The sequence below is a fragment of the Schistocerca americana genome, chromosome 1 (genome assembly GCF_021461395.2).
Source record: "Schistocerca americana isolate TAMUIC-IGC-003095 chromosome 1, iqSchAmer2.1, whole genome shotgun sequence".
Taxonomy (NCBI): Eukaryota; Metazoa; Arthropoda; class Insecta; order Orthoptera; family Acrididae; genus Schistocerca; species Schistocerca americana.
Window position 1 is genome coordinate 669,119,006 of NC_060119.1, and position 144,179 is coordinate 669,263,184.

A 144,179-nucleotide genomic window follows, 5' to 3' on the forward strand; every position below is an offset into this window, starting at 1 on the left:
GTACCTTCTGCAAAATTTAACACAGCCTTTTTCCAAAAAACTGTATATTTTTGAATATATAAATAAAAAATTGCAAAAAAATGTTGTGAATTTTCATTACAATGGAAAAAAATCATCTTTAATAACTGAACTAAAATTTTGTAAAATCCCTGTGTTAAGTTGTAACCCATATTCCAATAAATAATCTGTAAAAAGTTCAACTTCCTACCTCAAATACTTTGTGAGGAAAGATGTAATTTATAAGCGGTATTTTACCATTACAAGTATAGGGCGTTCCGGAGCCCCTTAATTGCGAAAGTGTTGCCGATTCCTGCGTTTCTGCACGAACTGATCTCTCTATTATGCATCATAAATGTTCGATGCTATTCATGTCGGGCAATTTGGGAAGCGAAATCATTCGCTCGAATTGTCCTGAATTATCTGCCAACCAGTCCTGAACAATTGGGGCCCGCTGACATAGCGCAATGTCATCCATAAAAATGAAGTTCATGAATGGCTGCAAATGGTCAACAAGTAGCCGAAAATAGCAATTTCCCATCAATGATCGGTTACGTTGGGCAAGAAGACACAGTCCATTCTATGTAAACGCAGCCCCACCGTTATGGAGCCACCACCAGCTTGCACAGTGCCCATGGCTTCCTGGACTTTGCGCCGCACTTGAACTTTACAATGCACTTTTACCAACTGAAATCGGGCTCATCTAAAATCGGTTTTCCAGTCGTCCAGGGTCCAGCTGATATCGCCACTAACGTAGAAGATGGGCTGCAGGCCATGCCGTGCTATTAACAAAGGCACTCGCGTCGTTCGTCTGCTGCCGTAGCGCATTAACGGCAAATTTCGCCTTACTGTCCTAGCGGATACGTTCGTCGTACGTCCCACCCATATTTCTACGGTTATTTCACGCAGTGTTGTTTACCCGTTAGCACTTAATCTACGCAGACGCCGCTGCTCTCGGTCGTCCTGACACCGTGGATCTCGGGATATTTAATTCCCCAACTATTTCCCAAATGGAATGTCCCTTTCGTCTAGCTGCAGCTACTAATCCCTGTTAAACGTCTGTCAATTCCGGTAGTGTGGCCATAGTCATATCGGAAACCATTTCATGTGAATCGCCTGAGTACAAATGACAGTTCCGCCAATGTGCTGCCCTTTTATACCTCGTCTAGGTACAGGGGAAAGTGGGCACAGTGAAACAGAAAAGTTTTCCTGAAAATGCTGTTCTTTTCATGTGTATTTATTTACGGAACCTCGAACAATCATTTAAAACTCACAGACTGAGTTTGGTTATGAAATTGGTGTATTTATTGATAATATTAAGTATGATTGCAAACTGCTACAGTGTGCCCCGGTGGGGACACAGTGTTTCATAAACTGGGGTGCAGTGTAACAAGATGTAGAAGTACATCCATGTTGACATAAGTTGTATTTTTAAACACTTTCATAATACAGGCCACATTTAAATGTCAAACATAATTAATAAATGGAATCTCCGAAAATAATTGCAAGGGATTTTTTGCTGTATTCACTGAAGGTTAAATTTCTTAAAACTGATACCAAACTTAAGATACCTATGCTGTCTTTTGGTTTTTCTCAAGCAAGTAGGTTTTGGTAAGACCATTACTAAATCTTTTTTTGACACATATGATGTGTCAGCTACATATGAGTATAGAAAAGCATTAGGAATTTGGTCCCACTACGGAGAAATTTGACTTGATAGTCCCCATCATAACTTTTATTTTTGAGTACTTCACCAACGTAATGAAATGGGCTCTTGCCAGATAATCGTCTTGAACAACTGGTCAGTTTTCTTTTTCTTTGTCCTCAGTTGGGCTTCTGATATCTTCATTGTCCAAAAATCTAAAGATTCGCACGTTTTATCTTCAGCTGCCCCAACTAAGTCAGATTTTCTTAAAAATACACCTCTTGTGAAATTTACATTTATTTTTCTCTTTCATTTCCCGCATTATTGAATGCTCTTCAAACACCTCTTTAATTGGGGTATCTGTTATACAGTGCAACTCATTCCCTTCTTTCTACTTCTTCTGTTGCGTATTCTTACATCGGCTTTAGAATAACCTCTGAAAATAACCGGACCAATTACAGGCCTACTCTGTGATGGTGGATCTTCCTCTGGTAGTGTGTTAGAAGCGTCGTCCTGTGACTCATTTTGACCATTATTAGCTCCTAAAGGAGGGACTGCACTGCTTGCATCACCATCTGTCACAGGAACAGGAACTAAATTTGGAGACTTGAGGAGCGCTGTCAGTTAGTGCATTATCAGCAGCTCATGGAGCTGGGTTTTAATAGATAAAAACACTTCTGCCACAGTAACACACATAAAATCATCTTCTGTGAAAATGTCACGGTCATATGAGGAAATCCTCCCCGTCGTGATGATGGTAGCTGTCGTTGGGCGAACATCTAGAGGTTGCATTCCATTGGTGCAGTGTTGCGGAATTGTTAGCGCTGTCACACTGTTTTCCTTACCAATATTCAGTGCCTCTATAGCAAGGTGGCTTTCATGGTTATGTAGAACGAGTAGTGAAAGATAACCCTTTGGTTGTGGGTGTTTCACAAAATGCTCCATAACACATGGAAATGACCCACTGTTCATTCAGCCTGATGTTGCTGCAAGTTCTGGTGTCCCTGGAGGAGCATCTGTAAGCATACGACCATTGAAACTTGCTCTGGGGAATATCACTGCTGGAGGAAGAGCAATACCAGGAGCACCTATTATGCGTACTGGGCATATTTTTCAGATTATTGAAGAATATTCCAACATTAGGTTTACTGAATGATGTGGTGCTTGATAAACTGCAGACTTCTGGACTTTGAAGACTTGGATGGTGTCCTCTAAAAGCACAGAGACAATCTTTTCTTTTTGTTTTCTGGGTCATCAAACTTCTGACTGGTTTGATGCGGCCCGCCACGAATTCCTCTCCTGTGCTAGCGTCTTCATCTCAGTTTAGGACTTGCGACCTACGTCCTCTGTTATTTGCTGGATATATTACAATCTATGTTTTCCTCTACACTACCCTCTGGTACCTTGGAAGTCATTCCCTTGTGTCTTAAGAGATGTCCTATCATCTTCTCCCTACTCCTTGTCAGTGTTTTCCACATATTCCTTTCCTCTCCGATTCTGCTCAGGACCTCCTCTTCCTTACCTCATCAGTCCACCTAATTTTCAATATTATTCTATAGTAACACATCACAAATGCTTCAATTCTCTTCTGTTCTGGTTTTCCCACAGTCCATAGTAATCTATACCAGTTTGTTGGGACTTCTAGCTTGTTATTGTGCGATGTTTGGAATGCCAGACGCCTTACTTCTACAGTTGAGAACATTTGACTAAGTAGCCTACTAAGGTCTGTTTTTTTTATCCGAGAAAATTCGCCAGCAGTTACACTTCGCACACAAGCGAATATCTGTTTTTCCTCTTTGCTTAGTATTCTTAACATCTCTGCAATATATTGAAAATTAAACGGCTTAAATTAAATTTATTTGCTGTGTTTTATGCATTAAGTGCTGATTTTGGTAAAAAAATGCCCAATGGACGCTTTACCTGGAGTAAGTCCCATAAGTTCTTAATAGCAGCTGCCTTGCAAAGAGTAGTTCCAGAAAGCACCAATTCAATAGCACCCCTCATATCATCCTCAGTAAAGGGAGCAATCTCTGTTTTTCGTGCTCTTTTACGAATCGTGTTGACAATCAATATCTGGATACCATAATTTACAACCGCTAGTTTATATTATTTTTAGAGTGAAGTAACTACTTTTCATCAGCATAAACCGTAATGGTATATATTGTAACGGTGTTACAATGTATCCCAAATTAAACTGTTACGCTATGCCTCATAGAGTAGCTTTATATAATTTCCTAAATTTTGAAAAAAAGTGCAATACATTGCGAAATTTTCGGTATGTGGTGTTATATGCAAGTATATGTAGTAAATACCCAGAATTACAGCAATTGTGTGTTACTATAAACAAAACAAAGTTATGTAGCTACAAAAATTTACTTAACATCCCTCAAAACACGTTTTTCTCACTACACACAAAACCAGAATTCTGCTTGTTTCCAAAGTACACTGACCAGAAGCGGTGACAAATGACATCTACATCTACTTCTACATGGATACTCTGCAAATCACATTTAAGTGCCTGGCAGAGGGTTCATCGAAGCACCTTCACAATTCTCTACTATTCGAATCTCGTATAGCGCGCGGAAACAATGAACACATATATCTTTCCGTACGAGCTCTGATTTCCCTTATTTTATCGTGGTGATCGTTCCTCCCTATGTAGGTCGGTGTCAACAAAATATTTTCGCATTCGGAGGACAAAGTTGGTGATTGGAATTTCGTGAGAAGATTCCGTCGCAACGAAAAACGCCTTTCTTTTAATGATTTCCAGCCCAAATCCTGTTTCATTTCTGTGACACTCTCTCCCATATTTCACGATAATACGAAACGTGCTGCCTTTCTTTGAAGTTTTTCGATGTACTCCGTCAGTCCTACCTGGTAAGGATCCCACACCGAGCAGCAGTATTCTAAAAGAGGACGGACAAGCGTAGTGTAGGCAGTCTCCTTAGTAGGTCTGATCGTGAATAGGTCAAACAAAAGGTTTCCAACATGATAACTTACAAATAAATGTAAGTGTTACATTGTGCCCTTTTTACACCTTCCCCTATATGTGCATATCGCCATCCCATGACTTTTGTCACCTCAGCGTAAATATTCATTGTCCCCGTACCATCTTTTGTGCGCCGTTCTTGAAGCAGGTGAAGTCCAATCACGCCTCTTTTAGTTTCGGATCAAACAGAAAAGTAAAGAGGTGTGATCGACATCAGAGCGCACACAGAATTCGCCGCCCACCTGCGGGCGCAGGTGGGTGCCTCGGGGCGATGCGAGGCGGCGCTTCCTTCCCACGCAGCCGGCTGAGCGGCTCAGGTGCACGACGGCTGACGCGGCGCAGCGCGCCTCGACCCCGACAGAGAACACGTGACCCGCCAGGCATCTCGGACGAGTCCGCCTTGCGCAACGTCGCTCGCAAAGGTCATTGACAGCGCCCCGGGATGCGGGGCAGCTGGTTTCCAGCAGTCGGTAGGAGGGCGCATCCTGTGTGTGACCCAGGAACTGTCTCACTTGCTGTGCTGGAGCTGTCGCCCGGCCAGCAGCTTAACGAACTTACTGTTACTATCATCTGTCTAACTATTCGAATATAGCTGAGCAGCAGTCATATGAGGATTCCAGAAAATATTGCTCTCGGTCAGTTGCTTTTCTGGCTGTGTGGGTTGAATCCCAAGTCTATCGTCAACTTGGAAACAGTCGTATTTTACAGTCAAGAGATACTGATAAAATAAACCTTTATTAACTACCAGTTTCGATGTACCGATCATCATCAGTTACAACAAATTTACTAACTTCAAGTTCTATGACGAAGTTCTTTCTGCGGGGTCAAAATTAAAATATAAAGGCATCCCCCGTAGCTGAAGCTGTCATCAATAGTAAAATGCATTAATACGGCAACAGTGTGTTGTACTATTGATGACACTTTCAGTTACGCAGGATGGCTTTGTATTATATTTCTGACGGCACTGTAACAACATTACCATACAGGCTAACGTAAGCAATTTTTAAGTAAATGGTTCAAATGGCTCTGAGCTCTATGGGACTTAACTGCAGTGGTCATCAGTCTCCTAGAACTTAGAACTACTTAAACCTAACTAACCTAAGGACATCACACACATCCATACCCGAGGCAAGATTCGAACCTGCGACCGTAGCCGTCGCGCGGTTCCAGACTGTAGCTCCTAGAACCGCTCGGCCACTCCGGCCGACTTAAGTAAATGGTGTGATCGGGTAGCAGCGGTTGATAACTTTGCTATGTGCCATATCTCAAATATTTACAAGCTGTGGGAAATCACCTGCACAAAATCCGTTGAAAAACTTTCATACTCTCATCATTGTTGTCTGCTTTGTGTTTTGTTATAAGGAAACGGTGGGTACTAGTGCAACAGCACACAGATACAAGTCCATGAAATGAGAAATGTGTCATAACCTACTTATTTATGGTGTTCGCTGTTGACTAAGCAGCCGAATTAGTTTAGATTGGTTCAAATGACTCTGAGCACTATGCGACTTAACTGCTGAGGTCATCAGTCGCCTAGAACTTAGAACTAATTAAACCTAACTAACCTAAGGACATCACACACATCCATGCCCGAGGCAGGATTCGAACCTGCGACCGTAGCGGTCACGCGGTTCCAGACTGAAGCGCCTAGAACCGCACGGCCACACCGGCAGGCAATTAGTTTAGAGGACTGTCGCTTCAGCAATACTCAGTTTCTTGCTTTTATCTCTTTTCTTCGTTTCTCATACATATTTCGGTAGTGTTAAAACATCATCGGTGGGTTTCTTGTATTTTACTGTAATACAAGACGTAAAATTTGGATAGCTATACTCTCTAGCTGGAATTGAGGTCATCGTATTTCAACAAAATATATACCATTACAACACATTTTGTTGTTCGTGTTCATCAAATTCTGTCTGTCTATATTTTAACATAGTTTTGCACCTTCAAGGAATAAAGTTCTCTTTAAAATACTATCAGTTCCCCACACACTCACGAATTTGGTGAGGTCTATTACGAGCAACATGGTCTCTTAAGTAACAGGAACGCACATTGTTTCCCAAACAGTCACAAAATTAGCATACTAGATTCGTAAGTAGAAATAACAATAAATGGTAGTATTACATTCAACAAGTGCAAAAAGGAAAACCAACCCAAACAATATAACCATAAATTTAGGCCTAAATTTTCTCAGTCAAGCAAAATACAGATAATCTACTTATTTGCAGCTTGTAAAATTTGAGATATGGCACACTGCAGATTCACCAACAGCCACTGGCGATCTACCCGATCACATCATTTTATGAAAAGTTGCTTACGTAAGCCTGTAAGGTAATGTTGTTTCTGTGCCGTCAGAAATAAAATATAAAGCCATCCTGAGGCTAAATTATCAAAATACATTTACTGATCAAGCAGAAACAAAAGTAGGTTGTGAGCATTCCTAAGGAACAGTCACCTTAAGGGAGAAGTCAAGTGCTTGATTGCATACTTGCCTCAGTCAACAATGCAACAACCCTATTACCGTACAGTACGGAGCAGTACTTTAACAGGAAATGTTCATATTGTCGGCAGTCGTAGATTGTGTAATAAACATATCATAGTCTGCCTCACACGATCAAAACTCCCATCCTTATTGTATTGCAGCTTAAGCAGAACTAACACTGTTGGAGGTAGAACTTTAGGCAGATCTAAAATCACGCATTTCATGTCTGTGAATGTACAGTTGAGAGTAATATGTGACCCCATACCCACAGCGATTTCCACGAGCTGTTATAAACATTTTTTTCTTTGCGAAAAGATTTTTTATCTCACGTACTTGTACTGGTGTGCAAGAGTTCCTTATACAACGCAGTTATTAGTTGAAATGGCTAAATGTATTGAAGGGATTAATCGGTATCCATCGATGAATGGCAGTGTCAGACTGCAACAAATTAGTGGCACGGATCGCAGTTAAGTGGCCTGTCACAGCAGCATGCGAGAGCAGAGATTAGAGCTCATTTGTCCGAGAAACTTGCTGTAAATCTGACGCTTTCGATTCCCACAGACGTCAAATACGGCAGTAAGATTTTGCAGTGCGACGTTGCACCGTGCTAAGATGATCCTTTGACTTCCGGAATTCATCTGATTACGATCATGGTAGAACTGTTGGCTTTGGGTGACTGCAGCACTTCGGTCAGTTAACATCTGGATGTCAAAGGCCCAAAGTGGGCCTGGCAATAGCGAAAGTCGTTTTCGTTGTATGATGGTAGAAACGGAAACATTGACGTCGCAAGACAATTTAGTGGTTGAAGAGGTACAGCAGAGCGTATACGTAGTACCAGTCATGGAACCAACTGCAATCAATTACAGCGGACCACATCATATACTCTGAAGAAATCCAGTTTAATGTAGCGAAGATTTCTAGGAACTAACCGATACAGAAACATCAGGACTAGGCCACAATGCATGAAACATAATGAAACGTGACGCGTTGAACGCTGAGTCATGGCGAGGGCAGCTATGAAGATCAACGTAACATTAATAGAAGAGCATCGTTGCTCCGTGGCAGTAGAGGGACGTGTTCGCCTTACCAGTGCTGCGGTTGGCCTTGACTTCATTCAAGTGGACGAGAACGCCCATCCGGAGTACCACGCGTTCCGCTGAGTCACTAAAGAGTGAGGGCATTTGTCGAATGACGCTGCAAGGAAATTGGCTCCGACAAGCAAAACGTATTGTAATGAATCAGTTCATAGCCTAGGAAAACTGGAAAAGAAGGGAATCGAAGGGTTATGATGGGGTATTATGGGAGGTTGATGAAAAGGAAGTGCATACATAAGAAAAAAGGTGATTCCCTGAGGAATTGGAGAGAGGGAATGAATTTGTCATAAATTCTAAAAGAAAGAAGGGAAAGCTCGGTAAGACATACAGGGTGATCCAAGAGTCCGTTACCATCTGTAAATTAAATGCTTCACGGAATAATGTATGTGGAGAGGTAAAAATTAACACACAAGACGTGGGGTGCCATTGCAACCAAAAAGTAGTGTACAAAGTGACAAACAGATTGCGCTTCATGTGACGCAAAAGTAATAATTAGAATAACCATAGATTTTTTGCAAAGACGGTGTTCATATTCTCAACATGTCAGCCGTCATTCATCGACAATACCTGTACTCGAGGGACAATGTTGAGAACAGTAGACTATAGCTAATTAGTAAGTATGATGGGAAATTGCCGTAGGATGTTCGTTTGTAGCATTACTAATGAAGTACTGCACCTGTCATCTAGGGTAGGGTCTTTGATTAGTAATCAAAACATCCTCGGCCCCTGGTTCACACCCCGCCACTCCTTAAATTTGATTAAAAATCATCAGTAGTGGCGGCCGAAGACTTCCGGCATAAGAAGTAACCCTCATTTAACCAACGGCCTTGTCAAAGAGGGCGGAGGAGCATACAGAAGTTCAGGGCACTCTCTTGCCCATACGGTGGAAAACTGCGCCTAAAGGCTGAAGAATCAGCACTGATTGATGGCAAGAGGATGCACAAGGCAATGGAAACCATTATATTACAGACACGTAAAGTGTATCCATAGATACATGTGCCTCTAATTGAAAAAGTGTCATGACGATCTCTCCGTTACAAAAGATTCCAGAATAGTCCTCCATTCGGATCTCTGATAGGAGACTGCCAACGTGAAGGTGACCATGAGAAAAAGAATAGGCAACGAAAGGATAACGTTCTAAGAGTCAGAGTATAGGATATCAGAAGTTTTTAAGTTGTAGGGAAGCTAGAAATTGAAAGCGGAAATGCTAAGATTCAGTATAGATTTAATGGGGGGCAGTGAAGTGAAATGGAAAGAAGACAAGGATCTCTGTTCAGACGAGTATAGGATAATATCAACAGCAGCAGAAAATGGTGTAGCGGGGGTAGGGTTCTTTATGAATGGGAAGGAAGGGCGGAGAGTGTGTTACTATGAACGTTTCAGTGATAGAATTGTTGTCATCAGAACAGACGGCAAGATAATACCGACAGCGGTAGTTCAGGTATGCATGCCGACGTCACAAGCTGAAGATGAAGAAACCAAGAAAGTGTGTGAGGATACTGAATGGGTGAATTCAGTACGTAAAGGAAGATGAAAATCTGATAGTCATGGGCGATTGGAATGCGGTTGTAGCCCCGTGGTCTGAGGCGTCTTATCACGGTCCGCACGGCTCCCCCCGTCAGAGGTTCGAGTCTTCCCTCGGGCATGGATGTGCGTGTCGTCCTTAGCGTAAGTTAGTTTAAGTTAGATCGAGTAGTGTGGACTTCTGCAGTTTGGTCCCATAACCACAAATTTCTGTTTCTAGGGGAAGGAATAGAAGATAGGATCACGGGAGAATATGGGCTTGGTACAAAGAATGAGAGAGAGGAGAAAGTCTAATTGAGTTCCGCAATATATTTCAGCTAGTAATAGCGAGAATAACAAGAGAAAGAGGTATAGAGGGAAACGGCCGATATTGGCAGGACACTTAGGAAATGTAACAGATCTACTAAGAAGACCACCTACACTACCCTTCTCCTTCCTCTTTTAGAGTACTGCTGCGCAGTGTGGGATCCTTACCAGGTAGGATTAACGGAGTACACCGAAAAAGTTTAAAGAAGAGCAGCACGTTTTGTATTGTAGCGAAATAGGGGAGAGGAAATGATACAGGATTTGCGATGGACATAATTAAAACAAAGGTGTTTTTCGTTGCGGAGGAATCTTCTCACAAAATTTTAATAATAAAGAATTGTGAAGGTGGTTCGATGAACCCTCTGCCAGGCACTTAAATTTGGATGTAGATACGGGAAAATTTCAGTTGGATTATATCGGGGTCAGGCAGAGATTCCTAAATCAGATACTGGATTGTAAGGCGTACACAGAAGCAGATACAGACCCAGATAACAGTATCACAATGTAGTGTTGGTGAAGAGTATGTTGTTCAGTTGAAGAGGAACGGACAAATCTAAAAAGAGCAATCACAGAACTTCGAAAGAAAACCACAGGAACAAAGAAGGTGACAGCGAAGGAACGATGACTAACAGAAGAAATACTTCAGCTGAGAAACTAAAGCAGGAAGTGAAAAAATGTTTAGGGAAATTAAGAAACACAAGTCGTTTCGGAATGAAATAAACAGAAAAACTTCGCTGTAACTAAAAGCAATGGCGGTTACATTAGGAGTACAATGGGAACTCCACTGTTAAATGCAGAGGAGAGAACGGATAAGTGGGAAGAGTACACTGAAGGCCTCTACGAGGCGCGGAAGACTTGTTTGATGTGACAGAAGAAGAAACAGGAGTCGATAGGGAAGTGAGAGGAGACTCAGTGTTAGAATCAGAATTTGAAAGACGTTTGGAAGACTTAAGGTCAAATGAGGTAAAAGTGATAGGTAACATTCCATCATACAGTAATTTCTAAACACATTTGTGGAAGTGGCATCAAACAATTTTCTATGTTGGTGGCGATATATCTGACTTTCGGAAAAATATCATCCACACAATCTCTAAGACTGTAAGCGCTGACAAGTGCGACAATTACCTCACAGTCAGCTTAACATCTCATGCAACCAGCCCGCTGACAAAAGTAACATACCGAAGAATGGAAAGAAAAAATAAGGATGTGTCCGATGACGTTCAGTTTGGCTATAGGAAAGATAAACGGACAGAGATGCAGTTCTGTCGTTATTGTTGATAATGATGGCAAGACTAAAGACGTATCAACAAACTTTCACAGCATTTGTCGACCTGGAAAAAGGGTTCGACAATGTCAAATGGCGCAAGATGTTCCTAATTCTGAGGAAAATAGTGTCAGCTATAGAGAGAGATAGGGGATGTGCAACGTGTACAAGAGCCAAGAAGGATAAAAAGAATGTAGGACCAAGAACGAAGTGCTAGGATTAAAAAAAAGGTGTAAGAACAGGGATGTAGCCTTTCGCCTCTTCTTTTCAGTCTATACATCCAATGATGGAAAGTAAAGAAAGGTTCAAGAGTAAAATTAATATTGAAGGTGAAAGAATAGGAAGGAGTAGATTCGCTGATGACATTACTGTCCTCAGTGAAATTGAAGACGAATTACAGGGTCGAAGCAGTTTAATATGGATTGAGGGTGAATCGAATAAAATGGAAAGTAATGAGAAGTAGCAGAAATGAGAATAGCAAGAAACTTAACATCAGGATTGATAGTGAAGAAATAGATGATGTTAAGGAATTCTGCTACCTCGGCAGCAGAGCAATCCACGACGGACGAAGCAAGGAGGACACCAAATGAATGTACATTTGGACAACACATTGTGTGGTAGTGAAACATGGACTGTGGGGAAACTGGAACAGAAGAGAATCGAAGCATTTGAGATGGTGTGGTATAGATGCATGTTGAAAATTAGGTGGACTGATAAGGTAACGAGTGAGGAGTTTCTGTGCAGAATGGAAAGGAATATGTGGAAAACACTGACAAGAAGAAGGAACAGGATGATAGGACATCTATTAAGACATCAGCGAATAACTTCCACGGTACCGGAGGGAGCTGTATAAGGTAACACCTGTAGAGCTGTAGAGAAAAACAGTGACTGGAATACATCCAGCACGTAATTGAGGACTTAGATTGGCAGTGCCACTCTGAGGTGAAAAGATTGGCAAGAGAGAGGATTTCGTGGCAGGTCTCATCAGGTCAGTCAGAAGACTCATTACTAAAAAAAAAAAAAAAAAAAAAAAAAAAATGTATGACAGAAGTGGCGGCTTGGCTTGGCACGCGATCCTCACCAAGCTTTGTTGTGCATGTGATCCTTCACAAGTGTACCAATATATCATGGAACGCCACCCTTCATAAAATCCGTGCCTTCCAGCAGCGTCACTGATTTCTTGCTGTCTGGCAGTTTTTGCTCTCATTTTTGGTTTCAATAAAACATGAATTAGCGCATTTTCAAATGTTAACAGACTTTCGGGTCACCCTGTATCTTAAGACGTGAGGGGAAGGTCTCCATGGTACTAGAGAAAACTGAAGAGAACAAAAAATGACCAAAAATAAATACACAAATAAACAAAAGAGACGAGTCACCCTCGGGAAAAGGTAGATGCAGAAGAAAACTCCTCTGGATCTTCCAGATCTTGGATACCAGGAAGTGGTAATTCGCACCTATAATTTAAGTTAGTACATTGTGCCCCTACTAAACACGGTAGATGCATTGCTGTCCGCTGTATAAACGCCGATTTGTTGCGCACGTGAGCTGCTAAACGCCTGTAATCTCCAGATACTACCAAAGTATAATTTCGTATGTGTTGGTGTGTGTTGTTCGTCAAGAAAGGGATCTTTCTACCGAATTTTGTACTTAAGATCAACATATTTTGGCTCTACTGTCAGAATACTCGTGTTACAAAACTACAATAAAATGTATGGCGGCCTCTCAAGGGGAGAGGAGAATAATGAACACCATCGTTCAACTACTGGAGGCGGTTAAGTAGACGTGGCATTTGTTACAGTCTTGATTAGGTACCAGTTGTTTATTGTGAGGCAGCGCGAAACAAGCAGACTCAGAAAAAATTAATCACTGTTTATACAGAGTCACCATATACGAGGATATGGACAGTGTACAGTCGCATAGCAAAACCTGAAGGGCGAAGGACATCCTACATATCCCAGGAAAGAGTGCGAGAGTCACGCGCACGATATAGCACATGAGAATGTCCTTAATTTGCTTCCCTAGTAGACACAATGTGCTCCCGCACTAACACCTGTAGTCAGGTTCGTATTTACCTGTATGGTGCTCCAGATTGCAGATAATCCCTTTTCCTCCATGTGCATTATTTGAACAATAGTTCAAATACGCAACTAACAAGCGTAGTGTAAAGCCAAAAGGCCAAATATTATCGTAATTGTCGGGATAGGATGCTGTTTACTAATTATACTGGGTTCATTTATAGGTATTTTGATAGATTTTTCGTACATAATCATGCAAACAGCAATGTGTCCTCCACCTGCATTTTACGAGACGATCATGTAAGTGGTATCAGACGTGCTACAGGAAGCAGGTAAAGGCTACCGTTCACATGATTCTCTTCAATCTCTCAAACATGGATTTTTTTGTTTCGTTCGAGTTTTTACATTTCCGAGACCACGATCATTGTTCTGACACGGTTTATTATACACAGTTTTGATCATTCCATGTAGGCTTTCACGGCCGGCGTCTTTATCAGTAAATTCTTCCGGGCTAAGTTGCCGTGGTCGGTCGACTCACCTCGGAAGATGTTCTCCGTAGTTGAGAACGAAACGTCAGGGAGAAGAAGTTCTACAGATCGACCACGGCAACTTAGCCCGGAAGAGTTTACTGATACAGTTTTGGTCGTTGACCATAATGTTTCAATTACTGTTAAAAACACGTCATATACTCATGTTACCTGTTTCGACTTGGTTATATCATCCGGCGCATTGTAAGTACTCCGCTTGGAGCAGCGTAAGTTGTAAGTAAGTATAGAATACGTTGGGTAATGCAAGTCCATTCAAGCAAATAATGTGTACGAAATTGGATAAAACAACTAAAATGACAAGCGTACAGTGACTAGAAGTATGGGAACGCCCATACAGTTGCACAGAATCAAGGGCGACTGAGGAATTCAGTTATCAAGATCATCAGTCTGCTCTGTCAGCAGATACTTCTTGCCGTCTGTTTTTGCTGTCAGTCACTGCTCCGTTCAGGTAGTTCTTATTGCTGCCATTAATCAGATCATCCAGGATCTCAGTTCTCTTCAAATCATAACTTCACTTTTCACTGTATGGAATCAGGCTACACCAATCTATTACACCCTTTTAAATCTCGGTCTTCCATTTTTCTGTGCAGTGCTGCTGCATGGCGGTAGCAGGTCGCCCCTCAGCTCGCTGCTGTGATACTCCTTCGTGTTTTAATGACCCTATTAACGTATTTTCGATAACTATATGGCACTAGAGTAATTTAGGACAGCTCTGTCGAATGGGTATGTAAAATTCCGCTTTAGTCTACATCGCAAGCACGTTTATTTAAAGGTGACCGGTTTCGACCACCACATGATCATCTTCAGACGTTCACCCATGTTGATGGACAATGGCTGTGCGTGGTGCTGAAACCGCTAAATGACGACGACCAGCTGAAATCGGCGGTTCCTGCTCCAGTCACAGCCATTGTCTATCAATGTTGCTGAACGTCTGAAAATGATCATGCGGTGATCGAAACCGGTCAACTTTTAAAAAACTTGCCTTGCCAGCAAGACAGTTCTAAAATTTATTTCAAATACTGCATTGTGACCAATGACTTTCTCCGACTATGTTTTCGAAAATAATAGATTTATTTCGTAACGGGGAACAAACCGACACTTTTCGTAGACATTGGGGGTCGCGTGAAAGAGATGTTGAGCAGTATAGTTTGGGGAGATTCGAGCTACACATCGCAAAAACGAAAATTGTAAATACGTGCCAAGATCCAGAGACAGCGCGCCTAACGACTGTTAACAGAGGCACACGGTATACACAGGTTGTCCCAGGAAGAATAGTGAATATTCAGAGATATGACACCAACGATGATTCAAAGCAAAACAGTCTAGTAAACTTGGGCTCTAAAATGCATACATTGAGAGCTGTGAACACCTCTTCATCTTTGATACTGTGAAACAAATCTACTGCAAGCTCTATGGTTCTATGCCTTCCATGTTTTCCAATAACGTAGTATGGACCAATACAAGAGGATACTGTTTAGTGAATATGGGCTCTAAAATGTGTACCTTGAGAGCTATGAGCACATGTCAAGTACGTAACATGTGTTGCACAGTAGAAAAATGAACATGAGTTCGCAGTTCGTGTACACGTTCACTGGACTTTTTTCTTGCTTCATTCCAAAATGTGGGACGCCAAGACCTTGCAATAGCAGTGATTTGTTCCACAAATCGAAGATTAAGAAGTGCTCATAATTCTTAGGGAATGCATTTTGGAGCCCATATTTACTAGACTTTTTGCTTCGAATAGTCATTCATGTAATATCCGTGAACAGTAACCATTCCTCCTGTTGTGTGTGTGTGTGTGTGTGTGTGTGTGTGTGTGTGTGTGTGTGTGTTTGTGTGTATGTGTGTGGGGGTGTATGTGTGTGGGTGGGTGTTTGTGTGTGCGTGCGTGCGTGCGTGCGTGTGTGTGTGTGTGTGTGTGTGTGTGAGTGAGAGAGAGAGAGAGAGAGAGAGAGAGAGAAAGAAAGAGATGGAGAGAAATAAAATAGCTGGGCTCTGTCTATATCTTGGAATTTTTAATTCCATTTTTTCCATTTTTTTTGTGGTTTTGAAAATGGCCGATAAAGGTCGAAACTGGTAAACAACGATATTAAATTGTAAATGTTATGGGTACGAATGATCAGCAACAACATCTTATTTTGTCAAAAAATGTTCTACAATTACAGAATTAAATGTTTCGGTTTATTTTTACTAGCTAGAGTTTCAGCAAACCCGTATCTCTGCAATAACAGAGAAATATTGCAAGCGAATTGCAGCCAGGTAACGAGCAACAGTGCGGAATATATAGCGCCCAGAAAAGCGAGTGTCACTCTTAAGGTACTTCAGCTTCTCTGCGCGGAGGTAACTTTACGGTGGCAGACCTACCCCCTTTCCTGGCGTGACACAGTAATTAAAGTTTCAGGCGCCCCGCTTAGGACTGCTTAGCTGCTGATGCAAATGCAAATAAGGACATTCACTCCGCCGCGGGAAAACTGCTTCGTTCCTGCAGTGTTCCCACAACGATAAAGGCTTAAATGTCATTAAGCTACAGCGCGTTCCTTTGCTCAAATGACGCCGTTTACCTGAGACACTGAACCAAATCTCTTTCCATTCCTATTTCCGTTTACTGTTATTCATCGAATGACTTATTGCGAATGTTAAAGTCTGCTAACTTTATCTGCTGCAAGTTAAAATTTTGGTTATTCAAAATTTCGTAGTTAATTGGTTTTCGATTACGCATGCATGCACGCACGCATGCACACACTCCACACACACACACACACACACACACACACACACACACACGCACACACGCACACGCACACATACACACTCACACGCAGGCACTCACTCACACACACACACATATATATAGATATAGATATATATATATATATATATATATATATATATATATATATATATATATATATATATACTGAAGAGAAAGACTACGAACTAAGCGTACAAGTTACGCATCACTTGGGATGAATAATATGAAAGAAATTAGTCACTGACGTGCAGATGCAAACAGACTAAATAGGCAGTAGGAAGATGCGTTCATTTAGTCCAGGATCTGATTAAGGATCACAGTCCTAGTAGTAGATCAACGGAACAAGGAGCAGCATTTAAAGCAGCTGAATTTTTGTAGAAATGGTAGATAGCCAATCAGTTGCAAATTGGAAGGGTTATTAAAATCCGTTTACCATGGTTTCAACGGTTCTAAGAACGTCTTGTTCAGAAGGAAATATTGACAGCTGGATAACGTGTTGTGGCAGAGGTATGTTAACATACAGCGGAAAGGCGTCAGTCAAATAAGAAATTTGACCTCCACAAAAATAAAAATATGCACACCATAATTTTTGTTATTCTGTATTTCCACACGAATGTACAAGTAGTGCACTAGCTGTTTCCGAAGATATTGCTAGAAAACAGGAGCAAAAATATTAGCGAGATAGCTGATACTGCCCATCTTATGGATTCACAGGGATTTATTCTGACTTTTAAGATCATATGGACCAACATCTGCAACGCAGATGCGTTTCACAGATGAAGATGATCCGCTATTGGTACACAACAGGGGTCTTTATAAAAGAACACGGTACTTCACTAGAACCAGAATATTATTTCACACCGAATGTGAACGTATGAATTCACTTAAGATCTTGTAAACACCTTACTTCCAGTAGCAATTTCTATCAAGTCCATGCCATCTGTGCACGTAATCTGTGCACGTAACTTACACCGCGCTCCAGCCGGCTGTGACATTTAACGTCTGAAGTTCTACGACCGCGATGGACGATAGTACGAAAAATAACGTGGAATGCACCTTTCATTAATATCTAACACAAAGCTCGAAACCGACTAAATCTACACCATGTGATCAAAAGTATGCGGACACCCGAGTGAAAATGACTTACAAGTTCGTGGCGCCCTCCGTCGGTAATGCTGGAATTCAATATGATATTGGCCCGCCCATAGCGTCGATGACAACTTCCACTCTCGCAGGCATACGTTCAATCAGGTGCTGGAAGGTTTCTTGGGAATGGCAGCCCATTCTTCACGGAGTACTGCACTGAGGAGAGGTTTCGACGTCGGTCCGTGAGGCCTGGCACGAAGTCGTCGTTCCAAAACGCCTTAATGGTGTGCTATAGGATTAAGGTCAGGACTCTGTGCAGGCCAGTCCATTACAAGGATGTTATTATCGTGTAACCACTCCGCCACAGGGCGTGCATTATGAACAGGTGCTCGAGCGTGTCGAAACATGCAATTACCATCCCTGAATTGCTCTTCAACAGTGGGAAACAAGGAGGTGCTTAAAGCATCAGTGTAAGCCTGTGCTGGGTTAGTGCCCCGCAAAGCAACATGAAGTGCAAGCCCCCTCCATGAAAAACACGACCACACCATAACATCACCGCCTCTGAATTTTACTGTTGACACAACACATGCTGGCAGGTGACGTTCACCGAGCATTCGCCATACCCACACCCTGCCATCGGATCGCCACATTACGTACCTTGATTCGTCACTCCACACAACGTTTTTCCACTGTTCAATCGTCCAATGTTTACGATCCTTACACCAAGTGAGACGTCGTTTGGCGTTTACCGGCGTGATGTGTGGCTTATGAACAGCCGCTCGACAATGAAATCCAAATTTTCTCACCTCCCGCCTAACTGTCATAGTACTTGCAGTGGATCCTGATGCAGTTTGGAATTCCTGTCTGAAAGTCTGGATAGATGTCTGCCTATTACACATTACGACCCTCTTTAACTGTCGGCGGTCTCTGTCAGTTAATGGACGAGGTCGGCCTGCAGCCTTCTGTGCTGTACGTGTCCCATCACGTTTCCGCTTCGGAAACAGTGGACCTTGGGATATTTAGGAGTGTGGAAATCTCGCGTCCGGCCGTATGACACAAGTTAAACCCAGTCACCTGACCACGTTCAAAGTCCGTGAGTTCCGTGGGGCGCCCCATTCTGCTCTCTCACGATGTCTAACGACTACCGAGGTCGCTGATATGGATCGCCTGGCAGTAGGTGGCAGCACCAGGCACCTAATATGAAAAACGTATGTTTTTTGGGGTGTTCGGATACTTTTGACGACATAGTGTAATAAGACTGGTGACTGGCAACACCTATTGACTACATCCTTCTACATTATCCTCCCCTGTAAATGCATCCTCCGCTCCAACCCAGTTCAAACCTGTATTGTCTAGATCAACATCTCCCCTAAATTCTACAAATCCCCTGAAATCTTACAGAAACAAGCACTCTGCCTCATTTTCCGCCTCTGCTATCTCCCCCAACGTGATAAACGTGTGTGGGGTGGAACAAGGTGACGCTGTGTCAGAAACGTTTTGGAGGCAGAGTGTGGTTGTAACACCATGGCTCTAATGCTCTGCTGATTTATTTTACTTTCTGTTTTGTTCAATATGTGATCGTTGAGTTTCTGTAATTATTGTATGATTAATTCAATACAGTATAAAAGTGTATACTCCTTTCTCTGTTAAAAACTTTGATGTCTTTTAGATTGTAGGAAGTGTAATCTATGTAATATGTACAATATGAGCAAATGATATGTTTTGTCTTTCTCCCATAATCTCTTTGGTTATATTTAAGATTGAATAATTTTGTTTAAATAATTTTTGTAGAATTGTCAATATGTGCAAACGATATGTTTTGTTGTAAATGTCTTGTTGCTACTTTGTATATACTGATCCTCACTTAGGGTTCTTAGTTCTTCATACACTACTGGCTATTAAAACTGCTACACGACGAAGATGACGTGCTAAATTCGCGAAGACATGAAGAAGAAGTTGTGATATGTAAATGATTAGCTTTTCAGAGCATTCACACAAGGTTGCCACCGGTGGCGACACCTACAACGTGCTGACATGAGGAAAGTTTCCAACCGATATCTCATACACAAACAGCAGTTGACCGGCGTTGCCTGGTGAAACGTTGTTGTGATCCATCGTGTAAGGAGGAGAAATGCGTACCATCACGTTTCCGAGTTTGGTAAAGGTCGGATTGTAGCCTATCGCCACTGCGGTTTATTGTATCGCGACATAGCTGCTCGCAGTGGCCGAGATCCAATGACTGTTAGCATAATATGGAATCGGAGGGTTCAGGAGGGTAATACGGAACGCCGTGCTGGATCCCGACTGCCTCATATCACTAGCAGTCGAGATGAGAAGCATCTTATCCGCATGGCTGAAAGGGATCGTGCAGCCACCTCTCTATCCCCGAGTCAACAGATGGGGACGTTTGCAAGACAACAACCATCTGCACCAACAGTTCGACGACGTTTGCAGCAGCATGGACTGGCAGCTCGGAGACCATGGCTGCGGTTACCCTTGACGCTGCATCACAGACAGGAGCGCCTGCAATGGTGTACTCAACGACGAACCTGGGTGCACGAATGGCAAAACATCATTTTTTCGGACGAATCCAGGTTCTGTTGACAGCATCATGATGGTCGCACCCGCGTTTGGTGACATCGCGGTGAATGCACTTTGGAAGCGTGTATTCGTCATTGCCATACTGGCGTATCACCCAGCGTGATGGTATGGGTTGCCATTGGTTACACGTCTCGGTCACTTCTTGTTCGCATTGACGGTACTTTGAACAGTGGACGTTGCATTTCACATGTGTTACGACCCGTGGATCTACTCTTCATTCGATCCCTACGAAACCCTATGTTTCAGCACGATAATGCACGACCGCATGTTGCAGGTCCTGTACTGGCCTTTCTGCATACAGAAGATGTTCGACTGCTGCCCTGGCCGGCACATTCTCCATATCTCTCACCAACTGAAAACGTCTGGTCAATGGTGGCCGAGCAACTGGCTCGTCACATTACGCCAGTCACTAATCTTGATGAACTGTGGTATCGTGTTGAACCTTCATGGGCAGCTGTACCTGCACACGCCATCCAAGCTCTGTTTGACTTAATGCCCAGGTATATCAAGGCCGTTATTACGGCCAGAGGTGGTTGTTCTGGGTACTGATTTCTCTGGATCTATGCATCCAAGTTGCGTGAAAATGTAATAACATGTCAGTTCTAGTATTATATATGTTTCCAATGAATACCGTTTATCATCTGCTTTTCTTCTTGTAGCAATTTTGAAGTCTAGTAGTGTACGTATAAAAGGTGTTGTGGTTCCCCTCGTGTACGGTATCGTGCAGCGTGCGTAATATGTGGCTGGCATGAAGGAAGAGGTGGGACAACGAGTTAGTCGAAGACGAGCTACCGAACTGCCAAGAGCTTATGTCCTAACAGTGAGTTGTGCTGGTACCAAGAAAGGCTTTCATGGTGGTTTCCACTGTGCCAAAGCCTCGGATCGATTGATTAAGTAACCAACTCTATTTTGGAAATGGTATTTAATAATATGGTTATCATTGCCACCACGAAATGACAGAGCTCAACATTACCAACTGCAAATCCACCTGCCAAGATGTACTCCCCTCCACACTGCGCAATCACTGCAACGGAACGAAGGAGTTGTAGAAATGTAAAGTGAAGGATCAGCTTATTTGGATGTTTTGTTTGGTTCCAATAATAAGGTTAACCAAAAACAATACTTTGAAATCTTACCTTGATGCCGGCCGCGGTGGTCTCGCGGTTCTAGGCGCGCAGTCCGGAACCGTGCGACTGCTGCGGTCGCAGGTTCGAATCCTGCCTCGGGCATGGATGTGTGTGCTGTCCTTAGGTTAGTTAGGTTTAAGTAGTTCTAAGTTCTAGGGGACTGATGACCACAGCAGTTGAGTCCCATAGTGCTCAGAGCCATTTGAACCATTTTCTTACCTTGATTTATCCCTAATCACGTAACCACTCAGAGTCCTTTTCTTGTCAACTATAAGTACCGAGTGTCCTTGTCGTGAAAGTGAAGTTATTAAAGCCCAACTTTTAATTGAATAATGCCACTTAAATTCCGTAAAAGGAAAGGACTCAAAATTCAAAATAAGTGTGGCAAAGTTGTGTTAGATAGTAAATGCTGTCTTGTGAGAGTATCTCAGTAATTGAATCTGCTTATTTTAAAGTTTAGATGGGCATTCAAAAGTATAAATTTAATCATAGATTCTAAAGTAAAAGGCTGAAGTAGAAAAAACAGGCATTACATCAATTTTTTGTTAGTTTAAAAAATAACTACTTTAAAAAACTATGGTTTAAACTGTTATTCATAGTAAACAATTATTGTACAGCCTGGTGAAAAGCACAAGAATTTTATGTCAGTTATGTCTTACAGCAGTAAAGCCCAAATACTTTCACTGTTTAAAGTTAACTACTCACACTTGCTAAATTTATTTTTCTCATGTGTGTTAAAGAATATGCAGGGTGAAGAAATAAGCGTCAAACGAAAAAACACAAAGACGAAATTTGTCTAGCATGAAGTGGGAAAAAAGATGGCGCTATGTATGGCCCGCTAGATAGGTCAAACGGATATTCGCAGCGTTTTTTTTAAATAGGAATCCCCATTTTTATTACATTTTCATATAGTACGTAAAGAAATATGAATGTTTTAGTTGGACCACTTTTTTCGCTTTGCGATAGATGGCGTTGTAATAGTCACAAACACATGACTCACAATTTTAGACGAACAGTTGGTAACAGGTATGTGATTTAAATTAAAATACAGAACGCAGGTACGTTTGAACATTTTATTTCGGTTCTGGTTCTTCCAATGTGATACATGTACCTCTGTGAACTTATCATTTCTGAGAACGCATGCTGTTACAGTGTGATTACCTGTAAATACCACATTAGTGCAATAAATGTTCAAAATGATGTCCGTCAACCTCAAAGCATTTGGCAATACGTGTAACGACATTCCTCTCAACAGCGAGTAGTTTGCCTTCCGTAATGTTCGCACATGCATTGACAATGCGCTGACGCATGTTGTCAGGCGTAGTCGGTGGATCACGATAGCAAATATCCTTCAAATTTCCCCACAGAAAGAAGTCCGGGGACGTCAGATCCGGTGAACGTGCGGGCCATGGTATGGTGCTTCGACGACCAATCCACCTGTCATGAAATATGCTATTCAATACCGCTTCAACCGCAAGCGAGCTAGGTGCTGGACATCCATCATGTTGGAAGTACATCGCTATTCTGTCAAGCAGTGAAACATCTAGTAGTAACATCGGTAGAACATTACGTAGTAAATCAGCATACATTGCACCATTTAGAATGCCATAGATAAAATGAGGGCCAATAATCCTTCCTCCCATAATGCCGCACCATACATTAACCCGCCAAGGTAGCTGATGTTCCACTTGTCGCAGCCATCGTGGATTTTCCGTTGCCCAATAGTGCATATTATGCCGGTTTACGTTACCGCTGTTGGTGAATGACGCTTCGTCGCTAAATAGAATGCGTGCAAAAAATCTGTCGTAATTTCTCTTGTGCCCAGTGGCAGAACTGTACACGACGTTCAAAGTCGTCGCCATGCAGTTCCTGGTGCATAGAAATATGGTACGGGTGCCATCGATGTTGACGTAGCATTCTCAACACAGACGTTTTTGAGATTCCCGATTCTCGCGGAATTTGTCTGCTACTGATGTGAGGATTAGCCACAACAGCAGCTAAAACACCTACTTGGGCATCATCATTTGTTGCAGGTCGCGGTTGACGTTTCACGTGTGGCTGAACACTTCCTGTTTCCTTAAATAACGTTACTATCCGGCGAACGGTCAGGACACTTGGATGATGTCGTCCAGGATACCGAGCAGCATACATAGCACACGCCCGTTGGGCATTTTGATCACAATAGCCATACATCAACACGATATCGACCTTTTCCGCAGTTGGTAAACTGTCCATTTGAACACGGCTAATGTATCACGAAGCAAATACCGTCCGCACTAGCGGAATGTTACGTGATATCACGTACTTACCGTTTGTGACTATTACAGCGCCATCTATCACAAAGCGAAAAAAGTGGTCCAACTATTTCTCTACGTACTACACGAATATGTAATAAAAAATGGGGGTTCCTATTTTTTTAAAAAAAAACGCTGTTTGATGCTTATTTCGTGAGATTTTAGGCCTGGTCACTATCAATGGGCCACCCTGTATTGCCAGTTTAACGGGATACATATTTTGCCTTTGATGCTGACTGATAGAAATTTATCAACGGGAGCATTACGTATGAAAATAGTAACTTCTTGTCTTTAAAGGACTGTGAGAATGTGTTTACTAGTGAACTCTATTTAATTTTCACGTCAAGTAGAAAAGCACCTGCTAAAGTAAGACCAAACCTATGCACAAATTTACAGTTCAGCAGTGAATGTCAACAGTAATGTTATTAAAGCTATTTTGTTTGACTAAGCCTTGAATACTACAGTGTGTCAGTGTCTGTTGTGTCGATGCAGATAGGTTTGTGGAGCTATGACTGTCAGTACTTTGTTTAACATTATCATATGCTTGTGACTGGGCTCATTGCACTATCGTGTGAGAATGTATAGGCGGTGTCTTTCCACTGAAGTTACTTATACCCATATTCTTGGAACAGGAATGTTACACATTCCAATGCCTAATTAGGCTGGCGAACGTTTTCTTTATTATCTGAGCAGTTTGAATAGGTAAAACATTATCTGTTACTTGTTGAAGACGTCCGACAGGCAATCTCCTTTAAGCACATCACGGTCAAAACAACAAAATTCCTTTCAGAGGGTAACATTGCACTGCTTCTTTATACCAAATTTGATTAACAAAATAATGTCATTACGTAAATAAGAAGCACCATGGGTGTCATACGTAGTTTTGCTTTCTGGAGCAGTACTGCGTGTAAGTTGTGTTGCAATGAGCAGTAAACGTAAAAGTTACGGTATAACAGTGGGAGTTCAAAAATGGCTCTGAGCACTATGGGACTTAACAGCTATGGTCATCAGTCCCCTGGAACTTAGAACTACTTAAACCTAACTAACCTAAGGACATCACACACATCCATGCCCGAGGCAGGATTCGAACCTGCGACCGTAGCAGTCGCATGGTTCCGGACGGCGCGCCTAGAACCGCGAGACCACCGCGGCCGGCAACAGTGGGAGTATTATACGTGGCTTATGCCGTGACAGGACGATTAGCTCTGTTGGGACATAGTACGTAGTAAACCAGATTTGGTAACCTATAGCAAACATGCTACGTAAGCAGTTTAGTGTTATATGGTCACCTTTTCTGCTCGTGATTTTAGGCTCTTGGTGAGGAATCCCTAGTCGAAGCCGGTGAGTGAATTGTAAAATGTTTTCGCGTTTCTTTCCGTGAAAAAACAAAACAAGTCAAAGCGAGTAGAGGGTGTGCTTCATCCATCCGTTGTTGGATGTGTCGGGCAGCAGGAGTGTAGTGGACGAGAAGCGTGCCCACGTCGGCTGGTGAGGCAGCCCGCCGGGCGGTGACCTCGCCCGGCGACATGCGTCCTCGCAGAGGCGCCGTGTCTGACACGTACTGCGCGGTCGTTGGCGGCGGCGATATTTTATGCAGGCACGAGCGAGCGTCGCCGGCGGAGAGGTATAACACAAGATTACGGCGGTAATGTCCGCGCGTAATTGCTGCATGGCCTGCGCCACCGCTGAATGGGCAATTCGAGCGGCGTTGCGGAGCTGCAATCGACGCCTTCCGCGTGGTGGCAGCTGGCGCCACACTGGCGGAGACAAAGGCTCCCCAGAGGGTCACGAGGGACGAACGGTTTTCTGCAAAACACACTTTTCTTATGCGGTAGCAAGAGCCGACAAGTGAGAGAACCATCGCACAGTCGCTTAACATCTCATGCAGCAAAGATGCCGATGAAAATAATACACAAAAGAATGGAAACGATAATTGAGGATCTGTTACATGACGATCAGTTTCGCTTTGGGAAAGATGAAGGCAGCGTAGAGGCAATTCTGACTTTGCGGCTGAGAATGGAAGTAAAAATGAAGAAAAATCAAGGTATGTTCATAGGATTTGTCGACCTGCCACCGTTCGTCATACAAGCAACATTTCTTGCCATAGTCAACGCATTCTGTTTCTTTGTGCCATAATACGACATTCCTTTTGAGATTTTCAGAAGCACAAAATCTACCACTTGAGAAAGATCCTAAGTTCGACACTGTGTGAAGGCATTGGTAATTACGCATATAATTTTTTTTTCGTGATTTTCTTTAGATTTCTATTCTTTTTCTTTTGCTCATATGGGCATTTCTAATTGTGATTATGTAACATTCTACTGTGGTATTTAAAAGTAAAGATGTAATTGTGATTATTTCGTTTGCCAATGGATAAATATTGTGAAAAATTCAGTCAATAACATTTATAAAGGTTTATGTAATTTACGATAGCGATATAACATCTATAGACAGGGGACAGCGATAGTGGTATCGAGAGTCGAAAGGTTGTTGTGTAGTAGAGGGGATGGTGGATGGTGTGTCTGGGAAGCGTGCGCGGGAAAAATAGTACTGTGTTTTATGAAAAGCTTACGTAATTGTATGGACAGTGATACCGAACTATCAAATTGTTAATTCTCTTTACCAATGCGGTATGTAATGCCATCGCCAGCGAACTTTAAGAGCAAATAAACCGGACTGTGAAAGTGCCGCTAACATTACTTTGTTGTGGCCGACATGAACTGTGCTTTTATGCGAATGAACTTTGCTGATATTGTTTTTGGGTGGTGGAACTGTTGTCTATCACAATATATCAAGCCGTGAAAGTGAAGACTTTAATTAACTGTGCAGTATAAATGACTTTCAGTGACGTTGTCGAAGTTTGAAATGCGAGAAAAGAGTGGACATTGTTTACGGTGTGCTTCACACAGAAGAGCAATTCTATGAACTGTTTATTTGTGGCTAAGACTGTATGAATGTGACGAACTGTGTAACTATGGACGATAGCGTCACAGACAGTGCATAAAGTGTAAAAACGAGCGATGTCTACGTCATGTACTTTGAAAGAGAGGACATGTCATCAACGGTCGTGTACTGGCGTCTTGTTGTTTGTTAACCACCACAGGGTTAGTGATACAGCTGTGCCGGAACTTTATTTGCGTTTCGCCGGAGACGATTAACCAGCGGAACTGCCTGTATCCTGCTCTCATCATCGTAACCCGCTGACATCGTGCTGCCTAACGCAACGCTTCGTATGCAACAAAAAGTTAAGGGATTTCGCCGAACGCTGTCCCCTGACCAAGAAACTTTCTTTCTCTATTAAAAGTATAAGAATTACAGACTCTATTTAAATAAATTCTTTGTTTGCCCTTTCTGCTACCAAAAATAAAATTACAATCAGTGAATTAAAAGTTGCCTGATAGTCATTGTTGAAACACCAGCAAATATAAATTTCTTCCTCTCATTAGAAATAATTCTCCTAGCATGTCAAAATTATTGTAGTTATTTTATGTACTTTTATGTATTGTTATGAGACTAGATATATGACATTGACTAATAAGAGTATTTTGTCGCGAAATATGGCTTCGCGCGAAAATTACGGCTGCCGCTGTAATTGCTTGCGTTCTGACCAATAAAGTAAAAGCTGCTATTCCCGTATTGGTGCATTTCCTGACGTGAGCGGGAATTATAAATGTCAGCTGTCAAATCACGTAGGGACTGTTTACCCAGTAATAAAAGTTTTTGATACTGTATTGCTACGAGTCGTAGTATTAAGAGACACTGGCTATACTCAAAAGTGGGTAGATGTATGGTGAAACCCCCAGTGTTAATGCGATTGTTAACAGTATTGTGTGAGATTCACGAAATTTTGTCACTTTTTCTAATTCCTTTCAGATATTGTCTCAGATGTCTTTGACGTTTCAGAGAATATATACACAATATTGTCGGTTCAGGTTAACTTCAGAGCAGTTTCTCGTGAATATTAGAGTTTCAGTTCACAAACAAAATGGGATCGTGGCCATTGGAGAAGTATAACGAAGAGTGTGGTTTTCCAACTAGAATTATGGATGACTACACAGTTCACATTTTGATGATTATTTTTCCTGTGGGTAGAGGTCATCACAACCGAAACTGAAATGAAGCAATTAGCTTGAAAAGTGTTATGAAGTTCTTGCAGACAGATTTAAAAAATCCGTTCTTAAACTTCTTCATAAGACAGGTGACGAGAATGTCCTTCTTTCTTTCCCATATCACTGAAAAAGTAATGTGCTCAAAAGTTGTCTCAAATTTAATTAGAAAGGTTTTTCGGCACATGATGGGTGGGATGTCAAAAGTGACGCTGAGAATGGTAACTATACACTCACTCACCAGACATTACAGGTCTTAAGTAATACATTGTATTTTGATTATGTAAAGTTTTGATTATGTAAAGTATGGAAGCTTCTTAATAAAACGGAAGTTTTATGGCGTTAATAGCTTTAAATATAACTGGTATTAATGATACTTTAAAAAACTGAAACCTAATGTCGTGCTGAATAACAGTTTTCGAATTATAGGGAAAAAACACGAAAGGATTGCATAGGTTTCAGCTTTGCTTCCACTTCTATTCTTTACATACACTGGTGCCACTGGTGCAACACACTGCTGTTTCCTAATCCTGTGTCTAATTCACGATATAATTATACAAACCGTCAACCAAACCAGATTTCCGTACGATCGTGTTCTGCACGGAAGAGATCATTATGTCGACGAACAACCATGTCAACAATGACGTTAGGACACCTATGAAACGAAGTAGGGTTTGCAGGGTACCCCCACATCCACAATCGCTGTGTACACCGTCACAGACGGTACAGCATGGCACACAGAAATTGACTACCAGACTGCGTTGAGGGTCATAGAAAGAAAGGAAGCAGGGCAGTCGCAGACTGATTTGGTCCAATGGCTTAATTAGAGGGTTTGAGCTTTAACAGTGGCAACTATATATTTACAGCTCGTACAAAATAGATACGTGTGTTCAAGTTTTACCGACCTTCAAAGTAGTCAGCCGTATCGTGTATAACCCGTTGCCAGCGACGTGGAAGTCGTAGGATACTCTTAGATGTGTCAGTTGTGCTGATAGTTCTAGCGCCGCGGTCTATAGCCCGACGAATTTGTTGCAGTTCTGAAGTGAATGCCGTGAAGTGTTTCCTTCAGTTTATAAATCGAGTTGAACTCACGAGGGCTTAAATCAGGGGGAGTGCAGTTGGTGGTGTAGCACTTAGCAGCCCCATCAGTCAAACAAATCAGTAACGGCTTGTACTGTACGTGCTTGAGCATTGTCCTGCAAAATGATGGTCAGGTCCTGCACAAAGTGTATCGCTTCTGTCTCTATGCTTTTCATTTTTGGAACACAACCTACGACCAGCAACTCGATTTCTAAACTGAAGGAAACACTTCACGGCATTCTATTCAGAACTGCCACAAATTCGTCGGGCAATAGGCCGCGGCCGGTGCGGTGTGGACGAGCGGTTCTAGGCGCTTCAGTCTGGAACCTCTACGGTCGCAAGATGGAATCCTGCCTCGGGCATCGATGTGTGTGATGTCCTTAGGTTAGTTAGGTTTAAGTAGTTCTAAGTTCTAGTGGACTGATGACCTCAGACGTTAAGTCCCATAGTGCTCAGAGACATTTAAGCCAATGCACCGCGCCACTCGAACTGTCAACACAACTGGCACTGCTACGAGTAGCCTACGACTTCCACATCGCTGGCAATGGGTTATACACAATGCTGGTGACTGCTTTGAAGGTCAGTAAAACTTTGAAATGCGTATCTATTTTGTACGAGCTGTAAATGAGTAATTGCCACTATTAAAGTTCCAGCCCTCGTATGAATCGTTCTGTTGTTTCTTGTATGTGGAGGAATTCTACCCCAGAGACCAGCACAGGGCCGACAACGTGTGACTTCAGAAGAGATGGCCGTGGTTTGGCTGTGAGGGCTTGACATTACCGCCTTAGTACGGCACGGCCAGTTGCTTGTGAGATCGCAGCATCCACTGGAGGTGTTGTGTCGAGGCAAACGGTGTACAAAAGGCTTCAGCAGAGTGGCATTTCTTCTCGTAGGTGTGTTATGTGTCTACCTCTGACGCATCTTTACAGAAAGGAAAGACTAGAGTAGAATCCTCAGCATGCCACCTCGATGGTCGGACAGTGGGACAATGTTGTTTTCACAGATTAGTCCACATTTAGTCTGGAAAGTGATTCTCGATGGATTCGCATCTGCAGGGAACGTGGAATACGATTTCGGGGCCCAAACACTATGGAAAGAGACGGAGATAGAGGAGGATTCCTAATGGTGTGGGCAGGGATTATGTTTACCACTCAAACTTCTCTTCATGAAATTGTATGGACTAATCGGCAAGGTTAAACTGCTGTCATGTATCTTCACATGTGCTTGGGACCTCATTTGCGGTTGTTGCGAGGTGCTGTGGCCGCAGACTTCGTACTGATGGACGATAATGCTCAACCTCATAGAGCACGGGTGGAAGATGTTTTCTTGGAAACGTGTGATATCGCACGCATGGCTGGCCTACTCCCTCTCCTGATTTAAATCCCAGAGAACACGTCTAGGATGCAGTAGGGAGACGGCGTGCATCACATCAGCATCCAACAACCACTCTCCAAGACTACAAGCAGCTCTGCAGGAAGAACGGGCGTTACTGCTTCAACATGAGACCGATGACATCATTCACACCATGGCCCGCCGTTACCACGCCTGTATTGGTGCCAGAGATAGTCACGTGCCATTCTGAACACATTAACCAGTTGTCGGAATGTGTGTGCAAATCTGGTAAGTTGGAGAAAACGGAGAACATTTTTTTCTACCGTTATGCAAGTTGCGGTTTTTTACGTTCTGTACTTATTACTTTGTTTCTCATTTACTGTCACTTGTTCATACCGCTTTGTGGCAAAATGAACGCAACCTCGCAAAATTTCCTTATACTGCTTTAATTTTGGACACCAGTGTCATCTCGACATTCTTACTTGCTTATTTAGGGAAACCATATCTGTATCGTATTATCGGCCAAAATTACACATCTTCTTGTGTTAAAACGTGTGTCAACTCTAGACGAAAATTTCTTGTTATCGTCGGTACACATTCGGTCCAGTTTTGCGTAATGATGTGGCCATAAAGCTCGAAAAAATTTAATCAAAATGTCTGTCTCCTCTAGAAACAGTACTTAAGAAGGTTTCCACGTTTTTGTGCCGTCTTATTTTGGTTTAAATCAATTACAAAGAAGAATTTCAGAGAATCTCGAGGATGTCAAAGTCCTTCTGGACATCAATGAACTATTTAATTTGGGGCTATAATCTCATACAAGCTATACAACGTAACTTACTGTAGACGTGTTGGTGACGATGTGTTGTGTCTCGATATGTATGGCATAAGTTCGAACACCATACATGATGGATAATTAGACAGTATTGTGGTTATTCAGTGTTATACGTTGAGACACATTACTTTTTGAAAACGCTATATTTCACCGGGAGACTGCTTCCACATGTGATTAGAGTTAATGAACTTTTCTCTGATGAGGCGCACAAGCTTCTGTTAACTTTACATGTTATTAAAGTAAACGATCTGCAAACACCTGAGAAGTTAACGTGGCAAAAAGTGGTATGGACGTACCCTTTAGATATCGGTCACACAAAACACTGCTCGTACTCTGTCGCACCTGGTAATATTCATGTCACGGAGTGAGTTTTTATTTACTCACTTCACAAAATCTTTCAGTTTTATGTATCACCTGTATCAGTTGTTGGTAACAAATTCACATTAGTGTTTGCATCTATGACTTCCGCAATATGGATTTATAAAAAGAAAATATTCTGACATCCAGCCGCATTTACTGGCCTTCGGTACAAGTCTTTATCAAGGATAAACTCTTGAGTGCTACTTGGCTCATTACATTTTAATATAATTTTGCTACGGGTCTTGTTATCACTGACGCTTTCTCCGATGGTGTATGACGTGATGCTTTATTTCCAGTTCAGCCTGGATATGCCTGAGTTCTGTTATCTTTATTGCGGGTATTGTCCGTTATTTCAAGTATCTTCCACAAGCTATACCAAACGCCGCTAATTCGACCGCTGATGTAGATGTTATTCAGTGTAATTTACTACCGCTATACGGGTTGTCACAGGACTTGAACGATGAATCCAACGCATCGAGCGTCGTATACTCACTAGTCAGGCCATGCAACTTGGTTATTTTCCTTTCGATATCTGTCTTGAATGTGAGTTCTGTATACTGGCATTCAGACTTTGTCACTGCTACCTCCGAAACTAATAGTGGGAAAAGCGTGTTAAGTGCGCAAACGACTTATCAACTTCATGGTATGTATCAAACGGAACTCATGACAGTAGTAGTCCCAAAACAAGATTAATCAGAATCGTAACAGTTCATATTGCGTCTCATTTTGCGGAATTGCCCATTCCAATAAATACGACTGAGTGAAAGTTGCTGAAAAAATAGGCATTACTGCCGTCATCTGACGATGCAGTAATTCTGAAAAACAGGAGGACCGTCCAGTGTTTTTCATACTGTCATTTTCTAAATGGTTCAAATGGTTCTGAGCACTATGGGACTCAACTGCTGAGGTCATTAGTCCCCTAGTCCCCTAACTAACCTAATGACATCACAAACATCCATGCCCGAGGCAGGATTCGAACCTGCGACCGTAGCGGTCTCGTGGTTCCAGGCTGCAGCGCCTTTAACCACACGGCCACTTCGGCTGGCTGTCATTTTCAGTCGAAAAAACTTTACGTCAGGTGTGCACAGCATACCGTGAATGAGTCAGTGTGACCACAACAATAAATATGCCTGCGAAGGCTGAACTGAGCAGTTCTCCGCCTACGATTTCTCCCGTTTCCTTGATAACGAATTAACAATCGTTTGCTTTACAACAACTACACACAAGGCTACTACTATTTTGTAACAGCAATTACTCTACGTATATTTTAGTTGCATAGTACAAAGTCATTTTGATCTTAATTTGCTACATACATATTGTTTTCTCCGATCTGAACTGGGAGAGGTCCCAAGTTGTGATGAACGTGGACGTCATTTCCCGCACAGAACGGATCTGACTCTCCCTCCTAAAGCTTTCCGGATGAGTAGTATTTTAACTCCGTCACTACTACTGAATATACACCTGAGTCTTCACCCAGGATTACGAAAGTGGTTTCTGAGCTTAAATATACAATCAATCGTTATAGACTAAAGTTTTGCAGATGGATATGTTTGTCATGTATTCCCTTCTCTACCTAAGAACCTGAAAATGAAGAGATTCTGTATGTGTAGAAAGCTTGTGTGAGCGTGCAGCACTCTAGAATGAAACGATAATTAAATCAAGACCCTAAACTGCCGACAGGCGTTGATATGCATCAACGGAGACCGGAGAGAGTTGAAAATGTGTGCCCCAGCCAGGACTCGAACCCGCGATCTCCTGCTTACATGGCAGACGCTCTAGTCATCTGAGCCACCGATGGCACAGAGGATCGTGCGACTGCAGGTATTTATCCCTTGCACGAATGTAGTGTGGGAATGTGGGTCTCACGGGGAGCGTGCAACCTGCAGTCGCACTATCCTCTGTTCCCTAGATGGCTCAGCTGGAAAGAGCGTCCTGGGTTCGAGTCCCGACCTGGGCACAGGCTTTCAACTGTCCCCGTTGATGCTCGTATATCAACGCCTGTCGGCAGCTTAGTGCCTTGATTTAATTATCTTTTCTGAGAGCTTGTGTGGTGGAGGTGTCAGTCTATAAGGTGCTGTCAAATGAAAACGAGACAGATGGATAACGGTAAGTAAACTGTTTACTATTTCAAACGAAATTGCCGTAACTGTTAATACACGTGTGCCTGCATGCCAATAAGTTTTTGTAGCCAGGCGTGCACCTCTTCGTCCGAACCAAATCGGCGTCCACAAACACTTTCCGTCAGGACTCCAAATTCATGGAAGTGGTATCGACAGCGACAGGGACTGTGGGCATAAAGTTACGATCTTTCCTGGTGAGACTTCCGCATTTTTGGAGTCATGAAGAAAGACATTGGTGGCCAACAATTTGCTTCGGACGAAAAGGTGCACGACTGGGTACAACCGTGGTTACCGTAGTGAGCCAGATCGTCACCAGCGATCGGCTAGTTTATCTTCCCCATTTACGGCTAGTGATCTTTGTCAGAGAGGTCAGTGAGCGCAGGGGGAGAATCTTTGGAGGGGTCTGCAGTAGAGAGTCGCGCCTTGGCTGTCAATGCGAACGATCAATCAGTTCTGAATTGGCTTGGCACGTGAGAGCTTGTGGGTTGCTTTCAACTGGAGGTAGCGGCCTTTGTGAGGAAGTAAAGACGCCCAGCCTTGCTGGAGAGGAACGAGTACGCCATACGCCACTGCTTGTACCGGTTTCAGTACGGGCTGTTGGCGTGGTGCAACGTGCTAGTTGCAACGTGTAAGGAATTATGAAATGACGCCCTCGGTGTTTGTGTGAGACGCACAGGCGAGATTGGTTAGAGGCTATCCGTTCCGGTTTTGCTAGATCAGCATTGAAATCAGCAACCTGCAGCTACGGTGAGCGTTCTGCAAAGTACTACGAAAGTGTGTGCCACCTCGTCAAGGTTCTTCCGCTATCGCCAGCCGTTCTAGTTAGTCGTTACGCAATTTAATTTGCCTGACTGTACATATTGACCTGATCTCTGTGTCGGCGACGACTCAGTCTGCTCTCCACCCCCCCCCCCCTCCGTATATTAAGATATTTTATGATCTGTTTCTTTAACAACCTCAAGGAGAGAGTACGATTTGTCTGGCATGTTGCTATCTCACGTGTGTTTAATTGGCGGCTGGGACCTCGAACTTGTATTTCAGTAACAAAATGTTTCCTTACAGCGCCAACTTATTAACGTGGGGAGAGCAGAATTCAGTTGAATTTCTCATTTCTATTATTATGATATTCAACTGTTAGTACTGAGTGGTAATTGAATATCTTAGTCTGTTGTAGACTTGTGGACGCCATCACGCTGTACTGGTAATTTGCGAGCCATCTGTAGTGTACCGGCCAGGTCGCGTACGAACGAAATGTGAAGCAGCTCGCACTGATTTAGAGTTGAGAACCAGATCTTGAGTTATTTTACTGCCGATTGTAATTATCATCTGTGGAAATTTTGAAGTCTACCTATTACTGATTCCTTTGTTAAACCCTTTGCTTCTGTTCAAAGTGTCTTGCTAATTATTCAGTCAAATATCTTGTTGTCAAATAGGGTGTGTTTAAGATAGCTCTTCAGGCCTGTCTCAAGTACTAGTTAATTACGGAGTTTTTAATTGCATTTCTTTTACTAGCCCTTCAGGCATCATTGACTGTACTTGTTATTTCTTAAAATCAGTTCTTTTGGCGTTTTGCTTTGGGAATTCGTTGTACTTCCGTATCAGTTTGTTTTTTATATTAGCCCTTCAGGCTGTGTGCGAAAAATCTTATCTGCCCAGTTTGTTATCAGTGTTTTTTAAATAACTCCTAAATTAATAAAGATCATTAGCTTGTACTGCCAAGGCTAACTTATCGTTAAATAAAGTCTGTGTTAGCTACCTCTCAGCTATATCCAAATGAACAAAAACCGGTCTAGTCCTTCCTTTGGTTATTTGGTCGCGTGGTACCTGGTTGGTTAGCCGTACGTGTCCAACAAATAAGGACTATCCGACTCACGTAGCCAACAGCACAAAATGTTTCCAAGGAGGCGGTGACCGTATTGTCTCACAATGGGATGAATGTATTAACAATTTTGACGATTACTTTTGAAATAATAAACAGTTTACCTATTTCCTCCATCTGCCTCGTTTTAGTCTGACTGTCCCTTATAAGATGACTCCGTCTGTGCCATCGTAAAACTCCAAGAACTGCATTAACATCGCCTTACTTGTATTGCTGCAAATTTCTTACGGAACATAAAAATAAGCGGAGTAAGTAGCTTCTGAGCAATTTGCAATACAACTGAATGAAACACAGTGTTGCCTCATTTTAATATTTCTTTCAGGCAAGAGGTAGGATTCGTGAACAAAGGAAAGGAGTACGATAATGAATTCGCGAAGCCCAAACATAATAAAAATCCAGTATCATGCATAAACAAACCTAATATACAAAGGTAACCATTGTGGTCAAGAACAAACCTCGAATTAGAATATTTTACATTGCCCCCGAACATCCTGGCACAAAAATGCATAAAAATAAACCTATGAAATACTGATAAATAGCATCATGAGGGGCAGAATCTATAACTGACATGAATTTCCAGATGGTAAAATCAGAGATGGGAACGCGAGAAGGACTCATTTCTATATAGGTTCAACACTCTTACAGTTCTCAATCATATAAACACAACTCGAATGCTCACTACTTGCTGCGATCTCGCTATTATGTAGAATGTTGCTGGTCGAATGCACGTTTATCAAATATACATTACTAGAGTCTCAAGAATTTTTGTTCCGGTGAGTTAGCCAAGACGAAAGCCTCAGAAAAAAGTGTTTTCTTCTTCAAACTACATGAGGCGACCAATTAAAACATATGCTTCCAGCGCTCTCGTTGGCTGGCACCGGTCAATGATCTTGCACCGTTACAAGAGACTCTTGCCTGTTCACAAGGACGTGCCTCTCCCGCAGACAGGGACGACAACTGACTGATGATGTGTGTGAGAAGAAATAAAATGTGCTTGCGACACGCGCCTTCCAGTATGCATTAACCAGTTGAGGTAGTAATTATATTATGGATTAGCACTATTTTCCATATCACACTACTGGCCATTAAAATTGCTACATCAAGAAGAAATGCAGATGATAAACGGGTATTCATTGGACAAACATATTACACTAAAACTGACATGTGACTACATTTTCACGCAATTTGGGTGCATAGATTCTGAGAAATCAGTACCCAGAACAACCACCTCTGGCCGTAATAACGGCCTTGATACGCCTGGGCATTGAGTCAGAGCTTGGATGGCGTGAACAGGTAAAGCTGCCCGTGCAGCTTCAACACGATACCACAATTCATCAAGAGTAGTAACTGGCGTATTGTGACGAGCCAGATGCTCGGCCACCATTGACCAGATGTTTTCAATTGTAGAGGAATCTGAAGAATGTGCTGGACAGAGCAGCAGTCGAACATTTTCTGTATCCAGAAAGGCCCGTACAGGACCTGCAACATGCGGTCGTGCATTATCCTACTGAAATGTAGGGTTTCGCAGGGGTCGAATGAAGGGTAGAGCCGCGGGTCGTAACACATCTGAAATGCAACGTTCACTGTTCAAAGTGCAGTCAATGCGAACAAGAGGTGACCGAGACGTGTAACCATTGGCACCCCGTCCCATCACGCCGGGTGATAACCAGTATGACGATGACGAATACACGCTTCCAACGTACGTTCACTGCAATGACGCCAAACACGGATGCGACCATCATGATGCTGTCAACAGAACCTGGATTCATCCGAAAAAATGACATTTTGCCATTCGCGCACCCAGGTTCGTCGTTGAGTACACCATTGCAGGCGCTCCTGTCTGTGATGCAGCGTCAAGGGTAACCGCAGCCATGGTCTCCGAGGTGATAGTCCACGCTGCTGCAAACGTCGTTGAACTGTTCGTGCAGATGGTTGTTGTCTTGCAAACGTCCCCATCTGTTGACTCAGGGATCGAGACGTGGCTGCACGATCCGTTACAGCCATGCGGATAAGATGCCTGTCATCTCGACTGCTAGTGATACGAGGCAGTTGGGATCCAGCACGGCGTTCCGTATTACCCTTCTGAACCCAACGATTCCATATTATGCTAACAGTCATTGGATCTCGACCAACGCAAGCAGCAATGTCGCGATACAATAAACCGCAGTCGCGATCGGCTACAATCCGACCTTTATCAAACTCGGAAACGTGATGGTACGCATTTCTCCTCCTTACACGATGGATCACAACAACGTTTCACCAGGCAACGCCGGTCAACTGCTGTTTGTGTATGAGAAATCGGTTGGAAACTTTCCTCATGTCAGCACGTTGTAGGTGTCACCACCGGCGCAAACCTTGTGTGAATGCTCTGAAAAGCTAATTATTTGCATATCACAGCATCTTCTTCCTGTCGGTTAAATTTCGCGTCTGTAGCACGTCATCTTCGCGGTGTACCAATTTTAATGGTATGTAGTGTATTTTGCGATATCTGCTTAATAGATACATTGGGTTCAAAGTTGTCTTTGTATTACCAACTGTATAAGGGTGCCTTTCCGACGAATGGATAATATTACACCCACAGTGGACGTTGAGTCTTTCTTCCAGATGGTGTCTGACTTGGTGCCATGGTCCTTATATTAATTTAAGATGCACGGCAGAAGCTACCTTTTAAGACTCTACATTAATCTTTCTTTAAAAATCTCGCTTTAGAGGAGATAAAGGTGTCAAAGAGACAGTTCCGACATTTCGGTTGATAATGGAAGGAAGATTAAAGAAAAATCAAGACACATTCACAGGATTTTTCGACCTGAAAAAAGCGTTCGACAGTGTAAAATGGTGCAAGATGTTCTAAGTTCTGAGAAAAATAGGGATAAGTTATATCGAGAGAGGGGTAATATACAATATGTACAGCAGCCAAGAGGGAATACTAATAGAAGACGACCAGGAACGACGCGCACGGATTAAAAAGGGCGTAAGACAGGAATGTATTCTTTCGCCCCTAATGTTCACTCTGTACATCGAAGAACCAATGATCAGGAGTGGAATTAAAATTCAAGGTGAAAGGATATCAATGATATGATTCACTGATGACATTGCTATGCTGAGTGAAAGTGAAGGAGAATTACATGATCTGGTGAACGGAATTGGCAGTCTAATAAGAACAGAATATGGATTGAGAACAAATCGAGGAGAGACGAAGGGAATGAGACGTAGCAGAAATGAGAACGGCGAGAAAGTCAACATCAGGACTTGTGGTCACAACGTAGATGAAGTTAAGGAATTCTGCTACCTAGGTGGCAAAATAACCAATGACGGATGGAGCAAAGAGGACATCAAAAGCAGACTACCGCTGGCGAAAAAGGTATTCCTAGTCAAGAGAACTCTACCAACATCAAATATCGACCTTAATTTGAGGAAGAAATTTCTGAGAATCTACGTCTAGAATACAGTGTTGTATGGTAGTGAAACATGGACTGTGGGAAAACCAGAACAGAAGAGAATCGAAGCATTTGGGATGTGGTGCTAGAGACGAATGCAGAAAATTAGGTGGATTGACAAGGTAAGGAATGAGGATGTTCTGTGTAGAATACGAGAGAAAAGGCATACGTAGAAAACACTGACTAGGAGAAGGTACATTAAGATAGGACATGCGTTAAGACATGAGGGAATGGCTTCCATGGTTCTAGAGGGAGCTGTAGAGGGAAAAATCTATAGAGGAAGACAGAGATTGGAACACATGCAGCAAATAATTGAGGACGTAGGTTGCAAGTGCTACTCTGAGATGAAGAGGTTGGCACAGGAGAGGAATTCGTGGCGGGTCGCATCAAACCAGTCGAAGACTGAGGACTCAAAAAAAAAATTAATCTTTCATGTGGTTTCATTCACGGATGAGTAATGCGAGGAAGCATTGATTACCTTCTGTGCTAGTTATCATTAGTTTTACGATCACAGACTCTACGGAACTTTGTAGATAAGAATTTTAAAATATTCTTTGATTTCATCCTCACAAATAGAAGGTGCTTCTCCACAGAAGGAGGATCGCTTATTTTCCGCAGATCTCACAGATTCAGTCATTGAAGTATCACACGCCCCTTCATGTGGAGCGGGCAGTTACTGCTTGTGGTAATTACTTTACGTTGATGCTAAAGAGTAAGACAGTGATTCTGCCGTGACTGAAAGATTTTGGTAGAAAATTATAATTCGGTAGCACGTTAAATCCAACCAGTTTCGGGCTTCGAAGCCGTTTCTGAATGATGACAAGAAGTTGCGAAATACATCAGTTGTAACTAAAGGGAATGCACCGCATATTGATTTACATTCTTCATAGGTTCAATTCCTAACTGGCACATATAAATATCATTCTTTTCCAGGCGCGAGTAAAAATCAGTAGTCCCGTGCAGCGCATTTATGACTACATAGCATTTGAAAACACGCAACAAAAAATAAATGGTATTTAAAATAGTTGAAAATTTTGTTAAAAACAAGTTTAGCTTTTAAGTGTTTCTTTGTCTAGCATAATTTCTTTCAGAATATGTGCTACATCTTACACTTGCAAACGATTTCCTTATAGGGAGCTATGGAGGTGAAAGTGGCAGAGAGACGGCGAAATGGACTCGGCGTCGCTTTACAGGAATTCTGTCTGTTGTGAAGTATGTAAATATGGATGCTTAGCTGTCATCCAAGGGAAAAATACTAAATTCACTTTCAGATGTGGTTTTCCCATAGATACACTAGCGTCCACCAAACACCTCCCACATAGGACAGCTTGTTCCATTATATACAATCAACTGAACATCTAGCATTAGGAAGCCATGGTGCTGGGTTATATTTGCTATCAATATAAAATAAAACTGTCTTTATAACATTTTTTCTAAATATATCTTTCAGTGGCATTTCGTTGAAATTAACGTTTTAGTCTCTATAGCACATTCTTTTATTACTATCTGGTGTGTAGGACATTTTTCTAATAAAATTTTAATCCTACGTCTATTTTATCTAGTCAGTCGATGTGCTTCCTAGGCATTATGGTCAATTATAGAGCATCTCTGACTTTCACTTTGACCTAATTTGACACTGACCTCGATCTTGTTCGTAAAACTGAAAGTGAGATATTTTAGGAAAATAATGATTTGCACACAGCTGTATTGTCAGTTCATTAAACAACCAGTTTCGGTCATAAAAGGACCGTCCTCAAGTATAATCCGCTTAGGAAGAGTGGTTGACAATTCTGTTGTGTGCAAACCATGGGTTTTCTAAAAATTTCTGGAAGTTGTATATCAGCGGCTCCACAGAACAGAGGAACACTCGTATGTTAGAATCTTGAACATTTGTAAGACCAGACAAGGCTATTTCTCACATCCTCAATCTCCTACAGCCTGTAGTGGTTCCACTGTCGATAACTTGTTAGCAGCACAATATAAATGCGTTTCACAACACTGAAGCGAAATACACGTCGACGTGCAAAGGATCGGCGCTTGATGCAGGTTGGGCAACTGACCGATTACCCGAATGGTTCTCTAGGAAAATTGAAAAGCAATCTAGGACTTTGAATTCAGAGCCAACTAAAATGGAAGACCACATTCAACTTGTGGGGTCTTGCCGACTCGTTTCGTATAGGGTGCCTAATAGATGCTGCGATCTCGAAATGCTATACAGCAATTCAAGCAAATAATATTAGTAGTTTTATTTCAATACTTTGTATTTAGAACAAGTGTCGCAAGCGATGGGCGACATGCAAACAGTAATGTTCTTCGCTATAGACAAAGTCCAAACAAGCAATGGATACGGATCACTAATAACTGATATCGTAGCACTCTCTGCTAAGCCGTGCTAATACTCTGCGAATACTGTCCACTAATGTCCGCCCAAGGCTGGCAGGAGCGTCGCTTATATTCACTTCTGCTAGATGCCGCTCCAATCGTGGTGACGTCCTGGTCAGCGCGCTATTGGCTGACGTTGTCTCACTGCCTTCTCTGGTCTTTCGTCCTTCTTCTTCGTTCCGGCGCTTTTGGTTACGCCAGAAGAAAACTGAAGACGGAAAAAGCTGATATTACGCTAAGACTGAGTGTAAGGTTTCTAAGGAAATGAAATTTCCCCTCGAAAGGCGTAGCTTAAAAAAAAAAAAAAGAAAAATAATTACTGGTTCTTTAGTAGTGCTCTACAAAGGCTCTTACCAGTTAGGATTAATAGAAGAAACAGGAAAGATCGGAAATAGAGGAGCGTGGTTTGTATCGGGTTGGACTAGCAAGCGCGTGATTGTCAGGGTGATGCCCACGCAGCTCCGGCGGCAGACAATTAAGGAGCGGCGGTGTGCATCAACGAGGGTTTTACGATTAGAATTGTAATCACATACGCTACAAGAGATGTCCGCTCACACATGACTTCTAGAAACACCTCTGGAAACGACCGCAGATAATAGAACGAAGAATTCTGATTGACTACTTATCGATAGTCGTTATTCTCAAGCGCCACTAAAAAGCGAAACGGATAGTGGTACGAAAAGTACATTCCAACATATGTTGAAAGTATAGATGAACGTCTATGCTGCAAAACAAAAAAAAGCAGAGCAGTGCGGTACACGATTTTTTTTTTTTTTTTTTTTGCACTCTCTCCCTATTGACTAAGGGTGGAGTATCAGCTGGGTGCGACACGTAGCATGTGGTGGTGGTGGGACGGAGGGCGGCGCGGACACGGCGGCAAGGGTGTTCAGGGCGGCGGCCCGCGCTAACAGAAGCCGCTGGGCAGCGTTAATCAATGTAGGCGCGTTGGCAGAGCGGAGGTAATGGGCGCAGCCAGCCACGCTGCCGCGCTATCCATCACCAGCACCACGGCCAGCCCGGCGCCGGCCGCAGCTGAAGCCGCAGCCACAGGCGGCTGCCACCGTCTGGGGAGCGGCGGCACTCGCCGACACCCACTCCTGCCGTCCACTGTAGCTGCAGGAGCTCCCAGGTTCAGAACTAGTCACTGCATGTGACATCTGGAGAAATTATGGTACCAATACATCCAACTACAAACGAAAAATGTAGATACCATCGTAGTATATATATAGTTAAAGCTCACCGGCCACTTGACCATCTTCTTCTTCTGTGCGAATGCACAAACAGTGCCAGAACTCTTACGGGAATCGGCAACGCGCCGCGAGTAATGAGTATAATGGGCGAGGGCACTACGAATGCAGTGCGGAACAATACGTTGAGAATGTGGGTTTTGCGGGAGGCGTGCTAGAGATAAATCCATGCAGTCGCGCTATCCTCTGTGTGCTCGGTGGCTCAGATGGATAGAGCGTCTGCCATGTGAACAGGAGATCCCGGGTTCGAGTCCCGGTCGGGGCACACATTTTCATCTGTTCCCGTTGACGTATGTCAACGCCTGTAAGCAGGGTGTTCATTTCATTGTAATGAAAAATGTATACTTTAAGCAAAACGAACAAAACAGAAAATTTGATGATTAGTGTCCCTGATAGCAGGCTATACGTGGGGTACGGCGAAAACACTTGGCGGACAGTCCTGCACGATGCAGGTCACCGACTGCGTCACAGACACAGCCACAGCTTGGGGAGTCTCTCCTACCCCCGTTATGCAAAGCAGAAGTTCTATATGCAGGGCAGCCCTTCACTAGACAGTTGGTTAAAAGAAAACTAAAGTGACAAAAAGACATAGCAGAGTAGGAAGTTTCAACCCGTTAACTTATTACCAATTGGCTATAACCACGCCTTGTGAACTTGGTATACAATAAAAAGGCCAACAAAACAAACACAATAGTAAGACTAGTGAAAAGCGTGATCTGTGAGGCGTGTTTACAGCTGTAGTTTCCCGAATTGTTACGATGTTAACGAAACAAGAAAGGATTTTCGCGTTAAAACTATTTTATAAAAGTGGTGCTACTGCAGTTGTTAATGATGGGGACGAGACTTTGGATCCAAATCACCGTCTAGGCAAACATTGTCCGACCTTCAAGCTATATTTGAAAAAAAAAAAATGTTCAAATGTGTGTGAAATCTTATGGGACTTAACTGCTAAGGTCATCAGTCCCTAAGCTTTCACAGTACTTAACCTAAATGATCCGAAGGACAAACAAACACACCCATGCCCGAGGGAGGACTTGAACCTCCACCGGGATCAGCCGCGCAGTCCATGACTGCAGCGCCCAAGACCGCTCGGCTAATCCCACGCGGCAGCTAGATTTGATGAACATGGATATGTTATGGATGCATTAATATCTGATTGCCCAACAACAGTCACAGCTGAGGAGAATGGATTGCGGTTATTTTAACAGTGACCCCAAGACCGCGAAAAACAACCAGACGATTAACAGCTGAGCTGGAATTATCACGAAGGACAGTGCAAAGAATTTTACATAGCCAGGAGTTTAAAGTTTGTGTTCCAACTTTGCAGGAGAAAAATGATTGGTGGAAGGGCAGATATTGACATGCCTCCACGTTCACCAGATGGACTTGTTACCTGTGGGGTGTTGTCAAGGACTCTCTTCAATCTCAAAAGCCTCAGGCCATTGCTGAACTAAGAGACGACATACGCGACGCATTTCGTGATTTGGACAGTGATACCACACTGTGCCATAGTATGTAACTGCGTTCCAAAGAGACTTCAAAGATGTTTTAATGAAGGCGGAAAACAGTCTGAACATAAAAAACAGTAGTAAGAATTTTCTGTAGTTGTAATGAAACATCAATTCAAACTTTTGTCTAAAGCAGTGTGTTTTCGATTCGCAAGTAGACTTGCCAATGGCTAATTTCCTGACTGGTTGACACGATTATAGATGGATTATAGAAAATTACAGGAATAAATCGATTATTGGAATACAATAGTACTTCCCCATTATTGTCGACAACCAAACGTCTCCATCTTCTTGTGAGAGGTGGAATGATAAATGCTTGGCGCACTGAAGCAGAAGCGTAACAATGGACATGACTTGTCGAAGCTGAACATCAACTACATGAGTGTGGAAACTTCTGTGCCATATGAGTCGACAGTATTAAGCTGCTGCATAACCCGCCATGAATTTCCAGTTAGCGTTTTCGATCATTTATTTCGACTCTTCACTTTTATACTCTTAATATAAAAGTCGTAAAATAATTGACTTGTTCACCAATTCCCATCCGATGGATAAATTTTTCTTATATAACGAAGTTTCAAGTAATTTACTATATATTTAGTACCACAAGTCATTAAATATTTGAACATTTCTCCAGTTACGTAGATAATAACAAATATGACACATCTTTCTGCCGCTAGTTCACGACGATTGATTTAATTGCTTCTAGATCAATGGCGACAGAAATTTCGGCAAGAGTGCTTCATAGCAATCTCGATGCGTACTGCAGCAATAGTGGCAGTAATGCGTATCCAGAAGCAGATAGATTCAGATCACAACTGTGCAGAATAGAGTAGAAGGGAGTTTATGGAAACCATCCGGAAGAATCACTATGGAAAGAAGTAGCATGCTGAACTCCTGAGGAATGATGAAGTGTATATGATGTTTCCTATGGCTGTAGATGCCACGGTAATGAATATTAGTATGGGCAGCGCAGATTAAGAGGAAGGAAGATCTCTAAAGAAGTAATCACAGAGGTCGGAGTAATATAGATACAAGGGATACCAGGAAAGTAGGTGCGTATAGATCTTGGCAACAGAATTGACTGGTTTTTCAAGAAGCACGATATCGAAGGTTTATACTGCACGCAGGGTAAGCGCAAATACATCATTCACTAAATCACAACGCGAATGAAAATATGCGCTGAGTGATCGTGACAGACGGCAATGAAACAGGAAAAATAATGCAGATGTCACTGAAGCACTGAAAATCGCTCCCGCAAACCCGTCAGAACCAAACCCAAATGAAGGTAGCTCTTTAAGCAGGGATTGCAGGGAGAGCTGCAATTCCGAAACCATTCAGTGGTAATGTAAATTCTCGTAACAGGAAGAAGTGGTACCGAAGCCATAAACCTGGACTACGGATGAATATGAATCGGAGAGGAAAGGAATACTTGGAAAACACCGACAAGGAGAAGAGACAAGATGATAGGACATGTGTTAAAAGGTCAGAGAATGACTTACATGGTACTAGATGAAGCTGTAGAGGGCAAAAACTGTAGAGCAAGACAGATATTGGAATAAATCGAACAAATAGCTGAGGACCTAGATTGCGAGTAATGCTCTGAGATGAAGAGGTTGGCAATAAAACCAGTCAGAGGACTGATGACTCAAAAAAAAAGATGGATGAGTATTGTTGGGCACTCTTTCCGACATCTGGACGAATTTATGTCTCAAGAGTGAACCATTGTGCGGGTTGGAATAAAACTTCAATTGTATATTCAACAAATGTATTCCCACACCTGTAGACTGGAATAAAGGGGAACATTCAACAAAAATACATTCGGTGCACTAAAGAATAAAGTCCCAAATATTACTTTGCTCTTCAAGGTAGCATGCAATGGTACTTAAATTGATTCTTTTTCAATACAAGAATACATTATAAAAAGTATCTTCCATCGTTCAAACATTTTAAAATTGAGGAGACTTTATCCAGTAATTAATTATTCGGAAAAACTTTATGCCCATTTATTCCATTACTCTCTAAGTGTGACGTGATTCCCCTGCTCACTGAACGCGCCAATTATAGCTACTAGAAGCAATATGTTTTTTAAGTTGCTTAGTACTTCCACGTGCCAAGAACGATACATTAACGCTTATTTTCCCGTGGGCACCAGGGGAAAAGAAGCATTATTTTGGAGTGAGACTGCTAGATGCACATGAAAAACAATTGTCCCACAGAAGTGAGAACGTATTATGGTTCCAATGATCACGATATCTCCGCTTACACCCCTAACACCCTGTGGTGTAAACAGTCACGAATCTGTACCACTCTCTTGTGGTACTGCCGAAATTACGTTTAGATAGTTCGATTTCGTCCAGTTACGATCAACGTGTTCTATCTGTTTGAAAGACCTCAATCCAATCACCGATCTCGTACTATAGCATGTCTATTCATGTTTTCTTCACACACTGCGGAACTGTGTTAAACAAAGGCATCAGTCTGAGGATCACTGTCTACGACGCCCTCGAAGGACAGAGTGAGCTGAATTTCTCAAGATCCTTGTTTGAAGAAACTACGTTAATTTTTGTATTGGAAATTTTCTTTCTTCAAAAAGACCGTAATGCCTTCCATAATTCCACAATAGTTTGGCATAAGCGATACGAACTTAAGCGGGCACATCTCCGACGACCCTTCTTGACATTTGAGTTTTTTAATAGCTAGTTGTCTTTGATTCCCGCAGTGGCTGCTGCTACGAGAAGCTAACGTAACAACACTACACCACACATATATTATCTGACATCATTTACACCTGTTAATTGAACTGCGAGGAACTTTTTTATGTGACTGTAACTAAACGGTCTGTGTGCTAAAAATAATTTCGTGTTGTTCTACACCTTGATACATGTCTTTCAATTGGACACCTTCGGCGACCTGCTTGACCCTAACGTACACCAGTTTTCCAACCAAAGAAAAGGGATCTATAGTTTAACGTGGTATCCAAACCAAGTGTTGTTTTGGAAATTCTTCGCACATTTCACAGGTGAATGCCAGGTTAATGGCAGACTGAAAATTTCAATGATCCGATCGGGATTCGATCCAGCGTCCTCTCGGTTTCACGGCACGCACTCTGCCGCTCGAGGCAAGGCTGGACTTAAGGTTGTGTTGGTTACGTTTCAGTTCACTGTTTGTGCACAGCAAAAGATAAATAATTGTGAAAACTGCTTAGTAAAGCCGTTGTAAAAGGTGGTCTTCCCCTGAGTCAAATATATCGTTATGCTTGGAACATGGTCTTCTGTCACCAGATACAGGAAGTAGTACTATAACGCTTCTGACGTGTCGAGTCTTGGGCACACACGGAGACCTAGTCAGTCTCCTTTAAGTCATCTCGAAGTCAGTCAGTTTCGAACGGTTGCAGAGATGCGAAACAGTGAAAATCCAACTACTAATGATAAACTGTCATGGATGTTGTGGTATACAGCACATATTTAAACTCATTCTGAGAATTTCAATTTTAGGTCACACTGAAAGAATAAATTGTGAAATTTATTCATGCCACTGAAGTAGTTTAAAATATACATTTTAATGTGAAAGTTAAGTCTGCATTCGTTCATGTGTAATTCATATTAAACTACAAGAGTCACAAATTTCAGTGACATTTTTGTGAACTTCAGTAAGAAAATGCTCGTACTTGTCCCTATTTCACAAACGATTTGTATTGAAATAGTGAAATACTTAATTCATCCTAGCAGCGCATAAACCTTCAACTTAGTTTTCTAATGACGAGAAATGTATTATACTGATTTCAATATAGGAAGCTACTGCTAGCTGCACCGTCTTGACCCTTATTAATTAGAACAGTTGTACTACTAAGATTATCGATAATCGACTGATTAAAACATAAGCAAAATGATTGTTCTATTCGAACTGACACCCGATTTAAAATGTAACAAATTTACAGGAGGAATTTGTAAAGGTGATCTGGACTAATTCCTCCATCAGTTATAAGAACTGTATTGAAGCCGCGAGAAAAAAAAATTGAAGCGTTCTGCAGGCAAGTAGCGTATATTAATGTTTCAGAAATGGCCATGTAAATGTGTATTAGGTTCTTCACAATTACACTTACATTGTAAGTGACAAAAATAGTTTTCAAGGCTATGATTAGTTAACTTAAAACCCGTAACTGTTATATCATTTGGACTTTGTGTTTTGGAAGTAACTGTATAGGAATGTAGTATGTCTTGACACCTCATTAGGTGCAGTTTCTTTCCAGTTATACACTCCTGGAAATTGAAATAAGAACACCGTGAATTCATTGTCCCAGGAAGGGGAAACTTTATTGACACATTCCTGGGGTCAGATACATCACATGATCACACTGACAGAACCACAGGCACATAGACACAGGCAACAGAGCATGCACAATGTCGGCACTAGTACAGTGTATATCCACCTTTCGCAGCAATTCAGGCTGCTATTCTCCCATGGAGACGATCGTAGAGATGCTGGATGTAGTCCTGTGGAACGGCTTGCCATGCCATTTCCACCTGGCGCGTCAGTTGGACCAGCGTTCGTGCTGGACGTGCAGACCGCGTGAGATGACGCTTCATCCAGTCCCAAACATGCTCAATGGGGACAGATCCGGAGATCTTGCTGGCCAGGGTAGTTGACTTACACCTTCTAGAGCACGTTGGGTGGCACGGGATACATGCGGACGTGCATTGCCCTGTTGGAACAGCAAGTTCCCTTGCCGGTCTAGGAATGGTAGAACGATGGGTTCGATGACGGTTTGGATGTACCGTGCACTATTCAGTGTCCCCTCGACGATCACCAGTGGTGTACGGCCAGTGTAGGAGATCGCTCCCCACACCATGATGCCGGGTGTTGGCCCTGTGTGCCTCGGTCGTATGCAGTCCTGATTGTGGCGCTCACCTGCACGGCGCCAAACACGCATACGACCATCATTGGCACCAAGGCAGAAGCGACTCTCATCGCTGAAGACGACACGTCTCCATTCGTCCCTCCATTCACGCCTGTCGCGACACCACTGGAGGCGGGCCGCACAATGTTGGGGCGTGAGCGGAAGACGGCCTAACGGTGTGCGGGACTGTAGCCCAGCTTCATGGAGACGGTTGCGAATGGTCCTCGCCGATACCCCAGGAGCAACAGTGTCCCTAATTTGCTGGGAAGTGGCGGTGCGGTCCCCTACGGCACTGCGTAGGATCCTAGGGTCTTGGCGTGCATCCGTGCGTTGTTGCGGTCCGGTCCCAGGTCGACGGGCACGTGCACCTTCCGCCGACCACTGGCGACAACATCGATGTACTGTGGAGACCTCACGCCCCACGTGTTGAGCAATTCGGCGGTACGTCCACCCGGCCTCCCGCATGCCCACTATACGCCCTCGCTCAAAGTCCGTCAACTGCACATACGGTTCACGTCCACGCTGTCGCGGCATGCTACCAGTGTTAAAGACTGCGATGGAGCTCCGTATGCCACGGCAAAATGGCTGACACTGACGGCAGCGGTGCACAAATGCTGCGCAGCTAGCGCCATTCGACGGCCAACACCGCGGTTCCTGGTGTGTCCGCTGTGCCGTGCGTGTGATCATTGCTTGTACAGCCCTCTCGCAGTGTCCGGAGCAAGTATGGTGGGTCTGACACACCGGTGTCAATGTGTTCTTTTTTCCATTTCCAGGAGTGTATTTGTGGTACGTCAACTTTGTAACGTATGTGCTTCTTTTGTTGAACAGTGATTTGACCCGCAGTAAATAATTGACTTCAGGCAACCAGTTTCCGTAGCCGTTGTGGTAACATTGGATCAGTTTAAAAATTCTGACTTACGTTTAACCACCAGACCGTTACAACAAGCTCTTTCGCATAAATTCTAGAACCTCACAGATATATCACTCGTTCCAGATATCTGTCCACTGTCGAGCAGTTTGTTATCTGTTCTGCGATGATCTGTCTCGGTATCTGCTATGCGAAAACTCGTGAGATGAGTGGAACTGCCGTACGTTCTTCCACAGTGAAATAATGCCAGAACACTGAATTTAATAAATTCAATATTTGGGCCATCGCTCTTAGGTCTTCCGTTTCGGTGCTTGTGTGGACACTGATGTACTGATTACACGATTTCGGTCCGTCTACTGACTTTACTTAAAACCAAAACTTTATGTGAATTTACATTTGCCGTACTGAAGAGCAACTGCCAGGTGTATCACGTCTTCTTGCATTTCACTGCGATCTGCTGGCGTTGTGAATTTGTACTCTAGCGTCGTCGCCCATCATCTCCATGACATCATACACCAGGTAATTTATACGCCTAGTGAACAGCAACGGTTTTAGAATACCAACGTAGAGTACATTTGAATCTATTCTTACGTGCTTAGTGCTGCTTCTAGGGGACGTCAACATAGCCACGCAGACGCTCAGATATGCCGTAGACTCTTCTAATTTCCACGACTGTGTTGATGCTCCGGGAATCAAAAACACGGTATTAATATGCACCGGATATGATGTAGTAATTCATGTACAATCATAAGGACCTCAAATTACTTATTCATATATCTTAATACCTTGATCTCTTATTACCTGGCGGCTTTGATTAAAGTTCCTCTCACGTTTCAGACATAGTGCCTTTATAATTAGAGGGATATCGACCGAGCGAACGTGACGGTTAAGTCAGACGAAGGTGCGCGTAGACTGGAAATACCACCCGCCTTTCAGATCTCCTGGCCTCCAGAATTATCTCTTTCACCGCGAGCTCCTGTTGGGGAATTCTCTTGACCATCCTCGTGGGTCACACTTCCTTGGCGATTCTCTTTCATTTAAGATAAATGGATTTTAATCATCGTGAAATAAATATGGTGTCGGGACTAATCTGCCTTCCTCTAATATTCACTTTGATGCCGAAGCTACTGACCGAGTGGCGAAACTGTAAGACACGGAATCGATACTGGAGAACAGTGGCTCGACATACGCTGTCTCTGCTGAAATAATCTGGAAATTTGTGGTAAGGTCCTAAGGGGCCAAACCGCTGAGGTCATCGGTCCCTAAGACTACACACTACTTAAACTAACTTATGCTGTGGACAATACACAGAACCATGCCAGAGGGTGTCTCTACTGACCCCACCGAAGCTTGCAGCTCACGCCTACATAATCTGGATCATGTAGGTGCGATCGTGGGCCTCTGGTTTCGGTATGCACTGTCGACAAAGACGCTTCCTAGCTGGGATCAGCGTCTTACTTCTTCCACTCTCGTGTAGTCAGTAGTTGATCGGAGGTATATAGCTGATAACGGTTCCCGCCTACAAAATCTCGATCACGCAGGTGCGATAGCGGGTCGCTAGTTTCGGTATGCACAGTCTACAAAGACGCTTTCTAGCTAGGATCAGCGTCTTACTTCTTCCACTCTCGTGTAGTTAGTAGTTGATCTGAAGTTTGTATAGTATATACATGATAAATATGGATCCGTATCACAGAATATTATTTTAGCAGCCAGACAATGAAGTGAACTAACTAAATTCCGTAGGCCTCGGTAGGCCCAACGGTACCAACCGACCGCCGTGTCATTTTCAGCTGAAGGCGTCACTGGATGATGATATGGAGCGGCTCTTGCGGCCATTGTCAGCTAATTCTCAATCAAGTAGCTGCTCAATTGGCTTCAAGAGAGTTGAGTGCACCCCAGCAGACCTGAACGGTTACATGTACAAGTGCTAGCCCAGCCCGACAGTGATTAACTTCGGCAATCTGGCAGTAACCGGTGTTAACACTGCGGCAGGGCCGTCGGCAACAACGAAATGAAATGCTATTAAATATAGGCGAGGACAGGTGTCTGTGAAAACACTTACCAGAAGAAGACAGGGGGACATACGCTACAGTATCCAGAAATGTTAATCTGGTGCTGGAAGGAGCAGTAATGGAGAATTAGAGTAAAAGATGACAAAGACTGCAATACCTAAACTACTCTATATTATAAAGGACATCAGATTCCGCGGGAACGAAAATATAACCATCCGATAGGGAAAGCCTCTTCATAACTGTTCAGGGAGAAAAACTGACAAGGAGTTACTGCAGTGACAAAATCGACTCCAGGGCATACCTTCATACGGGCAATGCCAACCCAGAATTCCTTTCTTGACTCTTGTCACGTCGATATGCAAGGACTCCATACGCTAGAATAATGCATTTGTCTTGTGTGCTATATCCTACACATATTCTTTGCACTTTTCGAGAACTCTTCTAACAAATTTATCACATTCGTTCATCTTTTCTAACACTTACGTCACGTCTTCGTTGCTTTTTAATATCCTCTCTAAATTCTTATATGGCGTGACGTACTCAGTTTGTTATATATGGATACTACCGTGCTCTTGTTCTTTGTTATACAGGATGTTCGGTAATTCCCTTTACAAATTTCTAGGACTTGTAGAGTGGAGTGAGTATATAATGACCGGAAATGTACCGGTATCAATTCAGATGTTTAACTTATCCACTTCTGATTGAAAAAGTGAATAAAGTATAACGCAGTACAATTATTAGGTAACAATTCGAAAGGAAACATAACGAAACATCTATTTATCACTTAAGCATATTTATTTATATTAATACCTAAACAATACATGTTTACAATATTCCATAGCAAAAAAGAATCCAGCGTAGTATAGGTGCAGAACAGTACTGATGTATTACAACGGCGGCTCGATGTGGAGACCACCAAGGTTTTTACAGACACAGTGCCTACGAAGCTACACATTCTGCTACACATTCTCCATCCCACCTGATATCTCTACAGTTTCTAGCGCAGCGGCCAGAGCTCGTGCTAGCATATATTCCTCTGTCTCTACAAGACTCGCGTAGTTAAACTTTTCCCGGCCGCGGTGGCCGAGTGGTTCTAGGCGCTTCAGTCCGGAAACGCGCTGATGCTACGGTCGCAGGTTCGAATCCTGCCTCGGACATGGATGTGTGTGATGTCCTTAGGTTTAAGTAGTTCTAAGTCTAGGGGACTGATGAACTCAGATGTTGAGTCCCATAGTGCTCAGAGCCATTTGAACCATCCTGAACTAAACTTTGCATACGACCCCGAAATCGTGCTGCCCTATTGAATACCAGGACAAGCAACTCTGAGAATTTCCTTTCCCTCAGCAGACGTGGACGACTTAGACATTTGAATTGAAACCTTCGTAAAATGGAAACGGTACAGCTCCTGACATGTGTTCCTATTCAAAATCCTATGTACTCACTCCACTCTACGGTCCTAGAAGTTTGTAATGAAAACTTCCGAACACCCTGTATACATTACTTTGCTTTTATCGAAACTCGCGCCCGCCGCCTTCATATGAAAATGTATCTCAACGCTCCAGAACACCCTTCCTGCTATGATCCAGCGCGCTTGTGAGCTGTTGTTTATAATCAATTTAAAATTGCAGTTAATCTTGTTGATCTGTTGTGGATCTTCAAATATTAACAATTATTGATCACAAAAGTCTTCGGTGGAATACAGAATTTAGTAGAATTTCGCTTCAATTGTGTGCTTATTTTAGACACTCCGGATCGTAAAGACAAATAATTTCGTGAGTACTCTTCCCCATTTGAAGTCATCTCACTGAGAAACGTGCGTCTACGCCCCTTCAGATGTGTAAGGATTCAGTAAGCGTTTCTCTAATAAACCAGAAGTCCTATACGCGTCTCTTTTCCGCAATAAACACAAATATATAATTCAGAGGTTTGGCAGGATCCGTTACACTGTCAGCCAGTTGATGTCAGATTCAAAAAGAAGTAATTAAAAGAACGATGTTTTACGAATTATTCATTCGAAATTTTGTTAGAGTATCTAGGTTTGACATTCGCTGTTACATGAAAGATGTATTTCAATTTAATACAGCTCATGATCTGGCCCAAACTATTTGGAAACTTACCAGTCCTTTGTTTATAACAGTAACAGGTTTTTATAGTGACTAGATGTATAGTTTATTTTGTACATGTGTTGTCGGTGGTGATAAGAGAATAAAGACGCTGAAACCCAGTGTCGGTATAGGGCCTATTGCTCTAGAGTAGCATCAACAGGGCCACCAAATTTTGCGACATCGTGTGAGTGCGGAGTTGACACCCGATAGCGTCCCAGCCGTGTTCCATCGGTTTCAGATAAGGCGATTTCTTTGTCAATACACCGTCATCAAAATAACAGCAACGTGACACATAAAGATATAAACAGTGCCACTATAAAAATGTCATGGAGTCGCAGATAAACTACTACGGTAATGCTCAGCTTGTCATCAGGCCGAGGATTCACAGGAAATTGCGATAAATGAAAAGATGAGGCCACAAGGAAAGTTACATTTTTAAGCGTGCGTATAACTAAAAGCTGCCTTCATGGTAAGTTAAATTTTTTAGGTAATACTTTGAGCAATAAAAGCTTAAAATACGTATACTTAATATGTGATAAGAGCAAACACTGTGTAAGCGTATACTGTAATTTATATAGGTTTACGGAACAGAAAGTAAAGTAGGCCCTAGAGTGCACCATACGCCCTAGCTTTAGCATGGGTATGCTGAGTGTTATGCTTGATGCAGCGAGAGGGTTGCACTAATTTTCTTCCTTTACTAGTGTTTTGGGTACGAAGATGATCTGCATCACGGGTAAAATAAGGTAATCCAAAAAAAAAAAAGCAAAGCAAGAAACGCAGGCGGTGTCTTTTTTCAGTGTATTAGTGGTCAAGGCTTCCCAGAGGCATTATGTCTTCAGTTAAACTCTATTTTCGAATTATTTATTCGCGTGTGAACCCCGAAGTCTCTCTTACTGTGTTGCCACAGCTGTATTGAACTTGCTTAAGAGTATGCTATATTTTTTTCACACGCTTACCAACACTAGTGATGATATTATAATAGTAATGTAAATGAACGCTTTACATCGATCATTGTGGAAGAACATGTTAATTTCTTTTCCTGAATCACAGAAAGTGTTGTAGGACCGTGAAATACACCCCGCAAAACGATCTTGCAGTGAAACATGGCAATGAAGCTGGATGAATATGTAATGCTAGACCCGAAACGTAAAAATTAAAATGTTTCATGAATATACGGAGTGTAACTAAAATATGTACACAAAAATCCGGGAAACATTTTTCATACGTAGAGGAAGAAAATACGTTATATGGATATTGGCCCGGAAAAGCTTTATTTCCATGTTTGAGTTCAGTTTCTGCAACTCCTTTGCACATTAAGCGTGGCAAACACACAGGAAACCAAGGCCATCAGCACAGTATGACCTCTTTCCAAGGACTACGAGCTTCACATTGTCGAATGAACCATTCGCAGAAGTGTTCCCATGCAGGGAAATCAGCTGCTGATGGTGCCTGCACACTCTGTACGTTGTGCTGATACAGCACATTCTCAGGTAGCCCTCTGCGGACTGTTATGTGTGCCTCACGCTGTTCAAATGTGTGTGAATTCCTAAGGGTCAAAACTGCTGAGGTCATCGGTCCGTAGAGTTACCCACTACTTAAGCTAGCTTATGCTAAGAACAACACAGACACCCATGCCCGAGGGAGGAGTCGAATCTCCAGCGGGAGGGGCCGTGAAATCAATGACATGGCGCCTATAACCGTGCGGCCACTCCGTGCGGCTGCCTTTCGCTGAGATCAGGGTTGTCGTCATCCGCACGAGGAAGTTCGTGTGCTTCTAGGCCTCCCCCAGTAGCGAGTAGTACACCTAAAGATGCCATACTCCCTATAATGTGGATGTGGCCGATGTCCAGTTGCTTCAAACGTCCTCCAGTCGGGTCACCGTCGTTTTTTAAATACCTTCCGATATACACGTCGGGCGCCACAATCATTACCATCTGCTGATCAGTACAGCACATGGGCGTCTGCCCACACCGCAGCTGAGTACACTTCCATTGTATTGCACCGTCAAGACAGTGACGAACACTAAACGGTTGAAGCAATGGGGGTGGCTGCATGGCAATACAAAGAGCGAAATGAGTCACGGGTCAACATTACCTTCATTCATCGGAACAACAAACACTGGCGGTGAACCTAAGAATTACAGCTTACTGCACGTTCGAACCAAATGAATCAAGAGGGTATTTAGAACATTTCATGTAAGGAAACTGTTCGTACAGTTCTGGTAGTACGTTTTTCTGTTTCACATGATAATTGTGATTATAAAGAGAAGTAGAAAATGAGCTACAACATGGAAATAAAGCGTTTCCGAAATCGTGTTCGTATAATACATTTTATTCCTCTATGTGTGAGAAATTTTTCCTGAAAGCTTTGCTACACATTTTTGTTGCACCCTGCAGAAATTTGCAAGGAAGCTGAACTGTAAACAGCACAAACATAGGAATTCCACGTATCCAGTAAACACGAAAAAGGACATATGAGACAAGAACAACAAAAATACATTTGCATTCACCTAAGGTAAGTGACGAAAGATACCCTGCTCAAAAGAATTGGAAAAAACATGCCTTTGGGCATCTGACATACTCCATTGAACAATATTTGACGACTGCGTATGTTACCAAATTATATCTTCATCTTTCAAAAATTAAGCATACAACAAAATATCATTACATCCTCGATCGTTTGCGTAAAAAGAACTAAAATACACGACCGGTATCGAAAATAGAGTGGAAACGGTCAGTCTTCCCGTTTTCCTGGGAGCTTTTCAATAAGAGGTACGCCCTCCGTGAGCGTTTATCACTGCCTGACACCTGCATGACATGCTCCCTAAAAGTCTATGGAAGTCACCCTGTGGTAGCCGTTCCCAGCCTTGAATGAGAGCCCGTGAGAGTTCTTGGTGTGTCTGTGGTGGAACAGGACGATCAAGAACATGTCTGTCTACATCTACGTCTACATAGTTACTCCGCCTGGTAGAGGATTCATCGAACCATTTCATACTACGTCTCTACCATCCAACTCTCGAATGGCGCGTGGGAAAAAGGAACACCTAAATCTTTTCGTTCGAGCTCTGATTCCTCTTTTGTTTTATGATGATCGTTTCTCCCTACGTGGGTGTCAACAAATACTTTCGCATTCGGAAGAGAAAGTTGGTGATGAAATTTCGTAAATAGGTCTCGCCGCAAAGAAAACCGCTTTTGTTTCAGTGACTGCCACCCCCAACTTGCGTATCATATCAGTGACACTTCCACCCTTATTGCGCGATAACACGAAACGAGCTGCCCTTCTTTGCACTTTTTCGATGTCCTCCGTCAATCAATCCTACCTGGTAAGGATCCCACACCGCGCAGCAATATTCCAACAGAGGGCGGTCAAGTTAGATGTAGGCTCTCTCTTTAGTGGGTTTGTCGCATCTTCTAATTGCTCTACCAATAAAGCGCAGTCTTTGTTTCGCCTCTCCCACAATATCATCTATGTGGTCTTTACAATTTAAGTTTCTCGTAATTGTAATTCCTAGATATTTAGTCGAATTGACAGCCCTTAGATTTGAGAATTATCGTATACCAATAATTTATCGGATTTCTTTTAGTACCCATGTGGATGGCTCGCACTTTTCTTTGTTTAGTGCCAATTACCACTTTTCGCATCATACAGAAATTATATCTAGATCATTTGGCAATTGGAATTGATTGTGTGATGCTTTTTCTTAGACGGTAAATTGCAGCGTAATCTGCAAACAATCTAAGGGGGCTGCTCAGATTATCACCGAGATGATTTTTGTAAATCAGGAACAGCAGAGGACCTATGACACTACCTTGCGGAACGCCAGATATCACTTCTGTTCTACTCGATGATTTACCTTCTATCACTAAGAACTGTGACCTCCCTGAGAGGAAATCACGAATCCAGTCACACAACTGAGACGATACCCCATATGCACTCAATTTTATTAATAGTCGCTTGTGAGGAACGTACCGAAAGCCTCCCGGGAATCTAGGAATGTGGAATCGATCTGAGATCCCTTGTCGACAGCACTCATTAATTCATGGGAATAAAGAGCTAGCAGTGTAGCGCAAGAACGATATTTTCTGAATCCGTGTTGGTTATGTATCAATGAGTCATTTTCTTCAAGGTGATTCATAATGTGCGAGTACAGTATATACTCCAAAAACCTACTGAAAATTGTTAGTCATATGGGTGTATAATTCAATAGGTTACTCCTATTTCATTTCTTGAATATTGGTGTGACCTGTGGTACTTTCCAGTCTTTAGGAGCAGCCTTTTCGTCAAGTGAGCGGTTGTATATGATTGCTAAGAAAGGCGCTATTGTGTCTGCATATTCTGACATGGGTCTGTAATTCAATACGTTACTCCTATTTCCTTTCTTGAATATTGGTGTGACCTTTGCTACTTTCCAGTCTTTAGGAACAGCCTTTTCGTCAAGTGAGCGGTTCTGTATGATTGCCAAGAAAGGCGCTATTGTGTCTGCATACTCTGAAAGGAACCTGACTGGTATACCATGTGGACCGGAAGACTTGCCTTTCTTAAATGATTTGAGTTGTTTCGTAACACCTAAGATATCTACTTTTATGTCACTCATGCTAACAGCTGTCCTGGTTTCGAATTCTGGAATATTTACTTCGTCTTCTTTCGTGAAGAAATTATGGAAAACTGTATTTAGTAATTCGGCTTTAGTGGCACCATCATCGGTAACATTTCCATCGCTATCGCGCATTGACGGTATTGACTGCTTTTTGCCACGGGTGTACTTTACATACGAGCAGAATGCACGATGGAGTTTACGCCGGCTGGCCAACACATTACTTCAATGTCCAGGCTTTGCAAGACATCCCTGCCGACGGCCGCTACATAGTCCTGGTATTAGAGGAAATACAGGGCCACCAGCGTATGTAGCAGCCATCACATGGTCCAACAGGATTTGTTCGGTGTATTGCATGGCGGCAACCCGACCACAGACAACGACAAGATCTGTATGACTGTCACCAGTGAAGCTTCCCCACATCATCACAGAAAACAGGAAATCTGTCGATTTCCTGGACAACATTTGGTAGGTAACGATCACCACAGGTCTCCAGAAGCGAACACAACCATCACTTTGCGTCAGACAATACCTGGACCCGTCTTTTAATAACACATATCAGCAGCGGCGAATTTGCTAGTTGACGTGGGAACGGCAGAACTGGAGGCGAACTGCGAGATGTTGTCGTGTCAAACGCGCTACTCTAACAGGACATCTGGGTCGGAAGGTCTGTTTTCGTAACATGTTCATTACAGTCTGATGGGACACGGCGGCCCCAGTGGCCCTTCTGACATTTTTCAGTGCTTTGGCGGTATCCGCACGACGCCGCAACGCAGAGATGTCGGGATATCGGTCATCACGTGGGGTTGTAAAGCGTCCACGACCTTGTCCAACTCACTTTGTGTAATGACCTGTCTCCCTATATCGTACCCGCAACCTGTGGATGACACATGGAGAGGCGCTAGCATCTACAGCAACACGACCGGAAGTCCATCCTTTTTGGATCAAACAGACTGCCCTTGCAACTTTCACTGCATTAAGACGTCGCATTGCACGTGCATGGTTGAATATAGCGTCCACAAGTTACTCCTGCCATCCGTTGGAAATGGAAATTTCTGGTAAGGACTTACAGTACCAAACTGCTGAGGTCATCGGTCCCTAAGCTTACACGCTATTTAATGTAAAACTAACTTACGTTAAGGACGAAAGGACGACACGCACCCATGCCCGAGGGAGGACTGGAACCTTCCTTGGAACCTCCGACGGGGGGGGGGGGGGGGGGGGGGGAGGCGGAGCCGCGCGGACCGTGACAGAGGCCGCACGAATACCCCGCACGGCCCTGCCATCCGCGTACCTCACTTCAAAACACTCCGTACTCAGCTCCTTCTCACACTGTAATGTGTAACAGAGCCAACAGATGGCGGATGACTGTTTCGCCACTGAAAGCGAGGATCTAGAGCTATACAATAAGACCACTGGTACCGGTAGAATAGGTTTAACGTACCTGATATTGACGCACGTGTTCCCCTAATGAAGGCAATGACTTCACCAAATAAACATTTTTTTAATGGATGCATAAGATGCAGTCGAACCTGTCTGACAGAAACGACAAAAATGAATCAACAACTGAACGTTGCGTAAATGAATGTTAACATTTTGAAATCCTCTTGGGATACTGAGCTCAGGGCCTCCCCACATTTCGTGCAGTACGCTTGCTTTCCCTCTCTTTCCCTCTCGGCCAAGTGCCGTTGTTCCGCAGTTCGCTTCCTTATCTACGCATCGGTGGTGCCGGAGGGTATTTAAATCCCGTAACGGCCGCTCCAGGCAATTTAACGGCCTCCCGTGCCCGTTTAGCGGATGGCGGCTCACGCGGTCGATGTCCACCGCTGACCCACGGGATTGTAGCGTGATGTCACTTCTATCTGCAGAGGAAGGAATTCGAATACAGTCTTGCTGGAAAAAAAAATGAACTCGATCATTACTGGAATCGCAAATACGGCACGATGCGCTTTCCCTCATTTGCTTATACCCAAACATCCACATTGGTGAATTTATAGCTACATTAAAACTACCCCCGTAGAACCATCTACCTGAGATATTAATAGATATTTTCATCTAAACATCTGAGTGCTGTACATATTCTTTGAAAATAGTTATGGCTGATGTGCAACACATCAACATTTCTAAAATGGTTGGTTCAAATGGCTCTGAGCACTATGGGACTTAACAGCTACGGTCATCAGTCCCCTAGAACTTAGAACTACTGAAACCTAACTAACCTAAGGACAGCACACAACACCCAGCCATCACGAGGCAGAGAAAATCCCTGACCCCGCCGGGAATCGAACCCGGGAACCCGGGCGTGGGAAACGAGAACGCTACCGCACGACCACGAGATGCGGGCAACAACATTTCTAAAAATGGTCATGCAAAAAAGAAGAACCACAATGATTTTGAATTGTGAAACAGTGTGACGCCAATACGTGCTTTAGATTGTAGCACACACTGAACAATTTCAGAGGAAAGAGTTTACCACCATTGGACATTTCGTCCCATATGCCGTTCTTGATGTAGAGGCACCGTGAGAAGCGAAGCGCCCGCCATGGTCGAGGAAGCGTGAAGGGGTGGCTGCTGTTCAAGACATGCCCTACTGCAGTAGCCTTGTGAATAATGCCTGCAGGGCTGTGACGCCGTTCGCAATCAACTTGACTGAATATTTTTATCTTTTTCTTTTGGCGTTGTCCCGCATCTACGCGGGTTCGGAATGGTTACATGTCGCCATTGGCGTAGTTTAAATGTGTGACCAGATGCCCTTCCTGTCTCCCTCCCCCCTCCCACTGAACCCCCCTCACCATCCGTTTGAGGAATATGTGTATCTCAACCGTCTGCCTCTAATGTTATAGTGTTAGCCATATGAAAGCGTGCTAAAATTATCTAAATGTTTGCGAATCGCGTAACTGAGGCGGAACTTAATCCGGTGTTCACCTAGAGGAGAAGTGGGAAACCACCTAAAAACCACATCCAGGCTGGTCGGCAAATCGGTCATCGATGCAGTGTCATCTGAATGCAACAGAAGAGAAGAAGTGAGCTGCGTGTCAGTAGATGACCTCTCTCTCGGACAATATCCAGTTTAGCTTGGAGAATGATAACTGACACATTGGTTTAACGAGACGACAGAGTACGTTGCCACGGATCGAGCACAAATATAACTGCCTACAGTAGAGAACTGATCTTCGTGAGATTCTTTCCTTCATGTAAATTTATATATGTTCGTAATTTCTGTGTAGAACAGTTGCTTCCCTAATACACAGAGGACACCTTTTATGTTCTTAGTTGGCCAATGAATAAGATATGATTTCATCCTGCATGATTACCTCGTGCGGTATGTAAGGATTTTTTAATGGGTCAATATTAATAGAAGCAAAAATTACAGCACAGGAACAACTAGATGTGCCAAAATAAAACGTATAAACCACCTTTGGTATTGTAGTGAACGTTGCCTCCTAGAACTTTTTCCACATTAACTAAAATGTTCGACCCGCATTAATTTTGGCCAGACCTGGGTTTATTTTCTTATTTAAATTATATATTGTTCATCTGAAGATATCTCTGAATATATTTGGTTGTCAGGAAATTATTTTTGTGATAGCATATTTTTATTATTTGTATCTATCCATTTCGTAATATCGATCGTGTACTTTGAAAATTAGTAATCACAGCTGTCAGCTCAAATGATATGAAACAGATTTACAGTAAAGAAAATATAGTTGTGGCTTCAGTTTTCATGCATACAAAATTTCTATCTTCATTCATAATTTTCGTAATTTTATCGACAACGAAATAGATTTTTTAAATTAACAGGAAACTTTTATTTTTCATATTGTTAAAATTTGTGGCGTTTGTTATTAACCATTAGGCCTTTCATACAAATTAAATATAAGAATCAGTTTCAATTAATGAAATCTTGTTAATACTGATTTGGACTACACCTCGTTCTAGAAGGTACTGGAAGCTGGGTTCGTGATTGATTTACCAAATTCTTGGCACCAAGCGCGTCAGAATATTTTTGGTACCTAATGAGTACTTACATGTCGTTCTCTGTTCGACTATGTTCTTTGTCTGACTCCATAAAGTTGCACAATGTAGCTCTATGAGTGAGAAATGTTGCAGTAAAATGTCTGTCAAAAGTAGGCAAATAAAAGAAGGAACTAGTTAAAAGCAACGTAATGTTCCAGCGACTTGTCGTTTAAACGACTGTGGACAAAATCTCTTAACAGGTTATGCAGGAATAAAGGAGCCAGCCCCGACACTGAGGCCGCTTTCGCAAGATAAGTACCATATATCTGCATATGCAATGCTTCTGCTCTCATAAATAATATAAACTTTGTTTATACTATGAAATGTTAAGTACAACGCAGTAATTTTGCTTCGTTATATATGGACAATAAGTAAAAGGGAATTGCGTTATGGTGTGTACACATGAAACATTATGGCCTCAGTTCTCCTCCCCAGAAATTTGCAACACTGAGAAAATCTACGATAAATGAATGCGCTTCATGCCTATGGACCTCGCAGACAACACTGCTAAAAATCATACATTGAATACACGTTGTAATTATGCGAGAAAGAAATATGACTATCCTTTGCGAGTCACTTGCCTTCTAATTGCGAAAGACGACGCAGCTCTGGACATGGTAGGGGCGCTAGCGTCTTGCCAACAGGTACCTTCTCAAGTGTCGATATAGAGATGTTTTCTGTTGGTGAAGGTAGCTGTGAACAGCTGGCGAAGTCCGTATAAATCGCCCTGAACCAAGAGCCCCTAGGAATGGCTGCTAATTGGCGTTGCTGCCTTGTTGAAATTTTTGTTTTCTTGCATCTCGAACAACTACCCCGTCCATGTTATCGAAGGTACGAGCCTATGGACTAAGTTCGCAGATATGTGAGTGGCTCGAAGACTTCTTAAATAATAGAACCCAGTATTTTGTCCTCGCCGGCGAGTATTGGCTCAAATGGCTCTGAGCACTATGGGACTTAACATCTGAGGTCATCAGTCCCCTAGAACTTAGAACTACTTAAACCTAACTAACCTAAGGACATCACACACATCCATGCCCGAAGCAGGATTCGAACCTGCGACCGTAGCAGTCGCGCGGTTCCAGACTGAAGCGCCTAGAACCCCTCGGCCACCGCGGCCGGCCCGGCGAGTATTCACCAGAGACGAGGGTATCGTGTGGAGTGCCCCAGGGAAGTGTGAGAGGACCACTGTTGTTGTCTATATACGTAAATCATTTGGCGGACGGACTGGGCAGCAGTCTGCGGTTGTTTGCTGATGATGCTGTTATGTGCGTTAAGGTGTCGAAGTTGAGTGACTGTAGGAAGATACAAGACGACTTAGACAACATTTCCAGTTGGTGTGATGTATGGCAGCTAGCGCTAAATGTGGAAAAAAATGTGAATCAATGCGAATGAGTAGGAACAACAAAACTGCAATGTTCGGAGACAGCATTACTAGTGTCCAGCTGGACACATTCAAGTCGTTTAAATATCTGGGCGTAAAGTTGCAAAGCGATATGAGGTGGAACGAGCATGGGAAAACTGTTATAGGGAAAGCAAATGGTCGACTTCAGTTTATTGGGAGAATTTTAGGAAAGAGTGGTTCACCTGTAAAGGAGACCGCTGATGCAGCCTATTCTTTAGTACTGCTCGAGTGTTTATTATGAGGTTCAAGTCCTCCCTCGGGCATGGGTGTGTGTGTGTTTGTCCTTAGAATAATGTAGGCTAAGTAGTGTGTAAGCTTAGGGACTGATGACCTTAGCAGTTAAGTCCCATAAGATTTCACAGACATTTGAACATTTTTTGTTTATTATGATGTTTCTCATACTGTCACCCTCAGATCAAATCTCAGTGTTCGTAACACAAAGTTCAGTGCCAATTACAACGAAACTTATGTCTAAGTGGAGCATAGTTCGTGCTGAAACTTACACTCAGGTTTGTTCCGTGAGTTCCAAATTTTGTTCTGACGGCCGCAGTTACCGAGACATCGTAATAAGAGAATATAAATTAAGTGACCTACTTGATTCTGATATATATTTCTTTTATTAACTTAATGCCTGGTTGAGCACGAATGAATTTATTAAAGCAGTTTATCCCCTGTTCACCTAGACGCAAGCCGAATGCCTGGAGCAACTAGGGCTCGAAAACGGGTAGCCCCTGCAGTTTGAGACTGTGAGTTCACAGCACTTCACGGCTGCTTTGATGGTACCGTTTACGTGATTTTCCTTGCCAACGCCGGTAGGCATCTTTACTACCGCTACCGAAGTCAGGAGCTCTTCCTGTACTCCGGGTATGGACCTCTTTGGCTGGGTTATATTTTTTGAACGAGTTTCTGAAGGATGCGAATTAACAAATCGTTGATAACTTGTAGACACTTTACACTTAATTGTTACGAAATTCGATATATTTTCAGGACTTGCAAGGTTACCACAAAATGTAGAATCTACCTATTCTTGAAATGAACTACTGTTGTATTGGACATGTTATGTTTTGTGTTACTGGCAATTTGGTGACGTTACTAGATAAACAGAAAATCCTCTCTTTCTGCATGGGATCCATTATAAGAATTCTTTAAAATACAAAAACGGTTCAAATGGCTGTGAGCACTATGGGACTTAACATCTGATGTCATCAGTCCCCTAGACTTAGAAATACTTAAACCTAACTAACCTAAAGACATCACACACATCTATTTCCGAGGCAGGATTCGAACCTGTGACCGTAACAGCAGCGCGGTGCCGGACTGAAGCGCCTAGAACCGCTCGGCCACAACGGCCGGCCTTTATAATATAATATAATATAATATAATATAATATAATATAATAATATAATATAATATAATATAATATAATAATATAATAATTTTGTTTTAGCATAATCAGAAATTCCTACAGATACAGATTCGCAGGATCTGTTACTACCGCTGAAGCTGAATTTCGACAGCGAGATTAAAGAACAGTGAGAAAAAAATTCCTAAAGTATAAGAAATGGAAATACTCAGGTTTAGGAAATCCTTCAGTCCTTTCTAGCGAGCAGCCTGTGATCAAAGAAATAGCTGAAACATGTCTTGCCTGGTGACCAGACGCCTGTGAATTCCCCTTGTCCCTGTCTTTGACTGGTTTAATGCATCTCTCCACGAATACCTCTCTTTCGCTAGAGTTTTCATGTCGAATACCAGTTACAACATACATACTCAATTATTAGCTGGATGTTGTCAAATCTCCGTCTTCCATTACAGTTTTTGCCCTCTACAGCTCCCTCTGCTACCATGGAAGTTACTCCCTGATCTTGTAGCAGATGTCCTATCATCCAGTCCTTCTCAGTTTACCATACATTCCCTCCTTTGCCGATTCTGCGGATAGCCTCCTCACCCCTTACCTTATCAGTCGACAAAATTTTCAACATTCATCTGTAGCACCATACTTCAAATACGTCGATTCTTTTCTCTTCCGGTTTTCCCACAGTCCATGCTTCAAAACCATAAAACCCTGTACACCAAACTGACATTCTCAGAAATTTCTTGCTCAAATTAAGGCCTATGTTCGATACTGATAGACTTCTCTTGGCCAAAAATACTCTTTTTGCCAATGCTAGTCTTCTTTTTATGTCCTCCTTGCTACGCCCGTCATGGGTTACTTCGCTGCTTAGGCAGCAGAATTTCTTTTCTTTGTCAATTTCGTGATCATCACATCTGACGTTAAGCTTCTCGCAGTTCTCATTTCCGCTACTTCTCATTACATCGTCTATTTTCGAGCTTCGCCCTGTCCAAATTTTCTATTAATTAAACTGTTCATTCCTTTCAACAGATCCTGTAATTCGTCTTCAATTTCACTGACGAAGGCAATGTCATCAGCGAATCTTATCGCTGGTACTTTTTCACCTTGAATTTTAATCCCACAACCGAACCTTTCTTTTATTTCCATCATTGCTCCTTCGATGTTTAGATTAAACAGTAATTGAACCGAGCACCTCGTTCTTGGTCTTCCATTTTTATTGTTCCACTAGGTTCTAGTATATACTGTGTATTACCCGTCTTTCTCTATAACTTACTCCTAATTTTCTCAGACTTTCGAACATCTTAAACCATTTTACATTGTCGAACGCTTTTTTCAGGTCAACATATCCTTTGAACGAGTCTTGATTTTTCTTCAACTTTGTTTCCACTATAAACCGTAAGTCAGAACTGACTGTCTGGTGGCGTTGCCTTTCCTAAAGCCGAACTGATAATCATCTTACAGATCATAGTTTTTTTCCATTCTTCTGCATATTATTCTTGTCAGAAACCTGGCTGCATGAGTTGTTAAGCTGATTGTGCGATAATTCTCACACTTGTAGGCTCTTGTTATCTTCTACATCTACATCTACATTGATACTCCGCAAGCCACCCAACGGTGTGTGGCGGAAAGGCATGTATGATGTTTCTTTCTCCGAAAATCTGATGGCATATCGCCAGTCTCCTACGTTCTGCGTACCACCGAAAATAGCCTTTTTGTTGCTAGTTCACTCAATGATTTTAAAATTTCCGATGAAAATGAAATGTTGATAATCTCTTCTGCCTTATTTGTTCTTTAGCCGACCAAAGCTCTTTTGATTTCTGATTCTAATATTCGATCCCCTATCTCTTACCTGTAGACTCCTGTTCCTTCTTCTATCGTGTCATCAGGGAAGTCCTCACCCTCAAAGAGATCTATCCGCTCTCTCCGCTACATTTAACAGTGGAACTCCCACTGCACTGTCAGTGTTACTTCACTTGCTTTTAATTTCATCGTATGGTGTTTTGACTTCTATGTTTGCTCACTCAGTTCTTCCGACAATCATTACTTTTTCCGTTTCTTCACTCTTTTTCTATGCACCCATTTCGCCTTAGCTTCCCTATGCTTCCTATTTATTTCATTCCTAAGTAACTTGTATTTTTGTCTTTCTGAACTTCTATGAAAATTTTTGTACTTCCTTCTTTCGTCCCTGGTTTCATTGCAGCTATGTTTTTTGTACCTCCGTTTTTATTTCCAACTTGCGTGATTGCCCTTTTCATTCATATCCATTCCTCTTGAACTGAACTACTGAACTGTCTACTGAGCTATTCATTATAGCAGTATCTTTAGTCTCAACCGTATCTCTTCATTCCTCCGTGCTACTGTATCCCATTCCTTTGCACATTTTTTTCTTCCGGACTAGTGTGTTGAACTTCAGCCTAGTCTTCAATGTTAAAAATTACGATTTGAGTTTGTATCTGCTCCTGGGTACGCCTTACAGTTCAATTTGTGATTCCGAAATCTTTCCTGACCGTGATAAAGTCCGACTGAAATCTTCCAGTCTTTCCCGGTCTTTTCTACGTATGCCTCCTCCTCTTGTGATTCTTGAGGAGAATATTCGTCGTTATTGGCTGAAATTTATCGCAGAACTCAGTTAGTCTTAAACTTCTCGTTTATAGTAGCAAGGTCATGTTCTCCCGTAACCCTTTCTTCTGCTCCTTTTCCGAGAACCGACTTCCAATTCCCCATGACTATTAGGTTTTCGTCTCCCTTTACGTACCGAATTATCCGTTAAACATCCTCTATCTCTTCACCCTCTACTTGCGACATCGGCATGTATACCTGAACTATCGTTGTCGGTTTTGTTTTGCTGTCGATTCTGATGAGAATAATCCTATCAATGAACTGTTCCCAGTAGCTCAATAACACGTTCATAACGTGTCCTACTCCCGTTATACCATTATCTGATGCTGTTGATATTACCCTGTAACGTCAGACTAAAAATCGTTGTCTTCTTTGCATTTCACTTCACTGACCCCCACTACATCTAGATTCAGCCTTTGCATTTCCATTTTCAGATTGTATAGCTTCCCTACGTTCAAACGTGTGACATTCCAAGCCCCAGATCATAAAACGTTACCCTCTGTTGGCTTTCATTCTTTTTATCATGGTCACACCCCTTGGTAGTCCCCCCCCCCCCCCCCCCCCCCGGAGATGCGATAGGATAGGATTACTAGTCCGAAATCCTTAGCCAATACAGAGATCGTCGTGATACTTGTTCAGTTACAGGTTACATGTCTTGCGGATGTCTTTAATGCAGCAGTCTCCACCGGCTTCTGCATCCTCATGTAGATGATCATTGCCGATTTTTCCGCCTTGATGGACAGTTTTCTCACCCCAAAGGCAAGACAGGGCCCTGAACTTCCGTCCGCTCCTCTGCCCTCTTTGAAATAGCCGTTGCCAGAACGAGAGTGACTTCTTATGCCAAAAGTCTACGTCCACCATTGCTGATGATAGTTTTTACCATATGAAAGGGAAATCTCACAAATGAGATGTCAGAGATACGAATAGACCCTGCCTTAACAATGTACTGAATTAAATCCCAACCTTGGGTGTTCGTTACTTCCAAATGCTTTTTAAATTTGTCTGAATACAAGAAATGTGGTATTTTTAGACAAGCATCTTAAAATGTTACACGAAAAAGGGCATTTTGCAGTTCGCCGATTTTTCCAATGAAGCAGAGGCACTGGGTTGCTCTGGTGTTTCCCACGATAATGTCTTTATCGTGTGCTTTCCATATGAGTTTCCTGAATTCGATAAAGAGTTCTTCACAATTCGGAAGATCATTAGGTCGGATGAGATGTTACTAAAATAAGAATTCATCTCTAAATGTTTTCCGATTTCCCTTCAACAAATGTTTGTTATTCTTAGGCAAGACGTAATCATGGACAAAGAGGACAATCTTTCTTTAGTATCCCTGCCAGCGGACACCGATATGGATGCAGATGAGCTAGCGTGTGTCTCGTGGCAGTGAGGTGAGGCAAGCTGTCACGAAAGGCTGGCGTGAAGCGTTGTACGGGCAGAACGTCTGACCCAGGTGTTTACTTGGCGGCGGCGATAGGCCTTACCTGGCAGTTCTTACGCTGACAACGACCAACTCGGACCCGGCTCCCGCACCACGCTGTGCTCTAGGTTCTGCGTTGTTGTCATTCACGCTGGCCACGTCTCCTAGCTCATCTCTACGCGGTACTGGGACAGTCTCGTAGCTTGACACACATTTTGGGTTTGTTAACTTCTTACAGGTTCCGGCTTCCCGGCTTCCGTAGCCGAGTCACTGCTGGCTGGAGTAGTTACATTTGTGCCGGCAGGACGGTTCCGCAGCGTTATCACTTTGGAGCAGACACAACAGGATCTGTTAACTTTTGCGTGTCCGATCGTATTTAGAAAATATGTAGCGCCATTCAAGTACAGATGTGGTGGCTCTATCATCTGACGATATTGCTTCCACTGTGGTAAGACGCAAGACACGAATAACTGGAACAACTATGAATGCATGATAGCATATTCATAAATGTGACAGAGCGAGGACTTCTCAGTATTTTGTCTTACCCACACCTAGTCGTGGTTACGGCCGGATGTTGTGGTATCACATTCATCAGTTTTCACTTTATTCTGGCTCGCCTTATAGGAAATATTAGACAGTTGGCAGTGACGCTGTTTTCCTGGTATTGAAGTCGTTAAACGTGATGCAAATGGTATCTAAATTTCTTTCAAGAACTTTGTATCCTCCTTCACTAAAATCTCAAGTGACGTCAGGAGATCACATCACTCGTTTCGTGCTTAGCTTTGGGAACCAAATGACTATTAAAACTGCAGTGGGACTTCCATATGACGGGGCGTGCACGATCTTCGTCCAGGATTTCGCTTCCAGATGTCCGATGTAGCTCTGAGTGTGTATTTGTAATTTGAGAATGCAAATTCTCCGAATAGAGTTATCGAACTGATTCAGGCACGCCAGCAAAGCTGTCGACGTTTCCGCACGCAGAATAAATACCCTTGCAGGAACTTGCTTGCAAAAGCGAATCCAGCATCACGTTCATATCATCACCACCATCATCTCCTTCAGTATCACCTATACAATAATCTGCTCCAATGAAGCGTGAATTATACTACTAGTGACATTTTCTTAAAGCAAAATATCATATCTCATTTGCCTACGGGAGAACAGGGTTTCGATTTAGCAGATCATGAAGCAGATGGATGGTGAGATGGTGAGGGCGTAAAACACAAAGGAAATTTTGCCGGTTGCCAAGAAACATAAGTAATAACTGTAAATAACTGCAGTAGTATACGACATATAGTTACTCGATAACGTTTGTTTTGTGAGTTTACTTGCATTACGTTTGTAAATGTATGTGTAAAATATCAGCAAATAGATTAGTTGAATCATTTTCCAATTTACATCAGTATGTAGTGTAAAAAACGTAGTACTGAATGGCATTGACAACTCGGCCTTTGTGACTAGTGGAGTCAGCTCTCTCTCTCTCTCTTTCACACACACACACACACACACACACACACACACACACACACACACACACACATTGTACCTCTCTGTTGTAGCTGGCCTAGTCACAATATTATATGTTCCCTTCTACGATTCATGCAATAGTGCATGAGCATTACGATAGATACCTGTATGTTAATGGGGACTTGTAATGTTCAGCTTATGTAATTATAACTACAGAGGGTACGATAAGAAAAACAAATTGTAAGTTAGGAATGTTCCCTTTTTTTACATTTCATTTTTGATAATCCAATGTTGGTATTTTATTGGTTGTAAATTTTTTAATTTTTGATGAATGCCACGTAAATACCATTTGCCTGTCCATGATTTTTCTGATTGAACATACGAAAGTCCTACGAATGTACTCATACTATTGTACACATTACTTATCGTCACCTGCGAATGAAGAGACCACTATAGCTTTTCTTTATAATTACGGAAAACCTCGAAAAGGTATAATATGGCTCTGAGCACTATGAGACTCAACATCTGAGGTCATCAGTCCCCTAGAACTTAGAACTACTAACTATTTAATATAATCAGCACAAGTGAATCAATAAACAAAGAAGACAACATCTCATTACCAAATTTAGTATTTCATAACAGTAAAAACACTTCAGATTTGATTTTCCAATGCTGCAGTTCCGACCCACAGGGAACGGATTCTCAGATTAACGCTTTGGATAGTTGGGGCACAAGTAAAATAGAGAGGAGGTACCTCGTAAAATATGCAAAACATGAAATCTTAATACCAGCCAGAATCGGTCACAGATAATCTAGATAGTGAAATTAAAAACTTAGTTTAGTTCTAGATAATAAAAAATTATTTAAAACAAGAAACTTTGCTTACAAAAAAGGCAACATGTACAATTTTTGACTTGTGATCTTAACTGTAAGTAATGAACCCTTTAAGAACATTTAAATAACACTAACCTACTAGAAAGCTTCAACTTCATGAATTTGACTAAGCTATACTTTACAATAAACTGAATGATTTGTAGCAAACAGCTTACGTACTTTTGATAGTGCACATCAGTTCACAAGGAGGTAAATAATAAATTTGAGTTCCACAGTTTACAATTCGTGTTAAGATTAGTCTCCAAAAACTTTGAGGTTAAGCAGAGGGCAAATGGCCGTTAGAAGCTGATGATAAAAACCACAACAAAATACATAAATGGAGTCAAGGAAAACCCTTAGGACAATAACACACGGAGAAAGTGGTCCAGGCAAATAGCTCACTCCCAAGGGAACAGTTCATGCATCGACCACACGCAAACAGCACCCTACCAAACGATGCGTCCTGTGGTTTCGGTGATCAATCTCTACAAACGAGCCCTTCATCTGCAGCCACCATACTGCAGAGTGTGCCAGGTCACACGTCCCGAAATTACGAAGTACGTTCGACGTCCAACAAATGACTCAGCTCCACCAAGACACCATCGCGTCACGTAAATCACAAGTGATGCCGGGCACGAGGATGCGCAGGCTGCCCATACCTGAGTGAGAACGAGGTCTGCCCCTTGCACCCAGCGTTACCATAGCTACTTTGGCTGATTCCAACAAGAAGTCACGGTCATGGGGCGAACTCCGCTGTTTCGCTTCGCTCCTCCTCAGCTTCCAGCCAGAAGAAACTTCGCCTAAGCGAACGGTGGCGCCACCAGAGCGGCCGCTGCCAACTTTGGACGAATGATTCCACACTTAAAATCAATTCGAGCTATCGTACTCGAGACAAAGCCAGCATCAAGCTCGCTCACCAAGATCTCTGAAGTATATGAACGATAAAATTTTTGCCAGTCGTTCGAAACAGTGATACTGTAGATAGGTTTTGTATGGTTCTCGGCTAATGTTTTTAATGTATTACTGTAATTTTTTCATGTGTTTGTACATCACCAGTGTACGCACTTACTGTAATGTTATTTCCGTAGCAACACAGATAGCCTGAAGATGGCCGACTATAAACCGAAATCGGTTATTAAATAGTAATAGAATAACTGATGCCACTGTTTTACGTAAAATGAAATTTTTCAAATATACGCAAAACAGAATCTGAAAAGCGTGACATCTCGTTGATATCGTAGTAGATATCCTAGAAGGAATCGAAAGTAATATTCGCTCTGTGAAATTAAATCAAAGTGAAGAACTCTCTTTCAACGTTTACTACAGTAATACCTTGTTACCAAATGCTTTAATGCTGGTGATATACTGTAACGCAGTCAATTACGTGCAGAGTTCAATGAAAAGTCTCAAGTGAAGCCTTTCAACATATTTCTGTCTTTCTGTATGTTATTATTTGATAGTTATATTTCTATCATCTCGATCACTTCTTCAACACGAAGCGTGACATTATTTAGGAAATGGATCGATTTTACGCATCGTAGAGATAGAAGAACTCCTTTTGACCCAGGACTTTGGGAGTGTTCCTTGTTTATTTGTTTATTTATTTATAGTATGGCAGCCACAGAGATCATCAATTTCTTACATCATTCTAATATAAACATGTATATAATAAGAATTATACGGCATTAGCAAAAAAGTTTCAGCTAGTAATAGCGAATACCATGTTCAAGAATCACAAGAGGAGGAGGTATACATGAAAAAGGCCGGGAGATACGGGAAGATTTCAATTAGATTACATCATGGTTAGACAGAGATTCCGAAATCAGATACTGGATTGTAAGGCGTACCCAGGAGCGGATATAGACTCAGATCACAATATAGTAGTGATGAAGAGTAGGCTGAAGTTCAAGACAATAGTCAGGAAGAGTCAATACGCAAAGAAGTGGGATACGGAAGTACTAAGGAATGACGAGATACGTTTGAAGTTCTCTAACGCTATAGATACAGCAATAAGGAATAGCGCAGTAGGCAGTGCAGTTGAAGAGGAATGGACATCTCTAAAAAGGGCCATCACAGAAGTTGGGAGGGAAAACATAGGTACAAAGAAGGTAGCTGCGAAGAAACCATGGGTAACAGAGGAAATACTTCAGGTGATTGATGAAAGGAGGAAGTACAAACATGTTCCGGGAAAATCAGGAACACAGAAATACAAGTCGTTGAGGAATGAAATAAAATAGGAAGTGCAGGGAAGCTAAGATGAAATCGCTGCAGGAAAAACGTGAAGACATCGAAAAAGATATGATTGTCGGAAGGACAGACTCAGCATACAGGAAAGTCAAAACAACCTTTGGTGGCATTTAAAGCAACGGTGGTAACATTAAGAGTGCAACGGGAATTCCACTGTTAAACGTAGAGGAGAGAGCAGATAGGTGAAAAGAATACATTGAAAGCCTCTATGAGTGTGAAGATTTGTCTGATGTGATTGAAGAAGAAACAGGAGTCGATTTAGAAGAGATAGGGGATCCAGTATTAGAATCGGAATTTAAAAGAGCTTTGAAGGACTTACGGTCAAATAAGGCAGAAGGGATAGATAACATTCCATCAGAATTTCTAAAATCATTGGGGGAAGTGGCAACAAAACGACTATTCACGTTGGTGTGTAGAATATATGAGTCTTGCGACATACCATCTGACTTTCGGAAAAGCATCATCCACAGAATTCCGAAGACAGCAAGAGCTGACAAGTGCGAGAATTATCGCACAATCAGCTTAACAGCTCATGCATCGAAGCTGCTTACAAGAATAATATACAGAAGAATGGAAAAGAAAATTGAGAATGCGCTAGGTGACGATCAGTTTGGCTTTAGGAAAAGTAAAGGGACGAGAGAGGCAATTCTGACGTTACGGCTAATAATGGAAGCAAGGCTAAAGAAAAATCAAGACACTTTCATAGGATTTGTCGACCTGGAAAAAGCGTTCGACAATATAAAATGGTGCAAGCTGTTCGAGATTCTGAAAAAAGTAGGGGTAAGCTATAGGGAGAGACGGGTCATATACAATATGTACAACAACCAAGAGGGAATAATAAGAGTGGACGATCAAGAACGAAGTACTCGTATTAAGAAGGGTGTAAGACAAGGCTGTAGCCTTTCGCCCCTACTCTTCAATCTGTACATCGAGGAAGCAATGATGGAAATAAAAGAAAGGTTTAGGAGTGGAGTTAAAATACGAGGTGAGAGGATCTCAATGATACGATTCGCTGATGACATTGCTATCCTGAGTGAAAGTGAAGAAGAATTAAATGATCTGCTGAACGGAATGAACAGTCTAATGAATACACAGTATGGTTTGTGAGTAAATCGGAGAAAGACGAAGGTAATGAGAAGTAGTAGAAATGAGAACAGCGAGAAACTTAACATCAGGATTGATGGTCACGAAGTCAATGAAGTTAAGGAATTCTGCTACCTAGGCAGTAAAATAACCAATGACGGACGGAGCAAGGAGGACATCAAAAGCAGACTCGCTATGGCGAAAAAGGCATTTCTGGCCATGAGGTCTACTAATATCAAATACCGGCCTTAATTTGAGGAAGAAATTTCTGAGGATTTACGTCTGGAGTACAGCATTGTATGGAAGTGGAACATGGACTGTGGAAAAACCGGAACAGAAGAGAATCGAAGCATTTGAGATGTGGTGCTATAGACGAATGTTGAAAATTAGGTGGACTGATAAGGTAAGGAATGAGGAGGTTCTACACAGAATCGGAGAGGAAAGGAATATGTGGAAAACACTGATAAGGAGAAGGGACAGGATGACAGGACATCTGCTAAGACATGATGGAATGACTTCCATGGTACTAGAGGGAGCTGTAGAGGGCAAAAACTGTAGAGGAAGACAGAGATTGGAATACGTCAAGCAAATAATTGAGGACGTAGGTTGCAAGTGCTACTCTGAGATGAAGAGGTTAGCACAGGAAAGGAATTCGTGGCGGGCCGCATCAAAGCAGTCAGTAGACCGACGACCAAAAAAAACTATAAATAAAATACAAGAGATACTGAATTTGTAACAGTGGCTCTGGCTCTGAGCACTATGGGACTTAACATCTATGGTCATCAGTCTCCTAGATCTTAGAACTACTTAAACCTAACAAACCTAAGGACATCACACAACACCCAGTCATCACGAGGCAGAGAATTTTAACAGTGGTTACGATAGTTAAACACAATAAAAATGTAGTTTTTCTATAACACTTCATTTTCCAGTGTGTGTCTGCTGAAGTGCGGGTCCAGTGAGCTCAGCCATTCAATTGTTTCAGTGTTGCTGCTAGCTGATCGTCTCACGTCTCCTGTAATTTCCAGTGTGGACACTCCATACTGTTTGTTCTGGAGCGCCATAGTCGCGTTCAGGATTTTCAGACTTTTTCAACTTAAAGAGCATAATTTTCGTTCTGGTATGGCCTTTTCTGATTCTGTTCAGACGTCTCCATGAGTTTCAGGGCACAGTCGTTCCTGGAAATGGTTTCCTTGAATCTGTGTCGGCCGTCATAATTCTGATTCTGAAAGGATGTCCGCCCTGATCTCTATTGGTCTTTCAAGACGTAGGTGGGTAGACTGTGCTTCCAGACACGTTTACTGTATTCAGTCTTATTGTGAGGTAACAAGCTAAATGTGTTATTTATTGGCAGGCCTTTGGAGACCGAGATATAGCTGATCTAGTTCCACTCTTGAATCATCTGAGCGATGAGAGTAATATTTGGGAGAACAGGTAGCACTGGAAGAGGCGTGGATTTGAGTTTTCCAGGTATTAGATTCGTTCTGTCGATAACGCCTACTTCTAAATATTTAACATGACAGCCGTTACTCCATAATGGAGAGTAATAAGCACAAAAACAACAGACCAGTGCTCGTGCAGCTATGCGTGGTGTTTTTGTGTTTTTCCCAGCTTGTTCTAGCTGTTTTTCTAATCAATCTGCTTATAGTTTGCAGTTTTTGTTATGTGGTTTCGAGGTGCTTTTTAAAGGTCATCTAGGTACAATTACAGATATCATGTGAATTAATTCTGTTTTACCTTTCTACCACAAAAAATACATTTAGTTCTTTACCTGCTGTGTGCTCAGATAGAAACAGCGTACTTCAGTTGTCTGTGAGCACAGGCTTTTGTGATATTTGATTTTAGATCTTATATCCTTGTTAATTATTCGTCCTCATTGCTTATAGTTCTAAGAATGTCCGACTATCACTTTGTCATCAGCGGAACAGAGTTTTTAGCTGTTTGCGTCTGGAGCATCATTTGTGTATTGATTGAAGAGAAGTAGAATAAGTACTGATCGCTTCGGTAATCCATTCTCGATGACGAAGCAGTTACTAGTGACATCTTTGATTGTGATTTTAAAGTAGCAGTGTTTCAGCGTATTCTTTAGCAAACTCCCCATTTTGAGACTTGGAACAGTTTTATTCAGTTCGAGAATCAGACTATCTGTCCATACGGTGTCACATGGTGCTCCTAAGTTAATAGATGCTAGAGAAGTTTTCAGTACTTTTCCGAAGCCGGTTTCAATAAACAGTGTACTTCCTTGATGATGTCACAAATTTTCAGAGACAATTAAGAGTAAATATACCTGTCATACCTCTGACAGTGAAATACATACCGCTGAGGCAGCAGGGTAGGGAGGTTTCACAGGTGGTAGCATGGACCGAAACAAGAAAAGAACGTCTGATAAACACGGGCTCCAAAATACATACATGAGATAAAATCAGCTTTTGACGATGCGTACAACAGCCAGCTGACCTCAGTCGCTTGAGCAATTTCGGCGACGCTGTTGTACGCACCGTCATCTTCAGCTGATTGTCCTGTATAAAGATGGACTAAGAATAGGCCGAAACCGGTAATTTTAATAAAGTACCATCGGTTTCTTTGGCTTTATATAGACTGCGAGATAGAAACACATCTTCTGCTGAACAAGTGCTCAGAGCCTTTAAGGTATGTAATTTGGAGCCCGTATTTACTGGAGTTTTTTGTTTTTGTTTTGGTCCATACTACCTCCTCCAAATGTATGGAAACCAGAGGATTTGCGGAAGGAAAATAAGTTTGTTTCGCTGTGTCGAAGGTGGATAAGTGCTCATAGTTCTTAAGGTGCATATTTTAGAACCCACGTTTATTAGACATTTCTTTCTTGTCCTTTATTGGAACACAGTTCCTGCAAAAATAGCAATCGGAAGTTTTAAAATTAAAACAGTCTAGGATCGCATGTAAGTTGTTAAAATTTATTAATCAGTTGATCGCAGTACGATCATCTTCGGCGCTGCATAGCCGGTTGTTCTTCGCCACACTCTCTCTAGCCGTCATCATGGAGTTTTAGTGGTCTACATCTACATCTACATCCATACTCCGCAAGCCACTGACGGTGTGTGGCGGAGGGCACTTTGAGTACCTCTATCGGTTCTCCCTTCCATTCCATTCTCGTATTGTTCGTGGAAAGAAGGATTGTCGGTATGCCTCTGTGTGGGCTCTAATCTCTCTGATTTTATCCTCATGGACTCTTTGCGAGATATACATAGGAGGGAGCAATATACTGTTTGACTCCTTGGTGAAGGTATGTTCTCGAAACTTCAACAAAAGCCTGTACCGAGCTACTGAGGGTCTCTCTTGCAGGGTCTTCCACTGGAGTTCATCTATCATCTCCGTAACGCTTTCGGGATTACTAAATGATCCTGTAACGAAGCGCGCTGCTCTCCGTTGGATCTTCTCTATCTCTTCCATCAACCCTATCTGGTACGGATCCCCCACTGGTGAGCAGTATTCAAGCAGTGGGCGAACAAGTGTACTGTAACCTACTTCCTTTGTTTCCGGACTACATTTCCTTGGGATTCTTCCAATGAATCTCAGTCTGGCTTTATCGACGATTAATTTTACATGGTCATTCGATTTTAAGTCACTCCTAATGCCTATTCCCAGATAATTTGTGGAATTAACTGCTTCCAGTTTCTGACCTGCTATATTGTAGCTAAATGGTAAGGGATCTTTCTATGTATTCGCAGCACTTTACACTTGTCTACATTGAGGTTCAATTGACATTCCCTGCACCATGCGTCAATTCGCTGCAGATCCTCCAGCATTTCAGTACAATTTTCCATTGCTACAACCTCACGATATACCACAGCATCATCCGCAAAAAGCCTCAGTGAACTTCCGATGTCATCCACAAGGTCATTTATGCATATTGTGAATGAAGATGATCGTACCACGATCAGAACCCATTCCTGATTAATAAATTTTAACAACTTACATCCGATCCTAAGTTGTTTTTAATTTTAAAAAAAATTATTTAGTTCTTGTTTTGATCCATACTACCACCTCTGATAGTTACCTACCCTTCAGTCTTTGCTATAAGCGTACCGGTACATGTATTCCACTGCCAGAGCTATCAGAACGATTTGTGCTTATGACTTTTGACTTCTTCGTTTCCGGACCAAGTTCTCTTATCTTAAAAGTTATACATTTATCCTACCCCAACATCCATGAAAGTTTGTAAAATTCTCATGGAATTACTCTTTATAAAGTTAGGGCCGAAACTTTCTCGTTACAGCTACACCCTGCACGGAACGCTGTCTCCCACGAAGAGACAGCCTCTTCAATATATTGGTAAATTCTAATAGTGCTTAGCATTTCTTACAGCAGAACTTGGCAGCCCTACAGGGGACAGTTTTCTGGGTAATCATATCGTTTTCTGGATTTTGAAACGCTTTGTGGATCTGATCGTAACAAGTAGTTAATGTTTGCTCAGCGGTCGAGGACTCGCTTACTATAGGAGGCTGTAAGTTAACGAGTCTTAGGAGAATCTCAAGACTGCAGTCAAAAAACGTAACACAGAGTTAAGTGGGTTTTGGGTCTGTGTGAATATGAACAGAAAGCTGGAAGCTAGGTAATGGTTCCCGCTAAGCAGGTGTGGAGAGGGCCTACGGCCAATGCCAAATATACCACGAGCGAGCGACTGGGTTTTACCGCCAGGGCGATTACAGGCGACCGTGGCAGCCGCGATGGACTGCATGTAGCTGGACTCTTACGTGTACGATTGGCTAACGGCAGACATAGTAGCCCCCTTTAATAACATCAAATGAGTCTATTAAGACTGGTTCAGTAAATGCAATAACATCAAATAAATCAACAGAGTGCAATTCATCGCATAAAAAATTGCCAACAGCAACCCATTTACAGTTAAACCATTCATTCCATCACAAGTGTTTACCTTACTGAGTGATAATTTTATGATATACAATAAACCACATGGCCGGTAATGGGATAGCACCGTACTCGTCATCGAGACAAACAACAAATATTACATTATTATTATTATTAAATACGGCTCTCCACAATGAGAGCTGTATGAAGTTATTAGTGAATCGATTGATTAATCTACGATTAGTGCTGATTATGGTATAAATGTAATTAAAATGATAAAAATTAGTGTCAGCAGACATGTCATGACATAACCTGTCATTCAGTTAGTGTAAGAGTGGTGGTCCATTTCCTTATGTGTATAGCTTGGTGGGCAGCTGCTCGAGCTCTCGTTGGTGTCATGGTGTCTCGACGTTGGTGGATGTTGGTAGTAGAAAAGGTGCTCCAGGGAGCAGGATGGACGAGGCGAAAGGAGAACAGTTAGGGACGTCGATCGTGGAAGACAGTTTTCTGCTATTGGAGAGTACGGCAGAGTGGTGTGATTGAATTTATGGACCTAAGTTACAGGCATCTAAGAATGCAGGTGAAGACACGGGTTTGACAATTTTGTGCAATTATGAAGATTTCAATTGTTCGTTAATCGTGTCTGTCGGGAAGTATTTCGTGTGAATGGTATTGTTGGAGATAAAGTGTCATATTGTGTTTATTTTTCATATAGTGACGAGTTTTGTATGTTTTGTAATTGATTACGCGGTCGATGAAAAAGGCAAAAATGATGAATAGTCAGAATAACGAAATTGTTGACATGGCGAACTCGCCAACACAGGAGAACAGGATGATGAATAATGAAGTGGAAAACAATTTAATAAGTCGGGAAAATAGTCCGGAACCAGTTCAAAATTTGTCACAATCGAAAAATTTTCAGAATACGAGGTTAACGACAGAAGATATGGAGCAGTTGATGAGTGCAATATTAAATTTGGGATCTGAATTAAAAACACGGTTAGACTCACAAATAGGAACGATGGAAACACGGTTAGACTCACTGGGATCACAGTTGGGATCTGAATTAAAAACAGTGAGATCACAAATAGGAACAATTAAAACAGAGATGGAAACAATGGAAACACGGTTAGATTCACGAATAGGGACATGTTTCAGGAACATGAAAGATGAATTAAAGAAAGAAATTAGAGAAGAAGCACAACCGATTTTGAATTCTCACAATAATAGATTAATTGCAGTAGAGATTAGACAAAAGGAACAAGATAGAGAACAGGAGGAAAGAGATCGCGTGATAGCACAGAAATTTTCAGAGTTAAATTTACAACGTGCACTTGATAAGGAAGAAATACTTGAAAGAATCGACGAATCCGTACCAAATGACAGAATAAATAACCTAACGCAACAGTATGAACAATTAACTACTAAATGTGTCAATCCTGAAACCCGAGTCGCGACACTTACGAAAGACGTAAATAAACAGAAAGAACAAATAGGTGACTTATCGGAAAGAGTTGATGAGATTTCAGATAAACTGACAAGTTTTAGTTTAAATGGGGTCAGAGATTCAGATGATACAGCACCATTGCCATTTGCAGAAACCGAAGAGTACCAGAACATAAATAAGCATGTTGAAAATCAGGGAAAATTTAATGAACATGTTAAAAGGGAATTTGAGGCATTACAAAAGCAAGTCAAACAAATTGAAGGCGAAATTGTAGGAAAAGACAGCAAAAGAAATTTAGAATCACAGATAGCAGAGGGGTTTGAAGAAAGTAATTTATTTCATTTACGGGATGCAACAAGAGAGAGCCAGGCGCGCGAACTTGACAATAATCGACATTGGGACTGGGACAGACGCGGTAGGTCTTTGTCGCCACGAGGAGAAAACTTTGACTATAAACACTTCTTAACTGTTCGGAAGTTAAAGATATTTCGCAATTCTAAGAACGACATACATCCATGTTCATGGTCAGGTCAATTTGCGTACGCACTTCCGCCAAATTTGCCACTAAGTCATAAACTGGACATTATGTGCGGCTATTAAGGTCCTCAGGGGATTCACTACACTAAGTGAATATGTGCCGTAGCGTGCATAGGGCCCCGAGCTGTAGTGGTGCTATTTCCCTTTTAGTTTTCTGCACCGCTGCCTACTCTTTTACTATTCTTTGCATCTATCAGAACAACTCTTCAACTATCAATCTCTCTAGAGAGTCGGTAAATAAAATAACCGGATATGACTATTTTACCCAAAAGAGATTCCGGAAATTACCGTTTGGACTTACTGTACCTTCAGCAGCATTCATTCGTAGTTTAAAGGAAATTTTACCTGTTTATCTTCGTGACAATATTACTTCATATGTTGACGATATTCTTATTGCTAAACGTTCTTGGAATGAGCACAACAAAATTTTGGATTCATTATTACGTATCTTTGCAAGAGTTGGCATTACAGTGAACTTGGAAAAATCTGAATTTGGTCGTTCTCAGGTGAAATTTCTCGGTCACATTACTTCTACAGAAGGTATTCTTCCTGATCCAGAGAAATTAGACGCTATTCGTAATTATGCTGTTCCTACCACAAAACGTGATGTTCGTAGTTTCCTTGGTGTCAGTAATTTTCTTAGACGCTTTGTTAAATTGGACAATTTGACCACACCTCGTTTATGTGAACTATCTGGAAAGAAATCTAATTGGTGTTGGGATGAGGAAGCTCAGTCAGAATTTGAACAACTTCGTGATGCTTTAGTTGCTGCTCCACTTCTTTCACATCCAGATTTATCTAAAGACTTTTGTTTGGCGACGGATTCATCATACAAAGGCCTAGGTGCACATTTATTTCAAGAGATAGAAGAAAACGGCGTTGTAGTACAGAAAACTATTCCATTTGGAAGTCGTGTTCTCTCTAAATCAGAAAAGAATTATTCGATTACGGAACTTGAAGCTTTGGCTGTTGTTTGGGCTTTCACAAAATTTCGGGCATTTTTGTATGGCAGACATACTAAGGTTTACACCGGTCATCGAGCTCTGGAATTTCTTATGTCAACAAAATTAACTCATGGAAGAGTGTCACGGTGGGCGCTGTATCTACAGGAATTTGATTTTAGTATTGTTTACATACAGGGTTCTTCAAATATTATTGCTGATGCTTTATCACGTCCACCTATGGGTTTGAAACAAAGTGCTGAGGAGGAGTGCAAAGAAAACAGTTATTGTTTGATGTATATTCAAGGTGTTGCGTTTGAGAATTTTATTTCGTCTTCGCTCCAGGACATCGCTAAGGAGCAAAGTAAGGATCCAATCTGGAAGGACATAAGGAGAAGTGGAGGAGAAAGGAAAGCGTAGCGATTAGACAGTGTTATTTAGTTCGCAATGATATTCTTTTTAAACGAAAATCGGTCGACAACTCTGTTTGGTTAGTTTGTATTCCTGATGAGTGGGTTAATAAATTGATTTGGTACACACATTTCAGTTATGCACACTTTTGTCCCAGAAAATGCTTTCACAAATTACGAGAAAATTGCTACTTCAGTAATATGGAAAAACGTATTCGATTTGTTCTTGCCAAATACAAATTATGTCAAAAGGCTAAGCCGCCAACTATTTCTCACAGCGCACCGTTGTTTCCTATCACTCCAGCGAAATTAAAGGAGGTGGCTGCAGTCGATTTGTTCGGTCCAGTGGTTCGTTCTACTAATGGATTTGCGTACATTTTCGTAGCAGTGGAACTGACATCAAAATATGTGTGTTTTACACCTTTACGCAAAGCAACAGCTCGTTCAGTATCTAATGCTTTCATCAAACATTTTCTTAAAGAAGTGGGTCATGTTGATAAGGTTATATCAGATAATGGATCACAGTTTCGTTCTAAAATTTGGCTTCGTACTCTAAGGCGTCGTAAGATTAAACCAATTTTCATTTCACTTTTTCACGCTCAATCTAATGCTTCAGAGAGATGGATGAAGCAAATCAATAAATTGTGTCGACTTTATTGTCATCAGAATCACAGAACTTGGGATCAGTATCTTCATATTTTTCAAAACATTCTGAATGAACTCCCTAATGATTCAACTTCTTTACCGCCTATACTGATATTAAAAAACAAAGCACTGACAAATCACATTTCTGAAATCGTTCCTTTTCCGCCTACACGGAAACTGCGGCATTATGAAGTTGTCAACCTGGCTCTACAAAATATTGCATCTGCGGCTGCTAGAAGAGAGAAATCAGCTAAACGTCCTGGTCGTTTAAAAACTTTGTCAGTTGGTCAAAAGGTATTAATTAAGTCTCATCGTTTGTCTCACAAAGGAAAAGGCTTGTGTCGCAAATTTTTTCTGCTTTATAACGGTCCATATAGAGTTCGCAAAATTATTCATGATATCACTGTTGAAGTAGAAACTCTTAAATCTCGACGCTCTAAGGGAATACATCATATATTGAACGTTAAAATTTTTGTGGAATGACATACTTTTGAGAAACTAACAGCTACATGAAAACATGCAGAGAATACAAGAATACCGCGCTATGTTTTCGCGGCGCCACATACACAAAGCAACAGTCAAGTCTGTGTGCCGCACAAGGCAGCCGTTGACCGCAAACAATTACTTCCTACGTCACGCGCCTACAGCTGATCGAGCGCTCAGTGCAAATGCACTGACAGCCGTAAAAAAATACACAGTCTAATTTCGCCGAATAAATTCAGTATAAAGCTATAGTGACTTGATACATTATGATATTAACGTTCAGTATTTTTCAGGATACGGTTCTATAAAATATTTAAGAACTTCAGGTAAATTCTGTGTGTGTCCGACGTTAAGACGACTTGCTATCGAGAAAATTTCAGGAAGAATGTAATTTCGAAGAAGAAACTAATAAACTAAAAAGGTAACTATTAATTGAGTTTATTTTTCAGGTAACATATTTCCACTTAGGTACGCACTTTAGACGTAATTTGCTGCTCGCGATTACGTGATTCATACTTTGTGCTAAATTTTATGTTCTATGAATTTACTTGTGAAGCGACGTGCTTGTGTACATTTGCTGATTTTGACAATGACAGGGTTGTTACTTATGTATATTATGCATCGCTTGGCTGCTATGCTTTTTCACTGATCTCATATTTTTTAATTATGTGCCTGCTGTGCTTATTTATTTAAATTATAATTGTCACCTGATTAATTGTGCTGACTGTGGTTATGTATGTAAGTTATACTTTGTGATCTTGCTTGCGCCTTCATGTTTACTTATTAAGATTACATATGAACATTTATTTGCTTATGCTGATATGATGCTAATGACCTGTTTATTATGTGAGATATATATTTGCTGCTATTGTAATAGGGGGAGACTTCAATCTACCAGGTATAGAATGGGATAGTCACACAATCAGAACTGGAGCCAGGGACAGAGACTCTTGTGACATTATCCTGACTGCCTTGTCCGAGAATTACTTCGAGCAGATAGTTAGAGAACCAACTCGTGAAGCTAACGTTTTAGACCTCATAGCAACAAATAGACCGGAACTTTTCGACTCCGTGAATGTAGAAGAGGGTATCAGTGATCATAAGTCAGTGGTTGCATCAAAGACTACAAGTGTAATAAGAAATGCCAATTTGCTTAACAAGAGTGATAGGGCACAAATCGCAGAATATCTGAGTGACCACCATCAAACGTTCATTTCTGAGGAAGAGGATGTGGAACAAAAATGGAAAAAATTCAGAAACATCGTCCAGTACGCCATAGATAAGTTCGTACCGACTAAGGTCCAAAGCGAGGGGAAACATCCACCGTGGTATAACAATCATGTACGAAAGGTACTACGGAAACAAAGAAAGCTTCATCATAGGTTTAAGAGTAGTCGAATCATAGCTGATAAGGAAAAGCTGAACGAAGCGAAAAAGAGCGTAAAGAGAGCAATGACAGAAGCATTCAACGAATTCGAACATAAAACATTGGCAAACAATCTAAACAAGAACCCTAAAAAGTTTTGGTCATATGTAAAATCGGTAAGCGGATCTAAATCCCCTATTCAGTCACTCGTTGACCACGATGGCACCGAAACAGAGGACGACCGAAGAAAGGCAGAAATACTGAATTCAGTGTTCCGAAACTGTTTCACTGCGGAAAATCGTAACACGGTCCCTGACTTCAGCCGTCGCACGGACGCCAAAATGGAAAATATTGAAATAAACGATATCGGAATTGAAAAACAACTGCTATCACTTAGTAGCGGAAAAGCATCCGGACCAGACGAGATACCCTTAAGATTCTACAGTGATTATGCTAAAGAACTTGCCCCCTTTCTATCAGCAATTTATCGTAGATCGCTGGAAGAACGTAAAGTACCTAGCGACTGGAAGAAAGCGCAGGTCGTTCCCATTTTCAAGAAGGGTCATAAATCAGATGCGAATAATTATAGGCCTATTTCGCTTACGTCAATCTGCTGTAGAATAATGGAACATGTTTTGTGTTCTCGTATTATGACGTTCTTAGATAATACAAATCTCCTTCATCATAACCAACATGGATTCCGCAAACAGAGATCATGTGAAACTCAACTCGCCCTATTTGCCCAAGAAATTCACAGTGCCGTAGACACTGGCGAGCAGATTGATGCCGTATTCCTGGACTTCAGGAAGGCATTTGATACGGTTCCGCACTTACGTTTAGTGAAAAAAATACGAGCTTACGGAATATCGGACCAGGTTTGTGATTGGATTCAGGATTTCCTAGAAGAAAGAACACAACATGTCATTCTTAACGGTTCAAAATCTGCAGATGTAGAGGTAATTTCGGGAGTACCGCAGGGAAGCGTGATAGGACCTTTATTGTTTACAATATACATAAATGACTTAGTTGACAACATCGGTAGCTCCGTGAGGCTATTTGCAGATGACACGGTTGTCTACAAGAAAGTAGCAACATCAGAAGACTCGTACGTACTCCAGGAGGACCTGCAGAGGATTAATGCATGGTGCGACAGCTGGCAGCTTTCCCTAAACGTAGATAAATGTAATATAATGCGCATACATAGGGGCAGAAATCCATTCCAGTACGATTATGCCATAGGTGGTAAATCATTGGAAGCGGTAACGACCGTAAAATACTTAGGAGTTACTATCCGGAGCGATCTGAAGTGGAATGATCACATAAAACAAATAGTGGGAAAAGCAGGCGCCAGGTTGAGATTCATAGGAAGAATTCTAAGAAAATGTGACTCATCGACGAAAGAAGTAGCTTACAAAACGCTTGTTCGTCCGATTCTTGAGTATTGCTCATCAGTATGGGACCCTTACCAGGTTGGATTAATAGAAGAGATAGACATGATCCAGCGAAAAGCAGCGCGATTCGTCATGGGGACATTTAGTCAGCGCGAGAGCGTTACGGAGATGCTGAACAAGCTCCAGTGGCGGACACTTCAAGAGAGGCGTTGCGCAATACGGAGAGGTTTATTATCGAAATTACGAGAGAGCACATTCCGGGAAGAGATGGGCAACATATTACTACCGCCCACATATATCTCGCGTAATGATCACAACGAAAAGATCCGAGAAATTAGAGCAAATACGGAGACTTACAAGCAGTCGTTCTTTCCACGCACAATTCGTGAATGGAACAGGGAAGGGGGGATCAGATAGTGGTACAATAAGTACCCTCCGCCACACACCGTAAGGTGGCTCGCGGAGTATAGATGTAGATGTAGATATGGATTGCATATTTACACATTTCTGTTTTGTTGTCATTACTACTCTTCAATTTAGAATATAGCAATGCTGATGTACAGTGTACGAACATAGAGTTTAGGTTACACTATGGTATTAATTATTGTTCGCTTGGCAGAGCCTCGTTGTAGGAACTGTGCTGCATCCACTTCTTGACATTCTGTTCTCTACTGGTATATTTACTCGCTATTGCATGTTTTGCTTACGCTCAGTGCTTTATATTTTCAGATAAGAAACTGAACTGCTATAATTCTACGAACGACGTTGGTACAAGAAACTTCATAGTAGTCACATGAGCTGGAGGTTTTATGGAAGCTGTATAAATTTATGTTATTAGGAAGGAAACTAACGACATGACATACCAACAATAGGTTTAGACCATTGACAGTTATTACACTGCATTTTTCGTGAGCAATTGAAATAGCAAGTGACACTTGACACAAGAAATACTCCACATATTTTCTTCTGTTTGCCATAATTCTTGAAGTGGTGTACACACTGAAATATCACAATTATTCACACTTCGTAATCGTACTTACTTACTGAAAGTTCTTCGAACTAAAGGCTGTTAGAGGTCATGTATGCATTTCTCTTATTTAATGATGGACAAGGTAACCATAATGTATTTTATAATTCATAATGAGTAGAAGATATGGGTCAGAGGGATTACACAGAGGTTGTGTGTGGACATTGTATCTACGGATTGTATGGGATGATGAATTGAAGTTTGCACTAGGATTTTATCTGTACTTGTTCGAGGAGACTGACTACAGGAAAGAGTTGTTATGGAAGTGAAATGATATTGGTAATAAGGTTTATATGTATCGACGTATTGAAGAGGTATTATTGAGGTATTGAGATTATGTGAAGTTGATGATTATTGGAGTTTTGGTGGACAAGAGGTAAGGCAAATGATATTGATGATAAGATTTATATGTATCGACGTAAGAGGTATTATTGAAGTATTGAGAATATGTGATGATGATGATTATTGGAGTTTTGGTGGATAAGAGGTAAAGTAAGTGAGGAGCATATTTTTTTTGTTGGTTTATATGGAACAAGGAGGATGAAGATAGCAGACTAGAACACTCAAGTGGAGAGAAGATTGTCTACACACACACTTTGTTAAATCAATAAGCAGTATATACTTTTTTTTAAGAGAGGAAGTACTTGCATATCTTGGCACACTGACAGTTGTTCAGCAACAGTACATTTGATTTGGCTTGGCAGACATTGCTCTTGACATGATGACTACGACGTTGACTAACTATTATTGACTGTTATACATTGCTGCCACTACTATCTGATACACATGATGAACATCAAATTTTGACAGAATTGCATTTACACAGTTAACGCTATTCAATTACACAGTAGCACTAGTGTGGACGAAAGATGAGTGAGTGTGTTTTGTGTGTTTTCCCTTCCTAATCCCAGATAATTGGTACCGACCTACCTCCAAAATATTATTTTACTTGTTTGTTGTGGCTTGCACTGACACCCATAAATATTGTAGGTTTACTGTTATTTGTGTATTGTAATAGTTAATATGAGAATTATCTGATATCATTTGTGTGTTTATTATAATTTGTATGTTTAGTGTAAGAGCATTGATAATAATTTTGTAAAAGCAATTGTGTGTGCATTCAAACTGTTATTCACACCTGCACCTGTTCAACATTGATGTGTGACACTTAGAAATGTTTAATTTCTGCTGATGAACTGTGTGATTAGTGATAGTGAATATTATGGACTGTTACTTGCACCTTTTCTACATGATTGGTGCCACTAGGACATGTTTAATTTCTGCTGATAAACTCTGATGAACAGTGTGATTAGTGATAGTGAATATTATGGACTGCTGTCTGCACCTGCTCAACATTGCTGGGTGCCACTGATGGACTGCTTCTATTGAATAATGTCACTTGTTGGTGTCTGCACCTGTTCAACATTACTGGGTGCCACTAATGGAACTGTTTCTGCTGAATGATGTCACTTCTTGGTGTCTGCACCTGTTCAACATTACTGGGTGCCACTGATGGACTGCTTCTCCTGAGATAATGTCACTTGTTGGTGTCTGCCCTTGTTCAACATTGCTGGGTGCCACTAATGGAACTGCTTCTACTGAAATGATGTCACTTGTTGGTGTCTGCAACTGTTCAACATTGCTGGGTGCCACTGATGGACTGCTTCTACTGAAATGATGTCACTTGTTGGTGTCTGCACCTGTTCAACATTACTGGGTGCCACTGATGGACTGAATCTATTGAAATAATGTCACTTGTTGGTGTCTGCACCTGTTCAACATTGCTGGGTGCCACTAATGGAACTGCTTCTGCTGAAAGATGTCACTTCTTGGTGTCTGCACCTGTTCAACATTGCTGGGTGCCACTGTTGGAACTGTTTCTACTGAAATGATATTACTTCTTGCTGTTTGCAACTGTTGACCATTGCTGGATGCTACTGCTGGAACTATCAACTACTTGTTTTTTTTGAATCATTGAAAGCATTTTATGTGAACATTTGTATAAACTGATTTTTTGTGTATTGTGTAAACTATTATGTAAAGTCACATGTATGAAAGAATTTGTATTGCTTACTGTATTTTATATATTAGGTTATTGAAAGGTCAGTGCAAAACCAAAATTTTATCTAACTATGTGGTATTTACGTACTAATATTATCTTTTATTTTTGTCTGTATTTTTGTAGACGAATTTGGTGGTATTTTCACCACCAATGCTGGCAAAAATACCATCAAATTCTGGCCCGTGGAGGAAGAGCATACGAAAGGTGGCTACACTGAGCGCCAGAGATTGCGCCAAAGAGTTTTAACCCGCCGCCTCCACTGGCAGTGCTTGTCGAGATGTGGCAGTAGTCAGTGCTTATCGAGATGTAGTAGTAGTCAGTCGGTGTTGAGATGTTGTAGTAGGGAGTGCTTGTTCCATGTTTTATGCAGTTGTTTGATGGGCTAGACAGCAGATGTTGTTCGAATGGAGATATTGTAATGATCAGAGTGCTTTTCGTCAATATATATGAAGGTAAAAAAATTCCCTTTTTTTAATTATTTCAATATCTTAAATAATGCGCCATTACAGGTTCAGTCAACAAAGCATCTGGCTTGTGTTCTTGTATTAGAGTGTAATTCTGGTTTCCTTACTCAATTATCGTATTTTTATTTTTTTTTAATTACTTCAGTATAAATGGTATTTAAAATTTCTTGTCTTATTGAAGAAGAACCGTGCCAGATGTGTACGTTGAATCACACTTCCACACACAGAACAGTTACACTTGTGCTTTGGTTTCGTACGTTTTATAGTTGCTGGGGACTTAATTAATTAATTGTGTTAACGGAAATTTTCTTTCATTCTTTGTTGTTATTCTATGCAGTTAGATTGCGTACTAAAACTAGTCAGGGCCAACCGTTTACGACACCTCGTAATCGGACAGACAGCGACTAAAAATTAAAAAAGTATTTGCATTACATATTTATATAATTAAGCCCCCATGCACTAGATCCCACGGACCCGTGGACCCAATTTGTCCACGAGCCGCAGTAAAATCGGGTGGTGGCTCCATAACGGTGTGCGCTGTATTTATATGGGATGGACTGAGTCCTCTGGTCAGCCTGAAGCGATGATTGGAAATGGTTGTGCTCGGCTACTGAAAGACCATTTCCAGCCATTCATGCACTTCATGTTCCCGAATAACGACGGAATTTTTATGGGTGACAATGTCCCTTGTCACCAAGGATGCCACACTCCAACGCTACCATCAACTCTTACCAACTGAAATATAGACTCACCTGATCAGATCACTGTTTTCCACTCATCTAGGGTCCAACCGATATGGTCACAAGCCCAGGAGAGGCGCTGCAGGCGATTTCGTCTTATTACCATAGGCACTCGGTCAGTCACCTGCTACCATAGCCCATTAACGCCAACTTTCGCGATGGTTTGAAGAACATTCTGGACATTTCGGGCTCCTGACATGAATCCCATCGAAGGTTTATGGAAAATAATCGAGAGGTCAATTCGTACATAAAATCCTGCACCGGCAACACTTTCGCAGTTGTTGACGGCTATAGAGGCAGCATGCCTCAATATTTCCGCAGGAGACTTCCAACGGCTTGTTCAGCCCATGCTACGTCCTGTTGCTGCACTACGCAGGGTAAACGGACGTCCGAGACGATGTTAGGTGGTATGCTATGACTTCTGGCGCCTCAGTGTATTTTGCTAATACTGCAACAGGGCGTAAAGCAGACGGTGTACTTCTCGTCGCTAGGACATTCACGGGCCATGCTTTATTCAGAGCAGTACAATCGCCCGTCTCCCCCATTAAAGGCGGAGCAGTAACGTCGCAAGTAGTTTCGTATATACAGAGGGGTCCAAAAAAATGTATCCACTGTTTAAAAGTCCATAACTGGCAAGCTAATTGACGGACTTGTCTCATCTTTGGTAGTGTAATGGTTTGTAGTTCCGGCAATCGCCACACAAGCGTTGTATTGCGTTGTTTTGTTTTGTCAGATGACAGTTGCCAGATAGTCGGTCTTTAGTTCTTAGTTGCACCTAGTTACTCGAGTAAACATGGCTGGCGCAAGGCTTACATTCGATGAAAAGAAGTCAGTTTTGAAGTGGTATTTTAAGTACGAAAGCTTTAATGAGGTTCAACGGCAATGGCGAAATGAGTATCAAACAGAGCCACTGTTGTGACTTGGCAAGACAGCCAAGTCACAATGAGAGGAAGCCGAAAGGCACGCGCTTAACCTCACGCAGGCTGGCGCGAGGTCTGGAACAGCTAAGGGAATTAATAGTAGCAAATAAAGTACGTAGTTGATGTAATACTTAACTTTAATCCACAATTGTAGAACATCGCTCTTGATGATACATGTTATAACCACAATATAAAATAATATCAAATGCTATGGCGCCGTGCTGGGTCGTAGGAAATGACGTAGCTGAAGGCTATGCTAACTATCGTCTCGGCAAATGAGAGCGTAGTTGTCAGTGATCCATCTCTGGCTAAGTCGGCTGTACAACTGGGACGAGTGCTAGTAAGTCTCTCTAGACCTGCCGTGTGGTGGCGCTCGGTCTGCAACCACTGACAGTGGCGACACGCCGGTCCGGCGTATACTAATGGACCGCGGCCGATTTAAAGGCTACCACCTAGCAAGTGTGGTGTCTAGCGGTGGCACCACAGCCACCGAGACGATTAACGATTCGTCTTATTCGAGACAAATTTGAAGCCGAAGGCTGTGTTAAAGATGTACACAAACAACGATCTGGACGACCTGTAACAGTAACAAGTCGAGCTAACTCCCGTCGTGTGTTACAACAATTCACTCGTTCACCACAGAAGTCTGTGGGACAGTGTGACCGTGTAACTGGAGTGAGTCGCACAAGTGTCCAGCGAATTTTGAAGACAGCGAAGTGGAAGTGCTACATCCCACGACTGCTACACGCAATGGACGAGGACGACCCAGATCGTAGAATGGAGTACTGCGAGTGGTAGACTAACATGGTGCGCAACGATGAAGAGTTTGCAGATATGATTGTGTGGTCTGATGAGGCACTGTTCAAACTCAATGGTACAGTAAATCGTCACAATTGCATCTACTCGGCCGCCGAAAATCCAAACGTCCATGTAGGCAAAACCGTGAATTTGCCAGGAGTAAATGTGTGGCGTGGGGCTTGATTGGGCCATTCGTCTTTGACGGCACAGTTACGGGTGAGGTGTACCTTCAGAAGCGTCAGACATCCATTTTACCTGCCATTCGAGACTTTTATGGAGACGGAAGAGTTCACTTTCAACAAGATGGTGCCCCAGCCCACTACCGAAATCGTGTTAGGGCGTATCTCGACGAAATCTACCAGGAAGATGGATAGGCCATAGAGGTGCTGTGGAGTGTCCACCACGTTCCCCAGACCTAACTCCTCTGGACTTTTACCTATGGGGAACACTGAAGGACGTCGTTTATCGACAAAAGCCACGCACATTGGATGAACTTCGAGAATCTGGACCCCTCTGTATTCAACTTTCTACGGACTTGGTGTGTGTGTGTGGTTTGAGGTTTTCTGGCGCTAAACAGCGTGGTCATCAGAGCCCAAACGCATGGAAACAGGAACACACGCGGTGAAGGGACGAAGACGGACAGCGACTTGGCCAGTGTTCAGAACACTTGAGCAGAATTGTAAACAGTTTCCAGCATGTGGTCTAATGTGTGTAACGAGATCTGGGAATACCCCATTCAACTCCAGCAGCCTTTCTTACTTCAAGAGATTTTGTAGTCTTTTCTGGTTCGTTCTTTGTGAATGGCATAGACAGACATATTTTAACTGTAGCATTATTGATACGATAACTCACTTCAGAATAAGTGTGTCGCATCCTCTAATATTACTTAAGTACTACTACTACTAGTTGCGTACAGGCGTCTGTACTTCCATTAGTAATTCGACATTTCATTTTTAATGCTTCCAAATTCGTCACTAACCAGGAGACCACATTCAGCGCAAGACCGCATTCCGTGGTCGCAGAGGAGGCGTCGGCCAGCCCTTGGACGTTGGAGAGGCACGGCGCGCTGTCCGCCCCGCCCCTTTGACATTCATGCCGATTCGTCTGTCCGGGATGCACTGCGCCTGCGCGACCTTGTTCTCTGTTTTCTCTCGCGCCGTATGAGAACCGCCTGTAACGTCGCCCGGCCGCGTTCTGCAGACTTTTCGCTTCCGTCATAACCGCATAGTAGCAGACGTTCACTTTTCGTGAGCATATTTCTTTCACTCACAAAGGACACGGACTGTTGTGCAAGAACAGTTTCTTCAATACGTTTGTGATTTGAGTTTAGTAGTAGTTCTACGCAATCTTTACGTTACTGAGGAAGTACTTTATGACATTCTTTCGACGTCCAAGTTTTTTAATATTTCACAAGGCTGCTTCGAAACTCAAAATATTAAAAACCATACTGACTCGTAGTACTCTTTACCCACGATGTTTCAGAAACTTTTAATAGGGTACAATACTGTCTCAGCAGCGGTACGTTGCTCGGCTTTCACTGGCAAGGCGAAATTGTCTACCTGAACATCTAAATAATATCAAACCAACAAATCTCTTCATTCGTTCGACGTTTCTTCTTTGAGGGAGAACCTGTTGGGTGCATTCATAACTAATTCGCTGACCTACAGCTGCAGGACGACCTGTTTCCAGACTTGGGCACTCGACCTTCAACTGTACTATTTGAGGTTAGCACTCACGCTTCCAGCTTGTAATATGCCCCTCTTCTTCGACTATACTCTGAGAGTAGAAAGGGAAATTAGTGGCTTCGAGTCTCGCTCTGGTACACAGTTCCAGCTTTTCACACAATCCTTGTGATTGGGTAAGTCTCCACGAGAGCGAAGATGACGGGTAGTTTGATATACGAGGAAATTAATATGCCTGTGCAGTGCTGATCTGTGCGACATCCGCTGTGTTTAAAAAGGAGAGTTCTTTGATAAACTAATAGTTCGAGTAGATCCGTAAGACGTGCTCGGATTCTTCAAGCGACAGCATACAGATGGCGAAAGGCAGACATATCGGTTAGAACACTGGCCATGCTCATAGATGCAGCTGTTCACACACAATCGATAGTTTATACTATCGACCTCATTCTCCTTACACTGTTGTCAATCATCTCCTAGACACATCAATCACGCACCTGATGTTCTCGCAGTAATTGTAAGTCTTATCGAAAGATATAAGTTATTCATAATTAAGAATCTCGCCTCCATATGAAGTAGCACGCAACAGGAGACGATACCCCTCCCGTTGTCAGTCATGAAACCAGAGTATTGAATTACATTGCCTAATATATGATTTCAACAATTCGCAAAAGGCAGAGTACAAAACCCCTCTCATCAATATCTCTATTGTCGTACATATTACACTGTTTCGTGTTATTTATAAACACACGTTGCATACATTTCTTTTAATGCAAATATACTAGTCTAAAAAGGTTCAACGCTGCTGGCATTACTTTCAAACGATTCTTCATTGTATCTTATTGCATATTAATTCGCGACTGTTTTTGATAGAGAACTGTGTCCTTAAGGTAACCTTGACGTCATGAGGGCTCAAAAATGGAACTTTTCTTCCTGATTCTAAAAATTTATACTTTTTATCTATTGTACCTCATCATTTTCGTTTTTAAATGCATTTCTAAAGCAGATGCGGTGCATGAATTCCTAGCTGTCACATTACTGTCAAACACAAAGCCTTGCCTATAGTGTCTCGATATTTAATTTTGACTCTGCTGTTTCCATAGCAACTCCTCTGTGTATATCCTTGAGGAACATATCGAGAGTACTATGACTAGGGATTTATTGCAATCGATCTTACTGTTGATACAAATAGATTACTTAAGGTTACGCTTTGCAAAAACTGGTTTTGTTGGCATGTCAGCTTTTAAGATGGTGTGATGGACGTCATACTATGGTTTAATGATGGATTAACAAGTTCATTAAATACCATGAGCAGACTAAGCACTAAAACTAGGGACAACATGAAAAGTGAGCTGTTACGAATGGGCAGTCAGCGTGTTGCTGAAGCTGAAAAAGCTGCTGAAAGCATGACAAAAGAAGCCGGAATAACAAAGAAAAGAAAGAAAACTGAAGAAGCTGAAAAGGGCACTCAGAAGCAACAAGATTATTGAGCTGGGATGATTTAACGTATTATCATTGAGAAGAATCTACGTTTTGCATTTTAGATATAACTATCTCAGCTAATGTTAAAGGTACTAAAACAAAATTTTGCATGAATAATTATACAGTACAGGCCTGTTCATAAACGTATAAAATATTTTAAACTGCAGTATCTCACACGTTCTCCAATTATTAGGTGAAAAAATTGTCTCCCAAAAAACATTTTTTTTAAATACTCAAAGAAAAACGATTTAACAAATATTCCTGGTTTACTGTTGCAACTAGTTAACAATTAAAATAATAAAACCGTCTTTGACCTTTCTTTTTGAATAATGGGAAAGTACACTACCTCTAGATTAATAACTACACGTATTTCAGAACGTAAGATAAAAATCAAAATTCACTTCGCCATATATTCCTCAGTTTTTAAATTTTTCCCGCGTAGTAGTCACAATATACTAATCATTTGGTTAAACTTTCATTTTTGGGTTATTAAATTTCAGGATACTAGTAGAAACTTCAAGCCATGACGTCCAGGCCTCCTCCAATTGCGCGAAGTTTCATAGGAACCGATCATCGCAGTGAGAGTGAACGAGCAGTTACTACAGTTGTTAATTTTCACTCCACCAAAGAAACGTGTAAGAATTATGACACAAAATAAACGAGAATTATTCTACAATAGCGTACTTATCAAATAAGTTTAAAAGAAGTGATGGTCGCCCTCAGAGCACGACACATTTAAGTCCATATATGTCACATTCGTTCTCCTTCCACTGTCGATGTTTTTCTGCACGTCGTTTGCCTTCTGACTGTCCAGATGATACCCTACTTTTACCTTCCTAAGTACTATAGAGTACTGCTCGAGTGTTTGGCGCAGTTTTCTATGACACCTAACCACAAACTAGAAACGGATTTAAAGTTTCAGTACAAAGGTAGTAATAGGTCGTTACGGGCTACATAAAGTGGTAAATTAAGAAAATCTTTCTTCAAGTTTCTTTGTGCTACAATTGCACTTTCTGCACCCTGTATCCGACTTCGGACGACGAGGATGAGACGAGAGACATTAACGTTCCTACGAAGAGAAGAAATACGCCTGTTTCACCAGCTCCTTACGAGCTGCATCAGGGCTGGACGCGACTTTCTTTTGTACCTCCCACCATGCACTGTAGAGTGGCTTTCGTAGTTCGTTTCAAAGGTAAAATATTTCTTGCAGTTATTTTACCTTTCCTTTTTAATGAATTGGCTTACCTGTGTGGAAGAATTTATAAAGGCACATTTGCATGCCGAGCGTGAGTTTCCTCGGAAACGCGAGATATTAATTAAATAAATAATCAGTGACAAATAAATAAGCCTATGGCACACAACTGCAGCGCTGTGTCGCTGATAAAACAAAAACAGACTTACGTTACTCGTATGTTTGATTAAGAAGAAAGAGCCCTGGTTGAAGTGGTGCGAGAAGCACGTATTTTAGTTTATTGTCTGGCACACCGCCATATTTCATGATATAGAAAATTACTGCGAGTTGCAACCATACTAGGCACTCGATTCTGTAAAGAATTTATATTTATAAAAGTAAGTAGGATTATGAACTGTAGGCTTATTCATTGAATATATCTGATTTAACTAACTGTGTAATTTTTTTGTTTAGTAGACAATCACCTCTGTACGACGTTTTGGCATGGCTGGCAAATTATTGTAATATTGAGATTTAGTTTATGAGTCCGCACCTACCGCAGCAGTCTTTGGAAACGATTTAATTACGAAGTCCGATTATTTCAGTTTTATTTCACGGTCAACTACGAGTAACATTGCCTTTACGAAAAAGCCATTGTCAAGCGTCTGATACCGAATAATCAAAACCTGACGACTCATAGGAGAGCCAATCATACAGATAAAAATAATTAATATTTTATTTTATTTTCTTTTATTTTATTTATTTTATATTGGCGACTGCGTGTCGGACTTGTTATTTTGTCATTTGTTACATTGTTCTCTTTGTTTCATGTGAAAAATCAACCTTCTGGTCCTGGACTTGACTATATGAGAAATAAAAAAATCAGAAGATATTTGCCAATTATAAAATTTTGCGGGAAGACGCAAAGAAGCTTCCAGCAAAATAAGGTAAGACGCAGCATCTTTGCATTAGCAGGCTTGACCAGACGTATAATTCAGTGTATTAGCTTTTCAGTAAAATTCTGTAGTGTTTCTTTTCCGCATAACAGTTTCAGTGATAAATTCCATTCTCAGTATTTTTCCTTAAACAATAACGTATGCAACAATACCAATACACGAGTGTACAATATGGCTGACTTCTGCACGATATCATGTAACATGGCCAGCAGCCATTACCAATAATCTCAAATTCAGTTTATATTTTTAAATTAACAGACAGCCATTGTTGCTACGACCGATTCATACTCAACTGTATTTTATTTTAAAATCAGTGTCAAATATTTTCTTGAAACATATATCACGTGTGGCATGGTAACAATACGCAAAAATGGAACAGCAAAGACGTACTATTCAGACGCAATCCGACTCGGACGAGAGACAAATGTTAGAAAATGACTTTACGACAGCAACCGGTAGTGACGATTCATCAAACATTGACGCGAGTGTTGACGAAAATTTTGACAATAGGCCTTCCACCACAAAAATTTCAAAGTCTCAATCAGAGCCCATGTTAATGCATGACGTCACGTCTAATGACGCGGCGGGGGCAGAGACCTTGCAAACGGTAAACATTGCCGACATGTTACAAATGCTAATGAAGCAAAACGCCGAAAACATGGCAACCTTACAGATGCAAAATGAACAGTTAAAGACACAAAATGACGGAATCAAATCTGATCTCATAGCACTCAAGACAGCTAATGACACTTTATGTAAGCGTGTGGAACTTATAGACGCCACACTGACCAAACAGATGACTGAACTCAGTACGAAATTTTCCAAGCTTAATACGAGACAAGAAAAGACTACAAATGACGTAGCACTTTTACAGACACAATTAAAAAACCTTAATGTCACGTGTGAAGCTCTTACTGAACAAATTCAAACATATCCTTCAGTACACGACAACCTTGAAAAACGAATTACTGACGTGCAGAATAAATTTGACGATGTTGAACAACACCTGACTGACATCTTACAATCTGATGCCACAGCTCATTTTCAAAATATTAATAAAGAATTTCATGATTGGGTAGAGAACAAAGACAAACATTTTGATAGATGCATACGTGAAAATTTACCAACAATTGTGCACGACTCCGTAGCGGAATACATCACTAATAACAAACAGCTGATTAGTGACGCAGTACAATCCGTCACTGCACCCATGAGACAATTCACCGATCAACCACAGTCTGAATGTAACGAAAATATCAGTCAAAATGTACAGTTCAGAAATCAATATACATTCGAGTATGACGCACACATACCGCACACAACATACACACAAGAACAAAACACACCACGACAACAACACATACCACAACGTGCAAACACAAACACAAGGTGTTATCATGGTAAACCACAGCAACATTATCGTAATTACTCGCCAGCTGAGCATTGCAGTAATTACAGTGGTACAAATCCATATCATAATGCAAAGGAAGAAGAAAGCTTAATGAAACACAGGCAATTTCAGATTTTTATCCCAGAAAAACGAACCATTCATCCGGTGATTTTTCTCAAATCTTTTAGTAACGCATTTCCACGCACTTGGAGTGACCGGAAAAAGATTTCATATATTGTCGGTTACATCCAAGGCGATGCAGCTGTCTGGGCATACAGTCAAGCTGACGTATGTACCACGTACAGTGAGTTTGAGCGTGCTTTTCTGAACAAATTCTGGTCGCAATCCGTCCAGGAGCGACTCAGAAGACAAATTTTAGAACCTGAAACTTTTAACAGTAAAAATGGTAACTTACGCAGATATTTTGAAAAATACTTGAACATGGGACATTTTTTAGACGAACCAGTCGCAACACGTGATATACTCCGAGCGTTGAAGGCCAAATTGCCTTTCAACATTAAGGAAAAACTTCTACATATCCCGGATGACGATTCAGATTATTTTTTGACAGCTTTAGATTCGGTTGACATGTTACTTGAAGATCAGCGCTTCGCGCGGCAAAACAGCAGCCACAATGTTTACACTAGTGGTATGCAAAACATGCAGGCTTGCCAACACAATTCTGGCGCGCCCACAGTTGGATACGCGGTACAACAAAAACAGCAAACTCACATGCCGTCTCAGTACGGAAATCAAAATCAACACGCGTATTCCAATACAAACAATAGTTACAACAGTAATAACATTTCATGCGGCAATCCATACAAAAGGCACCGCGATAATAACTACAACGGTAACAACGGATACAAAGGTAATAACAAAAACACAAACAGAAATAGAAATAATAATAACTACGAGCCAAGACAGCATCAAGGTTGGACTCGTAACGATCAGTACTTTCATTCAAACTCTGCTTTACCACAGCAGCCACCAGGTCAAAATTGGAGCATACCTTACGACCGACAGGTAAGTTATAATGCGCAACAGCAACAACAACCGCAAAAGTTTGGAGATCATAATAGGCAATATCCGAATGTGAATATAATAGAAATGACACCTGATGCACAACCTCAATCTGTGTCAGTACCTAGTACAAATGCTAATCCAACAAACTAGAAACAGTCAATACTTTGCCCCAGGTCGTGGCTGAAGAATCCTTGGGGGGCGGCTTCAATGTTAATCAGTTATTTGACACCACACTTGAACAACAGAATAATGATATGCCGAGTAATTCTAAACAAAAACTACCTGTTTTATTTATAAGATACAACCACAATAACAATATATCAGATGAACTTTTACAAGACAGTACACAATGTCGTTTAAACACAAATGAAATTGTTTTAGCATCTACTACTGGTGTAGTAGGTGGGATTCCAACTACTATTATCCTAGATACAGGTGCAGCTGTGAGCGTTTTATCTTTTAATTTTTATAAAAAGATGTGTGAATTCGAACCTGTGCCTGAGTTTCCTGCCCAAAACTGTAAAATAACTACTGCACTAGGTAATAAGTCATGTAGGGTTACGAAGCAAGTTTTTGTAAACGTTAAAATAGGTAATGGAACCGTACAATGGCCATTCCTGGTTGTACAAAACCTTGTGACTAATTGCATATTAGGAATAGATATTATGAGCGAGAAGGACTGCATTATAGACTTCTCCAAAGGTAAATGTATTTTAAATGATAAAGGCAGTGTAATTATTATTGATTTGGACAGGAGAACTCTAAAGCATGACAAACACTGTACTGGGTACAAGGTTCAGTTAGTACTTAACAAAGACATTCAACACATGCAAACACACTCATCTGACGCAGAGCTAATGGACTTGAAAACATTGCTTGATCATAAGATAAGTGAAGCTACAGCTCTCAGTGTACATGAACGTATAAAACTACAGGAAGTGTTATCCAAATATTTACAAGTTTTTACCAAACGATTAGGTGTTATCAACACGTATGTGTACAAGATTGAAGTTAAGCCTCACAAGATCTTCTACCATAAGACATATAACGTACCGTTATCTCAACGACCTGCTGTGTGGCAAGAACTAAAACAAATTACAACATAGATTATAAGTAGTATAGAAATTTTCATTTCAGCGGTTCCAGTGACGCAGTTGAAGACAGAAGAACTTTTCTTTCAACGCCGCGGCACCACCGAGAAGACTGAATATTGAAGTAAAATTTATGATTACGTAGCAGTGAATGATATATAAATTTTTCACGGAACATTTGTGACTGTAGGTACCACTGACCTGGTATGACACCTGACGAACTGACAGACGTCATCTGTGAAGCGATCTTTTACTTTGAGAAATAGATTAGACGCACATCTCTCAACACGAAAAGCATCTATCAGTAGTCAAGGCCACACAGACACTCTACACACACGCACAAAACGCGAGGAATCGAACATTTTCTCTCTCTTACTATTTTGAATATTTATTGAGTAGCGAAAACGCCTGGTCTTGCCTACTGATGTAATGAATGTTGTGTCTAACCTATCTTAATTTCAGATGACATCACAAAAAACATCGATAATATCCCAGCAAAACCGCTAAAGAGGATGTAAATATCTGCAATTCATGTAATCAAATGTGACACAATGTAATAACCTATAGCTATGTAATGATGATGTAAACATGTTTATGTGCAACTATATTATGTTTATGCTAAGTAAATATGTGACGTGTGTATGTATAATTACTTATTTTTTTAACTGATGTATCATGTAAAAATTTGAACAAATCGAGTGCCAAAAGGGCATTGCATAGTGAACCTTTGTTCACGGACATTAACGAACATTTAGGTGAGCTATATTCAGCAAAAAAACTGAAAATGTGAAGTGAATAATTCGTGCATCGTCTAGTGACATTACTACAGTACCCAACTTCAAGATGTTAACTGGGTTAAATGGACACAAAGTGCCTGTCCAGAAAACAACACGACGGGTGGAAGAGTTTTGGTTGGAACTTCAGGGAATGAAATGTTCTCGAAATGTGACGGACACTCTTACCTGGACTGTCCAAGGATCGACGCCAGCTATGTGCCGTCCGAGGTTCTGCAACCAAGCTTCCACGGAATGTAAAAAAAAAAAAAAAAAAAAAACCGAACTGCACGTGGACCAATTACTCGACGGGTCACGTCTGATCTGTAATAAGCAATGCTTTCACTCACTACGAACTGCATCACAACGACTATAATGGAAATAGGAAATGGACACGCTTATGTATTAATCACGTTGTTATACAACGATGTTACTGTGATCAAAAAAACTTTACCACGACGATACTAACCTGTAAAAAATTATTGTGCAGCAGATGAATATGAACTGTGATAACGACACGATGTGTATAGGTCAACGCACCTGAAACAACAGAACATTTTTCGTTGAAGCATTTCATTGCAATGCTATGTAACTAAGAACATTCAACAATCTAAAGTTGTATTGTATTATAACAAATATTGTAATTTTAAAACTAAGTTACCTGTCATAGAATGTAGTCTTCATATGTAATCTTGGTGGAATATTTTCTTTGTGCAACGACTAAGAAATGCGCGCGCACACGAACAATATGAACTGCAATACTGTGCCGCGTGATCTAAATTTACGAAATAGCGGCAGTGCCGCAGTTACACAGACGCTTCTGCGCATGCGCGCACTCTATCTGCCAACATAAGAACTTTTACGGCGCACCCGCGTCATTCAAATTTTGTATATAATGTGTATAATGTGTAATGTAAGTCATGTAAATAGTTGTAGATAACTTAGATTTTCTTGTGCCTTTAGGTGAATTGCTCGCCTGCAGGTGTGTCCTTTCGCCTCGCAATTCAGGGGGCAATATAAAGGCACATTTGCATGCCGAGCGTGAGTTTCCTCGGAAACGCGAGATATTAATTAAATAAATAATCAGTGACAAATAAATAAGCCTATGGCACACAACTGCAGCGCTGTGTCGCTGATAAAACAAAAACAGACTTACGTTACTCGTATGTTTGATTAAGAAGAAAGAGCCCTGGTTGAAGTGGTGCGAGAAGCACGTATTTTAGTTTATTGTCTGGCACACCGCCATATTTCATGATATAGAAAATTACTGCGAGTTGCAACCATACTAGGCACTCGATTCTGTAAAGAATTTATATTTATAAAAGTAAGTAGGATTATGAACTGTAGGCTTATTCATTGAATATATCTGATTTAACTAACTGTGTAATTTTTTTGTTTAGTAGACAATCACCTCTGTACGACGTTTTGGCATGGCTGGCAAATTATTGTAATATTGAGATTTAGTTTATGAGTCCGCACCTACCGCAGCAGTCTTTGGAAACGATTTAATTACGAAGTCCGATTATTTCAGTTTTATTTCACGGTCAACTACGAGTAACATTGCCTTTACGAAAAAGCCATTGTCAAGCGTCTGATACCGAATAATCAAAACCTGACGACTCATAGGAGAGCCAATCATACAGATAAAAATAATTAATATAATATTTTATTTTATTTTATTTATTTTATAAATTGCTGTGTGTATCCAGTGACTACTCACTGATCTCTTATTTCAAACCGATGAGAACGTTACCAGTTTCACTTTTATTGAATATTACCGCCGCTAATTTTCCAAATTTAAATCACAGTCTACATCAATTTCTGAAGTAATAACTCTCTGCATCGTTCTTTATATTGGCAGTTCTTGACATCCCTCGGCAGCAGTTCGCTAGTGAACTAATTTTATTGGCATCTGCTGCTGGACGATATCAACAGGAAAATGCCAAAGCACGAATTGTTTTATATGGCACGAGATAGAATGCTTTTCCCTAAATATGTTTTATAGGTTCTAGGCGCTGCAGTCTGGAACCGCGAGACCGCTACAGTCGCAGGTTCGAATCCTGCCTCGACCATGGATGTGTGTTATGTCCTTAGGTTAGTTAGGTTTAATTGTTTCTAAGTTCTAGGGGACTAATGGCCTCAGAAGTTGAGTCCCATAGTGCTCAGAGCCATTTGAACCATTTTTATGTTTTATATGTTGTTCTTTCTTACATTTCACATTTCCTCGATATATATACATATATATACAAATCTCCCTATCAGTCTCGCTAATTTTTGCTTGCAATTAGATATCCCAACGAGGATTTTTTTTGATCCGTAAAAGCAGAATATTCTAGTACTTACGCATTATTTCTTACTGTTCTAAGACCACGGCATGATATATTCTTAAACAAATTAAAATTTAATAAAATGCTTTGTCTGCACTATGCAGGTTAGGTCTCTGGAAAAAATAATTCCGGCATTGTCCTGTGACATTCAAGCACGTTATGGCAATTCTCCGTTTGCAATGGCCTGTAACTCAGAAAACAAGTGCTGCGAACCGATGGTGATAAGGGAATCCGTCGATTTACGTGTTTTCTCACATGTAAGGAGAACGGACCAGAAACTAAACATTCACAGAAGTAAAGTGGAAAATATTATTCGGCTGGATGACAAAGAAAATAAGATGTAATGTAATTTCTTCGAACGATCTTTAATCTTTATCCATTATCCGACTTAACTGTCATCTCTGTTTTATAATAACGACTGTTAACAATCTTCACCAGTCCATTTCGATCCTGGTGATGCTTTCTTTTATATTATTTTTATTTGCACAATAATGCGTTCACTCTTCAGTTTAGTGTTGGCATAAGAAGAATCAATACATCGTGGCAGAGAAGTGAATAGAACACAATTTGTGACTCGTGAAATCTTTTTTGGAACTTAGCTAGAATGTTGCGAATTTTGTCACACGACAGTCGGAAACGTTTTAGAGTTAACTGCAATGTGAAAAAAGACTACAGTACCATAACAGCCAGTAGCAGTAGCACATGTAACGTCAGAAATGTTCGATTAGTAACATTAGTAATATATGTACTGAAAAGTCTGGGAGATGAGTATCGAGAAATCAAACACTTACTCTGTTAGAACTACTTATCCTAAATGTCTTCAGGGATATGAAAACAATTATATCTGCATACACAGTTAACAGAGGTTTAAGTAGTATGTGAGTTAGGTATTCACAGCAAGTCCAGTGCAAGAACATGTAACGAAGAAGTATGCAAAGATCACTTTTTTGAGGACCAGCTGATTGGATAATCAGTGTAGTGGTTACATTCGTTCTATTTGGTGCACGAAATTTCAAATTCTCCCATGAGAAAGCGATGGTTTTGAACAGAACTCTCAATAACAAATTTTCTTAAGTATTTGATTCGTTGTCGTGTCGTAGCTTGACTACGCGTCAGTGTTTGCTGGTATTTACCCATTTTATTTCATTATCCATTGAATATTAAAACGAGATATTGATACTGACATTTATTTCTGTGATCTAATCTTAGCTGAACTGATTTCTTTACTTTTTTACGATCATCTTAAAGGACCTCAGTTTCACATTCTTCAAGTTCTCATCGAGTAAGATTCATTTCGCCTTTTAAATTGATCCTCGGTTGCCTTTTGTCTTCTGGTTATAGCCTTCGACGCTGATGGTGTAAGATGAATATTAGAGTCGTCTCATTTTCTTGATGGCATTTACACGGAGCTTACGAGTTAATTCAGTATTGTATCCAATACGAAATGCCGTAAATACGTCTCATGTTTCAGTGATCAGGGGAATTGAATCATGATTATGGCTAAGTTCGCTAAGAAATAGGTGTTTATGTGAAGGATTTTATGACGGAAGAGCCGTAAAGGAATTGCAGAACGACATAAAAGTTTTAGTGCCCAATTTCTCCTCACGTGCCACTCTCCGACGGTATGGATTATTACTTGCTAGAACGGTCGCCTTATGGAGCAGTTTCATGCTCCTAAACGAAGCTGTAATTGGCATTTGGACGAAGTAGTAGCTGTGGGACTTTGCCTCACTAGACGGTCTCGTGAAAAATAGCCAAATTAGCGAAAGTCTCACGTAAAAAATCCCAAGAAATACTGAACTACGCTGTCCAAACGTGGACGGTTACGCATATCAATATACTGTTAGTGTAGCACGCATTCCCTAGTAGAGCGTCTAGCGGATTAAGCCTCAATTTCTGTATACAGAGCTTCACGTGAGCCGCGGTCTCAAATGTGATTGTTTCAGCGTGCAAAGCGAACTTCCCACTCGCACCAGTTCGCTCGTCGACACGTGGCTCTAACGCCAGCATTTTTTATTGATCTTCGGAGTATCTTTTTCTAAGTTTATATGGAAATAATTTATGTACTAGAAGAAATGACACAGAACTCTACCCAGTTTGATATATTCAGAAACAGACGCATTTTACTTTTCTCTGTTGAATAACGTTGAATACGCTTTTCCACTAACTTAGTCTATGATTTGTCTTTGTTCGAAACATCGTGTTCAGAATCGAAAGTACTAAGTCAAACAATGTAGCGAGAAACATGGCAGGTTTTGTCATTTGAGCAGCAATAAACAACACAAGAACGCTTGGTTCAGCTCTTAACATAAATATTACAATTCTAGTAGCTGATTTTCTTTGTAATTTTAACTTGTGCATTCAGATTTAGAATGCAGTCAGGTGTCGAATAATTTTGTGTACATAATTAAAGTATATATTTAGTTGTGTATTTATTTAGACGTTTGTACACAGTGATCCAAAGAAATATTTAGTCTCAATAATGTGAGACTGGTGTGACAAATGTCATGGGATAGTGATACTCACATATACAGGCAGCAGTAGTATCGCTTACATATGGGATAAAAGGACAGTACACTGGCGGACCTGTCATTGGTACCCCGGTGATTCATGCGAAAACGTGTCAGAGCTGATTACGGCCACACGACAAGCATTAACAGATTTTGAACGCAAAATGGTAGTTGGTGCTAAAGGCATGGGACATTCCATTTCGGAAATCGTTGGAGCACTCAATATTCCGACATCCACAGACTCAAGAGGGTGCCGAGCATACAAAATTTCAGGCATTATCTCTCATCACGGGCAACACAGTGACCAACGGCCATCAATTAACGACCGAGAACAGTGGCGTTTGCGTAGAGTTGTCAGTGCCAACATACAAGCAACACTGAGTGAAATAACAGCATAAATCAGTGTGGGACGTACGACTTATGTATCCTATAGGACAGTGTCGTGAAATCTGGCGTTAATGGGCTATGGCAGCAGACAGCTGACGCGATTGCCTATGATAATAGCACGACATCGGGTGCAGCGCCTCTCCTGGACTAGTGGCCATATCGGTTGAGCCCTAGACGGGTGTAAAACCGTTACCTGGTCGATGACTCCCGATTTCAATTGGTAAGAGTTGACAGTAGGATTCCATTGCGCCGCAGACCCCACGAAACCGTGGACCCAGTTGTCAAAAAGGTGCTGTGCAACATTGTGGTGGCTGTATAATGGCGTGAGCGTTGTTTGCATGGAATGAATTGGGTCCTCTTGTCCAACTGAACCGATCATTGACTGGAAATGGTTATGTTCGATTACTGGGAGATCATTTGCAGTCATTCATTGACTTCATGTTGCATATAACGGTTAAATTTTTATGGACGACAGGTTGCCATGCCACCGGGCCACAATTGCTGGCGACTGGTTGAAGAACATTCTGGACAAATCGAGCGAATGACGTGGCCAACCAGATCGTCCGACATGAATCACATCGAACATTTATGGGACATCCTGCACCGGCAGTACTTTCGCAATTATAGACAGCTATGGAGGCAGGATGGCTCAATATTTCTGCACGGGACATCCAGCGACTTATTGAGTCCATGCCACGTAGCGTTGCTGCATTATGCAGAGCAAGAGGAGGTCTGACACGAGACTGGGAGGTGTCCCATGACTTTTGTCACCTCAGTATATGTACACTGTGTCTCACCTGAAGGTTGTCTGATGCATTTTCTTTGGTGTTTCGGCAGAAATTTAGTGTCGTTTCTTCAATGTCTAGCTGGAGTAACACCCTCCCCCCCCCCTCCTTCCCCAAAAAGGGGAAGAAGAAACTGTTCATCACGTCTTTCATGCAACGTTCAGTGCTGACGGAAAGCTTCCGTTTGTTTCCGGGTACAACAAAATGATTTTTAAGGCGAAATTTTAGGTGAAAATTCGACAGCCCGCTCCCAAATGAGTGTCGTCCGATGTTCGTTTTATCAGTACGTGTTAACTATGACAGAAGAACACGAAGCATTAATAGCAACACAGCGGTGACATAATAGTGATGCGTGCGTGATTGGCGGTAGGCGTCAGTGCGGGCCAGGACTCTACAGTCGCTGCTTCGAGTACTTCTTAGTCTTCGTGTTTTAGTAGTAAAGGTTCGCTTTAAAAAACATTTTTCTTGTGACGGGAAACAATCCAAAATTTTCTGCTAGTACTGGGAGTCCCGTGAAAGGCTTCATGAGCAATATTTCGGCCGGCCGGAGCGGCCGAGCGGTTCTAGGCGCTACAGTCTGGAACCGCGTAACCGCTACGGTCGCAGGTTCGAATCCTGCCTCGGGCATGGATGTGTATGATGTCCTTAGGTTAGTTAGGTTTAAGTAGTTCTAAGTTCTAGGGGACTGATGACCAAAGAAGTTAAGTCCCATAGTGCTCAGAGCCACTTTTGGGCAATATTTCGTTGGGCGACTCCTGCACTGCAGAAACTAAATTGGAAATATCTGCCGAAACATTAGAGAAAATGTGTCTGACCACTCTTATGCGAGACACCCTTTGTGTCTGTGTGTGGCTGTCTGTGTGTGTGTGTGTGTGTGTGTGTGTGTGTGTGTGTGTGAGTGTGATAAATTTTAATTAATATATTAAAGTAAAATTAAAGTGAACACTAGTACGCTGCAACTATAGTTACAGTATTTTTACCGTGGGATAACGAAAATTAAGAAGCAAATTACGTAATTTCACATTTATTCTCGAATGGGACATCAAACTGAAATAAACGATGTTTCCTATGGTACATAAATTTGGAGCAATGCTCTCATTTTAACAGTAAACGTGTACAATGATCATTATATATTACTTCGATGAACGGAAAATTGCAATAATGTACAAAAATAACTAATTAAAGAGCAGTTAATTTATTTACACGTAATAATAAAACAGAATGTGATACTTGTAATTCACACACACCCGATGACACCCCAATAGCCAGGTTTTTCATTAAATTAATAACTTATTACTGAAATTATACGTTTATTAAGAAATTTTCGTTCATTACAGGCTAATGGTGCATATTATTACAGTTTTGCTTGCATCACGAGAAAGAAGAAAAAGTGCGTCAGAAATGATACGACACACCTACTGACAAAGCAAAATTTTATAATAGGGCTCTTGTATGGTGCTATGAAATCGTATGAGATACATACAGGTTTCATCAACGTGTATGAGCACATCTAACTCTGTTTCTGAATTTTACGCTCTTGTTATTTTGTGTTTTATAATTATACTGGACACTTGGAATGACCGTTTGAAACTTAGGAGTGAATGTCCACGAGTATACAAAGTATTTCAGAATTCCTTTCTATAGGCTTCTAGGGGTGGTATAATAGACTTAGTAGATAAAGTTCTGATAAGGAACCTGTGAGCGGAAACGTACCGTTTGGAACGAAAACGGTACTTACGGTCACCTCCCTTCCAAAACTTCATCTTCCTGGTATGTACACAAATTTAGAAGAACGCATCATTGTTGTCCGTTGGTATAAGGAGCAGTCAAATGAATAAGAGACAGATAGAAAAAAGTTAATAAACTGTTTATTATTTCATAAATAATCGCCGCAACTCTTAATACATTTATCCTACTGTGAGAGAGGGCGGTCACCGACTTCACTGAAAAATTTTTGCAGTTGTCTACGGAAACATGACTGTACCTAGTCACGCACCTCGTCGTCCCAAGAAAACTGACGGCCACAAATGTCTGTCTCTATGATTCTAAAAATATCGAATTCGTGTGGGAAGATATTGGGTCTGCATGGAAGTTGTTTGCAGGTCCGCAGAGAAACTTCTGAAGTGTACTCGAAATAACCTTGGCTGCACGTCGGCGGGAATTTCCAAGTTTAATTGTTTGATTGTGTTCATTGTGATTCACCATGAGTTATAGTGATGAAGACAACTTCGAGAATCAATTACTTTGGATGATAATGGATCCAAGGATGAATATTTTCCATCACATTCAGAGTAATCCCGTGCTCGTTTTTTATTATTTTACATCAAAATTACTAGTTTCACGTGTTTGGATGCTTTTACGAATATAAAGCACAACATAACAGCTGTAATTAAATTCTGCTTTACAGTAAAATGAATGTTTGAAAATTCATAATTTAAAAAATGTGTTACACCAGCCGTCTTATACACCTAACACAATAAACGGTATAAAATTTAGTAAATATATATCATGTAATAAGTAATATAATAAACTTTCTTGTCCCAGAAAAGCTTATGACCACAAATCGGCATGGATTTAGAAAGAATCGCTTGTGCGAAATTCAGCTTGCTCTTTTCTCACGTTATGTCCTGCGAATCACGGAAGAAAAGCGACAGGCAGATTTGTGGAAAGAGTTTGACACGGTGCCCGATGTAGACCGTGAACGAAGGTGCCAGCATACGAAATAGGTTCTCAGATATGTGAGTGCTCGAAGACTTCTTAAGTATTGTTATTCTCGACAACGGATGTACATCAGAGACAAGGGTATCGTTAGGAGCGCCTCATGGAAGTGTTAGGGAAGTGCTCTTATTCTATATATATATATGATATGATGGACAGGATGAGCAGTGGTCTGCAGCTGTTTGCTGAAGATGCTGTAATGGAATTTGTACCACTGAGTGACTGTGGGAGCATACAAGATGACTTAGACAAAATTTCTGCTAGCTCTAAATGTTTAAAAACGCCAGTAAATGCAGATAAATATGAAAAACAATCCCATAATGTTCGAATACGGCATTAATCGTGTACTAATTGACACAATCAAGTCGATTAAATGTCTACGCGTAACATTGGAAATCGATATGAAATGGAACGAGCATCTAAGGACGGTAGTGGGGAAAGCGAATGGTTGACTTCGGTTTATTGTGAGAATTTATGGAATCCGTAGATCATCTATGAAGGAGGTTGCGTGTACAACACTCGTGTGACCCATTATCGGGAACTGTTCGAGTATTTGGGATCCCCACCACGTCGTATTAAAGGAAGACATCGAAGCAGCTACGAGTTGTGCCGCTAGATTTGTTACCGGCACTTTCGATCAACATGCGCGTATTACGGAGATGTTTACTGAATTCAAATAGTAACTCCTGGAGGAAAACACTACTGCGAAAACTTAGAGAACCGGAATTTGAAGCTGATTAACAAGCGGTGACAGAAGTACGTTCATGGATGGGTGCGACAGCTTACTGTTATCTCTGTTGAGATAAGAAGAATGCGAGAATAAAAATAATGAGTAGTACGCTGCAACCATTCTGTTCAGTGAAACAGACAAGCCACTTCCAATGAAGTGAACAGTACACAGAAAGTACAAAGGGCGCTCAAAAAGTTTTGTACAGTCGTCTCTATTTTCTATAAGAGGAGAATGAAATTGTTTGTGAACATACGTGGAACATTTAGCTATACATCGAGCCTACTCAATGCAGCCTCCGTCAGCTGTGACGCATCTGGTCCAACGTTCTGCCCATGATGTAAATGCACTTCGTTAAAATTCTTCGGATTGACTTTTACACCATCACTTGACACTGGAAATAAGGTCTTTCTCACTATCAAATGTTTTACCGCGCAGGTGGGCTTTCAGACGACCAAAGAGGTAAATAATCAGACGGAGCCAAGTCCGACTGTAGGTAGGATGAGGAACAATTTCCTACCCATTTTCCTGATTTTCTCCTGCTTCATAACGGCTGTATGAGGTTTGGCGTTGTCATGGTGTAGTCTGATGAGTTGACCTTGAAACTGTGGTCTGTGGGTCTTGACGGCACGTCGCAGCTGGTCAAGTGACAAACAGTAACAGTCCCGGTTAATTGTTGAGTCATGTTCCAAAAAGTCAATGAAAATGGCACCTACTGATCCCAGAAGAAGGAAGCCATCACCTTTCGGACTGCTGTTCGTGAAAATCTTGGTTTGTTCTTCCGAGGGGAACCCGGATGACGCCACTCCATGGAGTAGGTTTTGCTGTCAGGTTCGGGCAAAAACAACCGTGTTTCATCCAGGATAACGACGCGGTCAAAACACTGTTTCCTCTCTTCAGTAAAGGTCTTCATGAGACCCTCGCACACATTCTTCCTCGTCGTTTTCATTTCTCTTGTCAATAATCTAGGCACGTGCACAGATTTTTCTGTACCCTAGTGACTGTACCAGTGATACCATACCACCCAATGACAAACGAGTCATTTCAGCAAACTGTCGTGTCGTCACACATCTGTCATTTTGGGTGATTTGATCAGTGGTCTCTTTATTCACATCACTCATTGCCGTCGACTGTCTACAGCACCGTGCATTGTTCAGTAGAGATAAATCACGTTCTTTATACCTCCGCAACCACCGCTGGGTACTGCTGCGATCCACTGTGTCCGCCCCATACACAGGGAGCAACTTCAAAATGGCTCTGAGCACTATGGGACTTAACATCTGTGGTCATCAGTCCCCTAGAACTTAGAACTAATTAAACCTAACTAACCTAAGGACATCACACACATCCATGCCCGAGACAGGATTCGAACCTGCGACCGTAGCGATCACGCGGTTCCAAACTGAAGCGCCTAGAACCGCACGGCCACACCGGCCGGCGAGCAACTTCCTTTGAATCGATGTGGCAGGGTCATCGCCGGTCTTGAAGAGGAACTCCGACTGTTGTCGTAACTTGACATTTACTTCACGGTCCACCATTACTCACCAGTAAATAAAAGATAATACTTTTATACACGAACTTATAGGTAATTGTGCCAAGTATGTTCACGAAAAAATTCATTCTCCTCCTGCAAAAAATTAAAAAAAAATTAGAGACGACTGTGCAAAACTTTTTGAACGCCCTTTGTACAAGCGACAACCCATTTATGTGTCCCACATCGTACAATAAATTCGAATATTGCTTTAAGATTTTAATTTTTTAAATTGGCTTTCGATGTACTTTCTGTTTGTTTATAAGTGACTTGTCAATTTCATTGTACAAAATGAGTATAGGATGAGTATTGCTCATTATTGTTGCTCTAGCATTTTTTTTCTTGTGTCTGTCAGTTGCGTCAATAATAAAGCGTCGCATCCGCCCATGAACGTATGCCTTTTGCGTTAGCGCTTCCTAAGATTATACGTATTACGCGACAACAGTGTGCTCTAGTTTGCCCTTGATGGTAGTTATCCTTTTGTCATGTGATCAAGCTTAACTTCTGTAATGGTTGAGGCTGTCCTTGTCCTTGTTGTGTAGGGAGCGCTCTCTCTCTCTCTCCCTTCTGTGGGAACTGTTTTAAAATCCATACACATACTTCCCATCTAGTGTAACTTGTCAAATCTCGAGTAACTACTTTATAAAAGTCCGCCTAGGTAACCATTCAGCTGCGGGAAGCACGTGAGAGAGGGTGTCACCTACCTCCTCGAGCGTGCTCATTGTTTCTGAGAGTGACCTTCGCTACTCAGGCACGAAAAGCCATTAGCAAGCCACGACTGTTGCATCACCGCATTCAAAGTGAGAGCCGGTGTCACAACAGCTACGTCACAAGTCATTAAGGAAATAATAAAGGCTGCGGAACAGCCCGCTAGGATTTCATGTTTCGCCCAGTATCTCGAGTTCGAAGAGAATCTGCTAGAGCGAGAGTCTTTTGTTTAAATTTTTCAGCTGGTCAAACTTAGCGATATGGCAGAGGTTAGCCGGCCTCTGTGGCCGAGCGGTTCTAGGCACTTCAGTCCGGAACCGCACTGCTGCTATGGTCACAGGTTCAAATCCTGCCACGGGCATGGATGTGTGTAGTGTCCTTAGGTTAGTTAGGTTTAAGTAGTTCTAAGTCTAGGGGACTGATGACCTCAGATGTTAAGTCCCATAGTGCTTAGAGCCATTTGAACCATTTTTTGACAGAGGATACAGTGGGTGAAAGATGCCGTAATCTAAAATTGTACGGTAAATATTTCAGTAACTAAGGAGACAACAATGGCGACAGGTAACACTTGCGATTCTGAAAAAGGCTTTGAAAGAAATACATGTGAGCTGCAGATGGGAAACGATTTAGAGTGCAAGTGTGAAAGAAAAGGGGGGGGGGCTTGCAAGTCCACTTTTTAACGGTATTCGCTGAAGTTTTTCGATCTACTGAAACCGTTTGATTCACCAGGATTTCTATTCAAAACATGTCGACGAAAGTCAAAGATCGATGCTAAAGTTCAGATCCGGTGCACGGCTTGGACTCTCACTTTTACTGTGTTGAAATTTCACTATAATTTCAGCAGACATTACAGTGACTGATAGCGGAAAACGTATGCTCCAAGATGAACATTGTGCGACGGGTGATCGATAAGTAATGCAACACACGTTTTTCTCGGCAGGTTGCTGTTGAAAAAATGTCGAATTTGTTTTGGGACATCTTGAACTATTCTCGCTTCAACACCTATAGTATCATGATGTTCAGATAGGCGACGGCGATATACGTATAATTCACAACGGCGTGTGTAACGTAAGCAGAGAGCTGTCATGGAGTTTCTTGTAGCGGAAAACCAGAGGATCGCAGATATTCGTAGGCACTTGATGAATGTCTACGGAATCCTGACAGTGAACAAAAGCACAGTGTGTCGTTGAGAGAGGTGTCAGTCATCATCGCAACAAGGTCGCGCAAACCTTTGCGATCTCGCGCGTGACAGCCGGCCGCACACAGCTCTGACGCCTACTATGTTGGAAAGTGTGGATATTCTCATCCGAGGTGGTCATCGGATCACAACCAAACACCTTGCTGCACAGCTGGATGCAACCAGTTAGAGTACTCAAAGGTGTGTGCCCGATGGATTAACCCCACTTAACAGAAGACCGTGAACAGCAATGGAGGACCATCTGTTCGGAATTTCTTCCGTGCTACGAGGCTGATCGTGACAAATTGTTGTCGAACATCGTTACAGGTTATGAAACATGGGTTCATTATTTGACCGGAAACAAAACGGCAATCTCTGGACCGGCGCCACACCACGTCTCCTCCAAAGAAAAAGTTCAAAGCCACACCCTCAACGGTAAAGTTATGGCCACGTCTTTATGTTTCATGTCCTCCCTCATGATGCAACGATCAACTCTGAAGTCTACTACGCTACCCCTACGAAACTGAAGAAACGGATTCAACGTGTTCCTCGCCGTAAAAATGTAAACGAACGTCTCCATGGCAACGTGAGGCCTCACATAAGGCTGCGCAAGCGAGAGTAGCTCGGCAGACCTTAGTCAACTGCTCTTCTTCATCACCCCTACAGCCCAGATCTCGTACTTTCTTCTGCCTTCCATCTGTTTGGCCCAATGAAGTATGCAGTGAAACAACTTTATAAATGCATGAAAATAATAATCATACAATGATGATTGACAAGTAATAAGTTGCTGGTGGCAGTAAATAAATCTTTATGTTTTATGGTAAGCTTGAAAACAATTATTTTTCAGAATACGTAAATACATTCCACATTAGACACGTATGTCTGTTATCTTTGAACTGCAATCAGTTGCTCTGAATTTTGAGGCATTCCTTGCCTCAACAAATTTTGATAGTTGGCCAACATTGTATGCCATAATTTCTGCAGTCGGTTGCCGCACAGCTCTTCTTGGCTTTTTATTCGCATTTTCTACAGCATCATCTCTGCTGCCAGACAAATTCACTGTACAAGGACGCCCTCTCCTCATAGATACTGGCACGACATCTTAACTTTATTTTTGTCTACTAATCAGTCTCATCAAGCGCTGCATTGAATCTTAATTCAGAAAAGAGATTTCGTTATTTTCCGAGTGAAGACAATTCCACATTGCTGTCATTAAGAAGAGCGTCTAATTGCTCATCAATTAATTTTAATGCAATGCTGTAAAGTGTAGAAATAACTGTTATTTCAGTATTCCATTATCGAAAACCAAATGGACATTAGCAAATATGCGTGAAGATTTAAAGTCTATCTGTCCACCTTCGAGGACCTTCAGAAAATGTGTTATTTCACAGTAACGAACAAAATTTATGCAACTCTGAAGTAATTGTTAACATCTAGAAAATTCAGTGAACGTTAGGTAAACAACACGTATTTTCAGTCTAATATTTAAGCATAATAAATATTTACATACCTTTTCGATTTGTAGAAGTAACAATTTTGTGCGTACGACCAGCTGTAAAGTAACACATGTATCGTTCCTTGGAAGCTTCTGCTCCCTGGATCTAAAACTAAGAACAAGAAGATCGACACTCGATAACCATCGGTCTATGAGCGGAAGAATACGCCTATTTACGGAGAAAAAAAAATGAATGGATGGAATAAAGAGATTAATCGTATGCTTCCTATTTTTCTGCAGAGTTATTGCTTCCATTTTAAGGCAAGATATTTCGACGAGCGACCCGACCGTGTTCTTCGAGTACAGCAAGTTTTGCTGTTACGTGCACGCGCTGCCGGGACTGCAAGCAGACTGTGAACTAATGTTGACCTCACGTCGTCACAATAGCTCACCAGGCAGCGCGTGCCCCTAACAGCAAAACTCGCTGCACTCGAAGAAGACGGTTGGGTCATTCGTCGAAATATCATGCCTTAAAATGGAAGCAAAATCTCTGCAGAAAACCCGAAACACGCTGTTAATCATGGGTGCAGAGAAATCCTGAGAGATTACTATTTTGAGTTATAGCGTGTTGCGTGTTTGGTTAAATTCAAATACAAAAACGTAATTACAATAAACAAAAAAATGTATTCTATTCCGCGTGCTTAGCTCAAACTACTACGCGGTTGACTTATTTATGCATCACCTTTACGTATGCAGCTCTTCTTGTCTGTTCCTAATATCATTCACCTTGAACTTAATTGATGTATTTTTGTCAATGAATGTATCAATAGCTGCATTTCCAGTTTCGTAAAATGTAAGCTGTTTTTGTTCGAGTTGCGTAAGTACAACAGTGTATCTCTCTTGTCATTTACATTTATTTGTTTGATTGTAGGTACACTTGTGACTCATGTTCCATTTACGATAATACAGACACCAGATGGTAATTTGTAACCGAAACGATTTTGTTAAACATATTTGCGCTGTTGACGACTGCCTGAAGAAAATATCCAACAAAAAATTCTATAGTAGACCATTCGTTCTAGCTCCATTTAATTATGTTCACAAATGTGGGTGAATTCCTAAGGGACCAGCCTGCTGATGTTATCGGTATCTAGACTTAAACACTACTTAAACTACCTTAAACTAACTTATGCTAAGAAAACACACACTCCCATGTCCGAGAGAGGACTCGAACCTTCGACCGGAGGGCACATAATTATGGGAAAACCTGTTAGCGGCATATGTTCCATTCGAAACGTAACAGATAATGCGATCAAACTAACCTTTACCGAATTGAGTGCTACAACTTACTTCCCCCAACCCCCTCAGTTGATAAAGAAAGTATTGATTAATTGAAACCAGTTTTTGTTTTTCCTCAGATATACCAAGATATGAAGTATAATATAGTTCTATGAATAGGTTCTTGAGAGAAGCCTGACAAAATTTGAGTGCACGTTTCGCTCCTTATTCAGGATATTGAATAAGTAACGAAAGATTAATCTGTCGGTGTAGTGAAGATCGCACTATGGAACTCTACCTGTATTGTTCCATTGAATATAGATGAATGTGAGCACTGTTTTGCTGTCACGACATTCGATCAGCAATCACAAAATTAACGCATATTTTCAAAAGATAAGCCGATGGGGCGATACTTCACTTGTTTCTCGATTCCCGGTACCGGTTGTGAATGAAAACCCAATTTAACTCTGCCGTAAAGAACAAAGGTCTCAGATTCAGTCAAGAAAATAATGACGTCGAAAGTTATCATCGCTTGCCGCATCAAGTACGAGCGATTTTGCACCGCCTAGCGTGAAAAACCTCATAAAATGACGTAGTTTAATAAAGTAAATTCTCTGGCGCACGCGGGAAAATGTTTCTGCTTAGTGATAAAGCTCTTTTTTCTGGAATGGGTCTCATCATAAACGTTATGACGTGTTTAGCCTTGACTTAACAAAGCAAGCAGCCGGTATTGGCCGCACACTCGCAATGAGTAAACATCAGGAGGTGCGTCACTTTGGAATTCCCACCTTCAGTGTAAATGCTGTATGACTTCCTGTCGAGGGGAAAAACCGTACGCTGTTAGGACGCCGCATACAAAATTACGCGACAATTTCATCATAATTTTCAGAGAAGCCAATGGGACATGACTCAGCATAAATGGGGGATATCTTTTATGCAGATGAAAATTTAGAATGCGCAGCTTATCAATCTTGATGAGGTTTCAAGTGTCAAATGTCTCGCTGAGGTGCCACATGGTTTTGTACTCTTCCCAACAATAATTTGACACAGTCTTTGTATCCAACGGCTGCAACGGTTGGCAAGAAGCGTATTGCGACCGGCAGTAGTGACGTGAATAAGTTTTTATGTAAGCATTTGAAGTACAGCTCGTGTCAGGAGCGTCCACCTTGTTCCAGTAACAAGTTTGTAATGCATACCATAACAGACATTTTTTTGCCTTAGACTCGAATATAATTCCGTGCTTTACAGTCAAAGGTGGAAGCCCACGTGATATTTATTTTATTTCCTGTCCCAAAATGTTTTAATTAAGCTTTTAGAAATGTGCAACTCCTGCAGATGTTGCTAGTGCACGGTGTTGTGATTCTACATCTACATCTACATCTACATTGATACTCCGCAAGCCACCCAACGGTGTGTGGCGGAGGGCACTTTACGTGCCACTGTCATTACCTCCCTTTCCTGTTCCAGTCGCGTATGGTTCGCGGGAAGAACGACTGTCTGAAAGCCTCCGTGCGCGCTCTAATCTCTCTAATTTTACATTCGTGATCTCCTCGGGAAGTATAAGTAGGGGGAAGCAATATATTCGATACCTCATCCAGAAACGCACCCTCTCGAAACCTGGCGAGCAAGCTACACCGCGATGCAGAGCGCCTCTCTTGCAGAGTCTGCCACTTGAGTTTATTAAACATCTCCGTAACGCTATCACGGTTACCAAATAACCCAGTAACGAAACGCGCCGCTCTTCTTTGGATCTTCTCTATCTCCTCCGTCAACCCGACCTGGTACGGATCCCACACTGATGAGCAATACTCAAGTATAGGTCGAACGAGTGTTTTGTAAGCCACCTCCTTTGTTGATGGACTACATTTTCTAAGCACTCTCCCAATGAATCTCAACCTGGTACCCGCCTTACCAACAATTAGTTTTATATGATCATTCCACTTCAAATCGTTCCGTACGCATACTCCCAGATGTTTTACAGAAGTAACTGCTACCAGTGTTTGTTCCGCTATCATATAATCATACAATAAAGGATCCTTCTTTCTATGTATTCGCAATACATTACATTTGTCTATGTTAAGGGTCAGTTGCCACTCCCTGCAACAAGTGCCTATCCGCTGCAGATCTTCCTGTATTTCGCTACAATTTTCTAATGCAGCAACTTCTCTGTATACTACAGCATCATCCGCGAAAAGCCGCATGGAACTTCCGACACTATCTACTAAGTCATTTATATATATTGTGAAAAGCAATGGTCCCATAACACTCCCCTGTGGCACGCCAGAGGTTACTTTAACGTCTGTAGACGTCTCTCCATTGATAACAACATGCTGTGTTCTGTTTGCTAAAAACTCTTCAATCCAGCCACACAGCTGGTCTGATATTCCGTAGGCTCTTACTTTGTTTATCAGGCGACAGTGCGGAACTGTATCGAACGCCTTCCGGAAGTCAAGAAAAATAGCATCTACCTGGGAGCCTGTATCTAATATTTTCTGGGTCTCATGAACAAATAAGGCGAGTTGGGTCTCACACGATCGCTGTTTCCGGAATCCATGTTGATTCCTACATAGTAGATTCTGGGTTTCCAGAAATGACATGATACGCGAGCAAAAAACATGTTCTAAAATTCTACAAGAGATCGACGTAAGAGATATAGGTCTATAGTTTTGCGCATCTGCTCGACGACCCTTCTTGAAGACTGGGACTATCTGTGCTCTTTTCCAATCATTTGGAACCCTCCGTTCCTCTAGAGACTTGCGGTACACGGCTGTTAGAAGGGGGGCAAGTTCTTTCGCGTACTCTGTGTAGAATCGAATTGGTATCCCGTCAGGTCCAGTGGACTTTCCTCTATTGAGTGATTCCAGTTGCTTTTCTATTCCTTGGACACTTATTTCGATGTCAGCCATTTTTTCGTTTGTGCGAGGATTTAGAGAAGGAACTGCAGTGCGGTCTTCCTCTGTGAAACAGCTTTGGAAAAAGGTGTTTAGTATTTCAGCTTTACGCGTGTCATCCTCTGTTTCAATGCCATCATCATCCCGTAGTGTCTGGATATGCTGTTTCGAGCCACTTACTGATTTAACGTAAGACCAGAACTTCCTAGGATTTTCTGTCAAGTCGGTACATAGAATTTTACTTTCGAATTCAATGAACGCTTCACGCATAGCCCTCTTTACGCTAACTTTGACATCGTTTAGCTTCTGTTTGTCTGAGAGGTTTTGGCTGCGTTTAAACTTGGAGTGGAGCTCTCTTTGCTTTCGCAGTAGTTTCCTAACATTGTTGTTGTACCACGGTGGGTTTTTCCCGTCCCTCACAGTTTTACTCGGCACGTACCTGTCTAAAACGCATTTTACGATTGCCTTGAACTTTTTCCATAAACACTCAACATTGTCAGTGTCGGAACAGAAATTTTCGTTTTGATCTGTTAGGTAGTCTGAAATCTGCCTTCTATTACTCTTGCTAAACAGATAAACCTTCCTCCCTTTTTTTATATTCCTATTAACTTCCATATTCAGGAATGCTGCAACGGCCTTATGATCACTGATTCCCTGTTCTGTACATACAGATTCGAAAAGTTCGGGTCTGTTTGTTATCAGTAGGTCCAATATGTTATCTCCACGAGTCGGTTCTCTGTTTAATTGCTCGAGGTAATTTTCGGATAGTGCACTCAGTATAATGTCACTCGATGCTCTGTCCCTACCACCCGTCCTAAACATCTGAGTGTCCCAGTCTATATCTGGTAAATTGAAATCTCCACCTAAGACTATAACATGCTGAGAAAATTTATGTGAAATGTATTCCAAATTTTCTCTCAGTTGTTCTGCCACTAATGCTGCTGAGTCGGGAGGTCGGTAAAAGGAGCCAATTATTAACCTAGTTCGGTTGTTTAGTGTAACCTCCACCCATAATAACTCGCAGGAACTATCCACTTCTACTTCACTACAGGATAAACTACTACTAACAGCGATGAACACTCCACCACCGGTTGCATGCAATCTATCCTTTCTAAACACCGTCTGTACCTTTGTAAAAATTTCGGCAGAATTTATCTCTGGCTTAAGCCAGCTTTCTGTACCTATAACGATTTCAGCTTCGGTGCTTTCTATCAGCGCTTGAAGTTCCGGTACTTTACCAACGCAGCTTCGACAGTTGACAATTACAATACCGATTGGTGCTTGGTCCCCGCATGTCCTGACTTTGCCCCGCACCCGTTGAGGCTGTTGCCCTTTCTGTACTTGCCCAAGGCCATCTAACCTAAAAAACCGCCCAGCCCACGCCACACAACCCCTGCTACCCGTGTAGCCGCTTGTTGCGTGTAGTGGACTCCTGACCTATCCAGCGGAACCCGAAACCCCACCACCCTATGGCGCAAGTCGAGGAATCTGCAGCCCACACGGTCGCAGAACCGTCTCAGCCTCTGATTCAGACCCTCCACTCGGCTCTGTACCAAAGGTCCGCAGTCAGTCCTGTCGACGATGCTGCAGATGGTGAGCTCTGCTTTCATCCCGCTAGCGAGACTGGCAGTCTTCACCAAATCAGATAGCCGCCGGAAGCCAGAGAGGATTTCCTCCGATCCATAGCGACACACATCATTGGTGCCGACATGAGCGACCACCCGCAGATGGGTGCACCCTGTACCCTTCATGGCATCCGGAAGGACCCTTTCCACATCTGGAATGACTCCCCCCGGTATGCACACGGAGTGCACATTGGTTTTCTTCCCCTAGTACATCGTAACGTCATTGCTCTTACGTGAAGAGGTCTTAGGTTCTGCAACCCACTAATTTAGACAAATTTCGGCACAGTTTTAAGGGGCTAAGAGAAAACATAGAGTTTATGTCACTAATCGTCCGGTTTGTTATAATTTTTATATTTTTAAGCATATAGTGAAGGTTAATGACGCAGGAGGCAAACGTGATTCTCGTCTGAACAAAAGTTTATATTCAAATTGGCTCGATCTTTGTCCTAAACTGTCCCTTAAGGCCTTTTAGTTTTTCACAGGTACAAAGATCATCATCTTATCTTGTAATCACCGTTTTCTCAGTTACCGTTTAAAAGAACGTTGCTTCCGGCAGTATGAGCGATCGGGCAAGTAGATTCGTACTCACCAACTATGTAGCTTATTTTTGCCTCAGAAAAAAAGGCGTTATTCTAACAGATCACTTTAAAGTTATTGATCTACTAGTCTTTTTATAGAGCTTTTGACACAGTATTTGAGAATCCTCTGTGGTACCGAAAACAATGAGCTCGCTAAACTCGGATTTCTTGGCATAACCTTGTGGGACGATGGGACATCCAACAGTATTTATTTCTGCTAGTTGTCCCTGTACTGTGCTTTTGGTCGCCACTGCAGATAAATCACAAATCTCCACAAAATTTTTCATCACTAGAAGAAGTTTATGTTCTTTCAACTTTTAATTCATAATCAATTAGTATTATAATTATCAGTCTTGAATTAGAAACCTAATATATTTCTTTATACCAGAATGAAATGGCTCTGAGCACTATGGGACTTAACTTCTGAGGTCATCAGTCCCCTAGTACTTAGAACTACTTAAACCTAACTAACCTAAGGACATCACACACATCCATGCCCGAGGCAGGATTCGAACCTGCGACTGTAGCGGTCGCTCAGTTCCAGACTGTAGCGCCTAGGACCGCTCGGCCACTCCGGCCGGCCCGGAATGAAAAATATCTCATGGAACAAAATGCATCGTATCAAGTAAATAATGTGTCGTGAACATGACACCCGCCATCACGTCATCCAACACTTGCTTTCTCACCCTTGGATACTTCTGATTAAAGATGCACAGCTATTCCTGAATACTTGCTAATGTAGCGGCATCCCACTCTATAGAAGCACACAAATGTGTGTTTGTTCTCACATCCCTCACCCTACATGTAACAGGGGGTGGGTCTGCTGGAGAAATGGTCAACTTGGAGAAAAATCAATCCCCCACCCATAAAACAAAAAATGTTTTGGTGTTTCCCCAGGAATAAACCTAGCCCAAGAAATTTTATCCTCTCAGAATATCTTGATTACCTATTACGTATATGCTCTTTTGCCATTTGATATTATAAACTGCTTACTATGGGTGGCGAATCTCCTGAATTTTGGGCACAGGATGAGGGACTTCAGTCCGTAAATTGCAGGATGCAGGTGTGCCAACACCCTTCAGCAAAAAGAGGTCACCGCGCTGGGGAAGTAAGGTTAACTCCTTCAAAAACGCCAACAAGTCCAGATTTTTTGATTTAAAAATCTTTGAAGCTGTCAGATAAGTCGAAGAGCTAATTCAGTTCTTTTACATCCCTAACACTGACCTGAACATATTCAACTTTTTTGTTCTATGACAGGACTGTTTTTCATTGTAGTTCCAACTTTTACTCTACCTTAGTGTATATGAATATTTTCGTTGAATCGGTGACCACTGATCTGTAACATGTCTTTTTAATTGTTTTGCTTGTATCGTGGCAACGGATAAGGCTTTCACAAAACAACAGCATGACCATTAATTGCACGTATTTGTGTATCTTCTTACTACGAGTACTTCGCACACATTTGAAACATAGAAGAACGCGCCTAAGAAAACATATTTTTTTATATGATTCACTTTAAGCCGTTTACGCGTATTAAGATCGTATAAGAAAGGACCTTACGTGCTATGACTAACTCGACATTCAACCATTGTATGTCGACAGCGGATAAAGATTGGATACACAGTTCATTGGATACACAGTTCCATTTTGACATTAGCGACAAAGTTCGAACCGATTCTTACAAGTTTAAAGCACAGAAGTGCCGCTCTTAAAAAACCTACCAGAGAAATGTGTTCTTTGCACGTAAACTCCAAACTAAGCACGATTTTTTCAATCGCTTAAAGCTTACATTAGCTTCAGGTCCGATATACCGGTGGACCAAATTTGAAGTATTAGTCTCTCTCCAGTCCGGATTTATTTCATGGTGACTGGTTTTGCACGTAAAATCCGAACGAGGGTGACTGTCTTTGTTAGTAAAATCCGAACGGTGTGCATACGAATGGCGCCATTGGCCGATCATTAATTTCAGCCCACTTAAAATCTTTTGCAAAAGGAATTAATCGATACACACAATTTTCCTGGACGCCAGCTTCGGCTCGTCTCTCAAACATTGGTTAATATACTGCATCATAGCTACAGTAAGACAGATGTTCTAATGACTATATACATGACTGTTGGTCCGGGCTAAACCAAAGATTTTTCACTCCACGTTCCTAACTCAAACAGGAACGGAGCACCAAGAAACCCCCTCCTCAAATCGTGTTTCTGAGCGTGGCCTTTTCAGACAAGTTTATTACAGCTCTTCCGTGCTGTATCAATTACATAAAAATGCTGATTTTTTTCTACAATCTATTTTCAGAAATGCCTACTAGAATGTTGTTGAAGTTACGGCTTTGAAATGATGAGCGAAGATGAAATTAAACTTAACTTCCTGAATCTGCTTCAGCGTGTTCCCAAACATTACAAATTACGTGTTCACTTATGTATGTTCTTCTTCAGTAATCTCATTGACATTCCTTCCTATATGTTACATATGTAGCGGCGAGGCCGGTTTGAGGATATTTTTTCATACAAGCGACGTATCACTTGGCGCTGCTTCTCCCCCATCCCTCTCGCACCCCGTTCCCGTCGGACATTAGCTGCCTTTCCTTGGGCTGTTGGTAGATCATTTTAAGATAAATGTTATAATGTTGAACTTAATTACACGACACATGAAATGATGCACATGGTGCAGAAGTAAATAATCACGTTTCTTTGAACTCTGTATAATATGGAGGGCTGGACACCAACCAGCCAGATAATCGAAACTGTACTTTCTTTACCAGTTTGGTTCAAAATGTCAAAATGTGTGTGAAATCTTATGGGACTTAGCTGCTAAGGTCATCAGTCCCTAATCTTACACAGTACTTAGCCTAAATTATCCTAAGGACGAACACACACACCCACGTCCGAGAGAGAACTCGAACCTGCGCCGGGATCAGCCGCACAGCCCATGACTGCAGCGCCCCAGACCGCTCGGCTAATCCCTAGCGGCACCGGTTTGGTAAAGATGATATTTTTAGTTCTTTAACTATAGATCTGTCGGTTGAGGTTCACAAAAATTTGAAAAATTTTGGGAACAAGAAACTAAGTTTGGCAAGAAAGAAATAAATAAAAAGCCGGCCTGGGCAGCCGAGCGGTTCTAGGCGCTACAGTCTGGAACCGCGCGACCGCTACGGTCGCAGATTCGAATCCTGCCTCGGGCATGGATGTGTGTGATGTCGTTAGGTTAGTTAGGTTTAAGTAGTTCTAAGTTCTAGGGGACTGATGACCTCAGAAGTTAAGTCCCATAGTGCTCAGAGCCATTTGACCGATTTTTTTGAATAAATAAAATAACATGTTACTCCAACGATGAGTCGATCAGGTCCGGAAATTACAGTTGTCGCTGCAAGGAAAGCATCGGCTAAGGTTTCTTTCTCGAGAAATAACATCTTAAAAAATTTTAATTGCCTGTAGAAGGCCACGTAAAACGAAAACTTCATACACTTACCTTTGTTTTTCATGTAGCATCTCTGTGCTATTCTTTTTTGATAATACGCGGCCTACAATTTTTTTCAGATTTACTTTCATCAGTTCGTTTGTTGTTATGAAGACAGCAAAAATATAAAATAACGTTACAAAAGTGCTCGACAAATGGCCACAGTACAATGTATTACCTGATTTATATTAACGACACAGGAGACAATGTGAGCAGCCATCTTAGATTGTTTGCAGATGATGCTGTCATTTACCGTCTTGCAAAGTCGCCAGATGACCAAACTGAATTGCAAAATGATTTAGATAAGATATTTCTATGGTGCGAAAAGGGGCAGTTGACCCTGAACAAAGAAAAGTGTGAAGTTATTCTCATGAGTACTAAAAGAAATCCGCTAAGTTTCGATTACGCGATGAGTCGCACAAATCTGAAGGCTGTAAATTCAACTAAATACTTAGGGATTACAATTACAAATAACCTAAATTGGAATGATCACATTGATAATGTTGTAAGCAGAGCAAACCAAAGACTACGATTCATTGGCAGAACACTTAGAAGTTGCAACAGATCTACTAAACAGACTTCTTATGCCAAGCTTGTCCGCCCCATCCTGGAGTACTGCTGTGCGGTGTGGGATCCGCATCAGGTGGGGCTGACGGATGGCATCGTTTATATTATCGCGAAATGTGGGAGATAGTGCCACAGACATGATTGGAGTGGCAGTCATTAAAACAAAGGTGTTTGTTGTTGCGGCGGGATCTTCTTATGTAATTTCAATCACCAGTTTTCTCCTCCGATTGCGAAAACATTCTGTTAGCACCCACCTACATAGGGAGGAATGATCATCATGATAAAATAAGAGAAATCAGGGCTCGCACAGAAAAATTTAAGTGCTCGTTTTTCCCGCGCGCCGTTCGAGAGTGGAACGGTAGAGAGAGAGCTTGAAGGTGGTTCATTGAACCTTCTGCCAGGCACTTTATTGTGGATAGCAGAGTAATCACGTAGATTTAGACGAGACCAACTGAACTCTACGGTCTGCAATGTAATGTTGCTACCACATTGTAATTCTCAGCTACACAGTGGGGAAGGAAGGCAAGGAGGCACTACGAGTGGCTAACGCACTAGTTTCTGAGTCCGCAAACAGTTTATTCCTCATCATCTAATATAGGCGGGACATAGGGAATTCCTCTTTGAAGATCGGCCTGAAGTTAATAATGTCCTGTCACAAGCATTTTATTCATGTCGTAAGTATAAAAATGCCCACGTCACACGGTGGACCTGGGTTCGATTACCGGATACTACATCAATTTGAAGAGGGACGATCATCACTGAAATGGTGACAGACGAAAATATTTGCACGTAACTCTGAACAACGAGAGTGGTCCAGAATGAGATTTTCACTCTGCAGCGGAGTGTGCGCTGATATGAAACTTCCTGGTAGATTAAAACTGTGTGCCCGACCGAGACTCGAACTCGGGACCTTTGCCTTTCGCGGGCAAGTGCTCTACCACTTGCCCGCGAAAGGCAAAGGTCCCGAGTTCGAGTCTCGGTCGGGCATACAGTTTTAATCTGCCAGGAAGTTTCAACGAGAGGTATTATTTACTTGTTTATAGACGTTATACGAAAAATTGTTATTATGTATACATGGTGTACCATAAATAATAGCGAAATGTGACAAGTGTGAAAGTATACGAAAACAGAAGCAAAAACGGTCCAGTAGACAAGGGTTCGCAAACGTGTCATCTGCACGATATAATCGCGAACTTGTGGTAACGAGAGGCCACTGACAAGAATGAAATGAAACTTCCTGGCACATTAAAACAATTTGTCGGTCCGCGACTCGAACCCGGTAGCTTCCAGAGTGAAATATTGTTCTAGTCAGTACAAGGTCATTTGAAATGTAAGTTTTCGGTTAAGTCTCCTCTTTATTGGGCCCAAATTTCAGACGTGACCTACCTTATTGTGTGCAACGTTGAAGAATGAGGTAGCCGGCCGAAGTGGCCGTGCGGTTAAAGGCGCTGCAGTCTGGAACCGCAAGACCGCTACGGTCGCAGGTTCGAATCCTGCCTCGGCCATGGATGTTTGTGATGTCCTTAGGTTAGTTACGTTTAACTAGTTCTAAGTTCTAGGGGACTAATGACCTCAGCAGTTGAGTCCCATAGTGCTCAGAGCCATTTGAACCATTTGAATGAGGTAGGTGCATTATGGTGGCATAGACATATTTTACTGCTGACGTTAAGCAGAGTATTCATTTCAACATTGAAATATCTCGAAAACCACACATCGGTTCATAAAAAGCTATAATTCCAGTTTGTTTGTCTCGGAGGGGGACATCCGATGAGAGCATACCTCGTGCTTGGGTGGCGGGGGTCAAATTTGAAAATTTCATCCTCCGTTTTTTATTGCAGATTACGATTCTACGGCAAAAATCTACACACGTTTTGTCTAAAGCATTTTCTTCGTTTCGCAAGAGATGGCGCTGTAATCGGAGGAATTGATTTGGGTACACAATCAATTCACGATATACTGCTCAATTGCCCTTGAAAATCTAAAGTCACTTGGGACCCCACCTCGATGCCGCGAGGGTAGCAGAGGCCAAAATTTCGTAACTTCTGATTGGAAACACCATTCGCAACGTTGTACTCCTCCGACATATCGACGAGGGGACTAATCGGCGCGCCACTATGGCCGTGGCTCGAGGTCAACGCTATTCTACTGTTTCAATTAGAGTAAGTGTTCAAATGGAGTACCGCCACCTTCAATACACTTAGTGATCCGCTTTTCAAATGACCGTACACAGGACAGAAGCATATCTGCGGGAATATTAGTAAAAGAGTTTCTGATGCAGTCGACCATGTTTTCTCGGCCTACTGGCAGCTGCTAGTATATCTCCACAGAAAGAAATCCGGCGACGTCAAACCCGGCGACCAGCGGGACAACTAATAGGACCACCGACCAGTGTAAACACGGTCTAACACCTCCGGTGCTTCAATAGCGTAATGCACTAGACAATAGTCAGGGTGAAACCGCATACTTTGTCGACCGGTAGTTCCTGTTACATAAACGTTCGATATGTGCGTCCATTCAACGTGCCGTCGATAAAATACGGACCAATGAGTTTCTTCCCCATCTCCCATGGTTTGTGAATGTAGGCTCATCCGAAAGTAGTACCTTGATAAAGAACGTGGGTGTTTCGCATTTGCTGACGTGCTCATTCACGGAACACAACCCGATTATGGAAATCGCCTTCAGGAATTTCAGGAATTTCTTGATGCAGAGTGTTGTGGCAATACCACCTTTGGACATCCCTGAATCGCGGTGTAACTGCCGGGGGCTTGTCCGTGAGTTGTGGTGAACAGCGGAAGTACAGCTATTCCACTACCTTCTCCTATAACACGTTTCCTTCGTTTGCTTTTGCCGGTCTGTACGCCGTTATTAAACATAAAGGAGTTAACCACCTTGTAAAGTAACGAACTGGAGCGAACATTCCCTCGAAAACTCTCGGCGTACAAGGTAAAAGCAGTTTCAACATTTCTCCTAGATTCTCCGTAAATCAGAATCAATCCATTTTTTTTCATCTGTGGTTGCAACATTCATCGCCCACTTGCACGTCTGTTTTCGAAATGATAGGAAGGTGTGTAGACAATAAACACTGCACAAGTATTGTAATGCTTAGAGCCGCAATCAGTTCTTTCTCTGTATGATAAGTGAGATCTGGTCGCAATGTATTGCCTGTTACGATACGTCGTAGTTCGCTACACAGCCACAGTTGTGTCTCGAGTGTTCCCCTGTTGAATATGTCGGAGGAATACAACGTTGCGAACGGGATTTCCGATTAGAAGTTATGAAATACAGGCCACTCATACCCTTGCTGCTTGGCGTAGGGTCTCATGTGCCACTGTCTATTCAAGGGCCATTGAGTAGCAAGTCATAAATTACGGTTGTGACCCATTTCTGTTTCTCCAATTACAGCGCCATCTGTGACGAAACGAAGAAAGTGCTTCAGACAAAGCGTATGTGTATTTTGCCATAGTGTCGTAAGTAGTGAGGATTTCAATGTTGCCCCCACCACACACGGACGGGGGGGGGGGGGGGGGGGTGGAGGGGGGAGGAGTGCGGGGGGAAGGTCGTTTGTGGTATTGTTGGACGTCCACCTCCGACACAAACAGATTGCAATTGTAACTTTTTTTTAATCTGGTGTGTTGTTTCCGAGTTATTTTAATGTCTTCAGTTAAAATGAAGACCCTTTACAACGCTCCAATATGCTCCATGATGGGTAGCATAGCCTGTATTTTGGACTCCAAGGTCATATGACCTCAATTCTCTGGTTTTTTCTGCTGATGATCATGTCAAAAGTAAGGTGTGATACAGCTGAACAACTCAAGCAGAGTGCTGTGACGTATTGTGTAGATTAAGAGATGATGCGCGTGTGGGTGGTGGTGGGGATTGAATTCGTAACTCACAGCTGAGACGAGTGCAGTATTGTTAATGTAAGAACCACGGGTAGAACACCACACTTAAGAGGTATGAGGGTGCAGTAAATTTCAACGTGTACCGTGATGAAGTAGTACCGTATTCCTTGTTAGAGGAGATCTTGGATGAAATTAGAGCCAAGCGGATCGAAAGATTTTTAAAACTCTTACATTCCAAGTACAAGTATACTAACTAGAACAATATTTATGACTCGTGGCTCGCAACGACAGACTATTAATTACGAGGGATGTTCAATAAGTGACGCAACACATTTATTTTTCTCGGTCATTTTCAGCTGATAAAATGCAGAATTTGTCGTGGGACGTTGTGGATTATTTTCGCTTCAGCCCCCATAGCTTCATGAAGTTACCATAAGTGGCGGTGCTATCGTAGCTTCAATATGGCGTCTGTGACTGCGGTGCGTTCTAAAGGGAGAATTATCAGTGGGTTTCTTTTGATTGAAAAACAGAGCATCGCAGATATTCATAGACGCTTGCCAAATATCTGCGCAGACCACTTCCACCTTCGAACGGACAAAGATATCTGTTTACAATGATAGACCGTTTTACACGTTGGCCGGAGGCAGTGCCGGTGGATAATATCACAGCAGACACATTAGCTTCCGCTTTTCCAATAACTTGGTTGGCAACATTTGGGTGCCCACTACATATTACCACCGACCGCGGACACCAATTTTAATTAGACCTGTTCTCACAGCTGGCCAGGTTCTGTTGTTACACCCACCATAAGACCACAAGTTATCACCCAGCAAGCAATGGAATGATCGAACGCTGGCACCGTTGTTTGAAGGCCGCGCTGATGTGCCACGAAGAAACCTGGGCAACCGCACTACCAGTGGTATTATTAGGCTTACGGACGACTTTCAAACCAGATCTGGAGTCGTCAGCGGCAGAACTGGTTTATGGAGAAACACTGCACCTTCCTGGTGACTTTGTAGACGCTGATGCCATAGAGACAGTTGCTACTGGCCAGCCGGATTTCTTGCGACGCTTGAGGGACCATGTATCAAAGATTCGCCCTCCGAAAGCCACACGTCATGGCAAGCTGCCCTCTTTCGGGCACCAGGACCTGGAACAATGTCGTCACGTCATGCTCCGCACTGAGGGCGTTAAACCGCCTCTACAAGCTCCTTATTCTGGTCCATATGAAGTACTACGGCGCAGTGCCCACACGATGGATATCCTAGCGAACGGCAAAACCACGACTGTTGCGTTGAATCGGGTTAAACCTGCGTATGTTTTTCCTGACACCCCACTAGCGGCACCTCGTCGTAGGCATCCACCTACCGCTGTTCCAGACACTGACGCCACATCTCCGGCGCCGGCGCTTGAACATCCGCCGCCCAACGCAGCACAACATCCGCCTCATGACGCTGTTCCTCCTCCTCCAACGCGGACGACCCGTTCTGGACATCGGGTGCACTCCCGACGCGATATCTCGACTCCGACGCTTCACTTCCGCCCGGGGGGGCTGATGTAGCGACGCTGCCGCGCGCTAATTCAAAGCCGCCGGTGTGTGTGTGTGTGTGTGTGTGTGTGTGTGTGTGTGTGTGTGTGGTGTGTGCGCGTGTGCCAGTGCAGTGCTGTGCGGTCGTAATTACTGAACACAACGTCTATGTAGTTCCGCGCCCAACCTCTAGAGGCGCTGTGTTTTCTAGCTTTTATATACGTTCGTGTCTTTATTATTATTCCTTGTTTTTTGAGTTAATTGGTAGTTCCATGCCTCCTGGCTTGTGTGGACGAGTTCTGTTTTCTCTCCAATAACTACGGAAGTTTTCCCAGGATTAAGGATCCTTCTGTAGAGGCCGGAAGCAAATTTTGTTAACTCCCACCAGTCCATGCATGCCGGGCGTCGTCAGATACGCGCTCGCAATAAAGTTATTGTTGCTGTACTGAAGGTCTTTATTCTTTTGAGTCACGTTAAGCAATGGTCGGACAGCCACCAGTTTAGCTGAACCCGACAAGACAATGCGCCACGTCACAAGGCTGGGAGTGTGATGGAGTGGTTCGAGGAACGCAGTGGTGAGTTCCAGTTCATGTGCTGACCCCCCAGTTCGCCAGATCTGGACTCGATCGAACACACCTGGGATGTGATGGAACGTGACGTCAGAGCTCATCGGCCCCCTCCCCGGAATTTAATGGAATAAGGTGACTTGCATGTGCAGATGTGGGACAACTTCTTCCAGCGACTTACCTAGGCCTCACTGCATCCATGTCACAAAGCATCGCCGTTGTTATTCGTGCCAAAGGTGAACATACCAGTTATTAGGTAGGTGGTCATAATGTTCTGGCTGATCAGTGCACGTTAACATTTATGATTTGTACGAGTCATTCCACGTAAATGCATGTACTCTCGCGACACCTGCCGGTCCTTTTGTTTACCTCTGTCGGACTGCTCGAATGCATGCATTATCTTTTGACGTCAGTTATATTTTAACTTTGAATGGGTTTGATCAAGTCAGTCTGGCTAGACATATAAACAGTTTTTCGTTACTGACGACTTACGTGATGCAACAATGGCTGTTTTATATTTTATGAGTGACTGTTACTTTATCAACCAGAGTGGGTCCTTCCACTTAGTTTTACTGCTGCTTTTAATATTAGGTGCCATTTTGGATTATTAATGCATTTTTATTGGTTCATTTTGCACAGATTTTGGACCTTTCTCAGTTTTTGTGCCGTTGTAGAAAATCCTTTTTCGCTGAACTTTCGTACAGTTCCAGGTTCATGAATGATATAATTTGTACTGATACAGTCGGTTTGTCCAACTGCTTCTGGTAAGAATATGGTATGTTGTTAAAATTTTTTGTTAAAACAGTGGAACCTTGTGTTCATTTTCCAATGACTGTTACATAGGATATTTGTTCCAAACATAACAGGTTGACGTATTACTATGAATGATAGGTTCTTATCCTTTCAATTTTGTCTCCTTCAGTTATTCCAAATTTTTTAAAGATTGTCTAGAATGGCGAAAAAATATTTTCGTGGTAAGATATATATTTTGTCTGTTTCTGTATGTGTACATCATAGCTTTTTCTTATTGCCTCTGTTCAAAAGAATTTTCCTATTTATGCTGCTTTCTACACGAACGCATGTCACAGTATAATAACCGCTACCGGTATATCAAGTTTACGTTCAAGCCGCGTTTTGTATATACATTGTAGGTCACATTAAGAGCATAAAATTTTTGTTCACCATCAACGTTAAATCGAACCTGATGTAGGATCAGTTTTATATATGTTTTCGCCTATGACATGTCATTTATTACCAGAGCAGTAGGGTATACCGTTGTATTTTGTACGTTCTCCAAACATTTTTATCTCGTAGATTTACTCAGTTAAGATATATTTCTATGGCGGCTTTCTGTAATGATCCTTTTTTTGTCTGTTTACAAATCTAAAGATGATTGTTGGTTCAAATGGCTCTGAGCACTATGGGACTTAACAGCTATGGTCATCAGTCCCCTAGAACTTAGAACTACTTAAACCTAACTAACCTAAGGACATCACACAACACCCAGTCATCACGAGGCAGAGAAAATCCCTGACCCCCCCGGGAATCGAACCCGGGAACCCGGGTAGGATTTTTAAGATGTCGGTCATATTCATTTGAATGTTCTCCATTGTCCCAAAATGACATCCTTTTACGGCATTTTCCAATTTCAGGAAAAGAAAGAAGTCAAAAAGGCCTCAGATCAGGTGACCAGGGTCTGTGGAGGAACGGTAATGACTGTTGAGGTAATAAATCGCGTGACTGAAGTGGTCGTGTGACATGGGGTATTGCCATGATACAGTATCCACTTATCTGCGATGTCCGGTCTCTCTCGATTCACCCTTTTCCTGAGCCTTTCAAGGACATCTTTCTAAAACACTTTGTTGACAGTTTGTCCTGGAGGAAAAATTTCACAAGAGCATGCACACTTTCGACTTTTTCGTCTGTTCTTGAAGTTGAAGGTCTTCCTGAGCGAGGTTCATCGTCAGAAAAATGATTAGTGCCAGAGGACAGCTTGTGCTGTTGATAAGGAATGTTGCGCATATGCCTGTTTCAACTTTTCATAGATCACACTCGCAGATTCCCAAAGTTCAACATGAAACATGATGGAATAACTTCGCTCTAAACCCCACTGTTCCATTTCGCAACACGCAACAATAATACAACTTCACTGACGACGCTCTCAAAAGTATTATGTTGGCTACACGGGGCTGAAACTCGGACTGAGCCTCTAGAATGGAGGAACACACTGGTCTACATAAGCAGAACAACACAGCAATGACAGATCTCTCGTGGTGTTGTCAGTCTCATTACTGTTCTCACACACTTCGTAGAAGTTCAGTTTGATAGTGTTGTGGTAACGAATTAGTCACCCTTCGTGCAGACTGTTTCACAACGTCCCTAGTTATCAATATTTAGGTGCATTTTGCTTGATTTACAGAGATGTGTGTAATATTCCTTTGTGGGCCATTCTCTCATTGGCCGCGGGTCGTCGAGCCGAGAGCCAGAACAAGCATGCAGGAAGAGTCCATCGGCGGGCTAGTTAGTGCCGGCTGCGGCGGCCGCACAGTGGCTAAACAATGTATGAGGGCCGTCCTCTGCCCCCGCCCCCCCCCCCCCCCCCTCCCGCCAGCCGCTCCTGCACAATTAACGGGCGACGGGGCGGCTAGCGGGCGCCGATTCCGCGTAATGAGCCGAGCCGTTTGCACGCGTGCGCGCCGCCACGCTACATACAATTACACGTGGCGCCGCGCGGCGTTCGCTCCGCTCTGAATGCCCAGCAAACCGCAGACCCGGCACACAGCAGACATCATGCGCCTCTTCCGCTCCGACCCAGTTTACACAGCTGTGGTGGCGCTTTGAACGTTTGCTGCCTCAGTATGCAACACACTACACGTTCACTTAAGGTATGTCTCGATACAGTAATGTAATTACACTGGCGGACAAAAAATCGCAACACCAAAAAATAATTAATTTGAAGTAATTGAGCCGTGATAAAAAATTGCTGTTTTGAAGGGCGCGCCGCAGCGTGTAGTGTGAAGCAGTCGCCCTCCGTTTCTGGCGGTGGCGCCGCTGTGGCAATTGCAGCTTTGGTGTCTCCCTCTGGTGGGAAAGGGGAAAGGTAGTCGGTTCACGTGCATTAAAGGGGTGCTATGAGCTCGCCTGTTGGTCAATCTGGGGTCAGTCTGGAGTGAGTCTGGGACAGTCTGTCGTCCCCAGCTTGCTAGTCTGTCTCTCGCCCGAATTTGTCGTCTGTCGTCCGGAGTGCTAGTATGTCTTTCTTTCGGATCAATCTTTAAGGCCGGATAAATGAGAGTCTTTCCACTCCGCCAGTGAGAGAACTCAGCGAGTGGTCGCCCGGTCGGGGCTTAGTTCCTGCATCTGAGTCTGCGCGTTAGTCCGCCAGTCTGCTCGAGTTGCTCAGGCAATGGTCATTGGCGGTTGGATCGATCGGTTGGTCGGTCGCGCACTGAGACAGAAGATGACTTGTCCGCCTTGAGCGTGGCGCATGTGAGGTCGCCACGTGAGTCCAGTGGGCTGCGCGGTATAGCGAGGGGTAGTGCCTTCGCGGCCGACACGAGAGCGTCAGGAGTCAACCCACGACATCGGTCTGGCCGTGCGAGCTGCGGCGCCGCGAGACGGGAGATCGGCGCGCCTCCCTGCGTCCGTTGAAGCGGTTGGCAGAGGACGGTTCGAGAGAGCGTTTTGAGGGTGTTGCGCCAGGTCTTCGCCAGAAATCGCAGTTTATTAGAAGTTAAGTGATTGGTGATATATTCTTTCATTTACTTACTAAATTCTACTTGTTTTGCCCGCATCTCGTGGTCATGCGGTAGCGTTCTCGCTTCCCACGCCCGGGTTCCCGGGTTCGATTCCCGGCGGGGTCAGGGATTTTCTCTGACTCATGATGGCTGGGTGTTGTGTGCTATCCTTAGGTTAGTTAGGTTTAAGTAGTTCTAAGTTCTAGGGGACTGATGACCATAGATGTTAAGTCCCATAGTGCTCAGAGCCATTTGAACCATTTTTCTACTTGTTTTCTTGGTGAGGTCACCAGCCGCTTTGTTTTGGTGTCGTCCCACCATTCTTATCCGTTTTCCCACCTGCGGGAAGGTGGTTATTTATGGATTGGGTGGTCCATTTGTCCCTTGTGGAGAAGGGGCGGGTTAGAGCAACCTGCGGTTCGGGTTGTTCGGTAATCGCCCTATGAATCTTCCGTACGTTAGTAGCTGCCTCTGTCATGTTTGTCGGATTTGGTGTGTTAACGAATTTATTGCTTGAAGTGTAACGGCCTAATTCCTGAAATATGTCTTTATCTTGCCTATCATCTTGAGAGGCTGTATACGTGTGCTGTAGAGAATGTTTGGTCAACCTTATATAACTTTATATAAGATTGCATTTCATGGTCTTTATTTAAATAGTCATTTTAGTATATAAAGTTGCCGCCCTTTCACCGTAAAACTTTTCTTAGAAGTTACACCTTCGGTGGCAAAGTTAATTTTTTTAATATTAGTGTTTGTACCATTTCCATCCCTCCTACGGGGTGCATAATTTGTGGGGTTGTGTGAATTGTTAAAGCTTTTAGTTTAGAGTAATCTGCACCAGTGTAGTCTTTCAGAGGTTTTTGTGAGCGGTCGTGACTACAGCCGTGTCAAAATGGAGCGGCAAGGTTCTCAGCCGGAACGCTCATACAGTCAAAAATTTGTTTCATTTTGCCTCTGAATAAAGTGTAACTTGATATTTAGAGGGTTCTGTCTGATTATAATTTTAAATGTTTCTTTTAAAAAAAACGCTTTTAGGAATAAAATTCCCATTTGTTAAAAGGAATTTGATTATGATTTCATCAGTTACTCCCTGGCAACTACTTCCACGCTCACAAAGTGTGATTGAATTTGTTAATGTTCTTGATGAATCGCTAGTAAATAAAATAAATTCTTAAGAATATTTTTTTGAAAATAAATTCACAGTTCAGTAATAAAATTTCGAGAATACATTTGTCTTAGGTAACGTATTTAAGTGATTAACAGCACAGAAACATAAGTTAATATAAGCGTGAAATAACCCAATGAAAATGTGAACTGCTGCTACTTTAATAACCAGTGTAACCGCCAGATTGTTGAATGAAAGCATGTCAACGTGCACGTGTTGTATAGACGCCGGATGTCAGTTTCTTGCATTAGGTCACTCAGTGCAGGGGTGGTTAATGTTGTTCGTGGATGACGCTGGAGCTGTTGTCCAATGGTGTCACATACGTGCTCGATTGCTGACAAATATGGTGATCGAGCAGGCTGAGGCAACAATCTGTCGACACTCTGTAGAGCATGTTGGATTACTACAGCGCTATGTGGGCAACCGTTATCCAGTTAGAAAACATCCCCTGGAATACTGTTCATGAATGGCAGCACAACAGGTCGAATCACCAGACTGATGTACATATTTGTAGTCCGGGTGTGTGGGATAACCACTAGAGTGCTCCTGCTGTTATACGAAGTTGAACCCCAGTGCGTAATGCCAGGTGTAGATCCTGTTAGTTTAGCACACAAGAAGGTTGGCTGCAAGCCCGCGATTGGCCTCCTCCACTCCAACACATGTCGACCATCGGCACCGAGGCGGAACCAGCTTTCATCAGAAAACATGACAGTTCTCCACCCTTCCTTCCAATGTGCTCTCGCCTAACACGACAGAAGTCGCCGTTGGCGTTGGTTTGGGATCGGTGGACTGTACTCTGCAGGACATGTGGTTCGGAGGTGTACTCGGAATATCCGATTTTCAACAGTTCATCGTGTCACTGTGGTGTCAGTTGCTTCTCAGGTAACTGCTGCAGATGCAGCACGACGCGCCAGAGCCCAAACATGATGGTGTACATGGTGGCAGCCAGTCAAGGAATATTTTACGAAATTGGTTTAAAAAATTTATTTCAAAGGCCCAGTCATATCTTTACAAGTTTACTCCGAGAGAAACTTACGCTGTGCCAGTGTGACACAAGTTGCTTGTCTTTCAAAACCGAGTCAGTTCTGTCCAGTCAAAGCTGCTGACAAGAGACGCCCTAAGACCTCTACTAAAACTACTAATGAATTCATGCCATTGGTTTTAGCCAATAGCGTGCGTGGGATACAGGTCACGTGCGCGGACGCTGGAGTGTTCTGTGGTGCGGAACAGAGCTGTCTCTCTCTCTCTCTTGTAATCCAGATCTCGAGCAGAATAGACCTCTTTTTGGAAGACAGAGCCTCTGGATCTGCTTTTCATGACCGGCCACCAACGTAAGTTAACATGAACCGCTTCCCCTTCTATTAATTGTTCGACTTCCTAAACTGGTCTAAACCTGGTAAATTCCGACCCTAGGCGTTCCCCTTGTATGCTATACAATGAAATATATTCTCTTTGTTGCACCTAATTTCCTGTTCTGTCATTTAACGTCAGCCCTGGATGCCCACTCTCAAGTCCTGCCCGCTCGACCTCCTGTACACTGTCGTCACGAGGCATATGTAACAACCCTCCACACCCTTCCCTGACCATATACAGTACAATGGACTTCCCTGTCGGTAGTGCCATGTCGACGTCCGGATCCGGATCCTCTTGCGACCGTACGTTTTCGTGCCAATCGCTGCCACCAGTCAAATACAGTGCCAACATTCCTGCCAAGTCTTTCTCTAATATCGCAGAAGGAACAACCAAGTTGTCGTAGTCCTATTACACGATCTCGTTCAAGCTCAGCGAGGTGTGTTGTTAATCAAGTCTTCGTCACCTTAAACATATTCTTGACTAACTTCAACTCACTTAGTCCAATCTCAAAGGCAACTAACGCTCACAAATGTTACAGAGCCTATTTAAAGCAAAACTGATTTGTGTCCCCATAGTGGCGCTACTTGCGCCACTCGTATGCGACTGGCTCTACATTTGAACAGACATCATCTTTCAAATGTAGAAACACGCCTACTAACTTTCGTTTATGTCGCACAACTCCTTGGTGTTGCGAATTTTTCCGTCAATATATATATGACACGCCAAGTTCAGAACTCAAATATCAATTTCACATAGCAGTTGAACGCAAGTCTCAAAAGTCCTTAAGAAAATTGGCTTTTAATTCTTCCGACCATTCTTTAATACGCTAGAGCAATGGTATTTACTTAACAAGCAGTGTGGGTCTGTGGTGGAGTGTTCCCTTCCAATTTGGAGGCCTGTGTTCCATTCCTGGCTGATTCTAATTTGTAAGAAAATGACGCATGTTCTGTAATAGTGCACGATACATAAAAATAGACAAAAACTTGATTTCTAATGCTTACTTTAGTTTAAACGATCTTGATTAAATATATTTTATAGATCAGTAATTAAGAATTTATACTAGCAAAGATAACTAGATTTTTGTGTGCAGTATGTAATTAGAGATAAGAAGACGGGCATTTTCATAAAAACTGGTCATGATCAAATAGCACTCGTGCATTGCGTGCTAACTAACTTATGTACATAGGCAGTTCATCCATTCTGGGAATCGCCGGCCGCGGTGGTCTAGTGGTTCTAGGCGCGCAGTCCGGAACCGCGTGACTGCTACGGTCGCAGGTTCGAATCCTGCCTCGGGCATGGATGTGTGTGATGTCCTTAGGTTAGTTAGGTTTAAGTAGTTCTAAGTTCTAGGGGACTGATGACCACAGTAGTTAAGTCCCATAGTGCTCAGAGCCATTTGAACCATTTGAACCATTCTGGGAATCAAGGATACTGACTATTTCTGCCTGTTATTGAGATAGATAGTGGGAAGACATTGGTATTAGGGATTCCTATACAATCGAAGATGTTTTATTTTCATATCTGAAGTCGAATAACAAAGGACGGAATAAATATTTTGTGTGTGTGTGTTTGATATAAATACAAATTAACAATTTCGGGTTTTTTCTTTTACTTGCGCTGTGAAACCTTACTTTCCTGCCAACTTTATGATTCTAGGTCCACGGGAAGTACGCTAGAAGTTTTGGTGAGTGAGTTTTAGAGTATCAAAATATGTGACGTAAATAACCATATCTTCTGACTGCACTAACTTAAGGGCTTAAAATTTTTATTCCGCCAAGGGACCATAGCTCTTAATATATAATATAAACTTGAACATAATAAGCCAAACTATTCCAGAGAACAAGCGTCTTAACAGACTGACAGACAAACACACGGACAAAATATTACAATAACACATTTTTCGTGTTATATAATCACATATTAACAATGTTTACATTTTTTCCTTTACTTGTACTGTCAATCCTTGCTTCTTACCAAACTTTGTGATTCTGAATCAACAGAGTGTACCCTATAGCTTTTGATGAGTAAGTTTTCCAGTATGAAAATATGTGACATAAACTGCCGTATATTTTGATTGCAGTGACTTAGAGGCTTAATATTTTTACACCGCCTAGGGATCATAGATATTAACACGTGACGCAAATTTGAACTTCATGCGTCTGCTTGCTCCCGGGAAAAAATTGTTCTTAACTGCCAGATGGACAGACAGACAGACGGACAGCGAAGCAATCGTTTAAGCATTCCTGTGTTACTGACTGAGGCACGAAACCCTCAGAATGACAGATATGCCTTAATTAGCGTATATTTGATGAATTTTATATTTAAATGTTGTAAGTATTCGAATTGAACGTTTGAAAAAGAAAAAATAATGACCGAAACGAGACACTATCCAGCGTTACCGGTCTCGAGCGCTATCGATGTTTTTCCCCGTCTGCATGTATTTTCCGTTTCACCTATCTTTCTTTAAAAATTTCAATCTTCCGAGAACCGTATACAGCCGCAGAAAAGGCGCGCACTCTCCCACAGAGACACACTCATTGCCGATAAATCGACCTTACCTTAGCGTATCTGTTTATTACTTACAACCTAATACATATTATGTCAACGAAAACACTCTAATAACCCTGTCTATTTACAAACTCTTTGTGAAGCCATAGTGTCACAATATCTTTGTGGTATGTTTTGTAAGCAAACAGTGTAAGTGATGATTTGTACGTGAGTGATATTTTGTATAATGGTGAAGGTACAAACCTTTAAGTAAACAAACAAAAATACCATTTCTAACATTAGCAATTAAAAGCCCTCAAAAATTCATTTCTTCCGATTTTTCGATTGCGGTCTAACTTCGAAAAGACGCAAGAGAGGCAGAAAATGACTCATTCAAACATCATCGGACATATTCATGTAAACAAACGCACAAATGGAGAATAAATTCTTGAAGCCCGTTATGCTAAGCAGTAAAAAATAAGTGACTGGGGTGGTTTTCGTTATTTAAATCATGAATGACACAGTTGCGGGCTTTCCCAGAATACCTAATATGATGAACGAAATTAAATTAAATGTTGAAGTATTATTTACTGCGACTGCAACTTCGACACATAGTCGTTGTTGTGTCTGAAAGGTGAGTACGTTAATTTTTGTAGGAATTTTTCTCGTTTTGGATGTCTGTAATCACGCTCGTAATGTCTGAATTGTTTAGACATGAGCGCAGCCTCGACAGAGATGCCGTGCAGCACAGAGATGAGTCAATAGTTATATTTGCTCTGCGAAGAAGTGCACCACATTTATCTGTTGACCGTAAGGAGAGGATGGTTCAAATGGCTCTGAGCACTCTGAGGTCATCAGTCCCCTAATACTTAGAACTACTTAAACCTAACTAACCTAAGGACATCACACACATCCATGCCCGAGGCAGGATTCGAACCTGCGACCGTAGCGGTCGTGCGGTTCCAGACTGAAGCGCCTAGAACCGCTCGGCCACACCGGCCGGCTAAGGGGAGGAGAGGAGATAGTCAGTTGAGCTTTAGTGTTAGATGTGAACAGTCGAGTTTTGGTTTAGTAGCAGCAATGGACAAAATTATAAATTTTGAAATTATGTTATGAATCTGTGGAAGTCTTACTCCGGAGAAAAAGAAATTGATTTTCACATTGATACGATAATATTTATGAAGAATGAATTACAGGTAATGATTAAATTTGTTTTATTTGCTGTAGTGGTTTGATAATTCAACATCCTTGGTTCGTCATACATCCAGATCAGGAATCTTTTATTATTATTTAAGATTTATTGATATTAAGAGAGAAATGGATTTAAGAATTAGATTTTGGAATTTTGTTGAAGTACAGCTTATACATGTGAAGTTCAATTTTTCTAAGTAAAATTTTATATAATTCTTGGATTACTGTTACGTGATTTCAGGGAAAGCTTAAGTACTCTTGAAGTTTGATTAAATGTTATAAAGTCTAAGGAAATGAAATTGGAATGGAGTTTATTTACACCAGAGTAACTGTCCACATCCCAAGAGTGAATTAATTTCCAGTCATTTAAAAACCATTATCAAAATATTGTGAACCAATAATGACAGCAATGTTTTCATAGTACGCAATGCACCTCTGCGTATCTCTGTAGTTAACATTTTGTAGTTATCGAGACGCGCTGTAACTACGAGAAAAGTTTGCAACCAGTTAAGACAAGTGTGTAGAGAACAGTTTCTTTCCTTAGTTGAATTTCAAAACGACCGACTTGACTCTCAAAGTAGTCAGTTTTACATTATCAAAGGTCATAGTCAGATTTTGTGATTACAATAAGTTCCACACAGCATGATTTTCCTAAGATCCTCGCAGTTAGGTTTATATATATATATATATATATATATATATATATATATATATATATATATGCATTCTCGCAGCTGAATTTTGTCACCAACAATTCGCGTTAAGCTACCTACAGATTCAGATTCGTTTTCAGATCCACTTTCATTCACTAAAACAAATCGATACAGTTCACTTTCATCGGATATTCCATGATGTCACAAATTAATTCTGTAGAGTGGATTTCAAAATCACAGAATGCCTGACAATGACGCTTGTAGAAACCGCAGTAGCAATAAATAATATTTTTATCATCCAAATGCGGAATGATTTTATTCGAGAATAAAAGTGCAAGTATTAAAGA